Source organism: Podarcis cretensis (assembly GCF_951804945.1).
Source record: "Podarcis cretensis genome assembly, chromosome: 4".
Taxonomy (NCBI): Eukaryota; Metazoa; Chordata; class Lepidosauria; order Squamata; family Lacertidae; genus Podarcis; species Podarcis cretensis.
The window spans coordinates 70,797,429-70,927,504 of NC_137173.1; the positions used below are offsets into that span (position 1 = coordinate 70,797,429).

Here is a 130,076-nt window from a genome sequence, read left to right on the forward strand (position 1 = left end):
TATGCCCAGTCATGGAGAATATTGTGTATCCTTAAGGATTCACAAATCGTAAGAGGGGGCCCAAGCAGCCACAGTCTTGTTCTTTTGCTTTACTGCGCATGGCGTAAAGAATGCACAGCAGCAATACTCGAGTTGTGGGAGTAGTTATGTCATGGGGAAACCAGCTTTAGTGACATCTTCATAGAAAATAGCTTTATGAATCCATGCAAGCTAGTCAAAAAGAGCAACATGACAAATATTTCAGAAATCAAAAGATTTGCTTTTGTTAATTCAACATCTATAAATTCCATATAGAGGGGAAAATACAATGAAATTATGCAAAGAGATGGCACATCATGGGCCATATTTTTCTATCCAGAAACTATAGAAAACTATTGCACCTTTTCCCTAATGTCATATATCTATCATCTCTCTCTCTCTCTCTCTCTCTCTCTCTCTCTCTCACACACACACACACACACACACTCGCTCTCATCTATCTATCATCTATCTATCATCTATCTATCTATCTATCTATCTATCTATCTATCATCTATCTATCTATCTATCTATCATCTATCTCTATCATCTATCTATCTATCTATCTATCTATCTATCATCTATCTATCTATCTATCTATATCTATCTATCTATCTATCTATCTATCTATCTATCTATCTATCATCTATCTATCTATCTATCTATCTATCTATCTATCTATCTATCTATCATCTATCTCTATCTATCTATCATCTATCATCTATCTATCTATCTAATCTAATCTATCTATCATCTATCTATCTGCCTATCATCTATCTGGGTTGGGAGGGTGACTCTGCAGTACCGCCCCCCACCCCGCCCAACACCAGCTATTCCTGATGCAATGTAATGGGAAAAGGGTACTTTTCTCTTCTGCTGATGACCAGACAAAGACGTTGCATGAAAAGCATAAATTGTTCATCAGAAACCTAAATAATTCTAACTGGTGAGAGTCTACTCATCATTAATGAATCAGCACAGACCACGGCTCTTGGCTCAGCCTTTCCCAGTACACCTTACCTTAGATATTCTCTCAAATGGATAGTTAGTTATAGGCTTCACCTTGTTTGTGAAAAAGCATGACGTGTGGAGAATGGGCCCTGACAGCTTTATTACAAAGGCTACTGACTTGCAATAATGTGCTTATGTTGCATGAACGCGAGTCCAGCATGTCCGGAAACTCACAGACCTGATTGCCAGCATGACCAAAATAAGGCCAATGGGCAGGTACAGATGTCTTGCAATATCAACATGGAAATTGACCAGCCAAGGTACAGAATTTGCTCGGTCACCCTTACCATGATAATGAAAAACTAATGAGATTTTAATTGCTCATCAAAATAAATTATTCCCCTCCAGCCAGAGCAGCTTTTTCAGGACTGATATACAGTAAACTATGTTAGCAATAAATTCACAACTACATATTGGAATGTCAGAAGGATGCTTGAGTCCCGATACCAAGCTAGAACTGACCTTAAAGTAATCTTGCCTGACCTCTGCAATGAAACATATTCCTCCCTACCCAGGAGATTGATGGTAAGCTACTCTTTCTAATCCTGGTTCTTCCATCTATAGACACACTGCAGCCTCCATTGTGTTAACAGCAACACAGCTGCCTGTTTCAAGTATAGTGTTGTTATAAAAACAGGGTGGAATTCAACTAATATTGACTCAGTGTAGTCTCACTGGAATTAATGGATCCAATTTAGTCTTGGTCCTTAATTTTGGTGTCTCTACTCTGAGTAGGCCTAGTATTGAATTCCACACACTATATATACCAGTAGATTTTGCACAGAACACCATTCTGGCCTATTTCTCTGCCTGTTAGAAATGCCTGAGGAAGTACATTAACATCAAGGACCTTACGATTAGAGAAACCAGATGTTTCTCCTCTATTGGGAACACTCCAGAAATGCATCTTAGCGCCAAGAAATGAAGTTTGTTGCCTGAGGTGAGGTGCACAAATATTTAGCTTATTTGACTGAATGTACTTATTAAACTTGCCTTGCTCTATAATTGTAGTCATTTCATGGATCGAGGACAACGTGAATGCCACCAAAACAGAAACTTTTGTTTCATGTGTGCCACCAATGTGGAGGACACCTACCAGTAATTGAATGAACAGAAATAACTCTTTGCTCTGGCAGAATAACTCTGTGTTCATTTTACTCTAATGCATTTTCTTCTCAGGTTAGATCCAGACTCCATCATGGTTAGAATAGACCCACTGAAACCAGTGGATGTGACAGGTATCTGGATCAACCTGTTTTCTTTATAGGCTTTTTCTATATAGCACTTCAAGAAGAGTTATAGCTGATTTTGCTTAAATATATGTCAAATCAAATGTGTGGGTTCTGACTTGGGAAAAGAATGAAATTCTGAGTGAATAGAAAAAGCATTTCAATTGGACTAGTGAATTTTCTCAGAAGACTCCCTCCCATTCTAAGCAAGAGGCTACGGATGAACTATCTTCAACTCTTTAATAAGCCAGAATAGCTGATGGTAAGTCACTGCTCATTAAACTAATTTACTTCACAATTTTGGGATAAACTGCCTATCAGAACCTTGAGTGAAGGATGGTTTAAAATGCAATGGATAAATGTGAGCAGGTCCAATGATGCCGTTAATATGTGAAGTGGATTGCCATCATATAACAAGGGACAAGTGTTCTGTGATGTTGGAATTCTTGGATTGTATCTTCAGTATTGAGTTTATCTTGAGAGATGCCACCTTAAAAAATGAATAGTCAAAACCAGCCAAATGTTACTTTTCTCCTACTATTTTATCATTTGATTACAGTGGTTGTTGAAGAATGGGGAGGGGAGGAAACTGAAATGTACCTTGAGCCTTAAGTAAACAAGTGAAGAGACTGATGCCACACTAGACTTTATCTGCAAGGTATCTATTTGTCAGGGTGTGTGTTTTGACAGCCACATATATCCATTTGCTTAAGTTCTTTTATGTGCCCCTGTGAAAGGACAGTACATCTTAATTTGTTAAACTGAGGGAATTAATGAGAGCTGAGATAGTTACTCAACAGCCATGAAGACTTGACGGACTGTTCGTATTTTTAACTCGTGTCACGTAATTGCAATAAGTCATTTGCTTGTATATTACCTTTCTGCAGAATAGTTATTTAGGAAGTTGTTTCTTGTTCTATTCACCAAACACAAAGTTTGGGAATTGCTGCATGTATCTATGCTGCACAATTGAACTTCTCCTCAGTGGGTTAGGCCGAGAGGCCCAAGATAGATCTATGTTTAATCATTGTCAATGTTTAATCATTGTCAATGATCAAATGACAGCTATCAAATGATAACTTGCCCATGATTAGCTGCAACTGAGGTCAAGCTCTAACATCAACACAGCCAGCAGAGGAGGAAGTAAAATCTTCCCTTGCCCACCCACAACCAGCACTCCCCTCCAGCTGGAAGATAGTACATGTGAAAAGGATCTAGGAGTCTTGGTTGACCACAAACTTGACATGAGCCAACAGTGTGACGCGGCAGCTAAAAAAGCCAATGCAATTCTGGGCTGCATCAATAGGAGTATAGCATCTAGATCAAGGGAAGTAATAGTGCCACTGTATTCTGCTCTGGTCAGACCTCACCTGGAGTACTGTGTCCAGTTCTGGGCACCACAGTTCAAGAAGGACACTGGCAAACTGGAACGTGTCCAGAGGAGGGCAACCAAAATGGTCAAAGGCCTGGAAATGATGCCTTATGAGGAAGGGCTAAGGGAGCTGGCCATGTTTAGCCTGGAGAAGAGGAGGTTGAGGGGTGATATGATAGCCATGTTCAAATATATAAAAGGATGTCACATAGAGGAGAGAGAAAGGTTGTTTTCTGCTGTTCCAGAGAAGCGGACACGGAGCAATGGATCCAAACTACAAGAAAGAAGATTCCACCTAAACATTAGGAAGAACTTCCTGACAGTAAGAGCTGTTTGACAGTGGAATTTGCTGCCAAGGAGTGTGGTGGAGTCTCCTTCTTTGGAGGTCTTTAAGCAGAGGCTTGACAACCATATGTCAGGAGTGCTCTGATGGTGTTTCCTGCTTGGCAGGGGGTTGGACTCGATGGCCCTTGTGGTCTCTTCCAACTCTGGAAGCCATTTCTGGAGATGGTTTAGGTCAGGGGTGGCCAATTCCCAAGAGACTGCAATCTACTAACAGGATTAAAAACTCCCTTTAGGGAGGAGGAAAGCCACGTTTTTAAGGGTTTTGGGGGAGAAACAGCCACTCACCAACAAATCACTGGGGAAACAAACATCCTCACTGAATAAACTCCATCTTCTGTTCTGCAGGTTGTGCAACACTGGAGGGCTGGGCCAGGTGGCGGGGTCGGATTCAATTTTGCCAACTCTAAGGAAAGGGAGCCAGCGATCGACCGCAATCTACCAAAACCTCCCAGGGATCTATCAGTAGATCACAATCAACCTGTCGGACATCCCTGGTTTAGGTGACTTCTGGAATTTAGCGTTTACTTCCGAGTGTGACACAATTTGTTCTGGGTGACCTCTTCTGCTGACAATAGCTAAAGCAGCTTCCTGGCTTTCTTGGGAGCTAAACTCAGATGGTTCCCCCACTTCTGTAAACTAAAAACTTGATGAATAAACTCTGTAATATGTTTAGTCTGCTTAGTAAAGTGAGTCTGCTATGCACTAAGGCTGCATTAAATGTTATCCCATTTCAATTTTGGAGCTGAAAGAAACATCAACAAAAAATCCTATTGCGAGAATATTCTCATTGACTGATCCTGTTCACAGCTACCGTTTACTTTATCTGTTGTCAAATGTGAGGAAAGCTGAAAGAGCTTTGATAAGATTATCAAATTTCTCCTGGGCTTTTGAGCATCTCCATTTGATTGGCTTTCCAACTATCCACAACTACAATGATATCAAAATTAAAGGAGAAAAGTTCGTGCTGACAACCTTGTCCATCTTGGGCCCATTAATGAACTGGTTTAGAGATAAACAATGTGGTGGGATTTTTTCTTTTCAAGGTCTGTTTTCAATCTTATTGTTACAAGCCACTGCAGTCTCGGCCGAGCCATGCATGAGATTCCCCGGGCTTAGCATTCAACCAGGGTGTTTTCAGGGAGAAATAAGGCATGGGGGAGTCAGCAATGTCTTTGAAATATGATTTATTAACACATCTGTACAATCTGAGTGTAGATGAAGGAAGTGCAACATTCCCATCTCAGGAGCGGCTTAGCCTTCCCTGCCACCTGGCATTGCATTCAAAGCCATCCTACTCACTATCTCCTTGTTTCTGCTTCTCACCTCCACAGCAGCCCATGGAATTCTGCCCCAGCCTTCCCAACAAACCTTTAGATTTGAAAAGGACTTTTTCCCCCTGTGACATCATGCCCCCTTGTCATCTTGGCAACCTGCCAACTCTCCTGTTTCTGTCCATTGCTCAGAGCAGGTTGACAGTTCTTTTGCATTGCCAATGGCCCTTAATGGCTCAGTGCTTGGTTCCCCATTGTTCCTTAATGGCTCTGCACTTAGCTAACTTGCTCAGGCTGGTTTTCATAAGCTAAACCAAGAATTTATTATCTGGCATAGTTCTGCAGCTTGTATTTTCCCTTCATATCTCAAATATTATCTAAATGCTACCATTTATTAGTTTCAAATATTCACTCTGGTACCCCAGTTATAACATTAGAGTTCTAAAAATGAATGTGCATATGTTTTTATGTTCTTTGAGAGTAGCCTAAAAGGAATTTCACATACATTATTTGATGCAGTATTGACCCAAAGTATTGGCTCATATTTAGGATGTTAAGCATCAACAGAGTTGTATAACTGCCTCTCCAGTTTCATCACAATATAGAAATATTTCAGTGTCAATTGATGAGAAGTAGGCTTCACACTGCTATTAAAATGCTATAGTAACATTCCGTGGCATTTGGGAGAATTAAAAGGGGAAGATAGTATCCATGAAGAGCCACGTGAAGTCCTGAATTTAATGTTCCCCATCCTCAAAATGTCCCCTTGATTATTGAAAATATCTGCAGTAGGAGAGCATTTTCTCTCTTTACTAAATCATAGTGGTCCTTATGACAAATTAGTATGCCTACATTGTTGTACTGCACTGCAATTGAAAACCAAGGCCAATAGTGGCTTTCTGAAAGCCATCCCAAAACTTCATGGCTGACATGAGTGTTGAATCAAGGATATCTAAACTTGCATCTCACAATTGTAGATGTTACATCTAAACAAGCTCACCTCTTACCTTTTCTCTTCATCTCTGCCTCTGCCAACAACAATAATAATATTTTTGTGTTGAGTCTCTTCTTTCTTCAATTTCTCTAAATTCTATGCAATGCTGCTGTTGAGTCATAAGGTGTTATAAAAGGAGATCCAGTGAACTATCTTCTTCTGATAGAAGGAAGAATCATTGAAGTAGCCATGTTAAGGCACTGCCAGCATTTAAACTCCATGTACAGTGTGTCAGACGTCACCACACTAAGAGCACCACATTTATCACATTTAAAGGCAAGCTTTCAGAATAATTGGATACCTCTCATTCCCTTTTTAGTCACAAAGTTTTTCATACCTCTTCTCATTTACTAAGGAAATTCTGTTTTCCCCCCAGTGTGATTTTTGCTCCCAACAAGTATTTGGTTTAGTAAGAATGTTATTTTATAGTAGTTCATTTATTTTTAAAATGTATTTATTCAATAAATGAAATAAGATATAACAGAATGCACAAAAGAAAAATACAGTCCTTTGCATGCACCTGGGCTGAAATTCACAAATTGCAAAACAAATATTAATAAATTAAAGCCTTAAAGGTAAGTCAGAAGTATTCTGTCGAGTTGGAAAATCAATGAGAATTCACAGGTAAACTTTTATCTTTCTTACCTGGTTATTTGGAGGTCTTTTGGAAAAGCAAATGTAACATGCAAATTGTGCGGTATGGAGAGACGGTTATGAGTTCCAGATGTTGGCATATTGTACTGGAATAATGTGAACAATTGTTCAGCATTTACATGAAATATAAAGTATTGCAAAGTAGTGAGAATATATATATATTCATTTGGCCTCTGCTGAATCTGGGCTTATAGGTAAATTTCTCTGCATCCATGCAGGAACTACCTTTGTTTACACCTTCTAAATATTTCCAATGTTTCACTATTAGCTTTCTTGTAGCTATGGTATCTTATAGGTTCTTTACTTAACTACAAGCTGTGGGATTGCCCCAAATGCTCCAAAGAGCCGAGGATCGTGTTATGATCAGATTTATTTCTGCAAAGAGTGTTTCCTCAACTTGAGTCTGACACTCCCATCATAGGGGATTCCCCTCCCCCAACCACCACCACCCATTCTGAGATTTCAGGAGGATTCGTAGTATGACATTCATTTAAAATGTGCATCTTTTTGCAATATTGTGAGCTTTATTGTGTAGGTGATCGCTACATATTCATAAAGTAAAGCGATTTATTCCATCAAGTCATAACAGTGCAGCCTTAACTCTTGAATTGAAACTGGTGGACTTGGCCTTTTTGGTTTTTTACGAAAGCTAATAAATAAATAAATATGGCATTTTAAACTTTGCCTTTTTGATATACCCTTTAAACCAGTGTGATGCGCTTTGTTTCCTGTCACCTTGATTCTTCTTGTTTCGATTGACCTTTTGCTAATAATTTCACATATATTCACCGGCATGATAACACATGGAAGAATGTATTTTGTTTGTGAAAAGGAAATTACTAGATAGTGGAAGGGTAGCTCACTATACTTGTAAACAGAGTCAGCCCAAGACATTTTGCTCCCTGAGGCAAAGCAACAACTACAACCTTCCCCAGCCAGTTATGGTCCATGGTAGTACCCAGTGCACCTGAGACAGAATAATCCACAAGTGTGTTTCCACGTCTATGGCATTAAAAATATACTGATAATACAGTAACTATCTAACCATTTGCTAGCTTTTCATGACTGGAAATCATCAGCCTGAGGCAGTTGCCTCACTCTGTCTAACTTCAGAGTAAACCCTACTCAGAAATCACCCCTACAACCTATGTCATCATTGCAGAATTCATAATCATAATATAGGCCTATATGGAATCTTTCTCCAGGTTTATAGATCATGTGTAAGAGTAGACCCATTAAAACAGTGGTTTTCAACCTTTTCGAATCCAGAGTGCCTTTGACCAACCACATTCTTTCTGCAGCTCCTCTGTACCTTCACCATCAAGGTGAAGGCCACATGAAGCTGGAAATCCTCAAAGTGCCTCCAGCAGTAAAAATAACAGCAATAATTAGTTAAACAACTACGATATTTGCTGCCCTTGCATGAAACTCAAAATCATTTGCCTGTGCTAGCCTTCCTACTCTGCTGAATGGTTAGGCTAACTTTTCCACCATTTTGATGATACTAAAATAAAATAAAATATTCATTTTTAGAAGAGACTTGCTGCGACTGCTTCTATTCACAACAGAAAGCCTTCCCTGAGATCTTCAGAAATGTCACCATTCCCATGGTGATGCCCCCCAAAGCCACCACCCAGGTTTGTCCTCACCCTTCACCCCCGGTAATCCACCCCATAGTGATTATCAAGTAAAATATCAGTATTTGAAAAGTGTTGATTCAGCTTTAACCAAAACAGAGGTCTTCTCTAGACCATGTGCTGTCTGAGCATTCAACCTGATTTGCTTGCACAAAGTTACACAGTTTAGACTATGGACAGTCTTTATTGAGCATTCATTCACTGAGCGTTGTGGGTAGGTTATAGGACAATGAGAACCCTGATATGCTTGTGTGGTGTTTATACATCTTCCTGTTCATCCAACACCTTTCAGTACATTTCCCCACCCCTTTCCTAATTGCATGCATTTGGGTGTCCTTGTGAACCTCTTGCATCTTAGCCTGTGTCCTGTGAATGATGAGGGATAATCAGATGACCCTCCTTGAAATAACATGTATGGGCATTATAGACTGTGTGGACTACCTGCCTTTTCATATACCTCCTGGTAGGTGCCTACACATCTTCATATTTGTCTGGTGTGCAAAGGTGTGCTTAGGACTCTTCTACGCAAATTGTCTGATTGGGCCAGGTCAGCACCTCACATGGGGAGGGCTTCTTGAATGTAGGTTAATATGCAAGTAAAGGCCATTCAAATGTAGTCTGAACAGAAAATAGTGTGGCTGTGGTTCACCGCAATGGGGTCCTGCTACTGCCTTTATGTGTCCCATGGTGCGTGGCGGGTGGTGGTGGTCAGGTATCATCTGTATCCCCCTGTAAATGGGAAAACTCATGCAACAAAGCAACTGGGTGGAATTCAGTAGCAGCAGCAGCAGCTACCAGATGCTCCTAACAATTTTTCTTAATGAAAGAAACCTGCCCTTGAACATGTCTGTCTCCAGTTCATTTCTCAGATGTCTTTTACTTTCATTTACCTCCTTCCCCATTGTTCCTTGTGTACAGCTGTTTAAGCTATTTTTAGATACAGATAGAGATTGTCTGCAGCCCTGAGTAAATGAATCTGTCACATTGAAAACCAGCAGTTGCAGACATACAATGGCGAGTGAATTCTGGGGCATTTCAGGGTATGTCATCATTAGCTCATTGTGTTTGTTTGTGTGTGTGTGTGTGTGTGTGTGTGTGTGTGAGAGAGAGAGAGAGAGAGAGAGAGAGAGAGAGAAATTTGTGAAAATATTGCATCCTGCCCTGGATATTGTTTCATACTACTAATTTTCCTCAATTGTAGTTTTACCTCCTGGTTTGTTAGTGTACAATGTTAGCACTAACTTTCCTGTGATATTTTCAGAATACTAGTTATTTGCAAAGAAAGGTAATATTTGAGGGATTATAAACCACTGTCTTCCCACTTCATTATCTAGCACCCTATCTGCACAGTATATGATGTTCATAACCTTTCCTCCAAGCAGGAAAGTTACCATGTGGTTAACGTCCCCAATCACAAACATTCCATATAGCTCTGGCACCGGGGGGTGGGGGTGGGGGTGGAGAGCAGGCGGGGGCAGGGCTGGCACATGTCCTGGGGGCGTGGTACTCCGCTTGCAGGGGTGTGGCGCCCAGCATGGGTGGGGGAAAGCCGCAATGGCACCCCACCAGGATCGTGCTGCCGGGGGCGGTGCACTCCCCCTGCACTCCTCTTCCTCAGCCAGTGCATATAGCTAATAAATTTTCCATGGCCAGAACCCCTCAAACTCTTTCTCACCTTTGGGATGTAATGATATCTGTTCCTCAACCACACACACACACGCACAATGGTACCTTGGTTTAAGAACAGCTTAGTTTATGAACAACTTGGATTAAGAACGCTGCAAACCCGGAAGTAGGTGTTTTGGTTTGTGAACTTTGCCTTGAAATAAGAACAGCTTCCTGTTGAGTGTGTTCCATTTGTAAACTGAGTTCCCCGATGCTATGGGAAAGCATGCCTTGGTTTAAGAACGCTTTGGTTTAAGAATGGACTTCCGGAACGGATTGGGTTCGTAAACAAAGGTACCACTGTATGTGTAGATAAATAGATAGATAGATAGATAGATAGATAGAGGGGTGTGTGTGTGTGTGTGTGTGTGTGTGTATATATATATATATATATATATATATATATATATATATGGCTTTTTTGAGTCAAAACTCACTCGTCAGAATCAGTTCTGGCACCTCTCAGGTGGGCACCATTGCCATTATAAGAGAACAAGGATGCGTTCCAGTCTTTTTCTAGGGCTTTTATTTTCAAAGTGGTTTTATTTAAATGATGTGAAGTTCAGATATTGTGGTTTTTCCAATTACCTGTTGAGAATCACAAGAGTTGTGATGCCTTGTTGCTGAGGTTCTCTCGTGCAAGGGGTGAGTTAGCTAATTTGACTGTATTCATGGGAGATTGCCACCGGGATGTCACGGATGATCTATTGGTTTTATTTGGAGCTTGGAGAAGTGGTATATTTGGGACGTAGCAGCATGAATATTTAATTTCTAATATTCCTGTTTTATGACAAAGTTATTTGAGTTTCGATAAAATTGTAATATAGTTCAGTACTGTAATGGGGATGGTTTAATACAAGCTATTTTTACACATTAAATTTAGAGAACTCTAATGGCATTATAATGGGGAGAGAACAGACTGAATTTTCCCATCAAGCAGGGTAGAATGCTGGTCTTTTAATTTCATGGAAATGGAACAAAGAGGACTTTGCTTTCCCTTCCACTTACAAAAACACATATTTATATTCCATTGTCACTGTGGAGAAGAACAGTTGTATGCCTTTGAACACTTGTGGTGGGAAGTTCAATCTCCTCTCCAGCGTGGCATAATCAAACCAACACAAATTAATATTGACAGCCAATGTGGCATATCAGTTAGAGTGTTGGACTAGGACCTGGGAAACCAGGGTTCAAATCCCCATTTGGCCATGAAGCTCACTGGATGAAGCAAGTCCAATTAGTGTGATTAACTTCTGAGGGAACATACCTAGGATTCAAATTTAACATAAATTGCAGCAAAGTGTGCATGGGCTTTCCAGTTTGGCTTGCAAGTGGTTTGCCCAAGCTGTGCCCACTTGCTATACATCTGACATCATTTACAATCAGTTGTAAGGGTTTTCAAAATGTTGTACAAGTGGCTTTGCAAGCCCCACCAATCAACAGGGCTTACATAGCACCATGAATGGGGTCATTGTGACATCACAATTAGAACGGGGGAGATAAAGATCTATCCCACCAGTCAGATCTAGTTCCCCACCCCTGGCATAGCTGGTAGCACCATTTACACACCATATTAACTTCTGGCAGGCTTATGTGTAGATGGTGCTATGTTATGCACAATTCAGTCCAAAAAGCATATCATATTGGGCCAGATTCAACTAATGGGTCTCACTAGTGGAAGCCCAAGCAAGGACTTCTGCTGGAACAGTGGGGCTTTCTCCCCCGTGACACCCCCCATTGCTTTGGTAGGGGAAGATGGGGCATCCTTCTGAATGTTGGGAAGGAGGCAGGGGAAATTGTTCCACCAGGGAAGCAGAAATGATGCTCCTTCGCACTATGCTGAATTCCTCCTGTTGTGTATATTATACACAATGCAGCTCATAATGCACCACTAACAGGAAGCAGGAGTTAAATAAATAATGTGGATTGCATCAAAGTGTGTACAGATCAGCAGATGGCAGGGCCAGCTCCAGGTCTGCTAAGACCTGATTTTGCCAGGAAGCTGAGATCAGAAGGAGATGATTCTGTTACTGTTTGGGTGTGGCGATGGTGTGGTGATGGAGCTACAAGCAAAGCCTATCGGTTATATTCAGAGAACTAAAGTTTGAAGGGTTGGATAAGCAGTTGTGATTTCAAGAATACCTACATATTATTATGTTTGATGCAGATATCCCCTTCCCCATCCACCATGTGTTTCTGGCAATGGAACTGATAAAAGTGTCATGGGTTCCAGTACAAAATGGCTGCCATGGGCAGAGAGAGAGAGAGGGAGGGAGGGAGGGAGGGAGGGAGGCTGTATCTAGACATGTCAAAGAAGCATTTGAGTTTAAAGCCTTGTAAATTTAAACAGGGAAAACAGGTAGAGAAAAATGGGACTACACGTCATCATCTGGTGGCACAATATTATATCGCACATACAATACATATAAATTGTTGGTTTTTTAACCAGTCTAGCTGAGTCCAGAGAAAGAGAAAGAGAGGGAGGGAGGCCAGTACTTTGTATCAGTGAGTATTGTCACAAAAAGGCCCTTGTTTTCTCAGACTAAGTCATACTCAGAGCAAACCTTCTGAAATAAGTGGACTTAATATAGTCATTTATTTCAGTAGGTTCACTCTGAGTAAGACTAAGTCAAAGACAACCCAGTTTTAATATACTGAATACTTGGCATTAAGTCAGGGAAGGCTGATAGCTCTTCAGATATCATTAGATTTCAAGTCCTATAAGTCCCAGACAGCATGGGAGTTGGAGTCCAGCAACATCTGGAGGGCACAGGTTAGTCAGCCCTGTGTTAGGTCCTGTTGATAGCAGCTTTACCTGGCTGTGTAGAAAACAGGACAGGATATAGGCTATCAAGGTACATCCTGAAGATCGACACCAAAATAAAATATACTGTGAGGCATCTGATCATAGCCTGCATTTTTAATCAAGGCTTATATTTTGATCAAGGTTGTATCTTAAAAATGAGCTTAAATCCACAAATGTTTCTTTCGAGGCAGGAAACCAGCAGGCAGCTGGCAAGCTCTTCGGCAGAGGGGCCCTCTGGTTTATTGCGGTCATAAAAAGGTTGAGAGAGAGGTCGCTGACCTTGCATGTTGCAGAGTACAACTAAGCTGTAAAAGCGTTAAATTAAGAAGTAGGCAAATAGTAAGGTTTTACCATTTGGCCTCTCATCATACAAAGAGTCATTTGCCTAAAGGTCAAAAAGGCTAAGCATCTGGCTGGCAGAAAGGGAGGGAGTATTTTGGGAAGCCTTTTTTACAAAAGTTGTTTTTTTCTGAAACTGAGATCCTTTTACTCTGCAAAGATTTCTTTTCCTTTTAAAAGGTTATTTATGTTATATATTAAATATATTGGCTTAAATGTAATTATGCAAAGGATTTAGAAAGTAAGAAATGTTGGATTCTTATTTCATATAGTTGTAAGAGACCACAGGGGCCATCAGCCCAGCCCCCTACCAGACAGGAAACACCATCAGAGCACTCCAGACATATGGTTGTCAGGCCTTTGTTTAAAGACCTCCAAAAGAAGGAGATCTTTCAGTGATGATGTGAACCCAAGATCTCTGACATCTGTTTAAAATAAAATTAGCCACCATCTGTTTTAGCCATCTGCTCTATTTTAGAATTAAGGGGGCAAAGGTGATCTGGTAATTAAGGTGCCTTGTAGAGGTTAATGGCTACTTGTTTCCCAATTATAAATAGAAAAATATATAGCTTTTTGTTTCCCATAAAAGGCAATAGGAAATGGGTGTATCTTTTATGATTGGTTCTAGCAAACAGCCAATAGGAATTTCAACCAGGCTGATTGGACAGAGGCAGCCAAAGGAGGAGCAAGGGGGCTGGGTTAAGGAAATATAAGTGCTGGCCATAATGGCAGGAGGCAGGCCAGAGCTTGGTAACCATATACCACTGTGCCTCTCATTTATTTGTCCGACAAATAAATTATTATTTTAATTTCTCTATTGCTGCGTTGAATATTTCATTCCAGCTAAGCGTTAACCACAAGCAGGGTGCTACAACTGCTATCCTAGGGACAGGCTGGCTCCAATCATCACGTTATGCCAGTCTCCTATTAAATTTGCCTTGAACAATTAGGTTTTTTGTTCCATAGAAACGGCACCATAATTTGCTTTCTTTATTTTGAGCTCAATCGAGGATTAAGAATAGTAGCAGAATACCAGAACTGAAGGGAAACAAAGATGTGCTTGCTCTAATTTGTATGAAATAATCATTAAAGCCTCTTTGGAGCAGGTGGGGGGATCATCAACTCAAACTTACAGTCCAATGCATATATTAGCAATGGCTAGTTATTAATCTTATAACCTTTTCTAATTAACAGTGTAAACTCTAAAATGAATACAAATGGAGACTATCCAAGGACAAAATCTACTTTAGGCAAGCCTCTGTTTGGAAACATTTATTTCACTTATCTCTAAATAATAGCTTTCAAAGAGGGGAAAGCCTGATTGCAAAAGAGCAAAGGCTGTAAACCTAACCCCATATACCTGGGAATAAGTCCCACTGAATTCCAATAGGACTTCTCAGTAGACATGGTTAGGATTGTGCTATAGCCTTAAAACTTGTTTCAAGGATTGCTTGTCAAATCTGAATTTTTTGGTTTAACGATAGATGTTTCAAACACACAAAGTCAAGAAACAAATCATTAAGGTTTCTTAGAATGGAGGTAACTGGCAGACCTAGCTAGCAACTGTGGTATACCCATACCAGGCCCTCTTTTTTTTTGGGGGGGGGTCTTGATATTATTGCTGAGCAGTGGCATAGCATGGGGCAGAGCCACAGGGGCAGTTGTCATGGGTGCAAAATTGTTAGGGGCACAAAAATTAAACTCCTGGTACTGCCTCAATATGAGACGCGGGTGGCGCTGTGGGTTAAACCACAGAGCCTAGGACTTGCCAATCAGAAGGTCAGTGGTTCGAATCCCTGTGATGGGGTGAGCTCCCGTTGCTCAGTCCCAGCTCCTGCCAACCTAGCGGTTCAAAAGCACGTCAAAGTGCAAGTAGATAAATAGGTACCGCTCCAGCGGGAAGGTAAACGGTGTTTCCGTGCGCTGCTCTGGTTCGCCAGAAGCGCCTTCGTCATGCTGGCCACATGACCCGGAAGCTGTACGCCGGCTGCTTCGGCCAATAAAGCAAGATGAGCACCGCAACCCCAGAGTCGGTTACGACTGGACCTAATGGTCAGGGGTCCCTTTACCTTTACCTTTACTGCCTCAATACAGCTGTGCACTTCCATTGCCAAGCTCCATTGAAAATGGCTTCTCAATGTGAACTAAGACGTGACCTCTCCAGACAACAGAAAGACTCTTCTTTTGTTATCTCTGCAGCTGCGATCTCCTAAGTGATGCAGAAAATGTTTGGCAGTTGAATGTGCATGTGTACTCTGTTTTCCTCTCTCCACTCAGCCCCGGGCAGTGGCAACACAGGCTACGCCACTGCTACTAAGTAACAGCAGGTTGTTAGGCCAGTACAGTTTGATTTCCTCTAGAGATGAATGGACCAATTAAAGCCCAGTCTGTTCTGTTTCTGAGTGACATTTCAATGCGAAATCCTCAACAACCAGCCCAAAAACACACATTTTTAAAAAATGAAATAGAACAAGGGTTAATGCCACCACTGTTTTACAAGGAAAGCTCCCTTTATCTTCTAACAAGTGATTAGCAATGCCAGAACTGGGACTTACTCATTTTATGATCCAAAATTTGAAATTGCACATGTAGACTTCAGTGAATGGGGGGGAGGGGGGTTCCAGCGCCAGAAACTGTGTGTGTACACCTGTTCACATTCCTGATCCCATCTCAGATGTGTCCATGGAACCTGCTTCCATTTGTGCATCATATTTGCTGCTTGGCTAAAAAAATGTGGTTTGTGGGAGATAAACACTTTGAGGCATTTGTGACATGCAAAATATTATGTCAACCCTAATTGATTCAAGTAAATTGTAGTCAATTGGGGAGAGGGTCACAGCTGATTCATCAGTGTGTGGCTTTGGAAAACACAGGCTTTCAGTATAATAAACCTCAGGTTTGGTACAGGGAGTTGATTAAAAGCAATTATCTGCTTTATATACTATCAGCGATAAGGGGTGATAATGAAAATGACATCGTCAGAAGACAGTTATGCTGAATAAAAATTATCCCACTTCCTTATATACATTGTTAATCTCAATGGATGCAAAGGGAAATTTCGCTTTGTGCCAAAATGTCATCTAAGTGCAACTTGAATGGAGTAGCTGTATTTGTCTATTGCAGGAAAATAAGGAGTCTTGTGGCTCTTTAAGTAAAAAAGAAAGAAATAACATTTCCATGCTTGTTCCAGATTAGATTTCATACATCACAAACATCACCATTTCTCACACTGATCACTTCTGAAAGGCTGAAACAAAATTAACATAGGATATTTTAATGTACTGTTCCAGAATCCAAGCAGTGGGTGGCACTGTGGAATGCTTACACAAGGGATTATACACTCAGAATTCTGTTACCCACCCACAGTCAGGCTGATACCATCAATAATATGGTGGGCGGTTTTGTGGCACAGGGTCACTCTTTTACTGAATCAGATGGAAGGAATGGCTCACAACTCTTAAACTATGTCTAGGAAACATTTATCTATTGCACTTGTGTCTTGATGGCTACTGCAGAGATGTGGCTGGCTACTGTAGAAAACTGAATGATGACCTGGATGGTCAGATCCAAAATGGCTGATCTTCAGTTCTTAATAACTGCAACAGGTATGTGGAAACTTAGTTTTATTAAGCAGCTACCACATACCAGGGTTCCTCCTAATAAGTGAATGCTGGAAAATCTCTCTCACTTGAAAGCTTCTAGTATAAATATGTGTAAATAAATCATATTTCAAAGACACTGCAGACTCCACCATGCCTCATTTCCCCCAAAGGAACACAGACCTTGGTTGAGTGCCGAGACCCCTCAGAATCTTGTGTACCGCTTGGCAGAGATTGGAGTGTTCATATGTTTTGTTCTGGAAGAATACCTGGGAGAACTGTACTTACAGAGAAGTTTCTGAAAAAGAAGAGTTTCCCATCAATATGCCAGAAACAAACAATATAACCAGTGTGACGTCCTTCGAATATGTTAGTTGATGCTTGCCCCCAGGGGAAAGTATGCAAACCTTTCATTCTGGGTGTCATGGCAACTAGAGGTGCAAAATCAATTACAGATTCAGCTCAAAGGATCGGGTTGTCATGTGGCATTTTTAAGAACACTGGGATGGCTTCTCAGATGTAGCCATAGATGTTAAATTGAGGCTGGTGTTTCTTGTTTTCTTTGGGTGTTCCAGGTGGGCCTTAGAACTCCCCTCTCTCTTTAACACTATATCACGTCACTCAGGAAATCATGTTAATTCTTTATGTTAAGAATGCTGCACAGTTAGTGGTAGCGGCTAAGATGCTACTTGCTACAGAGTCTGTGCAATTATATGGGGGAACTATCTGGTGAATCACTGGGACACGGGTAGCGCTGTGGGTTAAACCACAGAGCCTAAGGCTTGCTGATCAAAAGGTCGGCGGTTCGAATCCCCGCAATGGGGTGAGCTCCTGTTGCTCGGTCCCTGCTCCTGCTAACCTAGCAGTTCGAAAGCATGTCAAAGTGCAAGTAGATAAATAGGTACCGCTCCGGCGGGAAGGTAAACGGCGTTTCTGTGCACTGCTCTGGTTCGCCAGAAGTGGCTTAGTCATGCTGGCGACATGACCTGGAAGCTGTACGCCGGCTCCCTCGGCCAATAAAGTGAGAGGAGCGCCGCAACCTCAGAATTGGTCACGACTGGACCTAATGGTTAGGGGTCCCTTTACCTTTACCTATCTGGTGAATCACAAGCACCAGTCCATTGGTGCCAAACTCCCCCTTCCAGCTGCATTCTGCCAGCTGCAAGTGAAGTGGCTCCCAGGTAAGGCAAAGCCACAACACTAGCTTCCTGTCAGTTGGGTCCCAATGCAGTGCAGAGGTTGGCACAGTGCAAATAAACCAATGGAGTCACCACATGTGCACCACATCGACTTCCCCATCTTCCCTCCCTGCCCCACTCTTCTCAGTAAGCAGTAGTAACCCACCTGTTGGGAAGTTAACAAAGTGGCTCCAGCAGAGCAAGAGAACCTTTCAAGGAACACCCCAATCCTCATTATTGTTCCCATCACTGAGGAAAACAATGTGCATATTGTTGCTAAAGGAAATGAATGCATTGATAATAGAACAAAGGCATTTATTTTTTGCAAAATGCCCCGGACTTCTAGAACATGGGGGGGAGACCTTTCTTTTATGCCCTGCTTACCACCCGCTCCTTTTGTAAGAAATACCTGTTTTCAGATACATTAACTCTGCAACTTTTCTGGTCAATCAAACTGACAATGACAAAAATAACCTCTCATTTCAAGCATACAAAGTCATATCAATCAACTTCATTTTTTTCCATGGTTCTCTAAGAATTTGAATCCTGCCGACATGAACACAAAAGCTATTTCTAGGGCACTCTGATTACAGAGAACTCAACATTTTTGACATGCTGAGCACAAAGTTGAGGGAATAAATCCTCTTCAAATGCTTGCCGAATCTTTGCAATCCATATGCATTTAAAGATATTGAACAATTTATTGACAGCCACTGCATCAGGGCTGACAGTTTTAAGGACATAATTCCAAACATATAAAAGACGACTTCTCCAGGAACAACTGTGGAAGAATTACAAATTGAAGAGAAAGCTCTGCACTGGCGTGTTTAAACATTTCTAGAAAGCTGAATTGTTTGAGGTGAAATATGACTGGAATGCTTTCATTGTTACTGCAGTTCTGTGGGGCACACCAACTTTTCCTCTGCTCGCAACTCAGGTTTTTTCCAAGAGACTCACATTGGCACGTTTTACAATATGTGTCTGCTTGAGAATCAACAGTGCTGCCCCAATACATTTGACTGCCTGAAGCAACACATCAAATTGCTAACGGGCAGAGGTGTCTCTTTGCCAGCTTTTCCAACTAAGCCGACCTTCTGCCAGCCGCTGCCAATGGAGTGGCACAAGAATTACTTCATTGGTGCCAATGTTTGATGGCAAGGGATTTGATCTGGGGCATCAAGTCCAGCCTAGCCCATTCATCTGCTTACTGTCTTCTCACACCTTCCACCCTGGACACCATCTGCAGTGGCGGACCTTGGAGTCTCAAAATTCAGCGCCCTCCCCACCTGTTGCTTTCCATTCTTAATTATAGTTGTGGTGTCTCCTGCAGGGACCCTGAAGCTCTGCACCCAGTCCTACAGAACCAGTCACAATCCCCTAAATCTGCCTCTGACCTTCTGTGGCATCACCACTCCATACAGGCCTGTCAGTGGAAAGGAAATGTTTGGAATGTATTCAAAAGCTGGTTCCAGCCCCCATATTGTGAAGATGACCACTAATGTAATATACATGTAATCAATTCTATCGGAACCTTTCTCTCTCCCTTTCGGAGATGGAGGAAAGCTTTACTAACTACATAGCAAGGTTTCCAGTTTCCACATTCTAGGAAGCATTTCATTTTTGCAAGAGAGAGCTTGTGACCAATTGCCTGATTCTATGTGCTCTATGATGAGGCCATGGTACGAAAAAAAAGGACAATTGTTTCTGTATGCATGGCGGCTGGATCCTTCTGCTGGGATCAGGGTGCTGGCAGCTTCACAGTTTGACACATTTACTACAATTAATTTCAATTAGGAGCAGCAAATGTAAATGAATGTTGAAACACAGTCAACATACCCATGTGCTGTGTCTCTCATCATTAGACATGATTTTCATTCGAGGCAATTAGTAGAACTTGTAGACAGTGAATTATCTCTTCTAAACAATCAGAGACATTGGGTAAGCTTCATGGTATGACAATCTTTAAATAAATTAATATGCTGCTAAACTTTATAATGAAACTTGATGTGCCCATGTTATTATTGTTAAGATAATTAGTAATGCATAAGAAAGAGGGAACTTCAACTTTCCTTCTGTGTCCATGTTCTCCATTTCAGAGCTTATGAAAAAGTGATTACGCACACACACATTTTGAGCATATTATTTCAAGGCTCCCATCTTGCAGGTTCTCCATCTGCATTTACTATCTTTAGGATTGATTAGTGAGGAAAGCTGCCAGTTTATGTGGTTAATTAGGGCTAAATGGTCCTTCCAGCATCATTTATCTGGGTCAGGTTGCAACCTCAAAGCCACAGTGCTATCCCTTGTTAAATTCACTGTCCTCTGCAATGAAAATAATGCAGGCAATGTAAAAATACGACACGTGATGTTATTGCTCCTCTGTGCCAGCTTTTCGAATTATGCAGGGTGTCCCCCCTTCCCTGGTGAATGTAAGTTATGTGCCAGAACTGACTTCAGCTTATAAATATAGATGAACTCTTGACACAATAGACACTAATGTGGACTAATATAAATAGAATTTCATTCTAGTTCTTTTTTTTAATAAATGAAATGGATTTTACCTCTTCTTGAGTAAATTCAGGGGAAAGGCTCTACAGTGATTACAATACAAACTCTTGTTTAATCCAGCTATCCCAGCTAAAATCATGGTCTGTATTCACATAATTTAAAAAAAGATGTCACAGGAAAGCTTTATTTATTTTTGCAAGGGTTATACCTCACCTTTCTGAGCATAAGTCCTCCCAGAATAGTCTCAACTGCAGTTTTTTTAAAAAAAACCAACCAACCAATACACCTATAAATATATAGACCAGTTAAATATCAGATTACACAAAAGCAGCAATCATTTGGGGGGAAGGATATGTCATCATGAACCATTATGAACCATAGCATTGTCTTAACAATGTACAATGTTTGTGTGGCCATTATAAATTAGCCATTTTCTATATCACGGGTGGCCAATGTGTGGGGGGTGTGTGTGTGGGGGTGTGGTTGTGGTTCCAGATCTACTGCTACTCTAGCATGCACTCAATTAACTTATGCAATCCATTGTGTCTTGAACTGGTTGTACCTCTAGCCTAGGGAGAAGACAAACAGTAGACTTGTGCAAGGATTTTTTTTTTTCTTGGAGTGCTACACATTTTTCATAATATTCATTTTGTTATTAATTTACTAAAGCCTCATTTATTTTATTATTCATTTATTCATTCATTCATTCACTGACACTGCATTCATTCTGGTACTTCCATTTGTCTTACTTTCACAGTTTTCTGGCTGTCATGTGTAACAGTGTTGGCAAAAGAAGGCAATGTATTACCTTATTTATTTATTTAGACATATATATACCATTTAATTGCAGTCATCTCGAAGCAAAGTAGCAGCTCCAGTCTATAACTGGATGGTGGATTCTCAAACAGCACAGTTTTTCTCCCGAAAGCCCCAGAAATGGTGTTTGCCAGAAAAAAAATGATAGTTTGTTATCTGATCAATATTTCCAAGTACCCTATGCCACAGAATACCACTAGGTGTGAGGCATTTCAGATCAAAAACGGCAGCCACCACAAAAATGGTGACTGCTAGTGGGACTAACATATTTCCTCAACAAAATGCCACAGAACAATGAAAGGCCCATTTTTACTATGGGGGAAGAGGATGGCAGCCACCAGAAATGGATGCCAAAGTTAGAAATGGCTACCCAAGTTAGTATTATTACTGCTACCGAAATAAGGGAAGTCCTTCAATTCTTAAATTGTATGACTGGAAATCCTTGACAGAAGTCCCATATTATTCCTTAATTCTTCCCTGCATTCATTTTGGAATGGACAGAAATGAAACTGTGAGCACATCTATACAAAGGTGTGCAATACCTTAGAGTAGATACTGTAGGCAGTACAGGTTTCACTTTACATCATAGCTCTAGATCAGGGGTCAGCAACTTTTTTCAGCCATGGGCCAGTCCACCATCCCTCAGACCATGTGGTGGGCCGGACTATATTTTGAAAAAAATAATGAAAGAATTCCTATGCCCCACAAATAAACCAGAGATGAATTTTAAATAAAAGCACACATTCTACTCATGTAAAAACACACTGATTCCCAGACTATCCGTGGGCTGGATTGAGAAGGTGATTGGGCCGGATCCGGCCCCTGGGCCTTAGGTTGCCTACCCCTGCTCTAGATCTTCTGCAGGGGATGCCATGAATGTGACACTCTCACTGCCTATGACATCAGTGCCACATGGTGTTCATGGATGGCGTTTACATGTTTTAAGAGATCAGGATGCTAGCCAGCTATAGCCTTATATCCTTGAAATGTAGAAAAATGTTCTGGATCTTACTTCTCATGCTTAATTACCAAATTCTATAAATATTCTATTGTAATGCGCTAACAAACATCGTCTTCATTTTCTTGGCAGTTCTTCAATGATCCTCCATAATGTTCTCAGTAACATGGAAGGCAACAACAAGCATAACAAACCGCAAGCAAGAGTTGTGAATTTGTGGCTTGTACAAGAAGATAATGAAGAGTTGTGCCTGGGATGTCACAGCAGATACTACTTGCATCTCTCTCCTCACCCTGCTCTTCTGCTTTGCTTTTTCAATAAATCTAGATAGCTTGGCTTATATTTTATTCTAAGTTGTCTCTCTTCATTCATATAAATATATGTTTTCTTCCTTGTTTGTTCAGGTCTTTGGCCATTTTGGGGGGTATTTTTATCTTCCTGGTGTTGATGTCCTTATCTTTCCACCATAAAGTCAAATATGCTTTATTTTCATGGAACAAGGATTTATTCTGATGGTGGCAAATGCTCATCTTAGCAAGTTTCTAACTGTGTACAGTATATAGAAGAATGTCTTTTCATTTTTTATTTCACCCTTTGTTTTCCTAGGGTGATTTGTTTCGAGCTGGCACTCTTTTTTCTTACTCTCCTTTTGAAAGCACTTTTTTGTGTACAGATAGAGTACTGATTGGCAGTGCCATCCCTTAGACTGTTTGCAAGGAAGGAGGCAGATAGTTGGGGGGTGGGAGCCTGACTGAGGGTGAACTGGTGTTAGTGGGGTAGCAACTGCTTATAAGACTTCTTTGGGCAAGGGGTGGCATTGCTAGAAACACCTCTCCTATTATGTTGCTTTAACAATTTTCTCTAAGTCCTGACTTGCTCCCTGGATCTCAGTGACAAACAGTGCTTTTTTTTCTGTGGGGACGCAGGGGTATGCACACCCCTGAACATTTTGTGAATCTTTGTACTTTTCTCTATTGACTGTATTTATTTTTCCCAATTTGAAATATAAAATAGTGATTTTCTTGAGTCAAAATGAGAGTAGCTCTAAACATCTTTTTTAAAAGCACTGGTGACAAATATGCTGTTTCCTTTACCTCTGAAAATACTAAAATAAAACTGAAGACCAACCTAGCACCACATCCTGTTCTTATACTAGTCAGCCAGCTACCAATAGGGAGCCCAGCAGCAGCACTCTACCCAATTGTGATTTCCAGCAACTGGTATTCAGAAACATTCTGCCTCCAACAGTGGATGCAGAAAATAGCCATTATGGCTAGTAGCCAGCTTTATCCTCCATGGATTTGTATAACAACAACAACAACAACAACAACAACAACAACAACAACAACAATTTCTTATTTATACCCTGCTTCCCCAGCTGCTCTGGGAAGCTTCCAACAAAATATTAAAATACAGTAACGCATCAAACATTAAAAGCTTCCCTAAACAGGGCTGCCTTCAGATGTCTTCTAAAAGTCTGGTAGTTGTTGTTCTCTTTGACATCTGATGGGAGGGCGTTCCACAGGGAGGATGCCAATACCTACAAGGTCCTCTGCCTGGTTCCATGTAACTTGGCTTCTCACGGTGAGGGAACCGCCAGAAGGCCCTCTGCGCTGGACCTCAGTGTCAGGGTAGAACGATGGGGGTGCTCTTTTAAAACGAAGTAGCAAATAATTAAATAAATACAGGGGTTGGATTTGGCAATGCGAAACTGACACTCAGGTTTTTTGTATCTGGAGCTACTTACTCATATCAGACAGTCAGCTATATAAATTATATCTTGGTGATAGTTTCAGTCAGGTTTCATCACTTTCCCCTTACAATAAGCTATTCCTTCCTTGAGGCCTCCTTTCTAAGCAATGCATAGAGTGCTTTTTCTGATAGTAATCCTGATTTTGACTCCCCCTCCACTTAGTCCTGCAGAGTAGACTGACTCAGGCATCGCACTGAAGCAGCAATTCTAGAAGTGGAAATCTTTTATGTTTCTGAATCCCTGCTTACAACATAACGTCTAAATTGCAGGCACCTGGATCTTCTTACAGACCACTCAAGATCTATTGATCTGTTCACTTTGCACCTCTTGTTTTGACCTCAGAGTGGCTCATTACATTCATAAAGAACAACAGATCCGTTAAAAATCCTGACATTTAAAAAATAAAACCATCAAAGAAACAGAGGTGCCAGGGCAAATTGGATCAAGAAGTTAGACATTCTGATTGTTAAGCGGTACAGATAAATAAATGCCTGAAACAAATAAATAAGGTGTTTTCTTTGCACCATTTCCTGATTTTAATTCCCAGAAGTTGCTCTTTGCTCTGTCAAGCCCAGCTCTACTATAAAGGGAAAAGTGAGGCAGCCACTTCAGGCATCGGATACGAGAGGGTTGAGAGCAGCAGCAAGGGGTTTGAGGACAAAGATTGGTTTGCCAATGCAGCCTAATCTGAACTAGCCTACCAACCTCAGGTACAATGGACATTCTCCTGACACCAGTGTTGAATTTGATTGAAGTGAAATTCCACTCTTGGTATAGGTAGCTTTTATACATGTGCCCTAAGGGGGCTAGATCTTGTTTTTTAGGCAGGTGATCTATTGAGAAAAGCATATAGCCTCCTTGTGGGTATATCTGTTTCTGTTCTGCATGAGGCAAAATTAATATGGATCATTACTTTCAGTTGTGAAAAGTACAGAGGAAAGGTTTTTTTAGAAACCAGGGTGCTCGAACCTCAGTCTGCACCACACTGCCTCTCCTATGCCTTGTGCTTTTACCTTAGGTTTTTTTTTTTAAAAAAAAAACAACCCAACCCTATTAATTGCAAACCACAGACACACACACTCCCAACAACAACAAACCCACCCCCACAAAACAGACGACAAATACAAAGAAAAATGGCTGTTTGATTTGTGATTGCTGATTGTCTGGGGTAGCAATAAAGTGGAAAGCAAAATATGCTATAAGTCAAGTATGTGCTTATTTGCTTGACATATCAAAAATTTAATGCCACAGATTTAACAGAAATATATGAGACCAATTTAGCCAGCCCTAAAGAGGAAAAGACGCACTAAAATATTGTAAAACAAATCCTGTTGTACTATGTCAAGTGAAAATAAATATTCAATCTTAGACTCACTTTCTTGGGAGCAAATTCCGTTGAATCCAATGGACGTTCCTTCTGAGTAGACATGATTAAGATTCAGTATTAACTGCTCACTAAAATTCAGTTGAAATGTTTGTTTTTGATGGCTTGAAGTTATTATATGGTGGCATCAATCTAAGGTACACCCCCACATACTTGAGCAAAGATTGGAGAGAGAGACTGATTGGGTTGGCGCCATCGCTGAATGGCGGACTCCCTCCGAGCTCCAGAGGGAGCCTGCTCGGCAGGGGCTGGGTTCTACCGCGCCGGTGACGCGGGGACCCTCAAAAACCATGGGCGCTGAAACCCATGGGCATGGTGACTCGGCGGGCACCGTTGCGTCCCCCCTGACCCGCGAAGGAGCCTTTTTAAAGGCTGCGGAGCGGGTGACGGGGGGGGTGGTGCTGTGAGTCCTCCGCTTACCCTGCCGAGCGAAGCCGCATGCCATTCGACGGAGAGCGCTGACTTCTTCCATTGAAAATTTGGACTTTAAAAGAATAACCCGTGAGTAATTGGAACTTGGATTAAAAAAGGGGGGAAATTCTTTTTAAATTCGGAGCGAGCGGGGGAGGTGCAAAAAGGAAGTCAGCCTCCCCCCTGTTGTAGAGGAGCTAAAGCAAAGGATTTGACAACTAAGATCGAGTGCAACCTTTTTTTGACAAAATTATTAACTTCGCGATGGAAAATTATAAGACTGGGCTGGAGGAGAAAAGTGGAATGTGAATTAAAAGGCAACCCCCCCCCCCCCGGAAACCCCGGGAGCGATCCGTAAGAGCGCCGGGAGAGGAGAAATAGAGGTTTTGACAGCTGTCAAAGGAGCTGTCAAAGCGGAAGAACAAAAAGAGAACTTTGTTACGAGGACTTTGCTGGTCACATTTGTTACAAATTGGATATAAATTGTTTAAAACAAGGAATAATAAGTTACTTTGACTGTTGGGTGTGATCGGGAAGGAAACTGAGTTACTATAATCCCTCTAGAGGAGCTGTGGGACACTACAAGTATTGTTGGCATCGAATTTGAATAGGACTTTTTATCTCCTGGGAAACTGCAGAAATGGAACACTATTTTGTCTACAGAGGTCTACACACTAAAGGAGACAATAGAAGAATGGAAGGGACTTGACGTAATGTTTTGTTCCTGAATAACAAAGCCTCTGCAGAGGAATTAGAAGCTTTTTGGAATTAGAACATTTGTGCAGGAGAGCAGAAAAAAAAAAAAGAGGAGGAGAGAGAACAACAAGAACAACAAGAATAACAAGAACTGGACAAAGTTGGAAGATAGACTCCTTCCAAGATTGGACATGTGAAATCAAAGATGACCAAAAGACGGCAAAGACTAATAAAAAGACGGCAAAGCGGACTGGTGAAGGACTGTGGTTTAGATGTGGGAGCTCCAGGATGACAGTAGATATTGACGGACATTGGGAACGCAACCGGGAAAGGGGGGAGGGAAATTTGGAATCCAAAGGGTGTTAAATTACATTTTATTTTTTTTTCTATTTTTCTGTTTATTTTAATCTGTATTGCATATTAAAGAGGGGAATTCGTGGAAGGGAACAGGTCGATTTTAGGGAATGGGAAAATATTTTTTAAATTGGGTCAATGATAAATAATTTTAAAATTTGGGGTAAGAATTTGTTGAATCTATTTGAAAGAATTGGAATACAAGAGGGGGAGGGGAGGGGAAGTCCTGGAAGGATGCCAATGAAAATTAGGTTTTAAATTTGGATGTTTTTCTTTTTCTGTTATATTTGAAAAATTTTAATAAATATTTTTATTTAAAAAAAAAAGGAAGTTGTAATGTACTGAATCAAAGACACAGAATTCTGAGTTTTATACTTGACTTTCAAGAAGGTACATTGATGGGCTCTAAGCACATGCATTGTTTTTCTCACTCCTTTTTAAGTGCAAGTTCAACAGATGCTGATTTAAAGTATAGTCCACTGTCTGTCAGATGTTTTAATGCTTCCCCATGCTCACAACTTGTATATTTATATAAAACATGCCTGTTTCATAAAATGAAGCATTTGCATGCACAGGCACAGCAGAAGAACCAGAAGAACCAGTAAAAAAACCATTAAAAAATTGATGATTGTTCAGTGAGGTTGATTCTGGATTAAGGACCGTCCTATAGCATGCATTAAATAGGTGTGACACACCAGGATCATCACAGTGGGGATTGCTATGGCCCATCAACCCCTGTGTGGGCATCCAGACAGAAGCTTATTCCTTCTAGACCCATTTAGCAGGATAACCCATTCTTTGTGGGATTTGAGGTTTCTGAGTCCCTCCCCATTGCCTTGTCTAAATCCATCCCAATGCTTTATCTGCCAACCGGGCTGCCAAGACCTCATGTGCTCATTATTTATGTCCTGGATGGGAAATCTCCAGTCAGGTTCGTTCTCAAAGTTCATTCACAAAGACACCACCACCATCTCCTGCGATTGGCTAAAGCTGCATGGTGGCCCCATAATCCCTAGGGCCAGCATAGGAGGGCAAGATACCCCACCAACCATTTTAATCCCTTGCCCTGCCCTGGTGGCAAGTCTCACCATACCACAATAGCCATTTCCTCGAGAGAAGGTAAGCGGTCTTTCAAATTTATATAGTAGTTTCTGGGTGCTCAAACCAATTCACAGATATTGTCTTAGTCATCCTTACAACAATATCACTGTGTTCTGCTGTGTGAGGGCCTCCAGTATCTATTGCCTTATTAGGAGGTCTTTTCTGTGAAATATAGGAATCAGGCCTTTAGGGTTGTGGCACCTACCCCTTGGAATTCCTTCCCATTCAATATTAGACAGGCATCATCTCAGTTTTCTTTTCAGCGTCTAATGAAGACTTTTATCTTCCATCATTAAATCAAATTATCATAGTGGATGACATCTATATTTTACTTTACCACAAGCGTAGAGACTTTGAGCCCTAAAATAGAAATGTGAAATGAGTCCTTGGGTTTTGTCACAGCACATCTAGTCGATGGCTGAAAACATAAATCTCCCTTTCTATGATAAGAATAAAAAATTAAAATAGTCAGCTAAGGAACAAAATGTCTGTTTGCATGGATGAATGGATGGCATCACTACTACTCATGTTTATAATTAATGTTAACAGCTAATGTAAATTTGAAAAGATCTTAATTTACTACTGGCCAAACTCTATTCTGTCTGAAATAACTCATCTTAGTGCCCCAATTAAAATGTTGGCATACTGAATGATTAGAATGACCTTAAAAACAAATTGCTTGACCTACATAATTGCAGCCCTTCTTTAAAATTCTGTCAATAATATCTTCTATAATGATTTCAAAGGCACACGAGCTAGTATAATTTCTTAGATCCTTAAGCAGCTAAGCACAACAAATTTACTCTATGCTAGTGCCACTGAAGTTAATAATACTATGATTATTCGAATACAGTGGTACCTCGGGTTACATATGCTTCAGGATACATACGCTTCAGGTTACAGACTCCGCTAATCCAGAAATAGTACCTTGGGTTAAGAACTTTGCTTCAGGATGAGAACAGAAATCGTGCAGTGATGGTGCAGTGGCAGCAGGAGGCCCCATTAGCTAAAGTGGTGCTTCAGGTTAAGAACAGTTTCAGGTTAAGAACGGACCTCTGGAACGAATTAAGTACTTAACCCGAGGTACCACTGTAGTGGGTTGAGTCCTTTCTGTTCCACCATGCCAGGTTATGCCAATACATTCTGGTGTGTTTATCTTCTCCATAAACAGTATTTTGAACACATCATACTGGGAAAGTCCCCGATTTCTTATTCAGAGATATAGCACATTTATTTGTCAAGTTGTTGCCACTTACATTCTTCATGATGTATCTGACAGTCTTGTTAGTGCAAAGAGTTATGTCTTCCTCTTCTCTCCCTGTGTAATCCGAAATCTCTTCTGGGAGTTCCCTCAACACTCTGGAGCAGATTGTGGGCAGTGGGGAGAGCTCATGGGGCATGTGGAGAGAGAAAAGGAAGAGGAAGTCCCATTGGGTAGACAGAAGTCCCTGCAGTAAAGGGACAACTCTGTTGGACAAAAACCCATTGTTTATTTCAATTGCAACATGACCAAAATGCAGAAGAGATTATCCATTTCTCCAGTGAATACTCATGCAAGCAGAATGAGTTGATCCTATGAAAGGCCTCATGCCCTGATGGTCCTTTAATTCTACAAGCATTAATTTCCCCATTTGAGCTCTCCACTTCAAAAGGATGGCCAGAGAAACACTGACTGTGGAGCTAAAGGCCACATTGAGGGGTGCACATGCACAGGGACAACTGGAAACCATGTTCCTTTATCATTGTGCAGCAGATACTGAAGCTTCCAAGACCTAACCCTCAGGGATAGCATTGCTATGCCTAGACAAGAGGCATCTCTTTGTGAATCTCTTTGTGCTGCTGGCTACAAATCCCATCATCCCTGACCCTGGCCATGTTTCCAGTGGAAGTACAACAACGTTGGGTGGATTACAGGTTCCTTGTCTCTGCTAGGGTTTAAGAAGAAGAGGAGTTTGGACTTGATATCCTGCCTTTCATTCCCCTTAAGGAGTCTCAAAGCAGCTAACAATCTCCTTTTCCCCCCTCCCCCACAACAAACACTTTGTGAGGTGAGTGAGGCTGAGAGACTTCAGAGAAGTGTGACTAGCCCAAGGTCACCCAGCATTTAAGAGTCTGACTATAAAATTTAAGGTATGGATGTTCAATCAGCTTAGTCCAAATTACTTCACAGGAAACTGATAAGAATGGATACAGCCAGAAAACAAAACTGGAGAAGGAAAGTCTAGGACAACTTGTGTTATGTTTTCATTCATTAGGATGTCAAATACTATTACTGTTCCAATTTTATATAGTGAAGGCCCGATGAGTGTATTTCCACTCTTCCCCTCAGGCAATGGTATTTGTGGGGGAACGCTTTAACAAATTATGCATATTTCTTCATATTATTTCTTATGAAGATGAACAGTCAACTGAAGTTGCTTTTTTTAATATAATTTGGTTGTTGATACATTGAGGTTTTGTGCCTGGAAGTAAAAGAACTATCCAGGATATATATGCATCTATCTATCTATCATCTATCTATCTATCTATCTATCTATCTATCTATCTATCTATCATCTATCTATCTATCTATCTATCTATCTATGGTATAGAACCCTTGTATATTCCAGCAATTGTTGATTTAAACAGTGAAGTGGGGGAAACGAAATATAATTCGCTGCTTGCACAGTTCACATGAAAGCAGTTGTTTGGTCTTTGGGGAAACACTTTTGTCATTGTCATGAATTTCCTGAGAGGGCAGGATGCCATCGAGCTTCCAGGGACGCCTGCTCATGACAGCATCTCATTGAAAGATAATCAAAGAGGGTTGCTGTTCAGCTGCATAAATCTCAGCGCCTCAGAAAGGATCACCATTCATTTTTAGCAATCATCAGAATGAAGACGGCTGGAACACTGAGATGGTCCTTCGGCAAAGTAATATGTCTCTTAAAAGCCCAGTGAATGATGAGATGACAATGAATTGCTGCACTTTTCATATGTAGCTGACAGAGGGGTGCTATGGCCTGGATTTCCTATTCCTAACCATCTCTTCAGAGCTTAAACACTTACATGGACAAGGGCATTTATCAAATGTTCCCAACATGTTATCTAAGATCGACTCTTGCAGACTCTTGCCAAGTAGCAATAGATTGTGTTCGTTTTCTTAGCCTCTATTACAATTCTTCCTTTTCTAAAAATGAAAAGAAACTGCTGAAGACATAAATATTTGCATATCAAAAACCCTTAGAATAATCATTTTATTCATATCAAACCAGGCAACACATATGCAAACATACACATCCTTTTAAAAATTTGGATTTATTCAACAGTGGCGAAGCATGAAACCAGTTATCATTATTCTATTTGACTAATTAATATTTATTTCTTCCCTTCATCTTTCCATGTTGAATATGTCACCACAGCACAAATCCACACCACTTGCTCTTTAAAATATTGATATTGTGTTTTGCATTTGCTTTATTGTCTAGTTCTTCGTAATACTTGTATTATATTGGTATGTCGGTGCAAGGGAGGGCATTAGACATAGAATGTTTTGAATTATTTGAGTGTATGGAAGAAAAATCATTCCAATTGTTACGGCAAAATCTGAGTGCGAGGCTGCTCTGCCACCCAGCTCATCGGACTAAGTCCGTGGGTCCCTGCAGAGGAAAATGAGCTCAGCCGTAGACAGGAGCAAACTGCAGAAGATCCAAGTTTATTGCGCAACAGGTTCAAGGCGAGATTGAACAGTGAGAAAGGGGTGACATGAGTTTTTGAAACTCCCTCCATGTCCCAGAATACAGTGCAAAACACGTCATGAATACATTAAAGAGAGGTTTGGTTACACAGATTACATCATGAATATATTAAAGGGAGGTTGGGTTACACAGATTAACATATGGAGGAGGGAGGGGGGAATATGCAGAGTTGGAGATATGCGCAGATAAGCACTTCCTGTGTATTGGGGATGAGAAGACAATGGTCCAGTCTGCCACCTGACATTGCCTGGAGGAAAGGCTGATCAGAGCGATTTGACAGGATTAGGGTCTTGACCCCTTGAGGGATTATGGAGGACAGGGGAGGGGTGATGGAGTCCTAGAGAAATTGAACAAATATATTGTAGCGAAGAAGGTGAAGAAGACATGCCCCCCCCTTCCGTAACAGAATAAAATGGCAATTAAATTTATTTTATAAGTTTGCATTTCACAAGGTGAGAAAAAAAGTATTTATAATAGCAATGAAGAAGAAATTGAGGTTTCTGATGAATATTATTTAGTCACTTTGAGTGATATCTAACTAAGTCGTACTTGCAATAGCTTGAATCAATTGATTTCAATGGCCGTGCTGTATGGCTAAGTTTGGTTCTCACCCATTATCTATTTGCTTACAAAGTTCTACATCGAAAAAGAAATGTCACTTGGTTGGCTGCATAAGCTCATTGCAGAAGTGGTTGCAGACCTCTACAGAAAAAAGCAACTGCATCCAAATTCCCATGACCATGATAACCTTTTAGAAGAAGCAGGACTCCTCAGCCTATAGTATTATTATTATTATTATTATTATTATTATTATTATTATTACCCCCACCCATTTGGCTGGGTTTCCCCAGCCACTCTGGGTGGCTCCCAACCGAATATTAAAAACATGATACAGCATTAAACATTAAAAACTTCCCTAAACAGGGCTGCCTTCAGATGTCTTTGAAAACTAAGAGAGTTGTTTATTTCCTTGACTTCTGATGGGAGGGCATTCCACAGGGTGGGCACAACTACCGAGAAGTCCATCTGCCTGGTTCCCTGTAACCTCACTTCACACAGTGAGGGAACCACTAGAAGGCCCTTGGAGCTGGACCTCAGTGTCTGAAGGATGGGGGTGGAGATGCTCCTTCAGGTATACAGGACCGAAGTCTTTTAGGGCTTTAAAGGTCAGCAGTATCATGGTTCTCTCAGCATAACAAGAATTTCTTTCTTCTTGGCTTAGAATCTCTAGCATGGAGCTGGGAAGACTATTCAGGACAGGGTTCTGCAGAGGCCTTTGAAAACAATGCTTAAGAAATGCTATTCCATGTAGGATGTCAGGAAGACCACAGGGAGAATCCACAAAACGTTTGTTTTTTGCTTCAAGAAGTGCAAGTGGGTTTTCCAAAGAATACAGCTTTTGTTGTTGTCTACTTTTGTTGGTTGTAAGCACAATAAGCTAAGAAGGTGCACAATGCCTTCTTTACCTACTGCATCTACAGACATATAACAGCAGGAAAGCACTTACAATTCTGGCAAGAAGAGAAAACAAACATCAAGGCTCCATGTAGTCAATGGATCCTGTGATTAAATAAAGCATTCAAGCAAGCCGAATGGTTGTCACCTATGTTTCAATAGCAATATATAAAAAGACTGCATTGGTTATCCCAGAATTATTTTGTGATATTATACATACCTGCCTGGTATGCATCTGGAACAACAAGGGTTTAGGTCAGAGCTTTCCAAACTTTTCATGTTGGTGCCACACTTTTTAGACATGCATAATTTTGCGACACAGTAATTCAGTTTTCCTAGCAAACCAGAGGTTAAACAAACCCCTTTCCAGCCCCAGGAGGAGTGCGGGGAGTATTTGTACAAGACACTTATACCCTGTAGCTGACACACTAATGTGTCATGACACACAGTTTGGAAAGCTTTGGTTTAGGTTAAGGCAGTGGTTCTCAAAAGTGTGACACACCACACTGATGTGGTGGGAGAGGATGACAAGTGTGGTGGGATGATTCAAGGACAATCAAAGAAACATTTAAACATTCCAGTATAGTATAGTATAGTAAGTATAGTATGGTATGGTACACAGGTGGCGCTGTGGTCTAAACCACTGAGCCTCTTGGGCTTGCTGATTAGAAGGTCGGCAGTTCGAATCCACGCAACAGGGTGAGCTCCCGTTGCTCTGTCCCAACCTAGCAGTTCGAAAGCATACCAGTGCAAGTAGATAAATAGGTACTGCTGTGGCAGGAAGGTAATTGGCATTTCCAAGTGCTCTGGTTTCCGTCACGGTGTTCCATTGTGCCTGAAGCAGTTTAATCATTCTGGCCACATGACCCAGAAAGCTGTCTATGGACAAACACTGGCTCCCTCGGCCTGAAAGCAGAAATAAGTGCTGCCCTTGACAGTCGCCTTTGACTGGACTTAACCGTCCAGGGGTCCTTTACTGGTATGGTATGGTAGAGAGGGGGGGGCAGTATCCATGAATTCTACAATTCTCCATATTGTTTTGAACAGGGATTTTCAACACTGACAAAACATGCAAGATCAGAAAAAAGAAAGGTTTCTTTGTGTTGATGAAGAAATGAGAATATGTTTGTCTCAAATCAGACCAAATATACATGAGATTAAACAGCAAAAGTCAGCTCTTCGAGCTTGTATACATACTTAAGGTATAAATGTAAGACTCATTTATAATTATATTTTGGGAATGATTCATGTTCTCATGTAGCTGCATTGCTTTCTGTTTTTTTATGGATGTCCCATGAGAAAACTATAAAGTAGTTGTGTGCACAGTAGAAAAAAAAGCTTGCGAACCACTGGGTTAAAGGTTAAGGGATACTACACAAGGGCAAAAATGCACTGGGTTTTCGACAAGCAACATGGCCTCTGTACATAACACTGTTTACTAGAAGCCTAAAGGCACAGATTTGTAGCCAGAGTAGGCACAAGACACAAGTATGTGGGGATGAACTAGGCCCATGGTTTATTAAATACAGATCTCAGCAAAGGTTTAGGCTATGAAGGAGCAGCAGTGACTCTGCTCAACTTGGATGAGCCACTTACCTGCATCAAACCCCTTACCAGCCTCACTTTCTTAGGCCGTTTTGCTCTCTTTTGCAACCACTTTCTCAGCTATTACTTCCTTTCTTTTCTCCTATCCTCTCCCATCCTTTATCTTGGATAAGAACAACTCATCCAATAGCAACCTGTTGGTCTACCATGATATTTCTCTGTAAACTATTAAGAGAGGCTTCATAATCACAGCATCTGTCAAATTATTATGATATGGCCATTATTTAATTTCAACAAAATGAGCAGTTTTACGTTTAGTCTTTTAAAATAAGTGCTTATTAATTTTGCCTTTCCCTTAGGCTGAATTCCTAGGTGCACTTATTTGGGAGCATGTTCCACTGAACTCCATAGCACTTACTTCTGAGTAGCTATGCACTGGCCATGTCCTGAGAATTTCATTTCCAAAAGCCACTGAATATGACCCAATAGTTTGAATAATTTACATTAGTTAGGTAAGAGATTTACAAATAGCTATGCGTTTTGGCACTCTGCACTACAAAATAATTAAAATGCCTCATGTTGTAACATAAAGTGCTTCAGTATTATTATAACGCTGTTCAGAGATGATTGTGAATAATTAATATTATCAGCCATTCTCCAACAGCGCCAATCATCTAATGAGATATTATTCATCCTAGTCATATGTTGATGCTTTCCCCTATTTTGTTTTCAAACTGTGAAGGAAGTATGTATGTTCATTTTCAAGTTACAAAGCCAACCCTAAAATTAGGTAGAATGAGGTGGCCACCTTGGGGGCAAATCCTGGGTGGTGGGGATTGGGCGCAGGAGACAGGTCTATGTGTGCCACACAGCCTGCCCTGCTCACCCTAAACTGTCCTGTTGCCTTGAAGTTCAGTGAAGGATGCTCTCCACTTTCACCACTGTGGAAATAAAATTCTGCTGCCTGTGTAATCAGGAATTAGGGACACGAAGCATCTTGTCCATTGCCTCAGGTAAAAATGTTTTCTGGCAAGCCCTTGTCTTTATATAAGATGCCATTGGGTAGTGTGACACAGAAGTTAGTAGAAGAGATATGGTAACAAGGGAATGGGAATCTGGGTGCTCACCTATGAACATCCCTTCAAGTAATTTGGCCACCACAAAGACAGTTGCACTGATCCTTTGAACCTAATGCTTGATAATAACATGTCCATTGCAGTTGATGGTCCTTAAAGGGGGCTGTGGAGAAAATGCTGTTGCACACAGGTCCTGCTTTTCAGGCTTCCCAAAGGCGTCTGGTTGGCTACAGTGAAAACAGGATGCTCGACTAAATGGGCCATGGGCCTGATTCCGCAGGCTCTTCTGATGCTTTTATATACTTGCCCAATCTTCCAGTCTCAAGATGTCCATGTAGGTAGTACAACTGCAGTGACGTCTGAACATTCCCTTTGTTCCTAACATGCCAATGTCTTTGTCACCTGAAACCCTGAAGAGCAATAATGGGTGTAAACCACTTTGTGCCATGTATATCTGTAGCATGTGGGATGAGCTGTGTTGAAAAAGCTGTGCCGCAAAGTACACTTTCAAAAGAGGTGCTCAAGACAACACTCCCTCCCACTTGTTGGACATGACAGTTGTGTGGAGCTGTCCACACTAGCCCACAACGTCACAATGATAATGACATTGGTGGTCATGTCTGACAGTACTGTAAGAAGAGTTCTTACATGTGTACATCTGTTTGCACACATAGTGCAAACATGTAGGGCCTCGTCCTGCTAGCATTGAACATGTAGTTGCGGAAGGTGCAGCTAGCAAATATCAGCATTTGGGGGCATCCACCCTCACACTTTCTATAAACACATGAAGGGGAAATACAGATGTGTCCCAAACCTAGCTTAAATGGAGGGGTGGGGCGGTATTCAACTAGATACTTAAAATAAAAGCAATGTCTCTGTGAAGTTAGTAACCTACAAGTGTTCTGAAACTAAACTATAATATGTTTGCAGAACATGGTATCATTTAGAGCAGGGTTCGGCGTCTGCACAGACACAATTTCTGGCACCGCAGAAGCGAGTCCCCGCCCTGCGCTGCACCAATTTAGCACAGCGTGCGGGGACTCGCTGAACAGGCGGCTCAGATTGGGGGTGGCTCATGGGCGTTAAACGACCCCTGTGGGCTGCTTGTGGCCCATGTGCCTTAGGTTGTCGACCCCTGATTTAGAGCTTGCAGCATCATTGTGCATTTTTTCCCCTGAGGGCCCATCAAAAGTGTATACATTTTCAGAGTAAGAGGGGGTTTATCAGCATCTTCCTTTAATTGCCCCCACCTTCCCCTCAACCAATGTCTTGGTCATTTTAATAGGGTGGAAGCAGCTGTGCCCTGCAGCGAGTCAGCCAGGCTGCCATATATTCCTATAAGAACTTGTTGGGAATGATGCTATATCATGACATGACACCAAAGCATTGTGGATAAGAAAAGATGGTGTCCCCACTGTGTTAATAATGATGCTGCTGCTTGCGCCATTCTTGGAAACCTGCTTTTCTCTGAAAACATATACACTTTCATCAGTCCCTCTGCAAGCATCCTTGAAAATGCATGGCCTGTTTATGGAACTGTGAATCTGAGAGAGCAATCTTTGCACAGCACTAGTATCACTGCACATCACTGACTATTTGAGCAAAACCACCGAGGAGGCTCAGGAAAGGCCATATCCTTACATTTTTTTAGGTCATAGTATGATCTGCTCCCCACCCTCATCTTGTTTATCCCTAAAGCATCGGTGTGATTGTACATTAGCGATGTCATGCTTCTGGCAATTTCTTGTTTTCTCTTGACTCATGGTCACAATAGCAAAACTGGAGGAAGGAAGAACAACAGGGCTGAAGCCAGGGCTTCCACAACGTATTTTCCAGGGAAAGCTGGTTCGGAACCGCGACCAGTGACTTGCTGTGCTTGCTCACTGCCTGTTGAATGACTCGAATGATTTCATGGAAATGACTCTCAGTTTCTGGTGTCAGTGGGTTTTTTTCTTCTGGGTCCTTGGAAAGTTCAAAAAGCAACGGTGGGTCATGGTACGTGACTGATTTTCCATAGCAAAAACACACGTGATCATCATGGCAGCCATTGGAATCTCCTGGACTGAAATTTGGAGTGAAAAAAAATGCTTTCCAGATAGATGTACCTGTAAGAATGGAGGAGGGGGAAAGAGAAATAACCATAGAAGATACGTCACAAAGTTATATTCAGAAATGTGAACTATCAGAAATGAAAGAACACACACAGTAGCCATTTATAAAATTCTCTGGTGTGTGCATCTTTCACACAAACAAACAACGATTTTCAACGTGAAGCTATGATTTGGTTATCACCAGTTCTTGAAAATACTCAAGGGATGTGAGTGTTTGGCAGATTTTCAGTTTGACACAGGAAAGCAAGCTGTGCGGACTATCCATTCAACCTCCCCTTCAAACCTCTTTGTGTGTTTTCGCCCTCACAACCTGTGAGAACAGGATACTGAACTAGACAGGCATTTGGTCTGAACAAGCAAGACTCTTCTTATGCTCTTATCTGCTCCCACAACACTACTCAGAAAGCACAGAAACATCTCTGTGAGAAAATATCTCTACAGGACTGCTCAATCCTTTGAATGTGCATAGAATCTCCTTTCCACTGAACACACAGATGTCATATCCTGAGAGAACATTGTCATTGGGGATGGCAGGGGTAGGAAACAAATGGAAAGGAAAACATTACAACCGTTTTTCTGCAGCTTAGATTTTTATCTGAGCCAATGAAGAATGAATCTGAGACCAGCGATTCCTCAGATCCTCTTGGACACTTTGAACCCCTTTCCCCAACCCAACCATTGATCAGTCCTCCAAGACCCCTCTCCCTGCCTCCCAACACCATTGATAGGATGGTGTTCTGACCATCAAGGGGGGGGGGGAAGAGAGAGATCGATCAAGATCTCTTTTCTCTTCTTTCCTGCTTCTGACACTTGGTAGCTGCCAGGAGTCCTCTAAAATGCTCATTTCCCCAAGAGCTACTGACACTTCTGCCAGGATTGTACGTGTGAACAGCAGGCACCAGCAGTGAAGAAGGTGAGTGGGGCTGTGGTTTCATAAAACTGTTGTTTCTTTAAAAGGGGGGGGGGAGAGAAAGTACATGATCAAACTGGGGGGGGGAACATTTTCCCCAAAACTTCTTACTCCACTTCTATTGCAAGAGATCTCCCTCACCAGCTTGTAATCTCAAACTCTATTGCACTTAATCCTATCTGTCCTCCATGGTGTCTTCATAGGAATAGCATGTCTACTATTCACATTTATGAATATCACATTTTAATCACAGCTTCTCCAATCTCCCCAAGTAACTGTTTTTGTGTTTCAAGATCTCCAAAGAGTAAGGTTACTTGTGTAAATTATACAGATAAGAATCCTGCATTATACTGCTAGCACCACAGATAATGCATGCTTATTATCTGCTAAGCATCTATAGTGTTAATATTTTTCTTCTAAATGGTCTTGTCCAAAAATTATGATTCACTATGCAACACACAAAATGGGAGAGAAAAGGAAATAGGAAATTGGGAGTTCAATTGGGAGTTTCCTTCAGGTGCTCCGACCACTTGAGAGGATCTAGATGGTGACTAGAAAGAGAGTGATTACATTCCATTTATGAAACTTCGTCCCCAAATAAGTGTGCCTGGGCATCAACATTACTATCTTTTTAGCATAAGGTAAATATGGTTTTGACTTTCCAGTTAATCTATGGTTATTTTAATATGTTTTTGTTGTACCTGAGGCATTTTAGATGGATTTTTGTGTTTTGTATGTTTATATCAAAAATGAAAACCAATGCATTGTTTAAGCTGTGCCTTCAACTATTTATACAACTGGGAACATCACAACACCACGTCTCCACCTTTCCCAACAGATGAAGTGGATTAAGCTGGATCTGGTATTAACATTAGACTTGCAAACTGCCTTCTTCTTTTTTAATCAAATGAAAACATGAGCTCCGAATACTGGCAGTGAATATATTTCAAGAGTTAATTTCACATGAGACATTTTTCTATCATACATCATTGCTCTCAATATAAGCTATGGGAAAGTTATTCAGTGACAAGCTGACAGAGCTTGGAAATTTCTCGTTGACTCGCTCTGCACTTACACTCAATAATCAAGGTCTTGTGGGTGAGAGGGCTACAGGAGATGAGGGAACAAAAGCCCTGGGCGCAGCTCGGATATCTGAAAATGCAGAGGATCTCTGAGACTGAATTGCCTGCGCAGACAATAAATCACACTTTTAAAATCCTAAGGGGCATTAACAAGGTTTCACTTGTTGCCTTGCTGGAACAAATGTAAGCAGCATTCTCTTCTGCACTACTATTCTGAAAAAGCATACCAGGCCATCAAGATAGACTATTTCCCACATATTAATTCATCTTCTTTCTTTGTTCAAGAGACTTTCAGAATAACAGGAGGCAGAGGAAATAAATGTCTATGGAGAAAAGTGTATTTTAGGTGCTGCTTTGTGCCTTTAAAACTGAGCTAAGAAGGAAAACTGGGTAATTTTTGTATTCAGGCCCATGCAGACACTGAGAAGTTGGTACTAAGGCAAAGCAGACAGTGGTCCAGAAACAGTGACCCTCACATGCAATGCAGCACCAAATAAATGATTGGGATTGTAAACTTCAAAAACAACGCTCACTTATTAGATGGTTAAGTGGAGAAGGTAGACCCTAAATCCTTAAACAGGACTGCCAGTATGGTCAGCTTTGACAATAGCAGTCATCTTAGGAAAGGGGTGGGGAACTGATAGTGCCTTGGGGCCAATGCAGCACTGGTGCCTCTCCAACCAGCTAAACAGCACCAGCCCCTTTTTCTGCCCCTGTGCAGATTTTAGTCTTGGGGTGTGTGGTGGGGAGAAGCCATATAGGAAGGTGTGGGGAAATTTTGGAGTTGGGGTCACATCTGGGAAGGGAAGGGTTAATGTCCCCCATTAAACCCTCCACTAGAAACATTCTCCCACTGTAATTAAGTTCGACAAATAGAAGGGGAAGAAATGGAGGCAGAGAGAGATTTTACTTCCTTGGGCTCCATGATCACTGCAGATGGTGACAGCAGTCACGAAATTAAAATACGCCTGGTAAAAATGACAATGACAAACCTAGAAAAAAGCAATGACAAACCTAGACGGCATCTTAAAAAGCAGAGACATCACCTTGCCAACAAAGGTCCGTATCGTTAAAGCTATGGTTTTCCTAGTAGTGATGTATGGAAGTGAGAGATGGACCATAAAGAAGGCTGATCGCCGAAGAATTGATGCTTTTGAATTATGGTGCTGGAGGAGACTCTTGAGAGTCCCATGGACTGCAAGAAGATCAAACCTCTCCATTCTTAAGGAAATCAGCCCTGAGTACTCACTGAAAGGTCAGATCCTGAAGCTGAGGCTCCAGTACTTTGGCCACCTCATGAGAAGAGAAGACTCCCTGGAAAAGACCCTGATCTTGGGAAAGATGGAGGGCACAAGGAGAAGGGGACGACAGAGGACGAGATGGTTGTACAGTGTTCTCGAAGCTACCAGCATGAGTTTGACCAAACTGTGGGAGGCAGTGGAAGACAGGAGTGCCTGGCGTGCTCTGGTCCATGGGGTCATGAAGAGTTGGACACGACTAAACAACAACAAATTAGGTTCGAAAACAGCCTATTTACAAATAAAAGGCAACCCCCTTCTCCCGTTCTTATCATCCTATGCCAAATAAGCCTGTTCCTTTTCAAGGAGCCGATTCTGAAGGCTCAGTCCTGTGTTACCCCCTTTATGGCAACTCAAAAGGTATGAGTGGGGTGGGTGGGTGCTGGAGAATCCTTCACTGCATGGCAATTCATGCTGCTTCTCAACCTGCCATTTGTACAGTACTTGCTATAAACCATTAAAACATCTAGATGGTCAATGACAGAGATATGGCAATGCATTGAAAAGTACTGTTGTGTTGGACAAGCAGTGTTATTCTGAGTTTTCTCTTCTCCAGAGTTCGAACTGTCTTCAAAATCCAGACAGTTATAAAGCAGGCTGAGCATGCCTGTAAGTGGAGTCAAAGGAAGCAGCAAATAATCTATAAAGCTTCATAAGGGATTCAAGAGGGAAGGTAAGAAGCATGCTAAAAGCCCAACTGGTTTAGGAAGGAGCTGCAGCAAAACAGCGTAAGACCTGGACAAGGAGTGTGAGGGGGAAATAAACTTCAGCTCCACAGCAATGTCATAATGCTCCACTGCATTATGTGACTGTGAAATGCTGCTGTGATGCTTGACAATAGCAACAGAGCATTAATAGATGTCTTTCTTGTCATTATAGAAAAGTAAAATGCATTAGCTGGATGCTACTTTAGTGGAATGACCAATATAATACGCTGTCAGACACAAAGAGCTGTCAGAATTGTAATCTGTAAATTTGATGAACTGTTATAAGGCCGGTCATTAAAAGGAACGCTGCTCTCTGTACGTCTCCCAGCTGGTATATAATCTCATTGTGTCAGAAGATCATTGCAAGGATTGAATTAATCTTCCAGCAATTAATAATCCCTTTGTTCTGGTAAATTCCTGTTAAGAGTGAGGCTTCATTAGATACTGGAATTGTTCAATGCCATTATTTAATGAAATCTGCAATCGTAAATGAAGAATCAAACTATTTTAGCACATAGACTTCCTTCCTAGTGTGCCATTGGAGTCTGCAAAAAAGAAATAGAAAAAGTCTCTGTTTTGAAAATGGGATCAGGTGCATCAGGGCATCCCTGGCTTTCAGTAGGTTGTTCCATAAGAGTCTTAAACCAGCATGTTAAATTGAAGACTTTGGGGCCGAAGGCCCATGACACAAATTTGCATATACAACATACAGTAAAGTACCGTATTTTTTGCCCTATAGGATGCACTTTTTCCCCTCCAAAAATGAAGGGGAAATGTGTGTGCATCCTATGGGGCGAATGCAGGCTTTCGCTGAAGCCTGGAGAGTGAGAGGGGTCGGTGCGCACCGACCCCTCTCGCTCTCCAGGCTTCAGGAGAGCCGCAGCGCCAGCCCCACAAGGTCGGGGGACAGTGGGGAGGCGGAACGCCACCATCCCGCTGTCTCCCGATGTGGTTTGGAGGCTGACGGTGGGGAGACGCGTGCTTCTCCCCGCTGCCAGCCCCGCAAGCTCCGGGGACAGCAGGGAGGCGCAGCGCGTCTTCCCGCTGTCCCCGGACCTGGTCTGCAGGCGGGCGGCGGGGAGAAGAGCGCTTCTCCCTGCTGCCGGCCCCACATGTGCCTGGGGGAGAAATAATTTTTTTTCTTTATTTCCCCCCCAAAAAACTTGGTGCGTCCTATGGGCCGGTGCGTCCTATGGGGCGAAAAATACGGGTAGTTCCATTAGTGCAAGGATTATGGATGTGCTAAAGAGTGTCCTTTCCTCTCCTCTCCCTGAAGGCGTCATCTAGTGGGGCGGGGGACCATGCCTCCCAATTTTCAAGGAGGGGACCAGCGCCCCCATAAAATTTCATGGCGGTTGTGCATATGACATGTCAGGAGGCAAGGCGTGTGTACAGCCCCGACCCCCTCAATTGTGGGTGCAAGCTGGTACACTTGTTTCCCTGTGTGCTCCCTAAAAGTTTTCTGTGCTTTTCCCAGAGGAAATTTGGGGAGGGCGCAGGGCTGCACAGAGAGAAGAAAGGGAGGGGAAGCTCTATTGCACAAATGGAAATCCTTGTACAAATGGAACTACTTCATTGAGCACCACCTTAAATGAATAGGTGCAAACTGACTACACAATCCTAGCCACATTACTCAGAAATAAGTCCTATTCAGTTCAAGACTTAGGCAGACTTTCAGGAAAGAAAAAACAAAACAAAACCAAGCTTGCTCTAACCTATGGGATGTCAGCAACATTTTCTGGGTCTATCCTATCCACTTCTCTCTTCACTCATTAATAGTATTCACCCATTATATTCAGCATGGGACGCAGGTGGCGCTGTGGGTTAAAGCCTCAGCGCCTAGGACTTGCCGATCGAAAGGTCGGCGGTTCGAATCCCTGCGGCGGGGTGCGCTCCCGCTGCTCGGTCCCAGCGCCTGCCAACCTAGCAGTTCGAAAGCACCTCCGGGTGCAAGTAGATAAATAGGGACCGCTTACCAGCGGGAAGGTAAACGGTGTTTCCGTGTGCGGCTCTGGCTCTGGCTCTGGCCAGAGCAGCGATGTCACGCTAGCCACGTGACCCGGAAGTGTCTCCGGACAGCGCTGGCCCCCGGCCTCTTAAGTGAGATGGGCGCACAACCCCAGAGTCTGTCAAGACTGGCCCGTACGGGCAGGGGTACCTTTACCTTTACCTTTATTATATTCAGCATCCAAAGATCAGCAAATGGAAAGCAGGAAAATGCCTTGCATTTGCTTGTTTGAAGTCAACGATGGTAATAAACAGCATTAGCGTGGAGAAAAAATACATTTATTTGAGGTCTGCTAATTTTTTTAATATAACTGGCATCCACATAATTAAACTGCAATTTAATTATTTTTAGGTAGGCTACTTTCCTGAAACAGAGGGAAGATGACCAGCAGTCAAATAAGACCAGAATGCATCAGGATATAAATAAGTCTTCCTCAAAGCTGAACAATTGCAATGCCTCTGATAACACAGAGCAAAGTCAATAAACTATCATATGACGGCTTTTCATGCTTGTCAAGAGAAACACATTTCCACAGAAAATAGCGTGAGAAGAAGTATGCATCAGTTGATTAGAGGAAATTTTTCTTAGACTCCATCTCAGCAGTTTGACAATATCTGCTTAACTAGAAATGCTCTCCTCCCCTTTGACAGTTATGTAATTTCACAGTTACCAAGTCAAATATCCAAAATGTGTCACACAAATTCCTCCATGGGTGCTTAACGGTGGCCATTAAATGGAAAAATTAAAAAGCATAATAAGGAATCTTAGCTGAGCTGCACTCCCATTTGCTTTGCCTCCTTTAACTGTTCTGACAGTCAGGGTCATGCTTGGGTTTTCTGATACTTATGCTAACTTTTCTGTTTTCTAGACAAGTTTAGGCTGAGGTCAAGGCCCAAAGCACAGATGGGTAACCTGTGGTCCCCCAGATGTTGTTGTACTACAACTCCCATAATCCCTGACTCTTTGCCATGCTGACTGGAGCTGATGGGAGCTGGATTGCAACATTTGGAGGGCTACGGGTCCTCATCTCTCATGCAGAGGAAAACTAAAACTGTGGGGTCAAGGAAAGAATTCAAAAAGAAAAGAAAACAAGAGAAGAACATGTTTCTAAGAAAAATATTGACCAGACATGCCTGTGGAGGTGGAACAAAAGCTTTGGAACTCGTTTATCTCAAAATAGCCCATGGGATAACCAGACATTCAGAAATAAGAAACTTCCAATTATATAAGGTTACACTGGCATAGCTCTTCACATAACAAACACACACACACACACACACACACAGAGAGAGAGAGAGAGAGAGAGAGAGAGAGAGAGAGAGAGTGTCTTTTAAGTTCAGCGCCAAACCTTCAACCATTAAATCTCTTGGTTGACGAAAGCCTTACGAGTCTAACGTTTTGACTCCCAAAAGCCACAAACCTGGAAGTGAGTGTTCTGGTTTGTGAACGTTCTTTGGAACCCGAATGTCTGGCGTGGCTTCCATGGCTTCCTATGGGCTGCAGGAGCTTCCAATTGGGAGCCTCCGAAGCCAATCAGAAGCCACACCATGGTTTCTGAACGTTTTGGAAGTCGAACGCACTTCCAGAACGGATTCTGTTCGACTTCCGAGGTACGACTGTATTCAATTTAAAGTACAATAAAAATCAATTGTAGAACGAGTGGTGCCCAGGTGACTCAAGCAACTGAAGGCAAACACAGCAGGCACCCAAAGACTCATTTGTTTCTTGGTATGGCTGTGGTAAAGGGATATTACACAATCTCTAAGTTTCTTCATTCCATGGTTTACTAACTATGCTGTTGAATGTGTATCCAGACATTCTGTAATTCAGTCAATCTTCTCTTTTAAACAATAATATTGCACTAAATAAGTTTATATAAGCATTTATGTCCATGATTTCCCTAATATATGAATATTATTTGAAGCCATGAAAGATGCTTTAATTTTTGAACATGAGACCATTAGGAGGCAAGGCAGGTGCTCTGCCATTCAGCTACAGCCTCTCCCTAACTTTTTACTATTTACCCACCCCAATAGGTTAAATGAATTGCCTGGCATTAAATGCTACTGTCCCTTTTGCAATTCTTAAGCAGCATTCAACTAAGTGTTACTCAGAGTAGACCCACTGACATGAATGGACCTAACTTAGTCATGTTTGTTAATTTCAATGGGTCTATACTGATTGAAATTTAGTTGAACTTGACACTCTCAACATAACCCACACCAAAAATTAAAATTTGCATGCAAGAATCCATTCCTTGGACAGCCTTCTCTGCCCCCATTCTCCGCCGTCTGTTATGTTCTACTAGTTTATTAAAACTATGCATGTAAATAAAATACACTATACATTTTTTAAGGGTTACAGAACTGGAGCACACTATTATTTCCTTGGTAAATCCCACCTGCAGTTCTCACACTACATTGCCTAGTCCTCTGCCTTGATGGATGGAGATTTCTAATAAAGCTTTCAGGTTACTATATTTCTTTTCCTTTTATTGTGGAAGACAGTGGTGCTTACATTTTATTGGCAGAGTTCTTTCATTTCACTTTAATCTCATAAATGCTCAAAGTGGACTTGCTCATCTCCATGAATTCCTGCAGCACTTTTAGGAAAAACCCACCCGGCCAATATAGCAACTAAAAGCCATTTGGTTAATTTAGTATCTCGTAAGTTCCAAATTAGTAGATTTGAGAACCAAGGCTTCGGAAGAATTTATAGGTTTAACTAAAACCCTGTTTAATTCAACTGTTAGACCATGGAGAAGATATTCATCTATAGTAACTCCATCCTCTGTTCACAAAAGTGGATTGTGCACAAAACTATTTTTTGAAGCAGGGGTGGCTGAATTGAACAATTTTATTTTTTCATCTTTCTAAATCTAGATTTGGTTCTCCACATTTTTTTGCAGCAATTTATTCTTTTGTTTTAAAATATACATCAAAATTCATCAGCATGTAAATTTCTCCTAACATTCATGTACATTTTGTGGCAGTTATGACAACCTGGTGGAAATAGAACAATTTTTCCAAAATCAACAGCTACATAGAACTTGTTTTTATATAGAAAAGTATTTAGGTATTAGATAAGGTTTTATAGAAAAAATATTAAATATATTTTGGAAAAGTGCACCGGATCTACTGCACTTTAAGTTTAAAAATGGTACTAATAGAGTTTATTCAGATAATTAGGGAAGAACTGTGCACAGAGCAATATGTCAGGTTAAACATATCTGTACTGGGAAAGAGGAACGAGTGGGAGATTTCTACTTGTAAATATCTGCATCTCAAATGCCTGAACTGAACTCTGCTGTTAATAAGGCGCTTGTATTCAACATACCAGCATATTGTTCCTGGGGAACTCAGAGAGGAAAGTGGTATATAAATTGTTCAAGTAATAATGTAACAATGATATAATTATTAGTGTAAAATAAATAATTTACACAGTTATTAATTATGTTTGTTGTCCCTTCTGGTTTGCAATAAACACCTGTGAATGACTTACTTTATTTTAAACTCTATTACGTAAATCCATAATTCAACAGGCTGGAAGTAGAAATAAATAAAAAAGATTTCACAAATATATTTTACAGTGCCAATGTTTTTCTTTTTTAAAAAATGAATTAGCCTCCTTAAAACATCTGTGTTGATATATGATAATTCAGACCTGTCAACATTTCTCTCTCCTCACAGACATTCCTAATTTAGCTCTGGATGGTTTTAGCTCAGGATGGTTTTAATTCAAACTGATGCTAGAAACAGTATTTAGTTCTAACGCACTTCCCCACTGCGTTAAACTTTAATCAATTAATTATGCTGTTTTAATTCAGAACCCATTCAGTGCCTCAGTAAATATCACCAATAAATGAATTTTAAAGCACTGCTGTGTGGCTGTCATCAAGAACCCTGCCAGGTTCTATAGTATGTTCCACTTTGTTTCTCCAATGTGTTAGATCCTCTTCATATTATTGAGGTACATCTCCACCTTCATTATTCTTACTTGTTTCTAATTGTTGAGAAATAGCATGGCACAGTGGGAGTATCTCAGGCCATTTCCAGACTACCCATATTTTAAATTATAGATATGCTTTCTTGGCCATGTGAAACAGACACTGGGAAGTCTGAACACCTTCCTGGTTAGCTTCTCCAGGCCAGCTGCAAAGTCAGCCTGTAGCTACCCAGGAGAAAAACATCTCCTGGAAGCTCCTTAGAGTATATCCAGATGGCAACTTTGAAGGGGAATGTGAATTTACACAGTCTGGAGTATCATTATACTATTGCTATACTATACTAAGTGAAACATGCCTGCATTTTGTAGGTACCGGTACTTCCAGGAAGTACACAGCCAGATGGCCTATGCATAGGCTACCATACAGGAACAACTCATGCCAACAGAAATTTTCTGCTACAAAACTTAAAAGCCAAGTGTTCTGTTGTTCTTACCCACACAGAAGATCCAGAAGTGGAATGGAAAGTCCATAGTCTTTTCCCTTTCCTTTCCTGTCTTCACCTGCTAGCTTATCTCTGGCTACATGTGGAGCCCTAACCGACACCCGAAAACCGAATAAGCTCTATAGTTTGTGTGCTTCATCCCCAGTGGCCCAGCATCAGTGTAACAAGAATCCTGTTTATCTAAACAGCAGAGGGTTAACATGCAATTCCACTAGTTTAGGTTGTACTATAGTATATCGTGAGCTAGGGGAGTGAGAAGTTGCTTCTCTAAAAGAGATTAATGAAAACTGAAAGAAAAAGAGAGAGAGGCAATATCCATTCTGAGAAGCCTGTTGCTCCGTTCTGCTGTGTTGTGTAGTAATGTAAGCATAATAAATACATTTGACATTTCACATATGAAACTACTGTAGCATTCATTTGCCAGATGACAGGTAGTACAATTAACAACCTTTTGGTATATCATATGCTTAGAACTTCATCTATTTTTTGTGAATCAAATGTACTGCTTCCTTATTTCTTACTCCTGCATTTGAAGGACCAAAATATTAGATAAAATTCAAGGAAGCAAAAGTATGCTCTACTAACTGTGTTTTTCCTATCAAGATGAAAAGTCAGCCGGAAGGACTGAACTGGACTAGACAGAAATGGGAATTTATCAGCTTGCTGCAACTAGTACCACTAGCAGATAACATGCCTAGCTATAGTGTACGGGCTGAATATTTCTTGGCCACACTGGCATGTGTATGTCTCTATACAATCTATACAGATTGAGGCCAAGGTACTTGAAGGACTCTCTCCCCTTCAAGGAATCTGTCATTTAAGATCAGCTGTTGTGCCCCTCTCATGTGTGCCTTTGCTTTGTAAGGCACAGTTGGTGGCAATGCATGAGAAGTCTTTCTTTGTGGTGGCACCTGGTATGTCAGGTGTCACTAATTGTTTTGGACCAGTGAGAATATTTCAAGTTTTGGCAGAAGGTTGTGAGGGAGGGAGTCCCAAAATGGGGCCATGCAGTGTGTGGCCTAAGCTAAGGCTGCTATGAGGGCATGGTATAACCCAAAACTGCTGCCAGGGAGAACATGGCATAACACAAAATTAGAGAGACAACCAAACCTGACAACCATCTGTTTACCATAGGATGTCAGCTAGGTCCTGATTGTGGAAATCACATAATATTGATTACACAGAGGGAGAGAGATGGCGTTGCTATCTAATAACAACAGGGAGCATTCCTCAGTTGTGTTGGCATCCATCTGTCTTGAGAGACAATGGAGTGTGCCTCCAGGGGAGAAGTCAAACCGCTGCATTAGCAGCAACCAAGTGACCTCCCTGGGGCACAAGTCTGAGCAGTGTGTATGGAGTATGGTCCTGGGCTTTCCATATGGCTTCACTGATGTGGTTCCACTTTGGTTGGAATGTCCACTTTCTTTCCTATCCCCCTGAGCCCCTTCTGCACACTCCATATTTTAATTGATTGTTTGATTGATTGAATGAATGAATTTATATACCGCACTATACCTGGAGGTCTCAGGGAGGTTCATAGCAGCTCCATAACATGACCCCTCCTCCAAAACAGGGGAAGGAAAAGAAATTGAAGTCCCACTGTGCACAGCATTGCATACAATCCGTGCTATTTTTCTAGAAAAAGAAGTGCAAGAACTCACCATGAATACCTCCCTTGTTGTCTTATACAGTGGTCACTAGGGTTGTGAATGTGATCCATGCGGGATGCACGTTTGCAACCCGCAGTGTTCACAACCCGCATCTGCGCATCTGCACAGGTGCGGGTTGCGACTCGGGGTTTCTGCGCATGCTCAAAGCGCGATTTAGAGCTTCTGCGCATGCACGACTGCCAAAAGCCAGAAGTAACCTGTTCTTTCGTATCAGTAACCTGATATTTCGGCGGTCCGTAACCCGAAAAGACGCAACCTGAAGCGGCTTTAACCCGAGGTATGACTGTAATGGCAGTGGCGCCCACCTGAGAGTTCTGCGAGTCGCAGCTGAAAAAAAGCCCTGGATACAACCCAATCCTATTCAAACAAGCTTTTGATTCTGTTACTGCTTAATGTACTGGCTGTGAATGCTGCAATTTGTGTTCCTGTGTTCCACTGCTGTTCTTCGTTTGATAATTTGTGTTTTATTGGGTGGAATTAGGGTTGTTTTTACATTTCCATTTATGCCATTTTGAGCAACTCCTTTCTGGAAGGGGAACACAGAGTATAATTCTTTTAAATAAATCACACACACACACACACACACACACACACACAGCTTTGAGACTGAGTAGGAATTTGAACCAAGGTTTCCCAATCCTGTTTTGGCACTAATGATTACATTATGCTGGATTTTTCAAAAGGATATAAGCATGTGCTATAAAAGAGAAATATATTTATTTCTTCTTAATAAAACAGAAGTTTGTAGTATAGAAAAGGAATCTTGATAGGTAACATAAACCCAGATATACTGTTGTTGATGAATCAATTGTCTTGGCATTTATCAGCATTACAATAATGCTTTTCTTATGAATACTAAACCAATGTTAGACTTATTAAATCTTTTTGATGCATAGTTCCAAAGAATATTTACAAGACACAAAGGAATTATTGGGTATATCTGTTTATGTTAACTTTGTTTGTCTTCAGTGAGAAAAAAATACTTTAGAAAATGAGATTCAGCGGCCATACACATTAGTATAGACTCATTTGCTCCAATATGACTACAACTCTGTAAATGGCCATTAAACGATCCCCTGAGTTTGAGTGATGCAAATGTCCCACGTAACCACAGATCTGCTCCTTATCGGGTGACTGCTCTCCTTGTAATGAAGTTGTCAAAGCAATACATTTTTAATAACTCTGATTCATAGGCCAATAAAGTTCCAGAGCTTTTGCTCATGGTATTTTAAAACCCTACTCCTTTATTTTAATTTTTCCAACCATAACATAAAAATCGCATCTGAGAACAGGGAAATGCAGACCTTGAAAAGGATCGGGTACAAAAAAAGGCTGAAAAAATAGGAATGGGGGAATTACCACATACAGTTTCTCCTTTCATTGAGGCACTAGGAAGAAGAAAAAGCTATATATGACATTACACTCCACACTGAGTGTACATGAATATCTTTACTTCTACCTAGTCCACACACAATCTGGACCTGTTGCACATTTTATGCCCCTGAATACCATGTTAAAAAAAAAGTTTTGTTCCAAAAATAAAATGTCAGTGCAGATTGATTCCCAGTGGGTCTATTTGAAAATAGATGGAGCAGTATATCCAGACTGCCCATTGGCATTGTGGGTGGGTGTAAACCACAGTGCCAGTTACCACTTCCTTCACCATTCATCTGGGGGACATGCAGGGAGGAAGTGGTATGGAGAACTTAATCAAAGGGAGGGTTTTCATATGCGTATCAAGTAACCACAGCCATCGTTGTAGATGGCAGGATCTAAAACCAGTCTAGATTAAAAACAGCATGTTGAAGATCTGCAGGCACAATTCCATACTAAGAAAAACTATTTCTTTGCGCTGCAAATGGAAAGAGGCACACAGCCTCGGGCACCCTATATTATACCACAAGAGGAAAAGATTGTCTGAGTTTCTGATACACGATGAGCACAGCATATACAACAATGGCGCAATCTGCACTGAAGAGAGAACAATGCAAATGGGGGAAGCATTCTCATCTTAGAACAAGTTGAATCATTCAGGCAGATCTGCGCTAACAACTTATTATTGTATTCCTTATTTGGTAGCCCCAGCACTGTTCTAATAGGAACTCTGAAATTCTCCCGCTGTGGCTCTGAACTGTTACAGCCTAAAGCATCTGTGTCATCCAGGCGGGGTGGGTTGGGGAAGAAGATGGTGCAGAAATTAGCAACCTCCTATGCATGGTGAACATGAGTGTAGCCTAAGGAACATGTGTTCTCAGTACCCTGTGAAAGGAATCCTGAGCAAGCTTGGTATGACACACATACTGTGATTACTAGATATGATAAATGACCATGCCTAAAAGCAAGATCTGGTGGAAGATGTATTTGTTGTCTGTCACTTTTGAAAGCTTACCATAACATTATGAAATTTGATGTAATATATGGAAGTCGTAAGTTGCCCAGAAAGTCCACTGTGTTCACAGTTAACTTAAAAAAAAATGAAACTTAGGGGGGGGGATAGATAAATTAAAAGTTACATTTCAAGGGAGAATGAGGAGGGTCAAATGTTTCCAGGATGCTTGGATAATTTTCAAAACCATTATCATATACAGAATGCATACCACACATTTGGTAAGTTACAAAAAAACAAAACCTGAAGGCTGAAATTCTATACACGTTTATCTGGGAAAGTCCTGTTCAATGGGTCTTTTTAAAATAATAATAATAATAATAATAATAATAATAATAATAATAATTACTACTATATATTACTATATATTATAGTTATCCTTCATTTGATATGCTGCCTGTTAGCCACTTGGGGCACAATTTTTTAGGGACATAACATACAAATAAACAGATGGTGCTGAAATAAACAGATGATGATGACTGAAACTTGTACATCACAAAAGTTAAGGATATGTGTTTCTAAACATACTTTAGCTGGACGTAACATCTTCTGATATCAGTGTAAGGTTTACTTTGATGTAAATGTGTTTAGAGGTGGGGGCAAAAGTAGATGAGATGCTAAATGTATGGCCCCTAACAAAAACCACCAGAAAGGCAATGTATTGATGTTCAGTTTTTAAAGAGAGTGAGGTTGGGAGAAGGAAGTGCATGGCTGCCATTTTGACAGCAACAACAGATTTGGTACCATATCTATTCAGTGCCTTTACTTGCTAGCAATGCATTTCCTTGACCAAAATTTTATGCTGCGATTTTCTTATTATTTACCAACAACATTTGGCAGCATGAGAGTGGTATTGTACAGAGGAGCTGAAAAGCTGGAAAGGCAGAGAGATGACAACAAAACCATCACAAAGAGCAATTCTGTGAATGCCCAGCCTGATAAAATCAACCACACATCAGAATAAGAGAGCTAAAGAACTGCAGAGATATTTTCTTTGTATAACTGTAATGTGCTGGAAGGAGATAAGCCCACATGGAGGACCTTTTGGTATCTTGAGAATGTTCTCTGTGAACATTTTTCTATTGTGTCCACAGGGGAAATGGTTTTTTTTTTTTAAAAAAAAAATGAAGATCGGTACTGGACAAGAGACCAGTCGCTCAAGTTCTCTCTGGAGGCTAGCAGCTTGAAAGAGGCATGAACAATGCTTGCCTCTGCTCCCCAGATAAAGCAATGTGAAAATATCAGGGCTGCAATCGGCCAGGCATCTATCTGTTACACAGTGTGAAGAAGCTCAAGCAGACGATGCAACAGGAGTGAAGAATAGCAGGTTCTGCACTTGGGAACATGCTGGAAGGAAATCTGCTATGTCTTTCCAAAAGACCTGAGACGAGGCCAAGGAAAGGCTCTTTTCCCCACTGTGGCTTTTCAAAGGAAGCATCTCATTCTTCCTAGAAACATATTACTGAACTCAGAAGGATGTCTGAAGAACCCTCTCTCTCTCTCACGCAGCAAATGGTACTTATGGTGAAACCATTCAGAGGAATCAAAAAGGGAAGTGGAGGAGAATGATTGAATCCTGGATCTGTTTGTTGTGTTCTTTTTGAGAGGCTAAATCTCTACCCCTACACATACCCTGCCATCATTTCCCTCTTCCTAGGTCCCTGTACTTCTCTCTCCCAGTCTCTGTGAACTTGTGAGAACTGGTGACCTGGCTCTGCCTACTGACAAGTTTGGATTTGGAGTGAGATGTCATTAGCATGCTTGTTGATATTCATGACATCTCACTTCCAAGCTTGCACAACTCTCTCACTCCTTTTCATGCAACACATGTGTGGCTATAGAAGTGCTAAGCAGATGCCTAGGATCAATAATGCATTTATTTATTCAGTTTTTAAACCACACTTCAACTTCTAAGATTCCTGGGTAGTTTACAAAATACAGTTAATACTATACATCCATTTATTTTTTTAAAAAAAGTTTAAACCTTTATCATTACTGTAAAGCAGTGTCTAAACCACTACAGCAGAAGGCAACATAGATATATCTGACCTAAAATACTTCCAAAGGGTGGAGTGAAGAGATATGTCTTAAGGTACCATTGAACACTCAGTAGTGAGGGTGACAACCAAACTTCCAAGAGGAGAGAATCCCACAGGTGTCAAGAAGACCCTAACTGGCATAAGGGGGAATGTAACTCAATCTAGAACTGGCCATCTCCCTCATCCCTGGTCCATCTAATCCACCATCCTGTTCTCACAGGGGCCAGTCAGATGCTTATGAAAATATGCAAAGAGTATGGAAAGACAGCGCTGAGTGTCATCCACATATTGGGGACACCATGTTCCAAATTCCCTGGCTGACGTCTCTCTGCAGCTTTATATAGATGCTAAAATGCAATAAACTGGAGAGGGAGTGATTAACCCAGACAACAGTAGATAATTCAATGGACCTGGAAAGTAGTATTCTGGGTGGGCTTCAGCCCCCCATAAAGATCAAATTTGCAGCATGAGCATCATGTTAGAACTGGTCTTAATGTTGGAAGTCAACAGTTTTTAAACACCAGCTGCAGTTTCCCCTGAGCAGAAGTAGGGTTGCCACAATTATCCACTCCCTAGCAATATCCAGATGATTATTGAAATGCATTGTACATAGGATGGCCATTCGAGACTTATGTACAATGCAGTCAAACCACCAACTGGATGAGAATATGGTGCCAGCACTTTCGCTTAAGCAGTAATTAGAATATATTTCATTATTATTATTATTATCATTATTTTCTAGACACAATTCAGTGTGGTAGCTTTGACTGCCAAGCCCTTCCTTCCTTCCTTCCTTCCTTTTATAGCTCACCCTCCTTCACAAAGAAATCTAGGGCAGCAAAACACAAGTGATAAAACAATAAGAAACAACTTAAAAATAATTACAATACAGATGCAGAATTGGTAAGAACTTGAATTAAAAGGCTTGTTGTGTGAGAAAGGTCTTCAGTAAACACCAGAAATACAACGGAGGATTCCAAAGGCTGGTGCCACAACACTAAAGGCACGATTCCTACATTGTGCAGAATGGACATCTTCATCTCCTCAACCGCAGTGATGGATTGAGTACATAAGTGGAGTGATTATCTTTCAAATATCCTGATCCCAAGCTGTACAGTCGTACCTCCACTTATGTATCTCTCCAGTGAGGGGATACGTAAAGCAGCAAACCTTGGGATATGTAAGCAGCAAACCCGGAAGTATATTTCCGGGTTTTTGCCGCTCACGCATGTGCAGAAGTGGTCCCTCCGGTTGAAGAAACTTTGGGATTCCACCAGAGCTCCAGAACGGATCCCACCCGCAACTGGAGGTACCACTGTATAGGGGTTTATATGGCAAAAATAGCACATTGAACTAAGCCCTTTAGCTAATTGGCATGCAGTGCAATTATTTCAATAGTGGGTTGATGTGTTGGTGATATCCTGACCCAACAAGCAGTCAAGCCATCATATTTGCACCAGTTGCAACTTCCAGACTAACCTCAAGGGCGTCCCAACATAGAACACATTGCAATAATCCAGCCTGGATGCTATACCAGTTCAGAAACAGCTGCAGCTGTCTTACCATCCGAAGCTGGTGGAAGGCATTCCTAATATGTGGCTTGGGTATGTGAAGGATCACTTGCCCTCATGCAAACCTGTCCACCTCTTATGATAAATCTTCTCAGGATCTTCTGAGGATCCTCCCACCTTTGGTGGTTAGGCAGATGGTGACTGAATATAGACCTTTCAGAGTTGTGGAACCCAGGGATCTAATTCTCTGCCCAGGAACATCCAGCTGGTGCTCAGCATGTTGGCTGCCAGCTAAAATTAAATCACATTCTCTTTTAATGCATGATATTTTATATGCTGCCTTGTGCTTTGATTGCTCTTACTGTTGTTATTGTCATTGTAGTCTTCTGCATTTATGGCTCTTGTTTTGCTGCTCTGCTGTTTTTGCTTTTATCTCATTGTAATTTAGTTTTTAACTATGATTTTACCCTTTTTTATTTGCTGCTGCTGCTGCTGTTTTGTTTTGTTGTTAGCCATGGAAGCCTCTGGGTTGAAAGGCAGAGGTCAAAATAAACCAGACTAAAAAGTATATCACACCTAGCGGGCCTTTAGGGATATACTAGAAAGGAACCAAAATTTCCAGGTGGAGAAGGCCTCTTCATTGCTGAGGTAGCATAGGGCAGCTTCCCATATTCCCATGTAACAGACTCTGCCCAAAGTTTTAAAATTTATTCTGATACTAGAGGCTTTAGCACAGTGACAATGTTAAACTTTGTTATACCGCATGAAATTAATTATCCAATACCAAATTGTTTCCTTTATAGAAACTGGCTTTTTCACTAAGATAAAAGAATAGCAGAGATAAAGGAAATAAGGAGAAGGGTTAGGCACTTCAAGCAATTTATTTGTAACCATAGCCCAAGGCCTTCCTTCTCTCCTGCCCACAATTCTTTTCAAGTTGCAATAAAAATTGCATAAAATATTTAAAATGGGATCAGACGATTTTACTTACTGTTTTCTGGATGCCAGCGCACTGCATTTAAATATGCATTACAGTAATGGAAGAGAAATTCATGCTTGGATCGGAGAGCAATACCTCGAAGCAAGGGCATCAGATCATGTCCATCAATAATTCTGAATGAGAAAGCATTTCAAAATCAGGGAGCAGAACCCATAAGCTGCCTGCCTGAAAAGGAGTTCTAACTATGCAATTCCATTTCTTAACAAATACTTTTCACAGATACCACTGCAGCAAGAGTGTTATGACCAGTTATCACATTACATTAAAGCAAACCTGAGTTTCATGCACCAAGTTAGGTCACCTCCAGTCTATCAGGATTATGTAATTCAGATGCAAACAAGAACTCTCAGTTTGCACATTTCAAGAGGATTAAACAAGTCCACTTTTAAAAAATAAGCAAAAAAACTCCAGACATTTTCCAGTTTGTAAAGTGAAAGGGAAATGTAGTCAAAAGTGTGGGGTCGATGAATGACTAATGGGAAGATGTCAGCAGTCCCCCCCCCCATTTTTTTATTGGCTTTCCAAATTTATAACAAACAAATAAAACGAAAACATCAAATACAAACAAACAAACAAACAAACAAACATTTATCTTAACTATAATATTCCACTTTTGTTAACATTGTTAAGTGACTTCCTCGAATCCCCCCAGCTGAGTTTCCATATCAATCATTATAGCAGTTTTCCAAAACTATTTTCACATAAAATTTACTTAGGCAATTAACATCTTTCTTTATTTTCATATTGACTTCTATCCTTAATATTATACAATTTCACATATTTAAATCCTAGGCAAATCTATTACTCACAAGTATTTCTATTTAAAGATGCCAGCAGTTCTGGAGGGAAATTCCCCCCCCCCCAAGTCCCCCTATTATCAGTGCAAATGTCCCTGCTCATGTCCTTATCTATTGCTTTTTTTATAATGATATACATAAGATTTTTATTGAACCATTTTTATGGAAATTCCCAGATGCATTTTGTGGGTTTTTGTTGTTGTTGTTCCTTTCACATCAGAACATATTCATTTCTTCCAGGATAGCTAAATATTTTGCTGCTGCATGTAAAAAAAACCCCCCACCAAGGACTAATTTTAGCAAACTTGCAATTTTGTTTTATATTCCTGGCATTCTATAGTATAATACAGTTATTAGCCATTTTATTGTTGTGGCTCTCTATTTTGTTTTGCTTGGTATTGTTTATGCATTTATACAAACCTTCTTTGTATAAAGACTGATAATAAAGAGATTGATTGATAGGAAGATGTGAAAACATCCCACAAGCAAATCAAGATGAATGCATAACCATCTCTCAAACAAATGAGAATGAATGCTCAATAAAGTCCAAATATAATCTAACCCCTCTGTAAGAAAATCAGGATGGCTGCTCAATAAATAGGTAGCTGGGAGGTATCTTATAATTTGTAGGGACTGTTAGCCAAGCCTGACTCTTTTTGATCAGTATAATTCATGTGTTTCCAGAGATGCATCTGTCCCATTCATAGGATACATTTGAGGTGTACATTTTAAAATATTGGCTATGTCTTCCCTTCATATTCCTGATTATAGGGCTCATTTTGTCTTTTTTAAAAAAAACCCATACACATGCATAAGCCCCATGCAATTCATAACATAACAAATTGCTTCATGCATTCAATAAGAGAGTACAGCATTCAATTTGTTGGCAGAGAAGGTAGGAGTCGAAGTTATAAGCTAACCAAACATGTTTCCATTCATTAAATTCTCAAATATCTCATATTTACTCACAGGGCGGAAATGAAGCTACAGTTTTGGCATGGTGCGAATCACAACATTTACAACTGTTTACAGAGAATTAACTCAATCTGGAGCATGTTTTGATTGAAGCGTATTGTATATTAAAAGTCTGAAGATGCTCTGAAGCATATTGGATGCAAATTGTGCTCTCAGGGCTTGCACCCCAGGACCAGTGTAATAGATTTCATACATATATGTGGTGTTGGCTTCAGGTTTGGGTAACCTTGGCCAAATTCCCCCAGTGGGCCAAGATCATCCCACTGTCACTGACGGTTGCCCATTTGATAGCACAGTTGCCCAGAGAAGAGCAAGAGGAGCCTTCTCAATCTCCTTACTTTTGCAATGACCGCTCCCCACATTAAATGGAGGGCTCCCTTTGTGTTCCTGGACCCTAAATGGCACCATTAGCACAGGCTTGGCTTCGCCTTCCCTCAGGTGGGACACCTGGAGGTCTCTGCCTACCTCAGTCAGCTGCCCAGTCCCGCCTGGGGAGGCATTGCCAAGGTGATCAGGCCAGGTAGGGGGAGGGACCACCTGCCCACACAATAGAGGGAGGATCTTACCTGGGAATCGTCAGTTGGCTCCAGAGCTTCTCCCACTCTACCCACCCTCAGTTAAGACTTCTTTTGCAGGTACCTTTTCTCCACAGGTACGCGGGCACTGCTACATCAAGGTCGCTGTTGAAGGGCCAGAAAGGAATTATCCTGCATTGGCAGGTTTGCCTTTCCCGTAGCAAAACGTCACAACTTTGGCAGTATCAGGCCTTGGGCGGAATCTTTTAGTCTATCTTCCCTGAATGGGGGGGGGGCATGCAGCAGTGACCCATGCCCCCCTGCTCTTTGCGGCGGCGATACCAGGGTTCCCAATTAAAGGGGTTGTTTGAGGGGAGGCTTTGGCCGTAAGCCTAGAGGTCGTCATTGCTCTCCCCTGTGACGGCAGCGTAATGGGGGCGGGCTCTCTCTGCTTGAACATATGTTCTCCAGAGCCAGCCCACCCCCCCCACTGGATAACCCTGATGTTCCCCAGATCCCTGGAGGGGGACTGGGAGGGATAAAACGCCCAATGCCTGAGCCAAGGTCTACCCACATCTGAAACATAATAAAGTTGTGGCCAATTTTAATCCCATAGCACGTTGTCTTGAGCCGTTAATACACACAGGGGCCGCCCAGGGTTTGGGGGACTCCGCCTGTCCATGCAAATGAAGGTTCTGAGAGTTGGCAGTGGGCTTCCTGCATGGGTGTGGGCCTTTTCAGGTGTCCACATTGAGACGACTGGACAAATGGAAGCATGACAGAATTACTATTTATATTGGATGTCCCAAGGCAATGATGGATCTAATCTTTCACATCCTGTACCCTTCCAGTCCTGTCTTTTCCCACAGGCATTTGATAAATCAGTTGTACCAGAGTGTCTCTTGACTGCAGTTCTGCTGAAATGCCACTGTCTGGTCTGTCAGCTGGTGCTATGTATATGTGTGTGTTGCATAAAAGTAAAAGTGACCTTGCCTTTTTTGCCCTCAGTATAGTTTGATACCCTAGCAAAATGGGATGGACTAGGTTGCTTGAAAGCTAATTGGCTGCTGAAGTGGGCATCTTATACTGTAATTGGTTGCATGGCAAGCAGCCTTTGGAGCAGTCACATTTGAGAGGGGGATGAAGAAGGACTGCCAATGCTTGGATAATTTGTCTGGAATCATTAAAACTGTGTTATAGATAAATCAGCACTGAAAGAAGTAAACCATCACAAAGGATTGTACTCTGCAATGATCAGGTGCTTAAGCATTAGGAAGAATTCTCTATGTGGTTTAGGTAAAGGTAAAGGGACCCCTGACCATTAGGTCCAGTCGTGGCCAACTCTGGGGTTGCGGCGCTCATCTCGCTTTATTGGCTGAGGGAGCCGGCGTACAGCTTCCAGGTCATGTGGCCAGCATGACTAAGCCGCTTTTGGCGAACCAGAGCAGTGCACGGAAACACCATTTACCTTCCCGCCAGAGCGGTGCCTATTTATCTACTTGCACTTTGACGTGCTTTTGAACTGCTAGGTCGGCAGGTTTAGCACAGTCTATATTATCAAATAATAGAATTGTAGAATCAGAAGGGACCCAATGGTCATCTAGTCCAACCCATTGCAATGCTGGATGGAATCAATATTTCAATCTGTTAAATGGGAAGAAGAGGGGTGATTCAAAGCCTATTATCTCAAAAAGCAATGGGAGAAAACGCTCAGAATGCTTGGTTGAACACGTCACCAACAGTAGGTGAGAATGCAAGTTAGTGACTGGCAAAAAGGGAAATGAGCAAGTGTAAAAAATGGCCATAACCAATTTAACATAAACCCTGAAAATATCACATAGTGGTGCATCAACCCACTTCTTCACTGTGAGCTAGTGACTTTAAGAATACTGTGTTCAAGTCCATAATGGATTTCCATATCCCCTGTGTGTGTGTTTTATGCTTCATTTAGTCATTATATTTATTATCTCACTTTTTAGCCAAGATTTCAGACAAAACAGCTTGCAATTATAATCCACAAACAGGAGCACTATATGTTAAAAGAATATGAATTTTGTGTGGCAGCTTATTCTAGTTTCTGGCAATATGGTCCAGATTCCAGGCTGTGCCCTCTAGACAGAGGAAGCAAAAGAGCTGCAGGTGGACTTAGGGGCAGCTGGTGGTACAGATACAGTCTAGGAGCAGCCTGCCATGCATCAGGTTGAAATGGTCTGATTCAGGTGATACCATGAAGGGAGATTAATTGGTGCCTGAATAGTGGAGCACTCTCAGAGCAGTTATGTTAGCCCTGAAGGGGAGCATCATATGGACTCTGCTTCAGGCAGCTCAATTATTAGAGCCAGGACCAATGGCAGCCCAAAGAAATGGTCCCTTAATTCTGTAGGATTCTGTTCACATAGAATAGAATAGTACATGAATCTTTAGCACCATGTTCTAGAAACTAAAAGGGCATTAAAGTAATATGAAGATTGATTCTTAATATGCAAACATGCATAGAATTGTAATCTCCTATATTTTGGGGCTGATCCTACTACATTATAGAAAAACTAGGCTTATCCAGCTTAGTGGGCATGCTTAACTCCCAGTGGCTCTGGTAGAACAAGGAAGCCTAACTTTCGCTGAGTGGCATCCTTCACCTATATTACTATACTCCTAAGTAAAAGAGAACTAAAGTCAGTGTACTGAAAGAAGCAAAGATCAACAGTGTTGAAGCAATGATTCTTCAACATCAACTTTGTTGGACTGGTCATGTTGTTCAGATGCCTGATTATCATCTTCCAAAGCAACTACTCTATTCCCAACTTAAGAATAGAAAGAGAAATACTGGTGGACAACTAAGAGGTTTAAAGACGCTCTCAAGGCAAATCTTAAAAAATGCAGTATAAACACAGAGAATTGGGAAGCACTGGCCTGCAAGAGCTCCAACTGGAGAATAGCCTCTACCAAAGGTGCCATGGACTTTGATGAAGCATGAACTCAGGACGAAAGGGATGAAAACATCAAAACTGTGTTCATGGAAGACAATCTTACGTGGCTACAAGTGAATGCTAAAGAAAATACTCCTAAGATGTGTTGAGTACTGACATTTTGTAAATCAGAAATAAATGTATAATCTTTTAAACAAAATATTTGAGTTAATAGGAACTGTATTGTCAATTATTTGGCAGGGGACTTCAAAAATAGAATGCGCCAGATATGTGCAGATTTCCATTTCTCATCAGTGGTATTCACCTAAGACCCATTGAAATTATTCAATATTACTAAGTCAGGTCTAAGAATTTATAAAGTTTACTTAGTTGAATAGTACCCAATAAGTTTTAGGCCCAATTATGTCCATGTTAGGCAGGACAATGGGTTCATCACAAGAGCAAACTAACTTTTAAAACACATTTTTTCTCACTTTTCACCTACAACCATAAGAGCTACATTTCTACCCTCTTGACAAAGCTTTCATTGCTGGGATTCCCAGGACTCTGCCATGAACTATTAGAGCCCTAACCAAATGTTGCCTATCTGTGCACTGGTAATTGGAGAAATGACTGAACCCGAAAAACAGCCTAGAGCAGCATATGGCAAGTCTGCTTTGAAAAAGCTTGCTAGCTGAAGCAAAGAGTAGAAAAGATATTCTGAATTTAGATCAGGGGGTTGGGGTGACTTTTAAATTTGCATGATGTAAATGAACACCAGTTGTCAGGCTAGTATTACTTTAGATCTGCAGGGGAAAAGTTCACAGCTGGTGATTTATTGAGTGTATATAAGAAAGAGCAGAATGATGCTGGCGTCACGCCCAAGCATCTATGACTTGATCAAAAGGAACGTGTAAGGTAGGTATAGAGTACTGTCAGGAAGGAAAACCCATCTTCTTCAGCCACGAAGAGAAAAAGTAATTAAAACACTCCTACTGATGCTATTACGGAACTCAAAGATCAAAGCACCTGAAGGGCTTATGGAGAACCTTAAAGTTCAGCTATTTAGCATGCTGTGGAAATGACAAATCATTGCAGTCGGCAAGAACAGCTTTAAAAATAGTGTTACGTATGATATGGTCATAGCAAAGTTAAAGGCAGGTCTAATGCAGCATGTTCTCATTTGATGTCCTGTACAAAAGGTTCAGGTAACATTATGGCATACCTAACCTTATTGCGTTTTATCTTCACATCAGCCCTATAACATAGTTTGGCCTGAGACAGTGACTTGTTCAATGTTTACTCCTTCTATTTAATGATTAAAGATGAATTTTCAAACACAACCTAAGCACTTGATGAGAGCAAAATCAAGCAAATGGTCTGCATGAAAGAGCCACCAGAGAGAATACAGTACAGATAGAAGCTTCATGTCAACCTTATTTTTCAATGTTCGCAAAATCATCAAATGATGCCCTGGAAGAGACCCTGATGTTGGGAAAGATTGAGGGCACAAGGAGAAGGGGAAGACAGAGGACGAGATGGCTGGACAGTGTTATTGAAGCTACTAACATGTGTTTGACCAAACTGCGGGAGGCAGTGGAAGACAGGAGTGTCTGGTGTGCTCTGGTCCATAGGGTCATGAGGAGTCGGACACAACTAAACAACAACAACAACAACAACCAGTGGTAGACCTGCATGTGTGATACAGAATCAGGAAGCATTTGAACCTAAACCACTAAAATTAAACCCAACACCCTAGGCATTACATCATGTATTAAGAGTATGCACTACAACATGCTTATTGACAGAGCAATCGTATGCATGACTGCTCAGATCTGAGTCCCAAAGAGCTCAATGGGGCTTCTTCCCATGTAAGTGGATATAGGATTGCAGCTTAAATATACTAATAATGCAGCAGTAGATAACCTTTCACTCTAGAATAGCCCTGCAGCATTCAAAATGACTTCAGTGGGGAAAAGCTGGGTTAATTAGATGAGTGACTGCCCCTTTAGGAAAATCCAACTACTACTACTACCACCACCAATAAAATAAAATATGGAAACTGGCTTTCCTTTACTCATCATAGCCCCAGTGAGGAAACTATAGTTATAATGAAGTAATGACTTGACTGCTACATTGTGCAAATACTAGTAAAAGACATAAGAAAGTAAAATGTATATACAATTTCCATAGAAATTCAACACATCATAGAGAAAGGTAAACTGCAATCCTTGCTAAATGTGCAGGAAGTTATATAGAGAATTTCAGCAATACCTGCTTGCTGAAGCCCAGAAAAAGTTTTACTGTCTGATTGCATTTATTTGTTTAATAAAATTTATAGGCAGCTTGACTGTAACACCCCCCCCCCAAAAAAAAAAACCCTTTGAAACAGTTATGCTGACCTATGTGCATAGAACATCCCACAGGGCCATTCAGACGGCTTTACGAATATGGAGATATTCACACATTATATATGACCACTTGCCTCACAGGATACATCAGCTCCTGTTAGTAGTGAGACATCTAAGGTGAGCAATTGATTTGGGGTCATTTTAAGTAAAACAATTATTATGGAGCTGAAACAACGAAGTTCAGAATGAGACAATGGAGAAGGTTTCGAAACAATGTGAAGAAAGAAGTGGCAACTATGAACCAGTTATTATTTGAAGAAATGCCTGACACATACTGGTTTAAGACATGATAAATAATACTGAGAACAAGTTATTCTTAGGACTGTTGAAAGTGCCTTCAAAGGCAGCAGAGGTTTGTTATTTTTGGATGTTATGTCTTTTATGACAAATGAAACAACATTCCATACCTGTCACTGGGCAGCGATGCTCCAGCAAGTTTAACTATTGTGGGGAATATATCCATATTACTTGTGGGCTCATCAATATGTGTGCCAGGCTTAAACACTCCAGGCCAGCGGAGAAGACCAGGTACTCGAATCCCTCCTTCCCAACTTGTAGACTTTCCACCTAGAGAAAAAGGATCACAAAAATTAGGGAAGGGCAACTTGAAGACATCCAGATGTTATAGGACTCCAACTCCCATCATACTCAGATTGCATGGCCAATGGTCAGGGGTGAGGGGAGTTGTAGTCCAACATCTGGCAGGCCACAGGTTCTCCATCCCTGTAATAGTCCAATCAAACAATTTGCCAGATTGATCCATTAACCTTGTTATCAACTCAAATGGTGCCCCATTTGTTAACTTTGTAGGCAGCCTACCTTTAGCACAACTGGGAGCCTCGCCAGTTTAAGGACAGGATTATGAAACACTGTTTAGACCAAGGAAGTAAGTCTTGCTGTTGTTGCTGTCTTTGGGCTTTTACAGTAAAATGTTTGATGTCTTACTCTTGTCTCAATTATTAGATACAGCGCCATGATTAATCATGGAGCAGATCTTTTAAAAAACAGCATTGTTTTTAATAAAAGTCCTTGGAAACTTGAAGATGCAAGCACCACCTTAAAGAGACATTCTCTCCCCCCCCCCCACACACACAAAGGAAGAAAATGTTTCCTATACACCGCCTAATAACAAAGGATGTACACTTTTGGCTTCACAGTGATTATTTTTGCTTGCATAAATTTAATCAACAGACAAATCAGCCCAAACTCACATGAATAATAAATTCATGATTTATTAAATCAGGTCGCACTCTTATACATCTCTTCTGAAAAGATAACACATGCAGCTTGCCCAATCTGCAAGTGGGCACAAAAGATGGTAGTCAACTAAGTTTTATTTAGTGTGGACCCACTGATATTGTAATAATTGTAGTGGAGAGCTGAAATTTCAAGGGAAAACTAGGATTCTGGTTTTTGAATTGTTTCCTAATTGATAAATCTTTCTCAGACTAGCCATAGTGAGACATACCAGAAGCAAGGAAGCAATGGCAAGATTATGTCCTTTAAAAAGTGGAAGTTTTGCCCAACTGAAGAATTATTATTTTTTAATGTATAAACTCCAGCTTATTTTGCATCTCTCCCAAAAGGGCCACAAAATGCTTATTTAACTTAAATACTGTTGTGAACTGAATTGTCCGTGACCTCACACAAAAATAATCCTAGGGTTGTGATGCTATTAGCTCACCAAAAATTACCTCTCTATGTGCTGCAGCACTGAAAATGTTGGGAAACATTAGAGTGGATTGCAAAAATAAAGCAGCGAGTATTGTAATTGCATTCTATAAATCTATGCTGTAGCAACACTTGGAACACTGAACTGTGTGCAGTTGCGGCCACCCGCTTTTCTTTTCTTTTTTAAGGATATAATAGAATGAGAAGATGATTATTGTGGGGAGGAGACAGAGATCTTTTCCTGCCAAGAAATTGTGGCTCTTTAGAATAAAGATCACCATGAGGCGAAGCAAGCTCAATATGTTTTGCTAACTGCACTGAAGGAAAAGATGGAGTCTGCCCTCTCCCACACGCTACATAAATAAGCCAATTGGACTGTTAATTGAACCTTGATTCAGCATTGATGAGGGGACAGTGTTCTCCAAGACAGCTCAGTGAGCAAACAACTCAGGGGCGGCAAGGCAGCTCTGTTCTTCAACACTTCATGGCTGCTGCCCGCTTCCCAGTATCTGCCCCCTGAGGTGGCTGATTCACTCTGCCAAATGGTAAGCCGGTGCCCTGTGCAGAGATGGTATTTGATGGCTGTGTATCTTTCTTTCCCCTTCCTTCCTCTGGAAAACCTTCTCCAGGGTGTTGCCCCCCATCCACATTCAAGCAGGAGGTAGCTGCCAGGGAAGGGTACCCCATCAACAGCATTGCTGTGCTTATCAGGAGAGAGGGTGAGACTGTAATACAAGAAAAGCATTGCCTGAAATAGGGAGAAGGCATCTTGCTCTAGTTGTCTACTGACACAAGAACCCTTTGTCCAGTTTTTAGTGATTCCCACCTCCCACTGCAGCTCTGTAGGATGCACTGCTGGGTGGGTGAGGAACTGACCTTGGAGAGCATCAGGGACTGGGCAGAGAGGAATGGTGGAGACTGCCTCTCCATCCTAACTCCTCCAGGGAGGAGGAAGAGAAAGACAGTATAGATTTACAACAGGAGGTTGAGGGAGGTAGCAGCTCAGAGGCAGATGAGGGGAAAAGCTGGGAAATCATGGGACAGCTCGAACAACAACCAGCTGACATGTTGTTATTAGAAGCATTCCAGACCCTCCATCTCCCAGAACCTGGCAAGCCTTAAAAGTAAGAGAGCAAAGAACTCAAAGTCTGAGGGCATGTAGCAGCACTTGTAGAGGAGACGATGAGAATGATGAACGAGGAAGTGGGAGAGATGGCGGGCGGTGGAGATTCACTCGGAACAACACCATTATCCAAGAGGCTGGGTTCTATAGCCTCTTTCTGTAAAGATTGAAATGAAAAAGGATGGTAAAAAAGTTTTCCTTGTCTTTATAATTTCCTGGGCAACCAGCCAGGAGCTGCTGACAGCATCCTGACAAAGAGATGGGGGGGGGGGGTTGGGGGGGAGGTATAGGGTGCTTTAGAGGAGATGACGACAATAAAGGCATAGTTGCATGAGCTGCCTTCTGCCAATTAACCCACAGGCAATATACTAGAGATTTGTTAAAATTATGGATGGTTTGGAAAGAGTAAACACAACTTAACCCATGTTGAAAGGGGATTAGAAAGAACTCTGTCCATGTTTACAGAGCTACTATACCTCTTAATTCCATATGTTAGTGTCAGACTCTGACCTTCCAAATCCTACTTATATGTACTCAAATGTATGCACCATTGATTTCAATAGGACTTACTCTCAGGAACATGAGTACAGTCATACCTCATGTTACGTTTGCTTCAGGTTGAGCATTTTCAGGTTGCGTCCTACAGCGACCCGGAAGTACTGGAAAGGGTTACTTCCGGGTTTTGCCACTCGCGCATGCGTGCAAAATGATGTCACGCGCATGTGCAGAAGCGGCGAATCGTGACCCGTGAACACACGTGGGCGCAGGTTGCATTCTGCTCATCTTGCGAACGGGCCTCCAGAACAGATCCTGTTCACAACCAGAGGTACCACTGTATAGGATTGCAGCCTAAATGGACCTTTGGTCTGAACCAGTAAGGCAGTTAATTAATTGTCTCCAAAAACACTGGCAAATGCATTTTGCACACTTAACATTATTTAATGCTTCTCCTTCTTCATCTGGCATGTGACTGCAGTCAACAGCTTTGTTTGCTGCCTTTCTGTACCTTACCAAACATTCCTTGAGCATGTCACCTTCAGTGTCAACACTCCATGAGGGATGAAGGGAGAAAGAAGCAAAACTGAAAATCCCCACTTCATGAGTGAGAATGAATAGCAAGCATGCTTTTGTGAGGCAGACAACAGCACAGTATGAGAATGTAGAATGAACATGGAATATGCATTATTTCAAAGACCCCAAAAATATATATATTATCTGTTTGGAATGTGTTGGCCAGAAAAAATCTGAACAGAATTTCACGAAAGGCAACCAAAGAACTGGTAGAAATATCTATTATTTCAGGAAATGAAAAGGCTTATTTGTGCCATATTTTTCAGCAAGTGATAGCAACAATAGGTGTATCCTCTTGACAGTATAATATGAATTAAATTTAAAATCAATATGCTAGTAGTTTGTGTTTCTTTTTCTGCGGCTGAATGTGAGGTTAGGAATGCAATATTCTTCAGTGAATTAAAATGTTGGATCAAGGGCAGTCTTTCATTTCATGTCAATATAGCAATTATCACAAGTGGAAACAGCTGAGAAGTTTAGGAGTTAAAACCACACTAAGAAAAAGTTCAAAGCAATGCTCAACTACTCTATTATCTAGCCCAGTAGAAATGAACAGGGAAATTCAAAAGAATAAATCAGGGCCGATGAAGTCCATACGTTATTTCTTTTCAGCTGTGTTGTTATATTTTGATCACAAATAGTATACTGTGTGCAGTTTGAACTATGTTAAGGATCAAACCCATAAAAATGGCTTAAAAAATCTAAACTCATTTTAAAAGGAAAAAAAAATCCCAATGTGAAAATATCAGCTGCTTTCAATCTCTCTTAGTGGACAGTGAAAGCACTGAATATTTAGTAGTTTCCATTTGAATTTCAGTGTGAACCTTCCTGTTTGATAAGGGAGAAGCTATGCAAGCCGTATCAGAATCAAGCTGTGCATTATTTTTTTTTGCCAAAGTCCTGAAGACCAATCATAGCTCAGACAAAAATGTTCAAAGGTTGGTTCCAAGGGTTGAATCCAACTAAATCATTGTGTGCATTGAGCAACTTCCACAAGCACTACAGAATTTCCCTCCCCTCACACCACCCCAGCCTCCCCCCCCCCCACTTGCAACTGCTCAGATCTGCTCTGGGCTTTCCCCCAAGTATCTGGAGGATATTTGGGAGTAGTGGAGGTTCACAGGAAGAGGAGAGGGAGGGGACATTTCATTGTGCTTGAAGAAGTTGTCCCATGTGCACCATGATTTAGCTCAGGCTTCCTTAACCTTGGCCCTCCAGATGTTTTTGGCCTACGACTCCCATGATCCCTAGCTAGCAGGACCAGTGGTCAGGGATGATGGGAACTATAGTCTCAAAACATCTGGAGGGCCGAGGTTGAGGAAGCCTAATTTAGCTGAACACAACCCTGTTGCTCTGGGAACTGTGGAATCCTGAGATAGTCCAAAGCCCACAGCATAAATAAGCTGCCATGTTTTCAGGACAAATGAGCTATGTAATTCCAGAGTTTTTCTGGCAGAGTTTAGACACTCTGTAACACGCCTCAGCCCAGCCTTAGTGTCAGGGTAAGGCAAAACTGTTAGCAGGGCCAGGTTTACATAATACATAAATATGATATCTGTCATAATTTTAGTTCCATGGTTTGGAGATTTTATCGCTGTGCTGTCTGAAGGTATATAATGCTTTAAATGGCTGCTGGTGCAATTGTGTGTTTATGTGTGTTGTACTGTAGATGGTGACCCTTATTGTTCTGCTGAGTTTTATAGTTTTAATATGTTGCGAGTTGCACTGGCAGGGTCAGATGTGAAAGACAGCACACTAATGTTGAAATGCATAAATCTACCCTGAGCATGGCCTGAGAAGCTCATGGAATGCCAAACTGCTTTGCTCACTAGTCTCAGGAATGCCCTTGAGCTGTGTCAGGGTGGCCCAAGACATATTGTTGCCTGAGGCAAAAAGCAAGATCGTTTCCCCGCATTCCACATGCAAAAGCCCACTGGAGTGGTAGTGAAATATTACTTCAGCACTGGTGACATGAGAGGGCTCTTTGGTGTGCTTGGGACAACAGCCTAGCAAGTATGGATCATTTAACATCCCCAGCTCTTTCCTCCAACAGACTGGAATGACAGGGGAGCTTCTTGTGCTCCCCAGCATCTGACACCGTTTCACCTGATGGGAGGGTCACCCCTGAGCTATGTCAGGAAATTCATGAAACCCTGAGGTCCTGCCATTGGAGCTTTTGAACACTTAATTCTAGTATACAGAACGTGAAAGAGAATGCAAGGCATTCAAAAGAATACAGGGACACGGACAGCTGGAGTTGCTCTTCAGTCACAAAGTAAGGGAAAATAAAATGTAAAATACTGTTTTAACTAAGCTCTAACGATCTGATCAGGTTCAATGGACCTTGATTGGATTCAACAGAATGGAAATAAAATTGACAATAATTGTGTTTATGACCAGGTTATGTCTAAATAACCTCTGACTCAACTAACATAGAGATACTTCAGATATCCGGTCTCATGAGCAAGTACTAGAATAACCATGAAAGAGAACAAAGATGATAATGGCATGATATTCACAGCAGCAATAAAAACGGCACTTGCAACAGCAGCAGCATTGAAACTAAACTAACCAGACTTTGAAAGAGACACTGAGCAGACTAGAGAGTATTCAAGGTATCCCAAATGTGCAAAACAGAAATTCAAGATGAACAAACACAGAAGGAATTCATTTTTAAGTAATGTCCATAAGTTCTTGTTTTGCTGGGCTTTGGACCTCTGCTGATGTTATTATATTAAAAAGGTAAAGGTACCCCTATTAACCATGTATAAATTACATTTTTAATTGCACGCCCCCTTGGACCCTTTGGGAGCCAAATGGCAAGATATAATGATTTTACAAATAAATAAATTCAGCTGAAAATATTCTGTTGAGACTATCCTCACAACCAGAGTTTTCAGTCCACACAGCTGATGCCATTTTGTTTTATCCGATTCCTGCTAGCTTCAGCCAGGCACTTTATTTCCAAAAGCTCTTATGCTTCATTATTTGTTCTGATCTGGCTGTGCATGATGATAAATGATTGAGTTCAAATTGTGAAGATACACTGAGAGCTTTCAAGTTAGGCCAGTGCCAATTACTGTTGAGCAGATAGTGGCATCTCCGATGAGAGGGTTAATTGGTTGGATTGTTCTTCACATGTTCATATATGGAAGATACATTATTGAGAATCCTCATCGCAAACACTATATTTATAGAAAATTATGCTACAATTTCTGTTTAGACAAACCGATAACCACATGGTTCAACTCACGAACAATACATATGCAATATTTTATTTTATTTTCTCTTCTGGTTTTCTATAGTCCAGAGTAGAAAATGTTTGATATGTTGGACCTTAGGCCTTAATAATCGTTATTTCCAAAGGAAAACATATCAGTATAAACTTGGGCATACTTAGTTAAACATTTAACTACACGCAGAGACCTTTCTGAAATCAATCTTCTTAATCTAAACATTGAAGATCAAATTACATTTTGATATTGAGCAAACGGTACAAGACAAAGGAAAAGGTAAATATGGTTCTGAATATTTAAACAGAAATGTGTGGTGAGAGACTATTCCCAGGATTGGTGAACATCATTCAAAGCAAAGAAAATAGAATGAGTAGCTAAACGGCTCCCAGCAGTCTTCCTCATCCTAACATGACCAAGAAAAATAACTCAGAATGGGACAGAATGGGATAAATTGCTGGTTTATGTGATCATCAGCTGAGGCCCTCCTACATGTCCCTCCTTCACAAGAGTTCTGGAGGATGGAAACACAAGAATGAGCCTTTTCTGTGGTGCCTCCTCACTTACGGAATGCTCTCCTCAGGGTGACTCATCTGGCACCATCTTAGGTGCCAGGCAAAAACATTCTTCTTCTCACAGGCCTTTAGCTAATTAAATGATCTATGCTTTTTTAAACTGCTGGGAGTGTGTGTGTTTCGTTTGTTACTATGTTATGTATTTTTCTGTCTTTATATTGAAAACTGCTGTGTGATCCTTGAATGAAGGGTGGTAGATAATTTTAATAAATAATAATATAGGAGCAGATTTATAGTCACCAGGGGCAAAGCCCCAACCGAATAGTGTGCAATCCTTTACATTCTCCTGTAAAAGAAATGGGTGGCAATCATATCTTCATGGAAAAGTAAAGTCATGGACTTTACATGACTGCAAAACCTGCCCTCTATGCCTGACTCTGGGTGGCCAGAAAATTTACAGAAGAATAGATGCCTGTGGATGATAGAGGTCAGGAGTTCCAATGACTGTGGGTGCCCTGGGCTGTGCGTGCCATACAGCGTGCATTGCCCTGGCACCAAAATTTGTGGGTGCCCGGCCCCTTCATGGGGAATTTTGCAGGTGCTCAGGGCCCCAGGGAGTTGGCATCTATGATAGAGGTGATGAAGCTATGGGCCTCCATATGTTTGTTGGACTCAATGCACATCAGCCCCAGCCAGCAAGGCCAATCAATGATCAGGGATAGTGGGGCTTTGGGATGGATTCAATTAAACAGTTGCACTAGCAGGAGTCAGCACAATGAGCTCCACTAGTTCAATGGAGCTTCCCTGCCTTCCCCACCCCACCCCACCCCAAATAATCTCTCGAGTGTTGAGGGAACCCCCAGAACAGCACAAGGGGAGAGGTGAGTGGAGATTGTTTCATCATGATAATGTGGTGCTGAATTCCACTCTAGTCATCCAACAACACATTGGGCATATTACTTCCAGTAACAGAGGCAATAAAAGGTAAAGGTAAAGGTACCCCTGCCCGTACGGGCCAGTCTTGACAGACTCTGGGGTTGTGCGCCCATCTCACTTAAGAGGCCAAGGGCCAGCGCTGTCCGGAGACACTTCCGGGTCACGTGGCCAGCGTGACATCGCTGCTCTGGCAAGCCAGAGCTGCACACGGAAACGCCGTTTACCTTCCCGCTGGTAAGCAGTCCCTATTTATCTACTTGCACCCGGAGGTGCTTTCGAACTGCTAGGTTGGCAGGCGCTGGGACCGAGCAGCGGGAGCGCACCCCGCCGCAGGGATTCGAACCGCCGACCTTTCGATCGGCAAGTCCTAGGCGCTGAGGCTTTAACCCACAGCGCCACCTGCGTCCCACAACAGAGGCAATATGACCCTCTAATTACCAGATGCCAGAAACCTGACTGGGAGAATGCTTTGAGTTAATGTGCTGATTGTGGGCTTCCGTTAGTCATATGGTTGTCCACTGTGAGACCATCATGCTGGAAAAGACAGGCATTTGTTCTGATCTATCATGGGCCTTCTTATGTTATTCTGGCGGCTGTTATCACGATATCCAAAATTCTATAGGGCTATCTCATTTGTTGTTAGAGGAGCAAAGCTAGTATAGAAAGGAATAATGTAATTCATCCAACTCATGTTCTTATTTATTTATAGACATTAACAGAGCAGTGCTGTTTCCACAGGGAAACAGCAACCGTGTCACTATGGTAACATACAAATCCACACTTAAGAGATGGGACCCTCTGTTTTACTTTTCTAGCAGCAATTAGTAATTTTATTCAAACATTTGGATCACATTTTCCAAAATGTCCTTTTTAATTACCTAATCATACAAACTTTGGATCATATGGAGTTACACAGCCATTCATTTGTTTAATTTTTTAAATAAAATTAAATTCCAAAAATACTCTATAAACAGGCACAACCAGATTTTTATATAGCTTTCTAAACTTTCTCTCGAGCTTGGGAAGCTCATTAAACTAATTAGGTACTCAATTCAGATGCTGATGTAGTTTTACTTCTTCTGATAAGAAAGAAAAAACAAGCCTTACATTAATTTATGAATTTTAAAGTATGACATGTTACAGTAAAAAAATAACGTAAGAAGTGAAAAGGGAATTTATAGTAGTGGATGAACGTGTGTGGTTTACTGTGATTTTTGTATGCTTCTTAAATATCAAATAGCCATGCTGTATACAGTTCCGGTTGTGTCGCTTCTAAAAGGATAAGTTGGAAAATGTTCAGAAAAGGATGGTCAAAATTATCAAGGTGCTGAAGCAACTCCCCTATGAAGATTGCAGTGTTTGGAACTTTTTAGTTCGAGAAAAAGAGAGTAAGAGTTGACAAAATAGAAGTTAATAAAATTATGCCTGACATGGAGAAGGTGGATAGAGAAAAATGTTTGTCCTTCTTTCATAACACTAGAGCTCGTGGGCATCCAAGGAAGTGGAATGTTGGAAGACTCAAGACAGGTAAAAGAAAGTACCATATTTTTTGCTCTATAAGACGCACCAGACCACAAGACGTACCTAGTTTTTGGAGGAGCAAAACAAGAAAAAAAATATTCTGAATCTCAGAAGCCAGAACAGCAAGAGGGATTGCTGCGCAGTGAAAGCAGCGATCCCTCTTGCTCTTCTGGCTTCTGGGATAGCTGCGCAGCCTGCATTCGCTCCATAAGACGCACACACATTTCCCCTTTTTAGGAGGGAAAAAAATGAGTCTTATAGAGCAAAAAATATGGTACTTCTTTATGTAGCACATAGTTAAAGTATGGAACTCATTCCTATAGAAAGCAGTGATTGCCATCAACCTAGATGGTCTTAAAGAAGTTTTAGACAAATACATGGAGGAGAGGGCTATCAAAGGCTACTAGCCATGATGACTATGTCCTGCCTCCCTGGTTGGAGGCAGTAATGCTTTTGAGTACCAATTGCCGGAAATCACAGGAGGGGGGAGTGCCCTTTTGCTTGAATCCTGCTTGCAGGTTTCCCAAGCTGCATGTGGTTTGCCATTGTGAGAACAGGATGCTGGACTTGATGGGCTACTGGCTGGCCTAAGTCCTCTCAAGTCAAGAGTTTTTGTTACTGATGATGTTTTTTGCAATGTGAGTCTGTTTCATTATGCAAATTCATGCTATTATCTTGATCAGCCTTTCCCAACTGTGAGTCTCCAGATCCTGTTGGACTATAACTCCTATCATCCCTAGCCAGTAGAGGCAGTAGTCAGGAATAATGGGAGTTGTAGTCCAACAACATCTAGGGGCCTGAAGTTAGGAAAAGGCTGTTCTTTGGGCAGTTCTTTGGGCAGCCGGTCTCATTAGGCAGGGCATTCTCCCCAAATAACGCAGAATTTGCATCACTATTTCCTTCCTGTAGAATGAGTTGGATGGATAAGTGAGACACAAACAAATAAAGCTAAACTTCTAACCCCACTCATATGGTTATAAGCCCCATTGAATTTAATAGGATTTCTTTCTGAGTGGAGGTCATTAGGAATACACCGTAAGAGAGCATGTGCTTATTCTGAGAGAAAGTAAATCTAATGGGTGTCTTTTTAGGATTTTATGCATGTTAATAGAAGCTACACAATAAGATTACTAGACGCTGGGTTAAAATAAACAACATTGTATAAAATTTATCACTTGAATATCAGTGATAAATGTGTTACTTAAACGCACATACTTAATATATGTTCTTCAAGTTTTACAACTATTACTTATATGTCTGTGACATACCAAAAGCAATAAAATTCAGTCTTATATTAAATGTATATTCACTTTCATGAGAAAAATATAGAGTATTTGAGTATGGTTATAATCCTCGAAAGATTCCACCAACAGTGTCTCCAAAATTTTTTACATATCACTTGGGAAGACAGGCGAACTAATGCCAGTATACTGGAAGAAGCAAAGATAACCAGTGTCAAAGCAATGTTTCTTCAACATCAACTTTGTTGGACTGGTCATGATTTGGATGCCTGATTATTGTCTTCCAAAGCAACTACTCCATTATGAACTTAAAAATGGAAAGCGTAATGGCCAACAACAGAGTTTTAAAAACTCTATCAAGGCAAATCTAAAAAAATGTAGTATAAACACTGACAATTGGGAAACACTGGCCTGCAAGCACTCCAACTGCAGAATAGCCTTTACCAAAGGTGTCATGGAGTTTGAAGACGCTCAAACTAAGGACAAAAGGGAGAAACGTGCTAAGAGGAAAGCACGTTTGGCAAACCCTGACCATGATCAACTCCCGCCCAGAAACCCATGTCCCCACTGTAGAAGGATATATGGGTCCAAAATTGGCCTCCACAGTCACCTATGGACACACCATTAAGACTGTGTTCATGGAAGACAATCTTACTCAGCTACGAGTGATCACCAAAGAAGAAGGAGGAGGTTATAATCGTACATTTCCCCCCCCCCCAGCTCTTGTAAAACACAATAGTAAGAACAGTAAATGGCTCATACCTTTATATATTCCATTGTAACCACCCTGGACTTCTCCGTTGGCTGATATTTCTTCCACATGTGCCCCATGATCAGATGTGAAGTACACAAGAGTCTGCTCACGTAGGTGCCATTGATCTAATGCATGGAGAATCTGCCCTTTAAAAATATAAGGAAAAGGAGGGGGGATGATAAAAAACTTATCAAATCCCTCTGTCAGTGGAAGAACATAACCATCATCGCTAGTAGCCATGGAAAACCTGAAATTTAATGAATTTGTCTAATACACTTTTAAAGCCATCCAAGTTGATAACATCTTAGAATCATGGAATCAGAGTTGGAAGGGAGCCTAATGATAATCTAGTCCAACCCCCTACAATGCAGGAATATGCAGCTGTCCCTTATGGGGATTGAACCTGCAACCTTGGTGCTATCAGTACCACGCTGTAACCAACTGAGCGAATCCCATAGTTTAGCCATGCACTACCTTCTTTTGTTAGTCCTGAATCTTTTCAACATTCAGCGTCATTGGGTGACCCTGGATTCTAGTATCCTGAAAGAGGTAATAAAATCTCAGGAAATTTGGAGATGGGTGGATTCAGTATCTGGTGTCTGGTTTTGGGGCCTCAGCATTTGATCAAACATCCCAGTCCCAAACACCAGCCCAAACACCATCTCGGGATAAAGCTCCATAATTTAGATGACAATGTTTAAGATGACAGAATGTAGATGAAGGCTTTTGTAATAAGCTGATTAGAAATAAAATGGCCAAAAAGATACCCCATGAAGTAAACAAGTGCTATATATCTGAGAAGACATTTGAACCTTGCTGTAAAGCCTGTATTCTAGGCACTACAACATGTAGCCAGAAAATAAAGATATTATGTTATATAAGTATCTGATGGAGAGAGCAGCCTTTTTATGCACCTGCTCTCTCCAGCCAGTAGTTACACTACTTCTAATACATGGGGGGAGAGAATCAAATCTATTTAATTTTTAGTCTTTCCTGTAATCTATGTTTAGGCTACAACCCCATTACTTGGGAATAACCCCCAAGGAAGACATTGAGACTTAATTTTAAATAGATATACAGTCGTACCTTGGAAGCCGAATGGAATCCGTTCCGGAAATTCATTCGATTTCCAAAACATTCGAAAACCAAAGCGTGGCTTCTGATTGGCTGCAGGAAGCTCCTGCAGCCAATCAGAATGTGCAGAAGCCCCATCAGATGTTCGGCTTCCAAAAGAACGTTCAAAAACCTGAACAGTCACTTCCAGGATTTGATTGTTCAGGAGCCAAATCGTTCGAGAACTAGGCTGTTCGACTTCCAAAGTACAACTTTATATAGTATTTCATTGTGTGTGTATCTTTTTGCATGCCCAAACAAGATCCTTCCCTTTTTTTTTATGCATTCACCGCTACATTCACAATTCTATTAATTGTTTCAACTTAAACATAGTGCATCTTCAGACTTCTCAGGATTCATGATGACATTTCCATTTGCACTCCATTTCAAGCCAGTTCCCAACCAACTTCAGAGCCCAGCGTTCTTCCTCACAGAAGAATGCAGACCTAATAGCTATTTCGCTTTTTATTCTGCCAGGCAGTTCCTTGTCACATAGACTTGTTACATTTCTCTCAATTCACCTATTTCCTTGTTTTGTGGAACTATGCATCTCCGGTGGAGACCGGTAACACTTATCTTACCATAGATTTTATTTTTAAAAAAACAAGCAAACAAAAACCAAGTACTCCATAGATGAGCAATAAGCAACACTTTCCACATCAGCTTTTTCATATATATCTATTTTAACGCGAAAAGAGAAACACTCTGTAGCTGGTTGATATGGATCCACAAGAGCTAGATGGATCTCTCTGTAATTGATCAGGCAGATTTGATGTCTGGAAGTGTATCTTGCTCCCATTAGTGTTCAGTCAAATTCAGGCTTGTATGCATTAGACCTGTCGTTTATATGTATGGAATTTACCTATTTATTTAGGTTTTTATTCTGCTCTGGTTTCTTACAATTGGTTTTAATGTTTATACTATTGTGTAAGTCACTTTGGGTTACTTTGTGGAAAAGGCGACAAATAAATACAATAAATAACAAATAATAATCCAGGTGCTGACAAAAAGGTGTAGGATGAAATTCCTTCCCTGAATGGAGATCATTACATCTCCTTAGCAGTGATGCTGTTGCCAATACAGTGGTACCTCGGGTTAAGTACTTAATTTGTTCTGGAGGTCCGTACTTAACCTGAAACTGTTCTTAATCTGAAGCACCACTTTAGCTAATGGAACCTCCTGCTGCTGCCGCACCGCCAGAGCACAATTTCTGTTCTCATCCTGAAGCAAAGTTCTTAACCTGAAGCAATATTTCTGGGTCAGCGGAGTCTGTAACCTGAAGCGTATGTAACCTGAAGCGTATGTAACCTGAGGTACCACTGTATTGGCTTGGCCATAACATACTAGTAGGGATGGGAGAAACTGTCAATTTTGGTTTCTCTTTGTTCTCATTCTTCGAATCTTAAATTCAGTTCTCCACATTTGCATATCTTATTCTTTTCTAAGTCCTTATGAACATTCATCAGCATTTTAGCACAATTTTGTGCTAAAATGCTGGTGAATATTCATGAGGACTATTTTTTCAGAAAGTGTGAATTAGGCAGATTTACCCTGAGGTACAAACTGACACAAATTTTTTCCACATCTCTACATTCTAGATATGTTACAGATGCGGAAAGAATATATTGGTGAAGTATGACCTGTTCCGGACCTCAGTATTTCATGAAAAACAATCAAAGGGGAATTTATTGGCTTCTATATTTGTTTTACCAATGGCCCCAGTAACACAAGAAAGAAGCAAGTGAACTGGTTATGATGCAGTAGAGTGAAGAATAAAAAAACAAAACCTGATAAAATGACAAGTTATTTTTAGAAGCAATCATTTCTCATCTGTATTTGACATGTGACGACATTCAAAACTGCACATTTTGTTGCTCCTCAGAAATAGGTGTCATGAAAATAAGATAGAACTTGCCTCTCTATTTCCTTTGTGAAGACTGGGATGGATGAATGAAGGACAAATAAGGCAATGTCTGCGTCTTTTAAGTGAAAATAAATCTAATGGGTGTTTTTATGATCATACTATATACAATGAGCTCAGAAGTATTGAGAGGTGACAGGTGGAATGAGCAACATTATAGAAATGTAATACATGAGCCAGTATGATAAATGCATTACACACACACACACACACACACACACACAAGGAATGCCCTTTAAGTGCTTTTACAACTCTTACTTACATGGCTGTGACACAATACCAGTAACAATATTCATAGTCCTATTGTAAATGTTTTATGTTCACTTAAAAATAAAAATAAAGTCATTTTACAACATTTACAATTGTGTAGATTTTAATGTATTTTGTTCATATGGCTCTTTCTCAAGAATAAATAGTTAAGGAAGCTCTCTGTCAGTGATAGCACAATCGTTGTATAATAACCTATACAGGTTACTAAGAAGTAATTCCCACTGACTTCAGTTGGGCTTGCCCCCGGGGGAGTGGGCGTGGATTGTTTGCAGTCTAAGAGAAATTCTCACATTTCAAATCACAAAGGCATTGCTTCCTGAAAAAGTACAGTCACATACTCTTCCTGTCACTATGAAGATGTCAAAATAGGTTTGAAGCGGGTACAACCCAGAACTTTCTCTCCAAAGCCTGGTACTTCACTTCCACCTGCTGAAATAAAGAGGACTATAGTTTTGCCCAACAAGGGAGAGAAAAGAGGCTATCGTGCATGGGGAAAAACATATGGGAAAAGCTATGGCCAGCGGCAGCTGGTGTTTGTTGAAACTAGTAGGGTAGAAGGCAGATAGCCCAACAAAACACACACAAAAAACCAGTTTCAGCAAGGAAAAATAGCAGAAATGGGTTCAACACAGAAGCTAAAACCAAAAAGCTCATGTAGCAGAGCCTTTCATAACTTTCATATTGCTGTTCTCAAGCCTCTTCCCACTCAGTGTCTTCCCCTGTTCACTCTGCTCAAACCTCTGTCATTGTTTAAAATTGCCACTTATTTCTGCTCAATTTCCCCAATCCCTGCTTTAGTCAAACGTCTATTGATGTTTAAAGCTGCCACTTTCTTTTCAATTTCCTCCACCTGTTTTAATCAAACTTCTGCCATTGTTTTAAACCAGCACTTTCCCCTCTATGTTTCTCCCTCCTCACTCCCATACCATGACCACTAGTGTTGTGCAGTCTGCCTTCTCTTTTGCTCCCTTATTCTACCCTGACTTCATGCAAATTCAGGATTGTGGTGCAGTATAACAAATTGTCCAATGAGAGCTGTTCAATGACAGCTTTACATCTTTCCATTTTATGGTGGCAGTGGTGGTGGGGACCATCAAGGATATATTTATGAATATATATGATACTGACATAAAATGCTCGCCCCTGTCTTTTCTTGTATTTCATCTTGTTTTTCCTCCCTTGTTTTTATTAGATTAACACTTTTTTAGTTACAAATGCTATCTACGTTCTAAAGTATAAAACTTAAAATGAATATAGATAAGACCAAATGCAAATTTGAAGGAATAAGTGTTAGATGTGGCAGTTGTGTTATTCCATCAGTGAATAGCACTTATTCTTCAGCAAAAATTCTGCAAACAAAAAAGTTGCAAATCTCTCTCCCCCTCCTCACACACACACCCTATGTGAGCAAGGCACACATCATGAAGGACACTGAGTAAACAAGTTGTGACGTTGAGATTTTCCTTTGAGTAGTTAGCCCATGATTTAAATATCTCAAACTGGAGCACATTCTACTAAATTATGGTTCTATTAATTAGTAGATATATTAGTGGAGTGGGTTGGTTATTTAAAAGTTTGACTTTGATGTCAGTAATAGAAGTAAGCGTTAAAGTCCACTTACATCCCTTCTCAAAACGCTGAAGGAGAAAATATCATTCCTGCAGTCTCTTTAAACCCTACTTCACATTTGCTTAAATTATGACGAGGTGGCAGACCTGCAGGTGCTGTTTCATGAAAAGTCTCTTTGTGCCTGAATTTCATTAATTTTTAGAGTGAAGAACTGTGACATAATAGAACCTAAAGAGGCCTCTGGGATGGCTTGGAGAATGTTTCACTTTTACATTATTATCCAAGGACAAAATGTAATACACTCAAAAATACACCTAGAAAAATAGATACATTCAAAGATTGGACTGGAGGAAGAAAACACCACAGAGTCCGACATTCTGCTGCAAGCCCAGATCATCTAACCACTGGCCCTTCTCACAACAATCTATATCAAAGATGTTGGCACAAAGGTAGAGCGGGTGCAATTTAGAAAGGTGCCCATAGGCCAAGTTACTCTATGGCCTCATTCTGAGATAATGATAAACTATGATCTAACCTTAATGGATTGTGAGTGAGCTTCAGATTCTTGCACTCACACCTACTCTCTCCACCTCTGGTGCAGCTCTAAGTGGGAGCTCAGAATGTTTTGCTGCAATCTTCAGTTCACATTAGCTTAGGGTTTGTACATAGTGCTAAACTATGACTAGTTTAAAATAGATTCTATTGATACAAGCTAGCTTCATATAAACCGTAGTTTAAAGTTGGCTTCCTTCAACCATAGGTAAGAGTAACCATAGTTTGTCCAGATTCTGATATAATGCTACGAAAGCCCTGCTCTAAAACTATTACAATAAAATAGTTTTAAAACAACAATTGAACAATAACTACATTAGTCTTCTTAACACAGTGCTTAAGTGCAAAGTGCACAGTTTTCTTTGTGGGCAAAATGATTAATGCATTTAGGATTCCTTCCAGTAGCACCTTAGAGACCAACTAAGTTTGTTATTGGTATGAGCTTTGGTTTCTAAGGTGCTACTGGAAGGAATTTTTTTATTTTGTTTCGACTATGGCAGACCAACACAACCACCTACCTGCATTTAGGACTAGAACGATGGAAGGCACCACATCGAGCTGCATGAAATGGAAGTCCATGGTATCTGAAGAAGTGTGCATGCACACAAAAGCTCATACCAATAACAAACTTAATTGGTCTCTAAGGTGCTACTGGAAGGTATTTTTTATTTTGTTTTGACTATGGCAGACCAACACAACTACCTACCTGCATTTAGGATTCTTTGTGTGTCAAATCAATGAACAACAGAGTTGAAAGAGATCCTGAGGATCATCTAGTCCAACCTCCTGTAGCGCAGGAAAATGCAGCTTCCACATATGGGGATCGAACCTGCAACCTTGACATTATCAGCACCATGTTCTGACCAATTGAGCTATTCTGTTGGCCCATTTAAATCCTTACTATCATTATGCACTTTGTGGAACTGCCTAGAGATTGGGGCGTTCCTGGAAAATAACTACCCACAGACCTAAGACTATGACACAGAGACAGGATGGGGAAGGGGAGGAAAGGCTACCTTTCTAAATGGCACCTCTATCTGCATGCTAAGAATAAGAAAGGCAAAATTCCTTAAGCCCAGCACTGATACAGAAGAACTACTGATGCTTAAATACTTGATTTTCATGCAAGAACTTTCTAGCTAAAAATGTGTTGAGGCATCAGCTGCTGTAAACAAAAACTTAACATATTCAGATGTATGCACTTGAAGTAGAGAGGAAAGATGAATATGTGCCAAAGATGAGGAACCTCTGGCCCCCAAGATGTTGTAGGAATGAAACTTCTAGCATCCCTGACCACTGGAGCTGTTGTGGAGTCCTGGAGTCCAACAACATCTGGAAGGCATGTTCCTCATCCCTGATATATACAGATGAGTTCAGTCCTGTGCATATGGAAGGAGGAAAGATATACCAAGCAAAGTTAAAATACCAGAGCTTGGAATTATGGCCAGTAAGGTTTTACAATGCACCATAGCACTGGAAGTTGATGAGAAGCACATACTAAAATTATTTCTTCTTCAATGCTATTTGATGCACATAAGCTCTAGTACTGATCCCCTCCAGTGGAAAGCTTTGCGGTTTCATCTACTCTGAAGTATCTCTTGAAGAATCAAGAGGAATTACAGGGGGGAAGATGGACAGTGCTTTTGAAAGGAAAGTACAGTGAAGAAATGCCCTTGAGTATGGCAATCTCCTTATGAGATTGGAAGACGGCAGGATAATTGCAACACAGAGGCAGCTCACTGAGACTTTTCTCAAGGGAGACACTGGCTCCAATAGCAGAACCAGTATCATGGATCTCCTTTTCTGCAACTGGACCAATGGCTTCAAGTGACAAGAAAGGAGATTCCGACTAAACATCAGGAGGAACTTTCTGACAGTAAGAGATGTTGGAAAGTGGAACTGTGAGAGGTGGTGGACTCTCCTTCCTTGGAGATTTTTATGGTTTTTAAGCTGAGGATGGATGGCCATCTGTCATGTATGATCTACTTGACCCTTGGGGTCCCTTCCAACTCCACAGTTCTGTGATTCAGCACAATTTCTTGTAAACTGGCAGTGTTTTAGCAGGCCAAAGTTTACACCACTCTTCCCCTCACTGTCCTCTTGAGAAGGCACATAAAGGCTCCCCTACACATAAGTCAAAATTAGTTGTTCTTAAGATTTGCCCCCAAAGACATGACCTTCCCAGCTTAGGTTGTCCATTTCTTCCATGATTAGAACCTGTCAAGGAACAGAAACCCCAACTACAACACAAACCTCTGGAAGATACAACCCTTTCTTCGGTGGTTGCTTTTCAGGTTTCTAAATCATAAATGTCAGCATCTTTACATGCAAATCACTGATAAACAGAAGAAATCAGTTTAGCAAAGCTTCCTCTGCCTCCAGCCTGTATAATTCTGTATAAAAATCAATGGAGAAAGTGCTGGCTGTTCCTGTGTTTTCATGAATGTGTCATAGCTCCTTGCGTATTTGAGCCGGGATGGGGAACCTATTAGCTTCCAGGTGGACTACAACTCTATCATACCTGGTTATGGTGAGAAAGGTGAATTCAAGAAGATCTTACATTAATTTCTTGTTAAGTCACAACAACACTGAGCCTACTGACATAATTAAGGCATCCTGTGCACGTCACAGTTATTTATTTAGGAGGTCATCTATTACGATCCTTATTTATCTCAAAGCAAGCAGCATGCACTGAGCAGACCTCCATAGTCTAATATGTGGTCTTATATGTGGCCTAATACACAGTGGCACCCAAGCTGACTATCAATATGCAACAGAAAACACCCACAGGGGATGTTCACCGATGAGGATACCCACAGTATTACAAGATAATACAGAGATGGGGAAGCAGGTTGAATATTTATTGTTGCAATCGCTGTGTAATGCATAGTTGTTGTGTGTATATCTAGAAATAAGATTCTGTTTTGAATATGCAAACAACTTATCCAATATTTATACAATTTATGGAATCTTGCTGCTAGTTTACATCCCACCTCCCTATTTCTCCTTATCACTTTCGTTACCATCAATGTGTAACTCTGGTGAAGAAACTGTGGCCAGCTTTTGTGTTTCCCTCCCGTAATTTGCCCTTTTGTTCACAAAGGTGCCGGCACTGTTGCATCTCTGCCTTGCACTACACTGCCCTATTAGCTTTGTATATCTTAATGCTGTTAAGACACTTGAAGCTTGTTCTGTACTTGCCATCTGTATACAATGCAAGCTGTGAATGAATCTCTTTGCAGACATTGTTAAGAAGAAGAAGAAAACGGAGCCTAATTATGAATTCCCCTCTCGGGAGTCTCACATTGCTGAAGGTAAACTTTGCTCTCTGTCTTTCTGGTTGACATTTGGATTTAGGAAGCAGCAAGAAGCAGCAATAGATTTAGCTGCATTCAGTTTCTTATCTGCCAAAGCACTCCAACATATGTGCTAAAGGATTTGGTTGTAGTAGTGATGGTGACACTCCAGCAGATATTGGCCAAGCTTCTCTACCATCACAGAGGGCAGCCAATATGATCTAGGGAAGAAGGAGTAGGAAAGAAATGGACTTCATAAAGAAGACAGCAGAAGTCTAGGTAGGCAGAAGCATGCCTTCCACATATTTTCCAGATAGAAATAGGGAGATGCTCGTTGTACCACATTTATCCGTATACCAAGAGTCACTTTGCATACTCCAACTGCTCCAGATTGCTCCCAGGAGATCTTTCAGGACAACATAACTCACCTTAGGGGAGCATGGCAGCTACTGCTATGTGGATGTTGGGTTAGTATGTGTGTTGGCAGGTGACAACATCAGGATTGTGCGGAAAAATAACAGAAAGATGCTGCCATTGCTGAAGTAGCAGCGAACCAACAACAACAACATATTATTTATACCCTGCCCATCTGGCTGGGCTTCCCCAGCCACTCTGGGCGGCTTCCAACAAAATATTAAAATACAGCAATGCATCAAACATTAAAAGCTTCCCTAAACAGGGCTGCCTTCAGATGTCTTCTAAAAGTCTGGTAGCTGTTGTTCTCTTTGACATCTGGTGGGACGGCGTTCCACAGGGCGGGTGCCTCTACCAAGAAGGCCCTCTGCCTGGTTCCCTGTAATTTGGCTTCTTGCAGTGAGAGAACCGCCAGAAGGCCCTCGGCGCTGGACCTCAGTGTCCGGGTGGAACGATGGGGGGTGGAGACGCTCCTTCAGATATACTGGAACGAGGCTGTTTGGGGCTTTAAAGGTCAGCACCAACACTTTGAATTGTGCTCAGAAACATACTGGGAACCAATGTATGTCTTTCAAGACCGGTGTTATGTGGTCTCGGCGGCCACTCCCAGTCACCAGTCTAGCTGCCGCATTCTGGATTAGTTGTAATAATAATAATAATAATTTATTATTTATACCCTACCCATCTGGCTGGGCTTCCCCAGCCACTCTGGGTCACCTTCAAAGGTAGCCCCATGTAGAGCACATTGCAGTAGTCCAAGCAAGAGATAACCAGAGCATTCACCACTCTGGCGAGGCAGTCCACAGGCAGATAGGGTCTCAGCCTGTGTACCAGATGGAGCTGGTAAAAAACTGCCCTGGACACAGAATTGACCTGCACTTCCATAGACAGTTGTGAGTCCTAAATGACTCCCAGGCTGTGCACCTGGTTCTTCAGGGGCACAGTTACCCCATTCAGGACCACGGAATCCTCTACACCTCTACACCTCTGCTCCTCTGATCTCAGTTTTCTATCCCCCCCCCCCTTTCAAACATATGTGAAGCTGCTAAACTCTGTCTGAAACATCAACTCTGACTGACAGCACCGGCTGATCAAGTTCTGCCCCAGCCCTCCCACAAAATATCTTTTGAAATAGTGATGCTGGAGATTTGAACCTGTGACCTTCTGTATGCAAAGCACATACTTCTCCATAGAGCTAAGTAGCATACTTTCATCCTCTAATGACAAGGGATTTGGCAGCTATATGTGTGTTGCTTCTTGCAAACTATCCACAAAAAGCTGCTCGTGTATTGCTTTATCTTCCTCGCCAATCCTTGACAGAAATAGACCTTGCACAATCTTGGACATATTTTTTGGAAGGTCACATTACTTGGTTGTCACACCGCTGACTTTATTGCTGTACCTCGAAGCCAAATATGCACCACTCATGCCTCATGCATTTCAAAGCTCTCTTAAAGGAATGCTGTGCATTTTACAAGACAGCCAGATTTGAGATGGGAAAAGTCATCCCAAATCACTGGTATTATATTAGTTTTATGTGATCTGATCATTTTGCTTTAAGGCATATAGTTCAAATACATCTTACTCTTTTCCCCAATAAACATCTATGCATGAACAGATTGATTACTAAAGTTGGTTCTCTGTACAGGGCACAATTTCCTCAGATGGGCAATGAGTAGCCTACAGGATGTACCATAGAACACATATGTGTTCTCCACAATCTGAAGAATCCTTGTGTGCTGACTGAAAGGGGAAAGAGCTTTTCTGAGTAAAAATCCTCAGCAATGGGAATGGAGCAATCGGAATCTAATTTTCCAGAGATGGCAACAATTAATTCTACAGAAATCAGCAAAAACCAATATTTGCAAAAATTCGTCCAATACACGTATTATTGTTTTCCTAGTTCAACATATATGTACTTCCAATTCATGCTAACAGAATCAGATTTAGAAATGGAGGCAGTGAGAGATTTTACTTTCTTGGACTCCATGATCACTGCAGATGGAGACAGCAGCCACAAAATTAAAAGACGCCTGCTTCTTGGGAGAAAAGCAATGACAAACCTAGACAGCATCTTAAAAAGCAGAGACATCACCTTGCTAACAAAGGTCTGTATAGTAAAAGCTATGGTTTTCCCAGCAGTGATGTATGGAAGTGTGAGCTGGACCATAAAGAAGGCTGATCGCTGAAGAATTGATGCTTTTGAATTATGGTGCTGGAGGAGACTCTTGAGAGTCCCATGGACTGCAAGAAGATCAAACCTCTCCATTCTTTATTTATTTATTTATTTTAAAATTACTTGTTTTACAGAAGTATGTGTAATGTCTCTCGTATTTTTTCCATGTAACATTTTTACAAAACAGTTTCATTTGTTGAGGCATTGGGGGGGGAAGGGGGGGAAGATGGGCAGGGGTGGGGTCGGGTGGCGATGTTTCTAGTTTGCTTAATGTATGTAGGATTTGGTGTCAGCGTTGCTCGTGCAGGTTCTCTGCTGTTCATTTGTATTTCTTTGGTGGTGAGAGAGGTTGGGGTTGGCCTAGGGTGTGGTTGTTTGTTTGTGATTGGCTGTTGTGATCTTTTTTTCGTGTGTGAGTGGGGTGGGTGGGTGGGTGTTTTGGATCAGGTTAGCCATATTGATTTGTATGCTGTTGGTGGGTTATTATCATTGTCTTGTGGGGCTGTGTATGTGATAAAGGGGAGCCATTCTGAAGGAAATCAGCCCTGAGTGCTCACTGGAAGGACAGATCGTGAAGCTGAGGCTCCAATACTTTGGCCACCTCATGAGAAGAGAAGACTCCCTGGAAAAGACCCTGATGTTGGGAAAGATGGAGGACACAAGGAGAAGGGGATGACAGAGGCCAAGATGATTGGACAGTGTTCTTGAAGCTACGAACATGAGTTTGACCAAACTGCGGGAGGCAGTGGAAGACAGGAGTGCCTGGCATGCTCTGGTCCATGGGGTCATGAAGAGTCGGACATGACTAAATGATTAAACAACAAAACCTGCCGAGTACAGAGTCTCACGGGTGCCACAATTATGATGTAGAAGGGAAGGTGGGGGTGGGCACCAAATTTGACTGTTGCACAGGGCACTGCTGAAATTTGAGCTATGAACATCTGAAAATAATGCTGGGGAGAAATGTAAGAGCAATGAGTTTTCAGAACACATCCTCCCCACCCTCATGAAGCACATAATGTTTTTCCAGGAAATGCTCACTGAACCATTCAGTACAGTCCAAAGAGGCATCAGGTTCTGGAAGCGTGCACAGGACTGCAAAGGTTCTGTATTTTTTTTTAAAAAAAGACCCATACTTTTACATTATTGATGCAGCAAAGTGAAGATTCAGTTTGTCCACTGTTTACAGATTAACTCAATTAACAAAAGCAAAGCTGTGTCAAGAAAGAATCTTAAATACATTCCTCCACCCCCAAGCTCCGGTTCTTACAAAACAGCTTTGATGTTTTTGGCAGTATCATAATAGCTTGCTTTGATTCCCTTTACATGTCCTTAAAAAAAACCTCCAACTTTTAAAAGCAAATGTATGAATATATTTGTTAGGACATTATCACTGATGCAACCTGTCAGGAAAAAATAGCCTTGTATATCAAACTAGTTGACAGGCAAATTCTAACTTCAAGTTTCTGACGTTCAGAACTAAGATATCATTGGCTGTCCAAAGTTTATCCTTTTCTGCTGACTTGGATGCATGATGAATAAAGTCCTTAATGGTCTACAAGAATAGCTTTTGTTTCCCATGAAAGGGATTCCTCCAATTCACTCTTTCTGTATGTGGAACCATTGTTTATGTTCACTGTTAAGTTGATGCTGTGGAAAGGACTATCTCATGACTGTATGATCCCTATAATTCTTTAAATGTATGTGGGTGTTGTTGTTTGGAAAAAATCATTTAAAAAATGTAACTGTCAAATATCTTATGGTGTAAAGGTTCAAATGCTTTAAATAAAACAACAGGCCACAAATATTCAGAGGACCAATACCATATTGCACAACCCAGAGGTGTAACTGCCATTGAAACAGTAGAAACACCTGTAACACTGTCATATCTGCAAGCCTATCTGTCTATGACTTGCAGATTACATATCAGGTGGACAGCTGGCCTTCACAACGGATTGTACGTGCTTTACTGTTTTAGGTGGTTGATGGTACATCGGACCTGTAGCTGTGCACTGCTTCTGACCCCAGTACAAAAATCAGCATTCACAACATTTACAGATTGCACTCACTTGAATTTGGCCATTGCTATTCTTTGGGAAAAACTGAGCATGCTTGAGCAAAGGCGTTCAAGCTGACAGCTTTGGAATGGATACCACTGGGGCTGTCACAGACTTTAGCATTTTTAGAATAGATTATCACCATCAGAGACTGCTTAATCCTCTAGTTTCTCTCAGGGAATGAAAAGGAGGGAAAATGTATACCAGCAGAACAATGTCATGAGTGCTGCTACATAGTACACAAGTACGCTCATTTCTACCCATAGAAATGTGGGTTTTTAAAGAAACAGATCTACAATCAATGAAGGTTTTAACCAAATATTAATGCAATGATGAATGACGGTATTGAGCAATAGTTATATTCAAGTTACTTGCTCTTCAGCAGTCTTACAAGCAGGGCCAGATTTAGGTTTGATGAGGCCCTAAGCTACTGAAGGTAAGGTAAAGGTAAAGTGACCCCTGACCATTAGGTCCAGTCGTGGCAAACTCTGGGGTTGCAGCGCTCATCTTGTTTTATTGGCCGAAGGAGCCGGCATACAGCTTCTGGGTCATGTGGCCAGCATGACTAAGCCGCTTCTGACGAACCAGAGCAGTGCACAGAAATACCGTTTACCTTCCCGCCAGAGCGGTACCTATTTATCTACTTGCACTTTGACGTGCTTTTGAACTGCTAGGTTGGCAGAAGCAGGGATCGAGCAATGGGAGCTCACCCCGTTGTGGGGTTTCGAACCGCCGACCTTCTAATCGGAAAGTCCTAGGCTCTGTGGTTTAGCTCACAGCGCCACCCGCATCCCATACTGAAGGTAATGGGGCCCTTTATATGTCCAGCTGTCCTTGGTCAACAACAAATTGTTGCTGTTTTTTGTGTTGAATATATGAAATATGGTAATTTATGGACCTAATATATATAGCCATTTGCACATGCAGAATGTAGGCACCTTATATATAGAAATGAGCAAACCACTGATATTTTAGAGAGCAGGCAAGCAGTGGGGGCATTACTTACATCATAGGAGCCAACACAACACAAAACACTGTTGCTGTATGTAGGTTTTATTTTATTTGTTTTTTTATCTTATTTTGGAAATGTACATCCAGGTTTTTTTTTACTTTGATTTTTTTTGCGGGGGGGGGGGCAAGAGAGTGGGGCCCTAAGCTACAGCTTGTTTAGCTTATACGTAAATCCGGCACTGCTTACAAGAGTCATTGTTTGATGACTGTAGCCTCACTTTTCAAACTATTTCAAATAGCAATTCATAAATGCCTTAACAGTCAGGGAGTGGGAACATCCATCATAGCTTTGGATATGTTGGTTTATTCCCTTCCAATTTATTGGTCATCTCATCACTCACTGGCTGTTTTCAATTGTATCAAAAAGTCTGAGCGTGTCTCTTGATTTGATAAATGACTATGCAAACAAAAAAGTGCCTCCCATTGTTTTCTGAACAATACAACTATTTGTTGGATTTGTTCAAGATTAATTGCTACCACAGTACTCAGTGATGTTATCAAATCTGCCCAGTATACATTTTTTACTATCACACATGCTACAGAGGAATTTCAAAATAAAAATAAAAATCAGTAAGCCTGAATGTTCGTGAGTGATATATTTCCACAATGAACTGGTATCATTACAATTTCTATGCAAAAACTGTAACTTGATTTTACAATGAAATGAAAGACTGCACACAGGTCCCTGTATTCAAAACCTTGCAGTATAGTTATGGGTTTACTTGAAAAACTGGATAATAAGTGCCACTGCTTTCCTGACTAAAAGAGAATGATCACCATAAACATATGAGGAGAAGATTTACGGTACTAGCCAACTAAATCCTGGAGAAACTATTGGTAAAATTGGTAAAATTACTGAATTCTGAGTGGTAGACCACAATCTCCTGTGTTTCAATAAAGATTACACAGTAATTTTGGGTAGAGCATCAATCCTCGTCATCTCCTATGCTCCCGTGTCTTCCTACATTCCTATATTAATACTAGTTGCCATGAGAAAACTACATTCTTGGGGGGGTGGGACCCATCACTGTAGCCTTGTATCACTCTTGCAATTCATAAGCGGACGTTTGGTGCTAAATTTGGACTAGAAATGTGAATGAGGTTGAACTCTGTACACTCGCAATCAGAGCGTGCGGTTTCAATGTTCCTTATAAAGCAGGCATCTACTGCAGAGGTGAAAGTCAGTTTGCGGTAATTTAATAAATATGGCATTGTTTACTGAAAATAATTTTGTACTTTGCTTTATTGAACCAGAAATGAGTTGGAGGTGAACGGGTGGGAGGAATGAAAGGTGAATATTATCTTTTAGTGTTGCTGCTCTTCAGCTTGATTGTTTCAAGCACGAACTTGTTTTCACAGATGATTACCTCTAGAAATGGAGAGTCGTTCCAATACGCTGACAAATAAATCAGGACCCTTTGCAGAAACGGGTAGATTAGCACTCCTCGGAAGCCTGGGCATTGCGAGACTTGGTGCCCTGAGCAATTTCTTGCTCTTTCTTGTTTGTCTTATGCCATCTTTGTGAAAAGTCACCACTTTGTATGTTAGAATGCAAAATAATAACTAGCATAAACTAATGGATACAGTCTAGCAGAAGGAGAAGCACACTTAGCTGCCATTGATTTCAAAAGGGAACCAAGGCTGACAGTAGGTTTATATGCTGCAAGTGCCAGCAGAGACCTGTGCAGTCTCTACCAGCTGGCTGCCGGTGCTTCATTTGTATGTGTGAAAAAGGATAAAGTTGGGAAGGCTGTAACAAATAGACCTTTTAGTGTGCAGGACAGGAACTTTGGAACTTCCTGCCTATTGACATCAGGCAGGGGCCTTTTCTGTACCTGCTTAAGATTTTTGTTCAAGCGAGCCTGTTCAGACAAGTTCAGAAGCTGTCCTGTGTTTCTATCTGGTTTTTAGTTTATTATTGATTTTATTTATTTTTCTAATATTCTGAATACTTGTTTTAACTGCTTTTTACTGATAATTTTATTGTTTTACTCTTTTCGTAAAAGCACTCTGATGTTTTACTACAACCAAGGGCTGTATATATGTTGTGAAATAAATACTGCTTGGAGAATTCTGACATATTAAGCAGTTTAGCAATGCTTTCAGATAAATAAATAAAAAAGCTACATATATTTCTAAAAGGCAATTAACTTGGGTGATGTAAAACCACATAACATACCTACACTCCAGTCCATTTCTTCCAGGGCATCTCCATATAATCCGTGTTTGCTTTTTCCTCTGAAAGCTTGGGATGCATAAAGAGCTGTATGGACCTGAGTGTAAGCCACAAAAAGAAGAAATGGTGCATTGGTGTTCCTGAAACAGAAAAAGAGAGAGGAGAGAATATAATATGCAGTGAATTGCAATGCAAGGCATACATAAAAACCATTGCCACCCTTATACAAATAAAAAACAGCTTTTGGAGTTTTTCTCTTTGTCACCTCCTCTAGAGCAAACTTCTTGGGTCATTCTGGTTCCACCATTCATATATGTTTGAGGTCATTTCTCTGTGACTTGACTCCCATTTATTTATTAATTTATATCCAACCTTTCCTCCCAAAGGAATCCAAAACAACAAGTTCCGTGCAGCAAAATAAATGGCTTTCTCATTGTAAAACCATGTCCTCTAAAGTGTCAGGAGTGAGAACAATGATTCGTAACATATCCCCTCACTCACACCAAGGATCAAGACCTGAATTTCTCACACTAGCCACCAGTGGAAGGGTTTCTTGCCTTGAGATGCAGGGCATACATTTTAAAAATAAGTACATTTTATTAATTGATAAAGATTCGAATCCTATACCCATAAGGCTTAGTGAAACCTGTTTCTGAGTAGACCTGTGTCAGATTGCACTATAAATCATAATAAACACAATACACAAACAATTACATATTGCATAATTTGCCTTGTACAAAAAAATCATTTTATACACATTATCCAGACAGCGATGTTCCTGCCATCTTCCTTCCCATGCAAGAAGTTGTGACTGGGAATGGAAATGCTTAACTCTTGTCATCTACCACATAGTAATGAATCAAACAGAGATCTTGAGAGCCCAAAGCTAAAATTGCAAGACAGCAATCCCATTTCCCATGTAGTAGGACCAAATAACTAAGGCAGGTTGATTAAAAACAGTAGCAAAGGAGAACTTATATCTCTTGCAACAGGCATCTAATGGGAACATAGGATTAGAGCGATAAATACAGGACAGGTACAAGTCACCACTTCTATTACAAATACCCATTTTCAGGAGATAACAACCCCAGAAGCAATATAAAGGATGCCACTACAACACAGAGTTCTTACTCCAAGAACAGGTATCTAATCAATGGTTCATACCAATGAATTTAAAATCATTCACTGCTTTTGCTTTTTCAGTCTACCAGCAATGATTGACAGCTAGCTTTCAGGTAAAGAATCTCACCTATTAATATCCTTTAGATTAGAAAATCAGAGATGGCTATTTTTCTTACACCAAACCCTGGTGGGGATCATAACTGATTACCTCTTCTGTAACCTTGAAAATAGAATGGCACACCGGCTTGTAAGTGGGAGGGAGATTTGACAATAACAGTTAAAGTCCTGTTTTATTAACTGAAGCACTTCAGCAAACAGCTCCTTTGAAAATTTATTGCCATTCCCTTCTACACAATTTACCAAGACCTTCCTTTCTCAACACACCTTAAGTTTTATTCATTGAGGGGACAATAAAGTAAACTCTGAGCTTGAATAAAGAAAACATCATACACATTCATATGGCCATGAAACCTTGTTTAACATATGAATAATTCTTCTTCATGGTGGTTAAATATATTCCTCTCTCTGTGTGTGTCACAGTTTTTGAGATAAAAAGAACCTGAGTAACCCCCCCCCATCCTCTTTTCTCATGTATGTCTTGTTTTAAGGAAAGGAAAGAAGCATCAATAAGCTTGAAATGGAGTGGCCTCCATTAGCAATTGTTTACATTTACACCATACCTTTAAAGCACATTTAAAGTGCATTGCTTCCCTTAAAGAATCCCGAGAACTGTGTTTGTTAAGGGTTCTGAGAATTGTACCATTCTGGTGTCCAACATGGCTCCTATTATTACCGTCCCAAAGCCTGAATGGAGGAAAGGAGCCTTCAAGCTGCTATTTCAGCAAGTAGACCAGTAAGAGAATTGGCAGCATAGGTTTGTTTCTTCAGCTGTTGCAGCAAGTAGCTGTAGTTACTCTCCCTCATACTGCTTATGCCTAGTGAGTGCCAGGCCTGTTGAAACTGGCGCCAGGCTTCCTTGAACCAAATAAAGGTGGCGTTACAACAGAGATTAGCAACAATTCTTCTGTTGAGACCTGCATTCCCTCAGGCATAATCTGCCAGGAGCCATATTGGTATCCTTATTAATATTACATTTCAATCTAGCATACTTCCTAAGGACACCAGACTGGTGAACAAAACAATACAAATAGAAATAAAATAAGAACAGGTAAAAAAAAAAAAATCCTGTTAATTTTTCTCAAAAAGTCCAAAATCTGCAGATACATTCTGAATTCCACCTTAAATTGAACTTAAGGGTCAAACTTTAAAGTTTGACCATTTCCCTTTTGATAAAATGTGAATTGGATTAAAATGCCTCATGATAAATACTTGGAGGCCTTGCAAGGGATGGAAGTAAGTACCTGGAAAAAATGGATTTTGGGCCCACTGGTTATGGGTTAATGCAGATTTGTAGACTTATGGAATACCTCTACCATGCCAACTGGAGGGTACCATAGGATGCTGTTGGTACACCTTCTCCGTGCTTGGGCTCCTCCTCTTCCTTACTGCTCCCCCTTCTCTTTATTTCTTTGCAAATGGGCTCAGTTGTCACCATGTCACATAGTAAGAAAATACATGGGGATCCTACTGCTCTCTCTGTTTCTTTCTCTCACTGGTAGAGGGCAGGTGAATAGGCAGAAATAGCAAAGCAGAAGAACAGCAGGCCAGGATATGGGACTTGCCAGGTTCCATTAATGCCCTCTCTGCATACCTATGTACTCATTTTGCATTCTTTAATTATGGAATTGCTTGTTATATACTATTATTTTTAAAAGCTCATACCTCAAAAAGAAACACTTTATGGCCTTCTCACTAGTAAACTACATATACTTGTAAGCAGTACTATTTTTCTAGAAAAAGAGGCACCGGAACTCAAAATGGACGCCTCCCTTGTTCTCCTACAACGGCAATGGCGCCCACCTGAGAGGAGTTCTGGCAGGTTCCAGCTGAAAAAATGCCCTGCTTGTAACTATAAAACTGAAAAGTGTGCCATTTAAACAAAATATTATTTAAGCCAAAGAGAGTTTGATGTTGGTACAGCTCCCATTTTATAGCTTTAAGTGTGTCATATCAAAATGGCATTTAAAAGCAGGACTAAATTTAAACATGAGTGTAAAATAAAAACCTGAAGTGTCAGGAACAAATAAAGGCTGAGTTTTACTATCTTGTTCAAATATAGAATAGAAATGAGAAGAGCTTGGCTTCCATTCAAAGGTTAAGATTTATATATTTTTAAACAAAATAATTGTATGTCTCAGTTATCTATTCCTATGCAGAGTCATTTTTCTATGCCCTCAAACAGCTACATACATTTTTGACATTTACTTTTTCATCCCTATTTCACAGCATTAAATCTTCAGATATACAGCATCAGAGAATGATATATGCTTTGCTATCCATGAGACTATAAACAGGCTTTGTCAGTCTCAAGCAAATGTCCAACTTTTCTTCTTCTTGCAAATGCACACACACTCCATTCTCTATCATCCCAAATATAAAACAAATATTTTACTCATAATTCTTGTGGGCTACCCCACAGACAGTTTTCTAAGCTTTTGCCACACAAAATTTCAGAGAAATCAGAAGCTTCACCAATTTTTAAAAGAAAAGTGCTTAAGAAGCATTCTTTTTTTCTATTTAGAGTTAGGTGAATGTGATTTTGTTTCTTTTTCTCCAACAGTAGTGGCTCGACATCCCAGTGCAGAAATGCACTGAGAAAACAATAGCTTCTAGACTAATTCGAAAGAAGTAAATTCCCTTTAAATGTGGTAACATCTCCTAAAGACTGCTCTAGCAAAGCATGAGTGTCAAATGCACTGACTATAGTGTTAATTAAAATAATTAACACATGAGGGCTGCTGTCTTTACACCATTAACCACTTGTAAATTGAAATTAATGTGCTATATAGATGGAAAATAGGGCGCTGTGAGTAAAAGCCTCAGTGCCTAGGACTTGCTGATCGAAAGGTCGGCAGTTCGAATCCCCGCGGTGGGGTGCGCTCCCGTCGTTCGGTCCCAGCGCCTGCCAACCTAGCAGTTCGAAAGCACCTCCGGGTGCAAGTAGACAAATAGGGACCGCTTACCAGCAGGAAGGTAAACGGCGTTCCGTGTGCTGCGCTGGCTCGCCAGGTGCAGCTTGTCACTCTGGCCACATGACCTGGAAGTGTCTGCGGACAGCTCTGGCTCCCGGCCTATAGAGTGAGATGAGCGCACAACCCTAGAGTCTGGCAAGACTGGCCCGAACGGGCAGGGGTACCTTTACCTTTACCTTTATAGATGGAAAATAATAAGTTCTGTTGGATATAACTGGGACTCATGTATATCTCCTTTGTCTTCCTTTTTAGAGAGGTGCTCACTTTAGCAAAATGCATCTTCACCATGCTAGTTTCTAGCAGCCAGCCCAGCTTGGGGCCATACCTGGAGTATATGCTTTGCATGCAGAAGACCCCCCAGGTTCAATGCCTAGCAAAACAGGTGATACAAACGACCAGCCATGGTGCATGAGGCTGGGTGCAGCAGTGCTGCTGCTTCCAGGACTGGAGTGGCAAGTCAGGATGGCGAAGACATAGGAGATTTAGGTTGATGACTGTGGACACATATTTGTAGGTAGAAGACATGTAGAAGACACCTCCCAGAAACCCAGATCTGGGAAGTCAAATCTCAGAAGTCCTTTCCTCTAATTGCAGATGTGTGAGGGTTGACTGTGGTTCTGCAGTACAGAGGGGAAAGTACTCTGCACATGCTCAGAGGCACCTCATTGGTTTTTTTTCAGTGCCAGAGACAACACCTAGATATCAAACACAACTTCCAGGGTGGAATGCTATTCCAAATTATAGTTTTCTGGCAGAGTAGAGTGCAACACTTACTTCCTAGACAAGGCATAGGCAAACTCAGCCCTCCAGATGTTTCAGGACTACAACTCCCATCACTGGTCCTCCCGACCACTGGTTCTGTTAGCTAGAGATGATGGGAGTTGTAGTCTCCAAACATCTGGAGGGCCAAGTTTGCCTACGTCTGTCCTAGACCTCTTTTCCTTGCATAAATAAAATGACAAGCCTACTGGGGACCCACACCTGTATATCTAAACAGGGGGTTGCTCCTCCTCAGGATATCTCCCTTCATATTGCATTCCCATGAAATTTTGGAGGAAGTCTGGGTTGGCCCTGAAAGTCAAATTAACATTAGCGACACTTCCAATTATGAAAGGAAGAGTGAGCACAAGAGACCACATGATCCTTACCCACCCTCCTGAGCCACTGCCAACCTGGTGCTCTCCTCACCACTTCACTAAACCATCCTGGTCCTGGCAAGCAGCAGAACCTCCACAGCTGTGAGGGTAGCACCCACCCAGCCCCCAACTCATGCACTGTGACTACAAAAGACCTCTGCTGGAGAACATGGACAGCTGCTGACAGTCAAGATTGGACAATATTTGGCTAGGTGGACAAATAGATTAGCATACAATACATCTTTCTATATTATATAGAGCAAGCTGCAAAATTTGTGAGTCACCACCATTAACACTAACTACCAGCCATGTGCTGAGGCCTGCATTTGTGGTGTTACACAGACAGCAGATCCAGGAGATTTTCTATGTCCCTGGTAAGCTGATGGCCGCCATTTGACTTCATGACAACAAGCTGAGCAGTGATCCTGAGCTGTAGAATGTGTAGGCAGGGCCTAGAGATCAGAGCAGGAATTCAAGGAAAGGACTGGGACTTTGGACAGTAGTTTGTAGGCAGGATGGGGAGAGAAGAGCAAGAATTCATGCAAGGAGCTGAACCTCAGAGATTTCTGAATGAACACAGATGAAGTTCTGGGCTGAATTAGAGGGTGTCTACAAATATATGGCTCTTTCCTGTCTTCACGCTCAATTTGTTACCTTTCAACAATAATGCCACAAAGGGATGGGAAATGAGTAGTGCTTTGTTCACCTGCCAAATCACAGGCACCTCTGTAAACAAGCCATCACTCTGAAATTCAAACACTTTAAAAATGAACACCCTTACCTTCCTATGAATCTTTTGGCTTCCTCTGTGAATCTCTGAGTGAGGTTCTCATAGTTCCAGGGTTGCTGGATAATACTGTGATTTCGCATCAAGAAGCAGTTAAGATTCCGGAAGTTATAAAAGAAGAGCAGCAAAACTCCAACTATCACTGCAGCTATTAAGAAGAAGTAGCCCAGTACTCTGCGGGGAACACTGACAAGGCCAATGTAATTCAGAACCGCCAAAGAGATCAGAACAATTGCCGTGGTCTTGAGTGCTGCACGAGTGTGCATCTTCAGTCCAGCACTAAACACGCTTCCGTGACCAGGTTTACAGTCCCTAAGATTGTTCACAGGCACCCCGTAGAAGTAATCAAATCCATGATTTAAAGGGTGGTGGCAGAAGTCATCACTGCTGTTGCAGTTAATCCCAAGATGCCATTTTCCTAAATGCAGGGGAAAGACACATATTTCAAACAGGTATTTAAATAAAATGTAGACTTTTATATTTTCCACTGTATGTATATATCTATACAACTGGTACACCTCCTTCCTCTTTTGTGCAAATTTTGTGCAATTTTTCCCTCGGTCCAGTATACCTGAAGGAGCGTCTCCACCCCCATCGTTCTGCCCGGACACTGAGGTCCAGCAGTTCCCTCACTGTGACAAGCCAAGTTACAGGGAACCAGGCAGAGGGCCTTCTCAGTAGTGGCACCCGCCCTGTGGAACGCCCTCCCAAAGATGTCAAACTACCAAACTTTTAGAAGACATCTGAAGGCAGGTCTCTTTAGGGAAGCTTTTAATGTTTAACAGACTACTGTATTTTAATACTTTGTTGGAAGCTGCCCAGAGTGGCTGGGGAAACCCAGCCAGATGGGTGGGGTATAAATAAATAAATAAATAAATAAATAAATAATGCATCTTTTGTGCAAGTTTTCATCACTCTACTGGACATTGCACAGCTGCTATGCTCCGGTCCTGCTTCCTGGCTTCCCACAGGCATCTGGTTTGCCACTGTGAGAACAGGTTGATGAGCTAGATCGCTTTGGCCTGATTCAGCAGGGCTCTTCTCACGCTCCTGTTCTTTGTTCTTATTCTTCAGAGAATGTTCCGTTTCTTACGATTAATTTGGAATTTCACAGGGTGTCAGGCAGAGCGGTAAGGCCTCATATCATCAAAGTGCAGCGCTATATCAACATTACATTTCAAGTTAAAATGACTGCTTTTGTGCGAGTAAATTTAAAGCCGGCTAGATGGCAAGGTGAGTTGTAAGCTGCTTCCATGAATAAGTTAATTGAAGTGAATGTAGATGACTGTAATAATGAAATTAACAGAGCTTTCAAGATCCGTACTATAGTTTTCCCATCAAGGAAGCACACATGATTTAATAACCCAAGGACAACTCGAGCATTACATCTGTTTAGCTTCCAGAGAGTAAATTAGAATATTCTGGGGAAAATTCGACTTGCAGTACAGCACCCTACAGAACATCATAGGGCAGTTATCAAAAATAAGCATTTCCTGCTGTTTCCCTTATACAATGGAATGCCCTTCCATCTTCCATATGTGATACATTTGGGTTCTATGGGCTGCAATCAAGCTGTGTGTATATGTGTATATTACAATTAGTTGCTTCAGAAATCTTGTAAAGGCATACATTTTGCCCAGGCTTTCGCTGACCCACTAGATCAGACCCTGTGTATGCATTATATTTCTTTGTTTTTATACTACTGTTTTACTGCTTTTATGCTGCACATTTGTTTTAATGATATTGGGTTTTTCATGTTGCATACTGAGTAGGGATTTTAAAACATTGAGCAGTTTGTAAATGCTTTAGAAATGATTCATAAATAAAATAGGATAAATTACAGATATTTATCTAATAATGTAGCATGAAACAACCATTCTTTTAATCTTGCTATTATTATTCTCTGGTTCTTCTGTTTTATTTTTATGTGAGCGATCAATGATTTATTGTTGTCATGTTGACTGAGAGGTATGTTAGCCAGGCTAAAGGACTACTGTTTGGAGAGCAATGTATAAACTCTTCAAATGAAAAAAAAAAGCAAACAAATAATATGGGATCTTGAAACAGTGACTCAAGATTAGGGCTACAAACATATGGATCAAATACCTTTATATCTGCAACGCTCCCCCCCCCTTTTTTTTATTCCATGACCATAATATCCATGGAAACTGCAGAATGTGTTCAGCATCTCGTTTTCAGGAATTGCACTTTTGAATTGACAAGCGAATGCAAAGGCTATCAATTGTTTTCAGTGAACATTCTCATTTTTAAATTTGTGCCTAGTTTCCTCAAAAGCATTTGGAAATGCAGATGCCATTATTTTGTTTTTATTTTTACCCTTATGGTGGAAAGTAAATAAGGTTGGATAAGTTAGGCCAGTACTTTTGGTTGCTAATGTATCTGAGGCTACAAAAGGGGGCACAGCCACTAGGTGGGTTTGTCGTCCCCCTGAATGTTCTGTTTCCCGTTAAGCTTAGTTTTGGCTTAGATATTCCTGATCACTGATCACAGTGGGGTGTGATGCTTCTTATCTTCTTTTCAGATGAACTATAACCATCTCACAGATCTAATGCTGCCATTTCCTGTTTAGGCAAGGTGTGGGGCTGCTGTTACTACTAATGGCTAAGGTAAAGGTAAAGGACCCCTGACAGTTAAGTCCAGTCAGGAATGACACTGGGGTTGCGTGCTCATCTCACTCTATATGCCGAGGGAGTCGGCCTTTATCAACAGACAGTTTTTCCGGGTCATGTAGCCAGCATGACTAAGCCGCTTCTGGCAAAACCAGAGCAGTGCATGGAAATGCCGTTTACCTTCCCGCCGGAGCGGTACCTATTTATCTACTTGCACTTTTTTTGGCGTGCTTTCAAACTGCTAGGTTGACAGGAGCTGGGACTGAGCAATGGGAGCTCACCCCGGCATGGGGATTCAAACCGCTGACCTTCTGATCGGCAAGCCCAAGAGGCTCAGTGGTTTAGACCACAGTGCCACCCGCGTCCCTACACTAATGGCTAACCTCACCCCAAAGAATTGTCTCCTGCATTGAAAAGTCATTTTCAAAAAAAGAGTTATTTCAGAAAGTCTCAGTGACTGTATTTTATTGTTTGGAATTGCTGTAGGCATTTCCAGTTTTTTTTCTTTCTTAATTGCTTCATTTACTTAGTTGATAGCCCATCTTTAACATGTAGATTGCTTTGAGGGACAAGTCTGGGTCAGAAAAGCAGGATATAAATTTCTTAAGACCAATAGATAAAGGAAGCATGTTAATCAGCCATACCTATGAGAGCTGTAGAATAACCCCTCTGCTGGAGAAGTTTAGCAAATGTTATTTCTTCCATAGGGAGTCCACCAGAAGAAGCAGAAAACAAGAAGACCCCAACTTTGTGCAGGCTAGCCATTCCTGAAGGAATCAAAAATTAATTTCAAATAGGAGGTAAACCAGTTTTCATTAGCACATACTTTAAGTGATATATAACGCTGGTCATCGTCAGATAAGGAGACGCACTGAAACCAATGAATGCATGTCTAAGGTAAAAATAAAGGACCCCTGAATGGTTAAGTCCAGGCAAAGAGCCCTGCAGATCCCCCAAGGGACTGATCATCAGACTCCACAGCTATGCCAGCCTAGAGCTGGTGTGGTGGACAAGTTAAGATGCCCTTGCCTTCTGTGTTGGCCAAGTCCCAGCAGTACAAGGGGTGCAGTGGTGGGTCTTCTGCTTTGTTCCTCTCCATGCCTACTTTGAATTGCTGTGCTCAGATATCTAACAATGGCGTAAAAACATCCTTTACCTGATCTGACAGAATAGCGGCCTGTCAAGAAAGATGCCCTGCTTGGGGTGCATAGTGGTGCGGCTGCTATGTGTTGAGTCAGTGTTGTTCCTTCTTTAGATAACTTGTCAATGTTAGGAGTCCTGGAAGGAAAAAAGAAGAAGACAAATTCAAGGGCATGTATTCTGAACATGTAAACACGAGTGAGTTCAGACTATTTAAAGTTCTCATTATGGCTTATAGTGCATGAGTTGGTGTCATACAAATCCAACATGAAGCCAAATTTTATGGTGAATTGAGTGCACCTTTGATCATTGGAGTTAATGCAATTAGGTGTATCTACATTTGTCTAGGGTTGCAGCCAGAGTTATAGGTGGAATCTACACACATATAAAAAACACTGTGAAAATGCTTTTTTTAAAAAAAAAAAAAAACATTTTGAATTTGGCATAGCTCACTGTCTCCATCTAGTTTCACATTTGTATATTGAACTTTACAACACACTTTTTAATTTTTTTATTTGCGGCTTTATAGCTGAGTCCATAGTCCTTTTTTCTTTTAACTTTTCAATCATCAAATCAAAATCAATACACTAAGAACCAACATGTCTGTGTTTTAATCTTGCAATCTGATGCATGAAGTGAGTCTAAATTTTAAGGGTTATATGTTCTGAAACAAACTGTAACTCATATTTCCCAATCCATTGTATTTCTTCATTCTAGTCTACGCTCAAATATTTGGGAGAGAAAGATGTATTTTCACGATAGTTTTGTTCCCTCAGTCTATATCTCTGTGTGCTTTGACTACTGTAATGTACATGGGGTTATCTTTGAGGACTGTTTGGAATTTCTGCATTTAGTTCAAAATCCAGCTGCTAGATTGAATATGGAAACAATATATTGCCAGAACGTAAACAGCTGCACTGCCTTCCAATCCATTTCTGGGCATGATTCAAACTCCTAATGCTTAGAAATGTTGGTGTGAATTTTTATCTGTTTTAGAATTTTAACTCTTGCACGTTTTAATGTATTGTAAATTTTCCCTGGTTTTATCTTTTTGTCAACTGCTTTGAGCTTTTGGGTTGTTGTTTTTTTTTTTTAACAATCAAGCAGTGTATAAATTTTTATGAACAAATAAATAAAACCATGCTTACTTTTGAAGTCTAAAACAGCTTGGGGACTGGGTACCTGACAGATCACCTCCAACACAAGCCTGCCTATGCACTGAGATAATATTTTATGGCCTTTCCTCTGGAGAGATAGGTAGCATTGGGAGAATGGACCTTCTCAGCTGTCTTATAAGATGTGCTCACCAGGGAAGCTCACCTGGGGCCTACTCTCATGCATTTTGCAGCTAGGTAAAGCAGCTTTTTAATTGACTACATACGCTCCAACATTTCTCCAATGAAAATTGGGATTTCGTATTCCATTATTATTATTATTATTATTATTATTATTATTCCCCACCCATCTGACTGGGTTGGCACAACCATTCTGGGCAGCTTCCTACATATAAAAACATAATAGAACATTAAACTTTAAACAAACTTCCCTATACAGGGCTGTCTTCAGATTATCTTCTAAAGGTTGTATAGTTACTTATCTCCTTGGCTCAGGGGTCACATAACTCCATACCCTCCAACATTTCTCCGACATTTCTAAGGAAAGGCGGGACATTCTAGGATCAAATCAGAAACCAGGGTGGGTTTTATAAATTCAGGACTGTCCCTGGGATATAGGGACACTTGGAGGGTCTGTTACTACACCTTTAAAAAAAGATTGTGCTATTTTCTGCTTCTTAGGTAGCTGCCCTTTGGATTTTTACTGTTGTTTTCTTATCAGTAGTGGCACAAGTGGGGGGAAAGAGACATAAAGCCATCCCCTTGAGACCAGTTTCACTAATCCTTACTTGGATTAGGATGGGACTAACACCACCAATCCAGCACTTGCATGAATCAACCAAACCATGGGACATGTTTCTATTTCCTAATACAATTGTGGTTGTGATCTTCCACAAGCTCTCTGCCCAGAACAATCTCTTTCAAAGCTAAAGCCAAATGTACATATATATCATCAAGTGTGTTGGCAAACCTTGAAGTTGTGTTTCCATAGCATCCCAGGTCTCCAATGCCAAGATCATCAGCCATGAATAATACAATATTGGGCTTTGAAATCCTTTCGTTAATAGCATTGCTTACAGGCCACAGATAAAGCATCACAGGAAGAAGGATCATCATTCTGCTGCTTTAGGGCAAGGATGCTTCAAAAAGTTACCTGTTTGATAAAAGAAATTTGTTTCATACATTTGTTGTTTATATAAAACAATATAAAATGTTGCTTTATATTTATTTTCATAATCGGCATAATGATTGACCTTGCCATTACAATGAGAACACCATAAAAAGGAAACACAGTTCTAGCAATTACTCGTGTTATTAAAGTTTAGAAGCAGCCTGCTGAGTCCGACCTTTCGCATTTTAAAACATTTTAATATATTTCCTTTCATAGTTTCGCTGAAAGAGAAAAGCTGAAATGTAGCAAACAAAAGAAGTCAATCTTTCATATATTAGATGACGTTCAAGGACTTTTGAATATTTTTTTCCAAAATGTTCTTTCTTGGCAAAAAAAAAAATTCTGTGGAATTACCATCTGACATAAAGTAGTATTAAGGTATATTCACATTTTCCATCTAGGCGAAGGTGAGGACATGATTTTAGGATACCTAAAGAACCCAATAGTTGTTTATGCTGGTGAAACTGAAAGTCTGTTTAAGGAAGCTGAGAAGGCTGCTCCACTTCCCTGTGGGACGGTGTTGCAGGCAGGCCACATGCTCTCCCTGTGCACAGTGGGGGCTTGGAAGTGCTCCCGTATCATAGAGGGGTGCCGGCCATGTCCCGGCCCCCGGCTGACCAATCCGGTTGGCCAGGGTGGGAGTGGCTTACAGCATTTAAGCAGCCATGTGGCCGGGGAATTTCCTCTTGGTTCCTGCTTCCGTATCAACCACCCTCCCACCCTCTTTTCATGCGTTTGACACCTTGGCCTTGCTATGCAGTGGCGTAGCGTAGGTTGTCAGCACCCGGGGCAAGGCAAGTAATTTGCGCCCCCTAAACCGTGGATTTGCGCCCCCTAACCCGTGGATTTGCGCCCCCTAACCCGTGGATTTGCCCTAACCCCAGATGTTGCGCCCAGTGCGGCCGGCCCCCCCTGCACCCCCCATGCTACGCCACTGTTGCTATGGACCTCGGTTGGCCACCTGTTGAGGAGGCCTGGTAGGAATTTTTCCACTTGGCAAATTGGCACCAGCCATTTGGTTTTCGCCTACCTTGTAGCAATTGTCACAACTTTGTAAGGTTTGGCGGTTTAGGAACTGGTAAAACCTGGTTCATGGGAGGGGGGTTGTGGCCATCGCCTGCCCCTCCTCTTTAAGGGTATTCCGTTAAAGGGATCCGCAGATGTGGCTCTCATCCGAAGCCCTGGTATGGGCTAGGGCCATGCCACGACCCCAGCGGGGACCCTGGAGGAGCTCTCAGTTGATGAACATCAACAAAGCTCCCCCTACTGGTGTTTGACCCTTACTGGACTACCTGCATGGTGGGCAGGAGTCAGATATAGTCGGTTCAATTCCAATGCCTAAGCCAATACCACTCACATTCTGTAACCAATAAAGTTGTGGCCTTAATTCACCCATTAACCTAAAATACTGGTGTCCATGTGTTTTATTATTCAGCAGATGGGGGGAGGTCTCGGGGCCTTGACACGCAAGGCATTGCCCAAGCCCAAAGTAGTGCACTCCAAACTAGTGAACAAACAGCTTCTTGAGAGCTCCATAAAATTGTGAAACCCCAAACACAGGAGCGGGATATGAAGACCTAAACAGACCATTCTCTTGGAGTGGAAGAGTAGGGAGCACACGGCAGTCGAAAAAACTTACACTGTGCACCGAACTTGTACTAAAGATGTGATCGGGGTCACATATGTGAGACATACAGAGGGCTTGCAAAATTAAACAGAGAGGCATCAAGGGGGAAAAAACCTACATGTGTCAGCTTCCATGTGAACTGGGCTCCACTTACAGTATATAGCGTTTCAGATCACATGAAAGTTTATGTGCCTACAGCTGTATGCTTGTGCTTTGAGCCCCAAAACCCATCCCCGATGAAATAAAGACATAGTGAAGACAGAATTTAGTTTAAATGATAATGGGCATATTTTGGCCACAACTTTATTAAAATATACAAATGTGACTGGTATTGGCTTAGGCATTGGTATCAAACTATATCTGGCTCTTGCCCCACCCTGCAGGAGGCCTGGTAAGGTAAACAACCAGCAGGGGGATCTCCGTCAGTGTATATTGACTGGTGCTCACCCCTGGGGGTCCTGGCATGATCCTAGCCCCTCTCCGGGCTTTGGACGAGATCCAGACCCCCAGATTCCTTAACAGAATATCCTATTCATTGGAGGGGCAGGTGATGGCCACACCTCCCCTCCCCACATTCCCCTAAACCAATGCCTAACCACCAAACCTTACAACGTTGTGACAATTGCTAAGAGGTAGGCAAAAACCAAGTGGCCACAGCCAATCTGCCACTTTGGAAAAAATTCCTACCCAGCCCCCATTCCAAAATAGGCGACCAACTGAAGTCCAAAGCAAGGCCAAACACGACCTAATTAATGGGTGCTTGGCAGCATGAAGCAAAAGGTGGTCCCTATGTCACACTGACAAATAAATACCCCCAACCTTGCCACGCTGCTGATTGGCTGAAGGCCACTGGCATAACTGTGGCACCACCGATTTCGAGTGGAGCAAGCCCCACCCACAAGCCGGTTAGGGAAGAGTTTCAGGGCCGAGCACAACATGGACCCTCTGTTAGGAGGATCCAACTTGCAGATTTTCCCTAGTCAAACATCCATGCATAAATTCAGGCTGAAGCAAGGGAGGCACACGATAGATGGATAACATAATAAACAAACACCTGAAGGGGGTTCAAGTTTGGGTGTGTGTTTGTGCCTGAAGAAAGGGGATGAAAAGTTTGAAATGCTCTTGGCAGTGAATGTCGATTCAGCAAGAAGCAATTGCTTCATCTCCCTTTTCATTTCATATTTTCTGGGGAAGAAAACTGCAGTCCTGAAGACCAGCCAGATCTTTTGAAGAGTACAGTTTGCACAGTACTGCACAATGTTCCATAACAATAAACCAATGTGCATACTTGATGACAGCAAAGAATGCCTCTGTTTGAGAAGCACAATATTCCTCATAGGTGTCACTGTGTCAGCCTCAAGGAAAAGGGCTTGCCAGTCTAATTAAAAATAATTGACGTCTGCCACACTCTAAGCAAAATGAAACATTCACAAGCAAGCAAAAGCATTAGCTGCTATCTTATCCTGTAACAAAACCGACTAAGTGTTCAGCTTTACTTTTAGTGTAAAACTTTCACCAGAAGCAATGCCCTTTTCTGGTGGTGGACAGGATTCCCAGTTTTAATAAAATGTTATGGGGGGGGGGGGAAGGAGAATGCTACAGCTGAAGGCAGACTATGCTGCTGTTTCACACATGTGTCAGCGCATGGGATATCTATTCTTTGTAGTACTATCCCACCATTCAGGTTTAGGCGTGCATGAACACATAGAAGGGATGATTGTGTGGGTCTTTTTTCATGCAATATGGACCCTGCAGAGAAGGGATGCAGGGAAGGAAGTTGCCAATCAATTGGGAAAGAGCCATATGGTCTGTCCTGTTCATGTGGTTGCATAACATTATTCACACAGCATTCCTGCAAAGCAGGATCATATTATTCAAATATGGTTCCCATGATATTCAATATTTTTCTAAAGCTTTTCGTTGTTATGCAAAGCTTGAGTTTTCTCCAAGCCTGTTGCTATCTCTCCCTTGTGTGTAGATGTTGGCTTGATAAGGATCAGTACTCAGAGAATGGGTCTGCTATTAGTATAAAGGATATTGATATCCCAAACAGATTTATGAGCCCAGGGATAAGGGCAGGAGCGATCAATGTTATTGCAACCTGTTGAATATGCTTTTGACATCGGAGATAGTAAACCTGCTTTCAAACGAATCTGTATAGTCCCAGCATCAGTTACTGAAATACTCCCATTGATAGAAACCACCCTTGAGCCAACAGAGCACAAACAATACAAGATGCTACACGGGAAATGTTATGTTCAAACAGTCTGGGAATGAACAGTATAAACCTATAATACAAAACCTTTCTCCCCTTCTCCTGTGCCTAAGAATGCTCAGAGATTGATTCCATCACACCACACTATATTATTTTTTCCTTTACAATGATCTCTCTAATATTTGCTATCTTCCCACTCCCCTCTGGTCTTCTACACAATAAATTGACACTTCATTAGTATCTGCAATCCTGTACACATACTTTCACAGGCTGAGAAAGTAGTAAGCTCAGTCTTCTCACCTATTAGCTGCTTGTCATCACTTGATCATTCCAGAAACACATAGCAGATGCAGCCCACTTTGTTTTGAAGAACCTTCAAATCCATTTTCACCCCCTAACACATTTTTCAAAGCAATGAATAACTGCCTGATTTTTACAATGTTTCTTTAATTCAATATTCCGCAAAAGTGTTTTAGATGTGTTGCTCCTGGCTTCCTTGTTTAGCATGTAAGATGTTATTACTAAGAGAATCAATATTCAGAGGAATACATCAACATATAAATACAGAAGGAACCGTGAGAAATTAATTGGTTCAAGGAGTTATCAAGAGTATCTAGGAAAGGCAAGTATTAAACTTGTCAGATTTGACAAAATAAAATATTCCATACTATACTAGGAACGCCTATAACTAACAATCACATATAATTAATTTTTGAATTTAAAAATGTACATGGAGTGACATGGAGTGAATAAGAATTGGGCCACACACCCAACAATGGCCATTTGTGTGTTTGAACAAATATGCTTATTATGTTCTGCCCATTGGGACATGTGAAGCTAGGTTCTGGGTATCCTGTTATTTCGGTAGTTCATTTTATTATTTTTGTGGGGTGGTGAAGAAAGCAATTAGAAGACTGTCTCCCATACATGATCTGTGGCAGGATCCCTGAGACATCTGGCCGTGCTGTAACTCAAAGTCACCTCAGATGCCAATCACAAGACACAGATAGCATCATGGGGCAGGATGTAGGAGGGACCATTCTCTCACTGGTCTACTCCTTCAAGATTCACATGTGGCTTCAACCAATGTCATCACCATAATACAAACACAGCTTTTTTCTTTTCCTGATAGAGAAGGTGAGGCAAGGAAGAAGGGCTACCCCTATGCTATTCATATAATCAGTTATCAGAAATCAATATATTCATATATGCTCACACATAATCAGGGCTTACAGTATTTTATAATGCATTTTGAATCAAAGAGAAGCTGTGCCTTAGCTAACTGCATACTGCTTGAAACAGCAAAATTAGGAGCCGACCTTTCCCCTACAAACATCTGTGTACCCTGGACAAGGGGAAGACGTGAATCAGAGATTCTGGTACAAAATCCCCTCAGATACAGGCTAAATTAATCCACAGAACAGGAAGAGCAAAACCACAAAATCTCCAAACCCCCTGTCCTGTCATAACTAGGGGAGAGGTTAGACAGAGCGTCACTGCAAGCATCGGAAAGCAGAACTAGAACTCAGTGTTTGACCAGTGCTTGACCAGGAGCTGGAAGCATGGCAAGAAGCTTGCTAATTGGCTAATTTTTGCTGACAATATCGTGACCGTCTCATGGTTGTCTCATGATCTATGATTTGCTGTGATCTACTCAGGTATAAAGACCTCTGGATTTCTGTCAATCGGGGTCCCAGTTCCTTTTGGAAGAGATTCCAAACTGGGTCCTTATTGCCTGGCAATAAACTTCACCTTCTATTCTCCATTGCTGAGTCTGCCTGATTCTTATTTAGCACCCAGTGAGTACCTGTTGACGTTCACTTGCTTCAAAGGAATTGGGGCAAAACCATGTCAGAGGGGAGTGATGTGAGCATCTCCTTCCACAGGAGGCCACACTGAGGTAAGCCTTGACCTATAAACATTATACTCAGGGAAGCATGGAGCACACTGCAATATAAGGTAACACATGTAGAAATAATTCGGGTGAGTGTACATTTGTGTATGTGTTTTAATCCATTCCACAAAACAAATGAGCATCAGCAATTTTTCAAAATACCTGTACATTGTCACTTCTCTCTGAACTGAGCCGAAAAGATCAGACCAGCCAGTGTCAGGGATAGCTGTTGGACTACAATTCCCATCAACACCAGCCAGCATGGCCAAAGGTCATGGAAAGTGGGAATTGTAGTCTAACATCTGGAGAGCAGCATGTTGTCCACCCCTAGTGTATGTGAACACTTCAGTAAGTCTTGGCTGAGAAGGAGCCGGTTTCATTCACTTTGTGGCTCTGGTGAGCATAGAATATAGGGATTGTAAACATTCAATCCTTCAGAATTCTAGAATAGGAGCTGATCAATCCTACCTTTAGAAGACTCTGTCCATATCCGGCATGTCATCCAGTCCTAAAAATACTACAGGCAGGACAGAGTTTAAATTCTGGATATAGCCAATCTCTGAGCTTATCCTCACAGTCTCTACCCTTGTAAGAGACTGCCTGCTGCTCTCTTCTCCAATGTAATTTCCTCAGCATCTGGCTGAAATTAATAAGCTCCTTATTCTGGCCCTGCCCTATTCCTCCGGGCTGTTGTCCACCTCTCACTCATGACAGTCTGGTTCCAGTGTCTGAATATAAGGTTTGGAAACTAGCCTTGAGAATCCTAAGAGTGCTTATGTCAGGCTTGTGACTGCTAAATGACAGAATTCCATGATAAAAGAAGAATCTTATGAAAATACTAAATTACTCTTAGGGAAAAGGAGAAGAATCCATGATGGAGAAGTCAAATGAAATTCCATGCACCTACTGAACTTCCAGGCTATATGGAATGTCTTAGATCTGATTTACAGTTGTACAACAACACTGTGGTATCAAGAGAGACAAGAGTGAACATTTATTATATAAATAAATCAACAAATGCTCATTTAATCAGATATATGGAGCAGCCTCAGATTTTATATCTTCCCCAACCTTGTTTGAACTAAAACTGCCACCATCCCTGTCTATTGCTTTTGCTGGGTGAGGCTGATGGAAGTTGTCTAAAGTACATTGAGAGCACCAGCTTGGGAAAGGCAGATTTACATGAATAACAAGGGACTCATACTACTTTGACGTCCTGGGAATTTTAATGTCTTAAACAACTTCGCCAAAGTAGATGGGCGTATAGTCAAAGCAATGGCATCAATTGGCTTGCATAATTCTACAATAATACAGAATATTGTAATCTGTCTAGACATTTAATGTTTGCATGCTTCCATTAAAGGAGATGCATCATTAATTCAAGACACAAGTGGATATGTTTTGCTGGTTCACCACTTTGATTCAAAATGCAAAAGAAACAAAACCAACAAAAACCTGTTTGCGGAAAACACCAAATACATTAATCCAAGTATGTTTATTTGCAGTGCAAATTAGTCCTGGGTTGAAAAACTGGAGACTCAACCTCTGCCTTCCACAAGCAAAGAATCATTTGTTGTGTTGCCCAAATAAAATGTGAATTTGATATTCATCAAAGCACAATTTAATTAAAAGTCCTGTTAATATCCTGGTACTACAAACAAAGCTACCAAAAGAATGTTTCAGTAGACAGTATGAAGCCCAATTAACATAGACACTATTAATTACCTGTGAACTACAGCAATAATTACATATATACATTAGGAAAGAGATTGTGGCTGTTTTATATAATGGAAAATATCCAAGGAAGAAATCGTTGTCAGCTTTTAAACCAATCTTTAATTAAACAAATTTTAAACTACCTAAGACATACATATTTCAACTTGCCAATTGCAAAGAGCTCAACAAAACTGTAGGTAGAAAGAATTTCAAAACAACACCACCAATAACAACACATTTAATTTCTTAGTCACTTGTTACAAAATTTTAAGAGCATGAAGTATAACAGATATAAGGAATATTTAAAGGTTATGAAGCAGAATTGTAAATCTCTATTATTGTTGTTGTTATTATTTTCATGTGTATAATGACTATCTGCTAAAACACGATAAACTGACTTGACCTGTCCTGCCAATATTGCTCAACTACAACTCCCATAGTCCCAGCAAGCGTAGCTAATGGCTAGGAATGTTGGGAGTTGAAATTCAGCAATATTGTAAAATTGTTCTATTACCTAGGACTTGCCTGGATATTTAAACTAGGGATTTGGTACCCCCTCTGCCCAACCCACCCCCAACCCTCAGATGGCAGCATTGCTTTTTGGAAATTAAGTTTGAAAGCAGTGATCCTTGTTGGTTGTGACTAACTTAAGCCCCTTGAGATTAGAATAAACACACTGGGCTGAATCCAATCATGACTGACAAGACCCACTGCTTTCAGTGGATCTACGCTGGGCGTGAATGGACCCAACCCATTTAAGATCACAATCCTATACATGCCTGCTCAGATGTAAATCCTCTTGAATTCAGTGTGGCTTTCTCTGGAGATAAGTACAGGCGTGCCGTCCCCGTCCCCCCCACTTACACACAACCGACTTGCGTATGACTACATATATGTGCTGTGCCATTAAATAATTTAATCAATGGTGGGAGAGAGCTGAAGAGTCCTCATGGCTCATGAGTAGACCCTCCATGGAGCCCAAAGAGGACATCAGTGAGGGTGAAGGGAGCTCCAAAGAGACTAGAAGCACAGTGGGGCTTTACTTAGGCTGCTCGGCCTCTCTGCCTAACAGCAGCCCCCCACTTTCCCATGCATCCTCCAGCCTTCTGCCAGCCTCAGAGCTTCAATTCTAGTTGCAGATATTAATGGATGCTGTATTTTTGCTATGGATTGAAGGTAGAACAACAGCTGGGGTGTTTAAAGCATGTTTAGAGTGTCCTCCCCACATTCTGCAATTTTACTTATGAGCACAGGGGCCTGGAACGTAACCCCCGTGTAACTTGGGGGGGGGTGTGTGCCTGTATATGCAGGATTGCCACCTAAATGAACTCCATATTCCCAAGTTATAGAACCATAGCTGTCAACCTTCCCTTTTTTTGAGGGAAATTCCCTTATTCCAGCGCTGTTTCCCGCTGCTATCCCGGATTGTTAGATATCCCGTAGACTGTCCCCGGGACAGGTGAGGCTGCTGATTTCTTATTTTCAAGGCTGCTGATCCCTTATTTTCAAATCTGAAAGTTGACAGCTATGTATAGAACACTGGAGAAAAAATGAATTCATAGGCTTACTCTCTTATTTATGAATAATAAAACGACTGAATATGTTTAACTAGGCAAACTATTAAGTAAATAAAAATGAAAACATAATAGGATTAGGAAAAGAAACCCAAGAATTAAAGTATTAAGGTCTTTAAGATAATAAATAAGTTCCATAAGTAAAGCATCAGAAGAAAGGCCAAATAGGTCTTACAAAGCCTGAAAGAAATAAGCCATAATAAAACATATTAAAAACAAAACAAAATCAATTCTATCTAGAAATGAACAATATCTTTATGGTATTAAGATTTACATATTTCTTTGGAAGATTCAAGAGCGAAAATGCATTGCTTCACTTCTCTCATTAAGAGGTTTGACAGAGTCAACAGACAGTTTTATCAGTTCTTTATGACACAAATAGATCTTTACGTATATTGAAATGATAGTTCAGAAATAGTAAGAGGGAAAATTGGCTATGGTGCCACTGTGAATGAATGTATGTTTGAGAGAGGGATTAATTGGAAGCCAGCCACAGGCAGCAAAATATTGGGGTGGTGGGTAGGGTGGCATCCTCATTGAAAATTTGGGGGGCACTCGGCTCCTCACCCCCCCCCATGGCACCTATTTTGATTAGTGTCATTCTAGATACATCCTAGAGCTGTTGTTGCTGTTGGTTTTACTACTACTATAACAACAACAACAACAACAACAACAACAACAACAACAACAACAACAACAACAACAAGAAGGTTAACCAATTTTTGTAATTTTATGTTGTGAACCACCCTGGGATCTATGGGTATAGGGTGGCATACAAATTTAATAAATAATAATCAAAATAAAAAATAATAATAAACAAAACCAAGTAATATACAGTGGTACCTTGGGTTACATACGCTTCAGGTTACATATGCTTCAGGTTACAGACTCTGCTAACCCAGAAATAGTGCTTCAGGTTAAGAACTTTGCTTCAGGATAAGAACAGAAATCGTGTTCCGGCAGCGCGGCGGCAGCAGGAGGCCCCATTAGCTAAAGTGGTGCTTCAGGTTAAGAACAGTTTCAGGTTAAGAACGGACCTCCGGAACAAATTAAGTACTTAACCCGAGGTACCACTGTAGTCCCATTCTGAAAATACCTACATGCATTATTATGTCATTTTTGTGTCTAAGATCTTGATTACATCATGGGAGTCACTCTACTTGAAGTGGCAAAATGTTGGTTCCACTTTTCCCTAAAGATGATAAAATACACTGTGCTTTCTTTTAGAACTTCTTTCTCCATTTTGATGAAAGATATATGAAAGTATTTTTGGTATTTTTGCATGTGTACTAAAACATCCTCTCTCTTTTTATCTATTTATCTTTTCCTCTTCTGCTCTATTAACACATTTTATGGACAATTTCTCAGTACAGTTACTTACAGTATCTTGCTTTAACTGTAAGAGAAAGAACAGTCCAAATTCCAAAACCATGCACATAATGTAACAGTGTTAAGTCTGTTTTTTATTTCCAGTTCTTGACCAGACAGCCTTGGGTAGGTCAAATTACACATTAACTTTGTTATATAACATATGTCGTCAAGGAACATTACATATTTCACAACTTAAAGCTTGTGACACAGCGTATCTTAAGAAAGCACATTACAACCTACTAGCTTTCACTCTGAGGAAAATCAATCTCCAGGTAAAAATTACAAATTTCTTGAATTTAACTTTTCCTCCCCCCTTTTTTGAGCATACAATGGTATAAATGCTGGAAAGAAATCAGTGTCTCACAGCAGGCAAAGGCTGTTCTTAGGAATCCCACTGCTTTTTCCATACCATCAGACTAAAAAGTTATGAAAGGGTTTTCTGCCTTTTGTAACACAAAACACACAACAAACCCAATAATGTTTTGTATTGGAATTTTCTCCAGTTACCTTATTTTGCTCTAGAACAACCAACTTGATCATGCATAATTCTGCACAAGAATGGGCTGTTAGAATCTCTTTTTATTTGGGAAAGTTACTTTGACGATCAATGCTTTTTATGATGTGACTTTTTGAAGGGAACATGGGAATTATTTCCACTTTGACACGTTACCATTAGAAAACCTTTGAAATAATTATTCTTTATTTGTTGCCCTTCACCATAAGGTTCCAGGGCAAGCCTAGGTAACTTAAAAAGTAACTTACCAATCATCATCATCATCATCGACCCTCAGATTCTAACTGCCAAAACTGAGTTTCACCACAAAATTAATGTAAAATGAAATTTTACAGGGCACATATCAGAGGCAATGCGTCTCTGAATGCCAGTCATTGAAATGAGTACAGTTAGGACCTGCTTTTAAGCTTCTTATAGGCTTATGGTTGGCCACTGTAACAGAGTGTTGAATTAGAAGGATCATTGCATGATCCAGCAAGCTCTTCCTACATTCTTAAATTGTTGTTTTTTTACAGTTCTCCAAACTGTTTCCATTGTCCCTTAAAGAATAAAAAGTCCAGAAACATGATTAAAATGGAAATAAAGTTATCATGTTCAAAGTTTTAATTGTTTCTTTAAAACATTTGTATTTTGCCTTGCCACAAATGGTACCCAAGACAGCAACAGAACACCCCCCCCCAATATTTTAGCAGTATCAAAAAAAAAAAAAACTTAAACCAATCCATCAAGGCCCCATTAGTTAACAATTAGCCAAATTTGGCCTGAAAATGCAGCAGGTTGTAGCTTATTGACAGTTATCTCTTCACCACCCTCTTCTAAAGGCCTAATAAATTTTTATAGGACCATTCACCTTTCATGCTGGGCAGCATCGAGGCTGGGCATCAAGGCCCTTGCGGTAATTCGGCTCAGGGGCGGGGGATTGATGCCCCCCTCGCAGCAACTCCCAGCCGTGTCATGCCCACCCGGCCAATCTATGCTGGCTTGGGGCATAACCAGGAGGGCTTCCCTCTCTTGCCTCCTCACCAAATCTCCCAAGCCACCCACCCTCTTTTTAAGCTTTGGTATGACACAACCTTGCTATGGAAAAATGTCAGCTGCCTTATTGGTGGGGCCGGGTAGGAATTTTCCCACTTGGCGAATTGGCACTGGCCATTGGTTTTCGCCTACCTAGCAATCATCACAACTTTGTAAGGTTAGGCATTGGGTAAGCCTTTGTTTAAGGGAGGGGAGGTTGTAGCCTCTGCCTGCACCTCACCGATAAGGGTATCCTGTCAAAGGGATCTGGGTGTGTGGATCCTGTCCAAAGCCCGAAGACGGGCTAGGGCCATGCCATGACCCCAACAGGAACCCCTTGGGGTGCCCCTTTGATGTAAGTCATAGGGCTCACCCTTCTGGCCGTTTACCCTTAGTTCAATTCCCTGCAGATGGGCAAGAGTCAAGATATAGCCTGGCTTCACCCAATGCCTAAGCCATACCACTCACATCTGTAACCAATAAAGTTGTGGCCTGTTTTAGACCATTAACCTAAATACGCATGTCTGTGTTATTAATCAATAGGGAACTGTGGGGCACAGGACCTTGGCACGCAACCTTATCTTATTGTTGGATGGAGAGAAAGAAGGTGCCTTTGGTACATCTCTAGGAAGTAACTTCCATCCAGACACTGAGAAGGCTGTATCACTATCCCCCTCACTTTTGGCTACCCCCCTCACTTTTGATGTCAGGTGAATATTTTTTAAAGGCCTCCAGTGACAACTTTAACACACCAGTAGATTTATATGGTGATTCTTCAAGCACCTGGGCCCACTCTGCTTAGGGTAGGCATCAATTGAAATGTGCCTGGAAACAAATTTATACCCAATTCAGATCTCTGAGCACTATTGCAATATGTTCAAAGCAATGATTTCTCTCTGTTGTACCCTGGCTGCCACATTCTGGACCAGGTGTGGGGAACTGTAGAAGCTTTGAAGGCAGACTCACAGAAAGCATGTTATTGTATTCTAACCGAGAGTTACTAAGGCATGGATGACTATTTTCTTTTCCCAGAAGAGGACACAGCTGGTGAATCAACAAAAGCTGATTAAAATCACACCTGGTCACGGAGGCCACCTGAACAACATGGAGCAGGGTCCAGAAGCACTCCCAAACTACAAAACCCAATCCTTAAAGGGAAGAGCAAAACCCATCCAGAAGTGAAAACAAAAATCCAGAACTGTTGAACTACTTACCACCAACGCCTCTGTCTTGTTTGGGTTATGCTTCAGTTTATTTTCTCACCCAGTTCATTACTGACTCCAAATACCTGCTCAGAATGTCAGCTGCTATGCCTGGATTAGATGAAAAAGATTAACAGAGCATGGTGTTATTAGCATACTGATGACACTTCAGAATCCCACACACTTCTCCAAGCAGTTTCATATAGATGCTAAACAGCTTTGGAGACAGGATGGGAAATTGTGGCATTCCATATACCAATTGCCATGGGGTATAGGAGAAGTTTCTGAGATGATAATTTGAAAACTTCCCAACAGATGGAACTACTGGAATGTACTCAGTGCTTTTCTTCTAGACATTTTTCTATGGGTTTTTATTATTATTAATGTCCAATTTAAAATAATAAACAAAACAAAAATCTAGAGATACTATTTATTACCCCAAACCTGATTTTTCACAAGCTGAAGTCTTTTACTATAATTACTCTTATTTAATTTTAGATAACTGTCTACAAATACAATTATCTAGGTGGCCTACAAAAGGATGGATTCATGATCTTTCATGGAACCTGTTCCCAAACTGTATCTGATTTGATCTGATCTGACCTAGGATTTGCAAGTTACCTGTAGGATTAGAACTAAGTGAAAGCAGGAAAAAAATAGTTTGTAAACATAAAAGCAGTGATGAATTGTATCATACATTTTTGCTTTGTAGACATCTTATGCTTGTCTATTCAAAGGTGAGTACAACAGAGTTCCATAGGACTTATTCTTAGACAATTAAGTATAAGAATAAAGCTGTAATCAATAACAAAATGCAATGTTTGCACAAATTCTATAAGCCATATTTTTTATACCAGTGGCTTTGGTTAGAAATGATAGTGAAGGCTGGTGCTTCTACAGACCGAGAGAAGTGGTTTCCCCCCCTGCAAAGTATCAGGACACTAGTCCAAAAAGGAAGCTTACACTCAGTGGCCTATACTTGCCTCAATTTAGCTGAGCCCTCTCTTTGAATTCTCATTGTTGCCTTGTCTGCTTAATGTTTGTCTCAGACTTTGATTCTAAGGTTCTGAACAGATTCTGACACACATGGCTTTTTCACTCATGGAACTGGTGTTATGGAACGTGTTCCCTGCTGAAATATGGGGGATCCCATCTGTAGTTGTACTCTAACAGCTTTTGAAGATGTATCTGTTTACACATGCATTTCATGATCTCACAACCCAGGTCTCCTGTTTTAATTACAGTGTTGTTTTAATGAGTCTACATTACACAGGACTTAGGATGGCCCTGAGGAAATGAAATACAGGCTGTGCTACATCTGCACCCCTCCCTTTGTCCCGAGCGCCAACAGATTTGGAAATCTTACATAAGACTCCAGTAAGAAAGCTGAAAATACTCCCAGTTTATTCAGAAGCTGAGATGTGCTACAACTCCCATAGAGCCACCTGTGTCCACCTAGGAGTAAATATGGCAAAAGCTTAGATTCTACTGTAATCTCCAGACGTTGTCTTTTTCTGTGGAGAGACATCACCTGCACCTACAGGATAGTAATATAAATTTGCTTTTGAGCATGAAGCTAAGAACTTTCATGGAAATTTCAGGTATGGGAAAATACTGTCAGCTGGACGCTGAGGGGTATGGATAAAGGAAATAATACTTTATCTTGAAAGTTCCTGTGTTCGCCTTGACAGCTGTATCCTACTTTTGCTTATGTGCTCGAGTACTTATGGTGACTTTATTCAGAGCCTTAAGGTAGGATTGTCAAGCTTTTCTTCTTTTACAGAGACTTCATGAATTTAAGAAGAGCATGTTGGGCAAAAATTCAGCTAGTTGCTCCTACAAGTTGCACCTGCTGAATTTGTGTCACGCAGCAATTAACCTTGGCCAGAAAGGCATTTGAAATAATCCAATTGGGGGCATTTCTCCAATGATTTTAACCTCATGAATTGTACCAGATTACATGTGTTTCCCCCTCACATTAGTGAGTGACAAGAGAAGTCACACATTGAAATTTTACCTTCTGTTCAATTTTTCTTTGGGGAAATTTCCAATGATAAGTACCTTTTAAAGCAAAATATTGTTGTTTTTATTTTATAAAAGCCTTTTATAATGCAGGCTAAAAAGCCATTCAAAAAAGCACATACTTTCTGCATGTATGGGCAAGAATTCCACCACTGCAGGCTGAACAATCTCTTGCTTTTTAAAAAGGTTACATTAATACAGTAGTACCTTGGATCCTGAACACTCTGGAACTCTGACGTTTTGGCTCCTGAACGCCGCAAACCCAGAAGTGATTGTTCTGGTTTGCAAATGTTCTTTTGTAACCCAAACATCTGATGGGGCTTCCACAGCTTCTGATTGGCTGCAGGAGCTTCCTGCAGCCAATCAGAAGCCACAATTTGGTTTTGGAAGTTGAACAGACTTCCGGAACGGATTCCGTTCAACTTCCAAGGTACGACTGTACAAAGTTACTAAATGTCTATAAATATCAATTCATTATCTTCTGATGCACCCTCCCTCTCAGCCTGCAGGTTGTCACCCAGGGTCCAACATACCCTTGGGTCACTCACAAAAGTCTCACAAGAATAGTTCATGAGAGCAGTGGCTATCACCTTAGGCTCTCACTCTAGACTTGCTTTTTATGGGCAGGCCCAAGGTGGATAGTACTTTGGTTGTCCACAGCTGTGTCCAATTCAGCTGCACTTTCCACACCCAGTTCCAGGTACAACAGGCTTGTTGAATTTCCCAGGGGATCCAAAGGATGGGAAGAGGGTCCCCTTCCACTCACAGTGAAGGAGTTTAAGGGAGGTCCAGAGTACTGTCTCACAGTGTATAGGACCAAGAGACATGGAGGGTGAGGGAGCTGCTCCAGTGACCTGAAACACCTATGCTATGTTTGTCTTTCTGCCAGAGAACATGCAACAGCACACTTGCAGCAAGTGCAAGCTGGTTGTCTTGCTGGAAGAGAAGGTACAGCAACTAGAGGCCTGCCTAGTCACACTTGGAGCTACAGGACAACATGCAGCGTTACTCAAGAGCTGAGCTGACTGTGATGGAACAACACCACAGATGGGGTGCCCCCTAGGGAGGAGGAGGGAAATTGCAAGAGACTAACCTCACTGGAGGAATGTGATGCACAGAAGGACAGTCATGAGCCACACTTTGTCTTTGGAGTTGCAAAATCACTTCCATATCCTAGCTCCTCTGGCCCAGAATCAGTGTCCGAGGTGAGAGCATGTAAGATGAAACTGTCCAGCTCCTTTGTTATTTTTGCTGTTGCTTGGAGGTCTAATGTTACCTTTATATTACTGAAATATCTTTGAATGTTGTTATGTGTGTGGCTATTATGTTCTAGTCTTAATATTGCTCTTCTGTCTTTTGTAAGCCATTTTGAGCACTGTTCTTTTGTGGAAAGATGGCATACAGATAAAACGATTAGTAACCTTCCTAGCTAAACATAACCATCTGCTTATATTCTCAGTTAATCAATAATAACATACAACTTACATTTTTGTTGTGCATTAATCTGGGTCTGCCTGTAGTGTTTTGTACCACAGTTAATCATAGCCCACGGTGAGTGAACTAAGGTTTATTATTGGATGGTATTTTAAATATATGGTGGCAGTGGAGAAATAGTATTGAATATAATAAGCAATACATAATGGTAGCTATAATAATCTTCCACATTTGGTAGCAGCATTAGTGGGATAATAAAGGGGATTGTTTACATCACATAACTTTACAAGTTGAAAGAAATAAAGAAAGGAGGCAAAGAAATGGGTTTCCTGCTTCCCCACCCCCTAAGCCACCTTTCTGACATAAAATTGTAGAGTTGGAAGCGATTCCAAGGGTCATCTAGTCCAACCCCCTGCAGTGCAGGAAACTCATTGAAAGCATCAGTTTCAGCTCAAAGCTGATCAGGGTTCCTGAACTTAGTCCGAATAATAATAATAATAATAATAATAATAATAATAATAATAATTTTATTTATACCCCGCCCTCCCCAGCCAAGACCAGGCTCAGGGCAGCTAACACTGAATAAAATACCATAAAAACATTACACACACACACATATATATATTATTTAAATATAAGTTTGAATACAGTTTAAAATGCAGCTTCATTTTAGTGGTAGCCTATAGATCAAAGCCATAAGGGGAGAAAACATCAAATATTCACCGGGGCCAACTATCCATGCTGATCCTACATGGGCCAGCAAAAAGAGCCGAGGGAGAATTTATATACAAATCCCATATAAGGGGTTCTATCAAAAATAAAGAAAAGAGAGGGGGGTTAGACTGAGTCCAGCCCAAAGGCCAGGTGGAACAGCTCCATCTTGCAGGCCCTGCGGAAAGATGTCAAATCCCACAGGCCCTGAACTCCTACGGTAGGGCGTTCCACTAGGCCGGGGCCAAAGCTGAAAAAGCCCTGGCCCTGGTTGAGGCCAATCTAACCTCCTTGGGGCTCAGGACTTCCAAAGTGTTGTTATTTATGGACATTAAGGTCCTCCGCTGGGCATACCAGGAGAGGCGGTCCCGTAGGTACGAGGGTCCTAGGTCCTATGGATACCAGATATAAAAACAAAACAAAGAAACAAGAGAGTCATATAAAACCTCCCCACAGCTTCATTTATGACTGATTCACAGAAATAATGACCCCATTCAAGATCACATAGAATCATAGCAAGACACATAGAATCATGGCAAGGTAATAGTACACAGCTGGCAACCTGGTTTCATAAAGTGTTTCTGTATTGCAGTGTCACCATACCATGGCATAATCACATTTGGGGTGTATGTATATTATACAATTTTGATAATGATTTATAATCACTTTCTATTATTTCCCTCTGATATTTTGAGATTTCATACGCAAATCCTTTCTTTTTATCATTTTTAAATGTTTCACATAATTGAAAATATTGTAACCAATCTGTTACCTCATCTTTTATTTCATTATATTGTTTTAATTTTAATTTTAATTTATTATCCATTTCCATCAACAGCTCTCTATATGTTCCCCAGTTGGGTTTCATATTTACTTTTTTCAATGCTATTGCTTCCAGTAGTGAAAGCCACAATGGTGTTTTTTGTTCTAGTAGATATTTATATTTTCCCCAAACTTTAAAGATTGTCTTTCTTATTATATGATTCTGGAAGCTTCTGTGTACCTCGGCCTTCTGATACCACAGATATGCATGCCATCCAAATCTATTGTCATGTCCTTCTAAATCTAGTAAATCTACATTCTTCAATGTTATCCAATCCCTTACCCAGCACAGACAAGAGGCTTCATAGTATAGTTTTATATCTGGTAGCGAGAAGCCTCCTCTTTCTTTAAGATCCATTAATAACTTATATTTTATTCTTGGCTTCTTGCCTCTCTAGATAAATCTTGAAATGTCTCTCTGCCAATCCTTAAAACAATTTGTGTTACTTATCACTGGGATTGATTGAAATAAAAATAACATTTTTGGCAATACATTCATCTTAATCTGGCAGATGTATTCAAACCACCTTTACTCTGGTAAACAGTTTTTGAATTGTGACAAAACCCTGAAAAAAAATCTTTTTAACCAAAGTCAACAGCTGGACAAAACAATTGTGCATTGTAAATTATAGGAGGTGATGCCTCTTCTCAAACTGCTTCTCTGTAAAAAACAACATCTACCTCCTGCCTAAAATGAACCACCAAGATTTTACTGCTGCTGCTGTTGACAGATCACATGCATCAGTAACAATTTCTGACAAGAAAATAACTTTAACAACAGTATGAGAGACATAGATTTGATGTGTAAAACATTCTCTAGCATGGATAGACAGTAACTGGGAAAGCATGATGTTTTTGTTGGTTATATAGCTTCTGAAGGAATAGGATGTCTGCCAGAAAATGTCTGGTAACACTGATAGAAGAGCCTGTTTTTAGGTTTGAAATTTCCTTTTCAAAATATCTTATTTTCCTATTTTCTAAGCAGTTCACAATATAAGAAAGGATAATCATAATACAGGAAGTTGGCCTCGGGATGTTGGTCTTCCTACTTCATTAGAACATATATCAATATTAATGCTGAACATGTTGCTATTTAATTCATCTTTTTAAAATTACATTAAGCTAATTTGTTTCTGCTCCAGACAAGGGCAAAGTTGTTAGGCTAAAATGTTCTATTGAAAACTATTATGTTAGAATGTGAAAGAAAGCTGTCAAATATAGTTGTTAAACACAACACTAATTTGTTACAGCTTCTGGTAAGGACTGGTTTAAATGGCATGTCTAACATTTATGAAATAATTATACAACAAATCATTATTGTAGCAGCTCTGGGTATGAGAGAGATAGCTACATCATGATATTGATGATAAATTCATCAATCATATTTGATGCTTAAACAAATTGTTTTATATTTCACATTAAGTGCTTGGTTAACTATGATCACTTTTAACAAGGGGCAATATTCAATTAATAATGTTAATGACCATGGTAGTTAGCCATCAGCATTTGCAACATCAGCAGAGCCTATGTCATGAACAATAGCAATTTGTTGAAGTATGAGCACTTGGTAAAGAGAATGTCCAGCTTCTGCTGGAAGCCTCTAGTCTCAGACGTTTGTCTTCCTTAAGGAGCTTTGGATCTGCTCCAAAGAGGAAACTACCACTTGATATGCCATAATTCTAGGCTTGTTCACGTGTTACACTGAACACAGGTCCAAACTGCCTCTACACACCCAAAAACCTGTGTTGGCCCAGCAGTACATACAGAAGTTCTTGAAAGTTTGTCCACCTTTGGCTCCTCAACATGCACTCAGTTCTCACCTTTGGCTCCTAGAAGCTGTCAGCATGTGACAGCAGCCACACCCTGGGAATGGCTTTGACTGGATAGCCAATAAGTCTCAAACTCTCAGTGAGTTAAGAACTTCCTCTGTCTGTGAAGACAGTAGAAGACTAACAGTGCCTCCAACAGCAAGAAGGCAGTTGATGCATGTGCTGTAAAGGGAAATGAGGAGCAGCTGGGGCTTGTAAACCTGGGAAGGTAGCCCATGTTGGGATACTGCCAGGGAGACAAAGGCCATCATGCAGCCTACACATTGTCTCCAGACGATCTCTCGATCTCCCGTAGAACAGTATCAGTCAATTAGCAACACGAGCCTCAGACACATTCCAAGACTCATGCACGCCCTTTTCAGCAGACTCCGCAACAGAAGATGCACCCAGAAGAGCATATTTACAGCTTTATTCAACGTTGGTCAGAACAAAGGAAAAACATGACCGCTTGCCTTCATGTCAAGGAGACAGCCAGAGACAAAAGCTATATACAAAACGGAAACTCCCTGTGAGCAGGAAGTACGCACGCTTGTGACACATAACAGCCTGTTCCCTTTTTAAGGAGGAACGGAAATATCCTAACATCCCAGGAAAAGGAAAGCTCTGATTCTAAACCTCCATTGCCTTGAGGCTATAGTCTTTCATGAGAAAGGCTTTGGGAGTAAACCCAAGGAAAAATTTGTACCCACTGCCTTGTGGGGCATACTTGGAAGAAGAAAAAGCAAAGGAGTAAACCCTACACAAGAGTGGGTGGTGTCTTGTATGCCTCTTTCTGGCAACTCCTTCACCCAACCTGGTGCCAAATGTATTGGTCTGCTTTCCTTTGGACCACATCAGTGAAGCCAGAAAAGGGTATTGTCATCTGGGCAGTCCAGGAGCTCCATACACATTGCCCTGCAGCAAAAGCAACATGGGAGGCAGCAGTTATGAGTTATGGGTCTCTGCAGCCATGGTGGGTGCTGTGATTCTCCAGCGGTTTGACTTTGCCCCCAGAAGCACACTCCATTTGTCTTTTGAGACAGATTGATACCCACATCTATTTTGTGTTCTCATTTTGTATTTTTGTGTTGCGATCATCATCACCATCAAAATCTTAAAGAGGACCTCTTCCCAAATAAATCTGCATCTCTGCTCCATTAAATAGTGTAAGATGACATTGTTCCCTTATGTCACCTTCACCCTGTGTCATCTTCATTGTCTTTATCGTCTGTTAGACAGATGCACGTTCAGCGCATGTTGTACTGCAGAGAAAGCTCCCATCATTGACTATGCGGGTCAATTGACCATGCTAATCAAGTTGAGTCCAACCACTAGAGAGCACCATGTTGTGTACCCATGTCCTATTGTGATGAAAAAACAGCTATGGGGATTTCTAGGGAATGGCTCTCTAGTAAAGTCTACCAAGTTTAGTATCTTAGAATCTTTAGAAGGCTTCTTCAGACTGTAATTTTAACTAGGCGTATGGCCTCATTGGGCATAGTAGGAACACATAATATTGTACTGCAAGACATCTTTATTTAGCTAAATTAATAGGCATGGAAGATTATGTTATTCCTGGTGTTGTTTTTCCTCTCCTTGTCCTCTGATTTAATTATCTCCCTTGATTATTTTGATTTTATTAGAAGCATTTTTTGGAATATTTTTTTAAAAAAGAAAATTTTCCATTTCTTCCAAAACTGCCTGCCTAGTGGGTTTTTTGGCCATTGAAAGGTGGTATTTAAATGCCAAGTAGGATTTCAATCCTCTTACTGCAGGAAAATGCCAATCAACACAGTGGGACTTACTTCCAAGTAAACATGCATAGGATCAGGTTGCACATTACATGCTGAAAGCTGATGAGATAAAATTTAAATGCTTTAAAGCAAGATACTTCTAAAGCATTGCACATATGGGGCAAAATATAAATGAGTTTCCAGATGTGACCTGCCAATAGAGAATAAATACAAGATTATATTTCTGTAGCTCATGTCCATCTATCTCACTGAGCACACAACAGGTAAAGGGGTATGGCTCATTAGCTATAGCTCATTAGATGTTATTCTACTTCTCTCCCTACACCGAATGTTCCCACAACTGTTATTGAAACAGGTCATGCCTCATTATATCCTAAGGAAAAGTTTTCTGTATTCGTGCCATGCTATCAAGTTGTAGGCATCGCTCCGATAAAAGCTAGATGACATATTCGGAATTGCTTGGACATAAAAGAATTTTCTAGTGATAACCTCCAGGTCTGGGGCTCATTTGCTGGGCAGCTGCATTTACTTCACCCTGAGGGCTGTTTCCTGTGAAAGCAGCAAATACTAAACATGCTTTCACTGGTGCCATAAAGGGAAGACCTGGGTAGAAGATGTCCTGGGCCTCACTCAGCAGAATGAGGAGAGCCCCAAAACAAAGCATTTTGAAGAACAAAAAAGTAACATACGTTACCACTTAGAGACACCCCTATCTTACTCCCTGCCCAGTAAAACCATTAAATCCAGAATCTGAAATGACAGAACAGCACACAGCACACTTTGAAGCTTCATTGATGTAATTATCTTACCTCTTTGGTGAAAACAGCCCCACACAGCCAACCTGAACTAGTGGAAACCAATTTAATTTCTCCTTCTCTCTCTGTGGCAAGCCATGCCCATACTCAAAGCAATGACTGGCATTCTTCCAGAGGAAAACAAACACATTTTAAAACATTTCCCTCTGAAAGACGAAAGCAAGAAGAATACAGTGGTTAAAGTCCACAGTCCAATTTGACTGTTCCACAAATGAAGCTAGTAGTTACCTATAAATGTTACTACTATGCAACAGCAGGCACTCGTGATTTTTTGTTTCCTGGAGGCAGCAATTGCCCATAAATATGTCCCTTGTTCTCTGGATCAAAGCCAAGATCCAAAACATATAATTATTATGTAGCAAACACTCAATAAGATATTTTGGTGAGGGAGAGGGTGCTACATTATAACCTATTATATTCCATCTCTATTTAACAGAATGATGCAGAAAGGAGTTGTTTCCCCAAGCAATTTTATAAAGAAGACATCTTCTAAAAGGACGGACTGCATGTAGAGAATTCATTCACATGCATTTAATTTTCTACCTGCATCGTTTTCAGCCAATCCTTTGCCACATTCAAGCCATACATTTAAAGCACCATGATACCACATAAAGTCCTGATAGAAATAAATCTGGGAGCTGTTGTTTGTCAAGAATGCTGAGAGTTGTTAGGAGACCCTAAAAGACCTGCAATTCCCAGAGTGGTTTAACCATCAATCCCTCTTCATAGTGAATTCTGGGACTTGTAGCTCTGGGAGGGCAACAGGAGGTCTCCTAACAACCCTCATCACTCCTAACAAACTAGAGTTCATATGTTTTTTGGGGGGAAAGCTATGGCTAAATGGTATCATGGTGCTTTAAATGCACTCATGAGTTCCACCCAAGGAGCTCATGAGTTCCGCCCATTTTATTATCACAATGTAATCACAATTATCGAGGGACGCAGGTGGCGCTGTGGGTTAAAGCCTCAGCGCCTAGGACTTGCCGATTGAAAGGTCGGCGGTTCGAATCCCTGCGGTGGGGTGCGCTCCCGCTGCTCGGTCCCAGCGCCTGCCAACCTAGCAGTTCGAAAGCACCTCCGGGTGCAAGTAGATAAATAGGGACCGCTTACCAGCGGGAAGGTAAACGGCGTTTCCGTGTGCGGCTCTGGCTCGCCAGAGCAGCGATGTCACGCTGGCCACGTGACCCGGAAGTGTCTCCGGACAGCGCTGGCCCCTGGCCTCTTAAGTGAGATGGGCGCACAACCCCAGAGTCTGTCAAGACTGGCCCGTACGGGCAGGGGTACCTTTACCTTTAATCACAATTATCACAGTAACCAGGGGTTGCCAGTGAGGTACTTGCAGGCACTCAAATACCCACAGAAGTCTTCCCTGCTTCTTGAGGGGTCCTCTCCCACCAATAAAATCAGACTTGAACAAATATTCCATTGGAGGCTGAATAGGTTGCAGTGTGTCCTTGGTTGTAGTGGGGTGTGGTGTTCATCATGGCAGTTTCTTCAGTATGCCATGGTGCCCCAAGGAACCCAGAAGCTGACAACTGCTGTCCAATCCATCACACAATGTGCCTCTCAAAATAAAAGACCATCCTCCTGTAAAGGTAGATGTGGTGTTGGGGTGTGTGTGTGTGTGTGTGTACACAAATCCAAGGTTTAAGTTCCTGATCAGCTCTAAAACTCACTGGGTAGCTTAGAGTTCATTCAGAAGGGAGCATCACTGAAGAGACTTACTGACGAGGTTTTTTTTAGGAATGCAGCCTTAAGAGTTCATTTCACAGTCTTCCAACCTATCTCAGTATTTAGCTGTTGTGTGGATAAATGAAACACCCCTTTATAAATTACTCGGTAATTACCGAGTAACTGCGCTGCCCGGGGCAGTAACTTACTCGGGGGCAAAGATGGGATTCAGACAATAGTGAGATAATGAAATGAAGGGGTGGGGGTGGGGAGCTGCTGGCTGTGTGTGAGAAATTAGGCAACTTTATTTTTGAGCAGACTGCGTGTTTGTTCCTAAGGACACATGCCTGTGTTCAACTCAGTTCCTGAGAAGTGTATTTAGGGCTGCAACCTTGGAAGTCTTTTATCGTTAA

General features: G+C 41.1%; 1 protein-coding gene across 5 annotated transcripts; it reads right to left on the minus strand.

The window, feature by feature from the left end:
• Positions 1–34,784: 34,784 nt before the first annotated feature.
• Positions 34,785–118,893, minus strand: STS (steroid sulfatase). Of its 5 annotated transcripts, XR_013837859.1 has the most exons (11): positions 118,642–118,892; positions 105,299–105,481; positions 103,230–103,351; positions 102,718–102,840; positions 99,438–99,861; positions 93,310–93,446; positions 76,760–76,897; positions 65,094–65,253; positions 57,074–57,195; positions 36,581–38,017; positions 34,785–36,282 (listed from the first exon to the last, which is right to left on the minus strand). XR_013837859.1 is itself a non-coding variant. In XM_079972754.1 (10 exons), the coding sequence occupies exons 2-10, from the start codon at positions 105,442–105,444 to the stop codon at positions 37,638–37,640; spliced, it is 1,752 nt and encodes a 583-aa protein (XP_079828880.1). In that variant the 5' UTR covers positions 105,445–105,484; positions 118,642–118,893; the 3' UTR covers positions 34,785–37,637. The 5 variants fall into 5 exon arrangements, 4 of the variants coding, with proteins under 4 accessions (XP_079828880.1, XP_079828879.1, XP_079828878.1 ...); XM_079972754.1 differs by having other exon boundaries at positions 34,785–38,017; positions 105,299–105,484; positions 118,642–118,893; XM_079972753.1 differs by having other exon boundaries at positions 34,785–38,017; positions 118,639–118,893.
• Between the last annotated feature and the right edge of the window lie 11,183 nt (positions 118,894–130,076).

What these genes read in the sequence shown, in the direction of transcription:
- STS (XM_079972754.1), bottom strand. Translation starts at nt 105,444, where the DNA reads ATGATGATCCTTCTTCCTGTGATGCTTTATCTGTGGCCTGTAAGCAAT. An exon ending in CCGCTATTCTGTCAGATCAG is followed by an intron (nt 102,841 to 103,229) that starts GTAAAGGATGTT and finishes TGATTCCTTCAG; the next exon opens with GAATGGCTAGCCTGCACAAA. An exon ending in GCATCGCTGCCCAGTGACAG is followed by an intron (nt 57,196 to 65,093) that starts GTATGGAATGTT and finishes TTTCTCATTCAG; the next exon opens with AATTATTGATGGACATGATC.